Source organism: Micromys minutus (genome assembly GCF_963924665.1).
Source record: "Micromys minutus genome assembly, chromosome: 22".
NCBI lineage: Eukaryota > Metazoa > Chordata > Mammalia > Rodentia > Muridae > Micromys > Micromys minutus.
Genome location: NC_137957.1, coordinates 3,371,420 through 3,515,598, shown reverse-complemented (window position 1 = coordinate 3,515,598; position 144,179 = coordinate 3,371,420). Strand labels below are relative to the sequence as shown.

General features: G+C 45.5%; 3 protein-coding genes and 1 pseudogene across 6 annotated transcripts; all 4 read right to left on the bottom strand.

The window, feature by feature from the left end:
- Positions 1 to 30,326: 30,326 nt before the first annotated feature.
- LOC308435182 (cytochrome P450 4F4) lies at positions 30,327 to 46,223 on the bottom strand. The gene is made up of 13 exons (XM_080935826.1): positions 46,102 to 46,223; positions 45,596 to 45,794; positions 42,589 to 42,733; positions 40,280 to 40,333; positions 40,063 to 40,190; positions 37,705 to 37,826; positions 35,210 to 35,480; positions 33,535 to 33,601; positions 33,200 to 33,329; positions 31,309 to 31,442; positions 31,156 to 31,220; positions 30,960 to 31,042; positions 30,327 to 30,584 (listed from the first exon to the last, which is right to left on the bottom strand). Exons 2-13 carry the CDS (start codon positions 45,782 to 45,784, stop codon positions 30,407 to 30,409), a joined length of 1,566 nt encoding a protein of 521 aa, XP_080791952.1. The 5' UTR covers positions 45,785 to 45,794; positions 46,102 to 46,223; the 3' UTR covers positions 30,327 to 30,406.
- Positions 46,224 to 53,658: 7,435 nt separating this feature from the next.
- Positions 53,659 to 106,858, bottom strand: LOC308435262 (uncharacterized protein). The gene is made up of 27 exons (XM_080935938.1): positions 106,766 to 106,858; positions 106,255 to 106,453; positions 103,320 to 103,464; positions 100,498 to 100,551; positions 100,284 to 100,411; positions 99,010 to 99,125; positions 98,104 to 98,374; positions 97,397 to 97,463; positions 97,079 to 97,202; positions 94,569 to 94,702; positions 94,393 to 94,457; positions 94,183 to 94,265; positions 93,765 to 93,935; positions 72,682 to 72,843; positions 66,986 to 67,184; positions 65,338 to 65,482; positions 62,432 to 62,485; positions 62,214 to 62,341; positions 60,386 to 60,507; positions 59,309 to 59,579; positions 57,214 to 57,280; positions 56,910 to 57,033; positions 55,713 to 55,849; positions 55,571 to 55,635; positions 54,653 to 54,735; positions 54,137 to 54,341; positions 53,659 to 53,731 (listed from the first exon to the last, which is right to left on the bottom strand). Exons 2-26 carry the CDS (start codon positions 106,450 to 106,452, stop codon positions 54,164 to 54,166), a joined length of 3,291 nt encoding a protein of 1,096 aa, XP_080792064.1. The 5' UTR covers position 106,453; positions 106,766 to 106,858; the 3' UTR covers positions 53,659 to 53,731; positions 54,137 to 54,163.
- Positions 106,859 to 108,187: 1,329 nt separating this feature from the next.
- Positions 108,188 to 108,679, bottom strand: LOC308435191 (peptidyl-prolyl cis-trans isomerase A-like; annotated as a pseudogene). The gene has a single exon. The product of its transcript is annotated as a peptidyl-prolyl cis-trans isomerase A-like (transcript).
- Positions 108,680 to 112,540: 3,861 nt separating this feature from the next.
- On the bottom strand, positions 112,541 to 134,182 carry LOC308435181 (cytochrome P450 4F6-like). Of its 3 annotated transcripts, XM_080935823.1 has the most exons (13): positions 134,105 to 134,182; positions 133,688 to 133,886; positions 125,689 to 125,833; positions 122,922 to 122,975; positions 122,713 to 122,840; positions 120,904 to 121,025; positions 117,504 to 117,774; positions 117,127 to 117,193; positions 116,814 to 116,937; positions 114,460 to 114,593; positions 114,301 to 114,365; positions 114,054 to 114,136; positions 112,541 to 113,707 (listed from the first exon to the last, which is right to left on the bottom strand). In XM_080935823.1, exons 2-13 carry the CDS (start codon positions 133,883 to 133,885, stop codon positions 113,530 to 113,532), a joined length of 1,569 nt encoding a protein of 522 aa, XP_080791949.1. In that variant the 5' UTR covers position 133,886; positions 134,105 to 134,182; the 3' UTR covers positions 112,541 to 113,529. The 3 variants fall into 3 exon arrangements, with proteins under 3 accessions (XP_080791949.1, XP_080791951.1, XP_080791950.1); XM_080935824.1 differs by lacking the exon at positions 112,541 to 113,707 and having other exon boundaries at positions 114,112 to 114,136; positions 114,258 to 114,365; XM_080935825.1 differs by lacking the exons at positions 125,689 to 125,833; positions 134,105 to 134,182 and having other exon boundaries at positions 133,688 to 133,834.
- Positions 134,183 to 144,179: the final 9,997 nt, after the last annotated feature.

Genomic DNA, 144,179 nt, shown 5'->3' with positions numbered 1-144,179 from the left:
GCCTCTCTCTTGCTCTCAGTGTCCTTGCTGGGGGGTGGAGGTAGTCCAGGTTTTTTTACTCCTTAAGGCCATGTAAGCCATGAGGTCTACCACCCTATTGCTGTAGCCATATTCATTGTCATACCAGGAAATGAGGTTTACTAAGTTGTCATTGAGAGCAACACCAGTTTTAACATCAAAAGTGGAAGAGTGGGAGTTGCTGTTGAAGTCACAGGAGACAACCTGGTTTTCAGTGTAGCCCAGGATGCCCTTTAGTGAGCCCTTAGCTGCCTGCCTCACCACCTTCTTGATGTCATCATACTTGGCAGGTTTTTCCAGGAGGCATGTCAGATCTATAGCAGATACATTGGGGGTAGGAACACAGAAGGCCATTCCAGTGAGTTTCCCATTCACCCCTGGAATGACTTTTCCCACAGCCTCGGCAGCACCACTGGATGCAGGGATGATGTTCTGGGCTGCCCCATGGCCATCACACTCAGCTTTCTAGAGGGGCCATCCACAGTCTTCTGAGTGGCAGTAATGGCATGGACTATGGTCATGAGCCAAAGCTGTCATGGATGACCTTAGCTAGGGGGGCTAAGCAGTTGGTGGTGCAGGATACATTGCTGACAATCTTTAGTGAGTTGTCATATTTTATATGTTCACACTCATCACAAAAATGGGGTCATCAGCCAAAGAAGCAGAGATGATGATCCTTTAGCCCCACCCTTCAAGTGGGCCCCAGCCTTCTCCATGGCAGTGAAGACACCAGTAGACACTACGACATACTCAGCACCAGCATCAACCTCACTTGATGTTAGCAGGATCTCAGTCCTAGAAGATGGTGATGGACTTCCCATTGATGACAGGCTTTCCATTCTCAGCCTTGGCTGTGCCATTGAATTTGCCATGGGTAGAGTCAGACTAAAATGTGTAGACCAGGCAGTTGATGTCAATGAAGGAATCATTAATGGCAACAATCTCCATTTTGTCAGATCCAGAGCAGAAGGCAGCCCTGGTAACCAGGTGCCCAATAAGGCCAAATCTGTTAACACCAACCTTCACCATCTTGTCTAAGAAACAAGGCTGGCATTGCACGAGAAGTTACGACTGTCTCTGGAACAGGGAGAAGAGAACTGAGTGAATTATATATATATATATATATATATATATATATATATATATATATATATATATATAGCCACTTTGCTGAAGTTATTTATCGGGTTGTTTAGAAGTTCTCTGGTGGAATTTTTGGAGTCACTTAAGTATACTATCAAATCGTCTGCAAATGGTGGTATTTTGACTTTTTACTTTCCAATTTATGTCCCTTTGACCTCCTTTTGTTGTCTAATTGTTCTGGCTAAAACTTGGAGTACTATATTGAATAGGTAAGGAAAGAGTGGGCAGCCTTGCCTAGTTCCTGATTTTAGTGGGATTGCTTCAACTTTCTCTCCATTTAGTTTGATGTTGTCTACTTGTTGACTGTATATTGCTTTTACTATGTTTAGGTATGGGACTTGAATTCCTAACCTTTCCAAGACTTTTATCATGAAGGGGTGTTGAATTTTCTCAAAGGTTTTTTTCTCAAAGTTTTTTTTCAGCATCTAATGAGATGATCATGTGGTTTTTTTTTTTCTTTGTGTTATATATATATATATATATATATATATATATATATATATATATATATATATGTATATATATATATATATATATATGTATATATATATGTATATATATATATATAGGATTACATTGATGGACTTCTGTATATTGAACCAGTCCTGCATCCTTGGGATGAATCCTGCTTGATCATGGTGGATAATCATTTTGATATGTTCTTAGACTCCACTTGTAAGAATTTTATTAAGTATTTTTCATCGATATTCATAAGAGACATTGGATTGAGTTTCTCTTGCTTTGTTGGGTCTTTGTGTGGTTTTGGTATCAGTGTAACTATGGCTTCATAGAAATAATTGGGTAGTGTTCCTTCTGTTTCTGTTTTGTGGAATCGTTTGAAGAGTATTAGTATTAAGACTTTTTTGAAAGTCTGATAGAAATCTGCACTAAAGCCATCTGGTCCTTTGGTTGGGAAATCTTTAACAACTGCTTCTATTTCTTTAGGAGTTATAGGACTATTTAGATGGTTTATCTGATCCTGACTTAACTTTGGAACCTGGTATCTATCTAGAAAATTGTCCATTTCCTCCACATTTTTTTAGTTTTGTTGAGTATGCGCTTTTTTAGTAGTATCTGATGATTCTTTAAATTTTCCTCAGTTTCTATTGTTATATCTCCCTTTTTATTTCTGAATTTGGTAATTTAGATACTGTCTCTGTGCCCTCTTTAGTCTGGCTAAGGGTTTAACTTGTTGATTTTCTCAAAAAACAAGCTCCTGGTTTTGTTGATTCGTTTTATAATTCATTTATTTTCTACTTGGTTGATTTCAGCCCTGAGTTTGGTTATTTCCTTTAGTTTACTCCTCTTAGGTTATCTGCTTCTTTTTGTTCTAGAGCTTTCAAGTATACTGTCAAGCTGCTAGTGTATGCTTTCTCTAGTGTCTTTTTGGATGCACTCAGAGCTATGAGTTTTCCTCTTAGCACTGCTTTCATTCTGCCACATAAGTGTTGGTATGCTGCACCTTTCATTCTCATTGAATTCTAAAAAGTCTTAACTTCTTTATTTCTTCCAATGACCAAGTTGTCATTGTGTAAAGTATTGTTCAGCTTTCATGTGTATGTGGGCTTTTTGTTCTTTTTGTTGTTACGGAAGACCAGCATTAGTGTGTGGTGATCTGATAAGATCCATGGGATTCTTTCAATCTTCTTGTATCTGTTGAGGCCTGTTTTGTGAGCAATTAGATGGTCAGTTTTGGAGAAGGTACCATGAGGTGCTGAGAAAAAGGTATATTCTTTTGTTTTAGGATAAAATGTTCTATAGATGTTCTTAAAATTCACTTGGTTCATGACTTTTGTTAGTTTCACTGTGTCTCTCTCTCTGTTTAGTTATGTTTCCGAGATCTTTCCATTGATGAGAGTTCCGTGTTGAAGTCTCCCACTATTATTGTGCGAGGTGCAATGTGTGCTTTGAACTTTAATGAAGTTTCTTTTATGAATGTGGTTCCATTTGCATTTGGAGCATAGTTATTCAGAATTGAGAATTCCTCTTGGTAGATTTTTTTCTTTAACAAGTATAAAGTGTTCTTTACCTTTTTATGATAACTTTTATTTGAACGTTGATTTTACTCAATATTAGAATGGCTACTCCAGATTGTTTCTTGGGACCATTTGCTTGGATTTTTTCCAGTCTTTTACTCTGAGGTAGTGTCTCTTTTTTCAAAATTGAGGTGCTTTTCCTGTATACACCAAAATGCTGGGTCCTGGTTACATATCCAGTCTTTTAGTCTATGTCTTTTCAATTGGGGAATTGAGTCCATTGACATTAAGAGATATTAATGTTGACATTAAGAGATATTAAGGCAACAAGAGATGTTGCCTCCTGTTGTTGTTAGAGGTGGAATTATGTTTTTGTGGTTATCTTCTTTTGGGTTTGTTGAAAGAAGATTAGTTTCTTGCTTTTTCTATGGTGTAGTTTCCCTCCTTGTGTTGGAATTTTCCATCTATTATCCTTTGTAGGGATTTGTGTAAATTTGGTTTCATCATGGAATATCTTGGTTTCTTCATCTACATTAATTGGGAGCTTTTTCTGTGTTTAGTATCCTGGGCTGGCATTTGTGTTCTCTTAGGGTCTGTATGTATGACATCTACCCAGGATCTTCTGGCTTTTGGAATCTGGTGAAAAATTGGGTGTTATTCTGACAGGTCTGCCTTTATATGTCGCTACCATCTCCGACCAGCAGAAAAGGAGCAACAACAGCGTTCTTCTCAAAGCGGTTTATTCAGGAACCTTACAGCATGCAAGTTAAAATCTTTTTTCTCTCCTTCTCTCTCTCTTTCTTTTTTTTTTCTCTCTCTCTACCCCCAAGCACAGTCCCTTTTATCCTCTCTCAACTCCACCTCCTCAGTCCATGTTGCGTGCTGCAGTTCATAGGTCCTTGTCATCTGGCCTGATCTTGTGTCATGGGTATGCCTGTGCAGCTTGCATGGTGGGAGTGGCTAATCCCAGGGGCAGGAGGAAGTCAGGTGCTAGTCATAAGACTTGGCCGGAATCCCAAGCGCCATCATGGGACTACCGCCACACCTGCTCTCCACATCTCCCCCCTTCTTTATAATTTTGGCCAAGAGAATGTCTGTCTTAGGTTGCCCCCTGTGGCAGTGCCCCTTACCCATCATTGGGAGATGAACAGCACTGGTTTGATCCCTGTCTTAGGTTGGTGACACACCCAGGAAGTCTTACCCATCACTGACTACTTCTCTAGCATGCCAAGCCACACTTGAGAAGACTGCCCAGTCTCCACTGCTGCAAAAGCCTGAATCATTAAGGCTTGAGTTCTGCACTGTTGAAATTGTATACAGTACATGCACCAGAATGCCAGGACACTTATGAGGACCAAACAAAGGGCTAATCCAGCTAGTCCAGCCCATTCTTTCAGCCTTGAGGTGGCAGCAGTGATCCAAAATCCCTTTTAGGCCTGGATACGGTCATAGCTGAGGGGGCCTGTACAGGCCAGGGAACAAAGCACAGCATTCTAGTCTCCACAGCCAAATGATGCGTGGATGCATTCCAACACATGCTATAAAAACAATTTATCATTACTACAATTTAAAATCCTATCCTCATAACTACCATTATAAATGATAAACACAAAAGGAGGCCACCTGCAAACGGGCGTAGTCTTAAAGGTAACATTCTGTCCTTCAGCACACTGAGAAACAGAGGTCTCAAATCCCACAGACCTGTTCCAATGAAAGCTTGCATTACCCCAACCCCCACCCATCAACATACTCAAAGCAGAAAGATCTGTACAGCTACCATTCACTCCGCACAGCAACCATACATTAAAAGAATTGCTGGCAGTGGCCTGAGCAGGATTTTGATATGTCTAATTATATCCTGAAAATGATCTATTATGACTGGTACTAATATAGGAAGAAAATGTAAAATACTTCTTCACAGCCCAGGCTGCCTTCCTGGCCTGGCATCCTGTCCAAGGCGGAGGGGAATCACGGGAGCCCTAGCAAAAGGGAGCCCATCAAGGCTGAGAAGGTATACTATCATTGTCTTTAGGAAACATGGCAGGCCACACCCCTTGAATCCAAGTGGCATTGGCATTGGTACAACCATTAATGGGTAAATCAAACCAGGCTGCAGACTGATTATACAATTGAATGCAATCACTATTCTGAGAAATATTGGTAATCATCTAAAAACATAACAATCCTTTAAGGGAGAATATTGCATCCCCAAGAGGTGCAATATCCTCATCCCAGGGTAAAAGGGGCAATTGTAAGGACACATTCAATGCAAAGAATCGGAGAAAGACTTGCGCTGAATGTGTAAGTGGCAACAGCTTGGGGAACACCGATAGAAGTCCCTATCATAGATCTTCAGTCCGTCCCACCGGGAGCATCCACAGCATCAGGCTCATCCACAGGTTTGTTGCTCCGCTCATCCTGGACCACTTTGGTCAACCTCTCTCAACCCACAGTGGCTGTCGATGTTCCTGAGGAAACACACAAACAGATCCTCTCGCCCAAAACAACACCAGATCGGGACCCTGCCATTTGCCAGTCAGGACACCTTTCCACATAACCAGGCCTTTGGGAGAAACATCAGGATTGGCGTGACGCTCAGCAGCAACCCACCCATGCTTGTCTTCATTTAAAAAATTTAAGGTAAAAAGAGCAATATCCAGTCTCTCCCTAGGGGAAGAACCTGCGGAGGCAATTCCCCCCTTTTGTTTAACTAGACACTCCTTGAGGGTTCGGTGATCACGCTCAATGATTCCTTGTCCTTGAGGATTATAGGGCAATCTGTGAGTTACTCGAACGCCCATCATTTTGCAGAAGGACACAAAAGAAGCAGAAGTATAGGCAGGCCCATTATCTGTTTTTAATTCTTTGGGCTTCCTCCAGGTGCGCCATGCTTCAAAGCAATGTGAAATTACATGACGTGCATTTTCCCCTGTATGTAGAGATGCAAAAATAATTCCAAAGGCTGTATCAATGGAAACATGGAGATACTTTAGTTTTTCAAATTTAGGGAAATGAGTGACATCTATTTGCCAGAGGTGTAGAGGGCGCAACCCACGTGGGTTAACCCCAAACCCAATCTGGGGTAGCATAGGGGCACACTTCTGACACCCTTTTACAATATCCCATGCCTCATCGCTCGTGATCTTAAAGCGTGAGGACAGTGTCTTGGAATTAACATGGAACTGTGAATGAAATTCTTGAGCCAATGAAATAAGTGATGTATCAAAAAAAAATCAAGCAAGCCCTGGTGGCTTAATCTTCAATATCATTGTCCTCCGCTAGGGGACCAGGTAAGTTAGTATGGGCACAGATATGCTGTACAAAAAAGGGCAACGTTCTTTTCAAAATCAAGTCACGCAAGGTGACAAAGAGATGTCCAATAGTAGATTTTGAATTGATTTTACCCACTACTTCTAAGCAGAGCAACATGTTAACAACATACTGGCTATCAGAAATCAAATTAAAAGGACCTGGAAACAACTCAAATACCTTAATCACAATTTGCAATTCAATAACTTTGGGTGATGCAGGGGGAAATTGTATGGTAATCAGAGAGGACCCTGCCACCACATATGCTCCTTGTCCTGTCTTGGAACCATCTGTAAAGATAAATGGGGCATCTGGCAAAACATCCTTTGAAGTGATGCGAGAGAAAACTACAGGATGATTGGTAATCAACTGTAGGATAGGATCCTTAGGGAAATGATTATCAAAGTTACCCTGAAAACTACACTTCAAAATTGCCCAATCATCTCTTGGGGCTGATAAAACTTCTAACTGTTTTACATTATAGGGAACTATTAAATCCTTAGGTGGGATGCCAAAGTACTCTATGCATTGTTGGATGCCAAGCAAAGCCAATTGAGCCACTGAGGTGGGATAATGAACAAGTGTCTTGGCCGGGAAAATCTTTGGATGTATCCATAGCAAGGGGGCTCCCTGTCATAAGACTCCCGTGGGTTGGGCTCCTGTTGGTAAGATGCACAGCACGATAGGTTGTGACTCATCTCGGCACCTTAAGGCCACTACTTCAATTCCTTTTTTCACCAGCTGTAAGGCTGCTCGGGCAGCATCAGTGAGTTGCCTGGGAGAATTTTAATCAGAATCATGCGTCAGAATATCATATTGTTTATTTGTTAAAGATAAATAGGGTCAAACCCACTGAATATCTCTCAGGAGTTTTTGAAAATCATTTAATGTAATCAACTTATCAGTACAGATATGAATTTTTTGTGGGGCTACAAAATCTTCAAAAGGCTCCCACTCACTTTCCCTCTATTGGGTAGAGATTTTCATGCCCTGATTCCTATGATGTTAATCTGCTCATACACCTGGACTAGATAATTTATCTGTGTGCCTGCCTCTATCCATCTGGTTATCTCTGGTGTTAGTTGGTCTTGCTGTCTCTGGATGGAGACTGTTGCTCCTGTGAGCCTGTGATCTTAGGTGTGTCAGCACTCTTGGGAGACCAGCTCTCTGGATAGGATTTAGATATGGAGAACTGTGCCACTGGGTTAACTCTGGGGCACAGATGGAGACCAGAGGAATGCTTTTTCTGTATTCTTTTTTTTTTTCTTCTTTAAGTGTGTGTGTGTGTGTGTGTGTGTGTGTGTGTGTGTGTGTGTGTGCGTGCAAGCATATGTCACAGCAAATGTGTGGGACTCAGAGGACAACTTTCAGGAGTCACTTTCATTATTAAACCCTTGTTTCTGCCACACTGCATCCTCCAGGCTAGCCAGCCATGAGCTTTTCAGAGCTTCCTGTCTTTACCTCATGCCTCTTCGGGGTTACAGATGTGTCCCCCTCATGCAGCTTTACTATCTAGTGACCATCAGTATCTCATCCAGTGTATGCCTATGTAGTATATAGTTTTACACTACCTGCTTTTGCTCCAGGAAGTGATCATGCTCCAGCCGCCTCCTGGATTCTCTTAAATCCTCGAATAAAAGACACACACATAAACACACACACACACGTTCATTTTACACTTGCCTTCTTGGCACTAATGCCGTGTTCTACCATCTCCTGCCTGGGAAAGCATGCCCTTAACAATATTCTTATCACCACTCTCACACCAACCCTAAACTTCAGTTGGTCGCCTGCTAAACATCTCTGACCACACAGTAATAGGAATGGCCACAGCCTATCGCTCCTCCTGAGCCCTCACATGGTGGCCTGGTTCTCCTTTCTCCAAAGCATGGAGAAGTCTTCCCTGTCCCTCCTGCCCAACAATTGGCTCATGAATTTCTATACTGACAGATTAAGAACCAATTGGGGAACAAGACCTTAACATCAGAAGCACCCCCTACATGCCTATGATATTTTTTCTTTTACTGAAAATTTAGTAACCAATTTTGAGATGTAACTCAGAAACAACCTTACATATTGGTTATTATAAAGAGACTTAAGCATCTTTCTCTCTCTTTGGAAGCCCATACTTAGAAATTTCAGTGTGACTATTCTTTTACACAATACTGCTATTTCTACTAACTCCCTGTATAAATCTATTCTATAACATCTCTTCTTAATAAACTCCAAATATGCTTTATGCTGATTCATCCTGATGTTAATTTTTGTGGTGAAGTCACAACCCCATTTTTACCTGTGTAGAAGTCTCTGGGAAGAACTCATCAGGAAACTAAAGGTGGCAACATGCAGCTTTGTCAGCTTTGTCTCATCTTGCCTGATTGCCACTGTGACTAGAAGGTAAATTTGAATGGACATTCTCCCAAATGTTGGTACCACTGCTTACAAATCTGTGAGGCTGACTCTTTAGAACTTCCATGATAGTGGAGAGTCACAGGTTAGAATCCAAACTATCTTAAGCTATCTATAGCCTGAATAGTAACTACCCTTGGAGCCAAGTATATGTTTCAGTGAGCAAAATGCCTGTAACCAAGGTTGAGAACCTGAATTCAAGCCCTAGGACCCACATTGTGGAAAGAGAAAACTGACTGCCACATGTGTGTCCCCCGCCCCCACTTTCTCTCTCTTTCCCTCTCCCCCACCAAGTTTCTCTCTCCACCTACCTTTGCCTCAAGATCCACCCCCTCCTCCCCTCAGAAAAGAGCAGGCCTCTGAATGACATCAATCAAACAAGGCATAGAAAGATACAACAAGAGCAGGTACATATCATCATACCAAGGCTGGATTAAACAATCCAGTAAAAGAAAAAAGGTCCTACAGGTAGACAAAAGAGTCAGGGACAGACCTCACTCCCATTATTAGGATTCCTACAAGAACACCAAACTACTTAGACATAACACCTCCTATTCTTTTTTTAAATATTGGAGAGCATCAGATAGAATCAAGAATCACTGTTCTCTAGAGGAAACTCGTCTGTTTTGCATCAATAGCCAAGCAGAGCTGGTGGGAAGAGCAGCTTAGTGAATCCATCTCTACCACTGCACTATCTTGTCCCTGTCCCTGTAGACTTTAGTGATGAATGTATTTTCATGATATCAATCAATGCGATTGAGGATATAGTTACCATTATTCATCACTATTCATTTATGCCAAGTTCTGAGCAATGGCATGTTGTAGCCTCTCCAATCTGAAAAGCCTTTCATTTGGTCTTCTTGTGGGAATCTTACTTCTCTAGAATCCAATTAAGCACTTTGATTGGAATTTCTGCTCACTATTTCTGTCACTGCAACATTCAACTGTACTGTCTACCCTACCGGGAGTATAAGGGGTTGGTTCTGATGCTAAGGTCCTATTCCACAATTGGTTCTTGATCTGCCAGTAAAGAAAGCTGGGGAGCCAATTGCTGGGTGGAAAGTCTAGGCAGAACCTCTGGGTCCCATGAGGTAAAAGAGATGCAAGGAAAAAGAGAAGGACTTTTCCGTCATGCTTTGGAGAAAGAAGAACGTAGGAACGTAGCAATCATATAAGGTCTGGGGTGGAGAGCAGAGGGGAGTTAGCACCTGCAGCCTCTGCTACAGGTGGGTGGCAGATTTTTGGCAGGGGTAGATGGGACTAGCCACTTAATTTACGGTAGGTGGAGAGACAGAGATTATCAATTGGTAAGGGCACATTTTTCCAGGAGGGAGATAGTAATTCCCAGCAACTGTGCCAAGAAGAACAAATTGTAAAGGAATCTGTGTGTGTGTGTGTGTGTGTGTGTGTGTGTGTGTGTGTGTGTTTTATTCGAGGATCAAGGGTCTCTGTGAGATCTGGTGGATCAATAACCTTCTGGAACTAAAAGCAGGTAAAAGGGAAGCTTGGAGGGGCTGGTCATGCAGCCAACCCCAGGCAAAGGCGGCAGCATTTAAAACTCTACACAACACAGTAGTCCATGCATACCCATGGAATCAAAGTGATTCAAAGAAACATATCCACCAGACACTGGCCAAGCCTGCACCTTTATTAATATTCCTAATTGCCATTTATCCAGTGTTCTTCATACTGCACTGTACTTGTGTGTGTCTACGTGTGTGTGTGTGTGTGTGTGTGTGTGTGTGTGTGTGTGTGTGTGTTTCTGGAATAGATTCAAAGACCATATAGCTCAACTACTGAGCTACATGTCCAGAAAAATGAATTTTTTATTAAAAGAAGGCACACTGGAGTGATGGCCCAGCTGTTAAGAGCACTTGTTACACTGGCAGAGGATCTGGGTTCAGTTTCCCACTTGCTGCTAATAGGCATCTGTAATTCAGTTCTAAATGATGTGATGCCTTCTTCTGGCCACGTGCATAGTACAGAGGCACACATGAAGGCAAAACATAAAATAAAATAAAAGTGAATTAATTAATTTTTAAAAATCTGGGCAGTGGTGGCACATAACTTAATCCCAGCATGTGGGAGGCGAAGGCAGCCAGATCTCTGTGAGTTTGAGTCCAGCCTGCTGTACAGACTGAGGTCCAGGACTGCTAAGGCTACACAGAGAAACCCTGCTTCTAAAAGCCTAAATAAATAAATGCATGAATCTGAAAAGAGGGAGTGCATACAGTGATTTGACTAGGTTCGGCTCCCATAGACTTGTGTATCTGAATGCTTGGCCCACAGGGAATGATAGTACTAGGAAGTATGTCCCTGTTAGATAGGTGTAGCATTACTGGATGAAATTTATCATTGTGGGGGTGGGCTTTGAGGACTCCCAGTGTGCAAGCTTCACCCAGTATGGAAGAGAGCCTCCTCCGCCTGAGGCGCCTATGAAGAATTGGCTCTCCTGACTGCCTTCAGATGAAGATGTAGAACTCTCAGCTCTTACAGCACCATGTCTGCCTGCACACTGCCATGCTTCCCATCATGATGATAAAGGACTGAATTTCAAAACTGTAAGCCAGCCCCAGTTAAATGGTGTCTTTGAAAGGGTTGCCAAGGTCATGGTGTCTGTTCACAGCAATGAAAGCCTAACTAAGACAGTGTACAATACGTCTCATGTATTAACGAGCAATGTGAAAGTTCAGGGACAGAACTGACATCTCTTGGCTAAACTTAGTGAGGACATCTGTACCCATCTGCCAGTCTAGCCTCCCTGGCAGAAATACTGCTTCAGGATGCTAGCCTAACACCTCAGAGGGGAACGCTGTGACACTCACATCGTGGCTTCTGTTACCTTTGTCTTTCAACCATTTTCACTGGAATAGCATCCACCCTCTTGGACCATCCTGGATTATATACAGGGGAGATGGGTCTTTTCTTGGGGGCTCTTATATTGACTAATAGAAGAATTTAAGAACAAACTTAAAAGGAAGATCCAGGACAATTTTACTGGGATTTTAAAAAGAACTCACTTCAGGACAGAGAAGCTGTAAATCACAGCAGATGCACAGAATAAAATGGAGGAGAAAATCCATGACTAGAATGAAGGGGCGGCCGAAGTTAGCAAAGCATGCTTGTAAAGCAAATAGAAAGAACAAATACAGTATTCTTTTGCCCGTTTTTACTATTTACCTCAGCTGGGGAGACAGAGAACACAAGTGTTTTTGATGTGTACATTTCAGTACAGTATGTGGCATGGATGTTCTTTCCTTGAACATCATCCTTTTACCAAAGAGTGGAGGACAGATCCTCACCTGAGGCCCTTGCTATCAAAAGGACACCTTTGAAGGGCTTTCTTCTTATTCTGCAAGCTCATAGCTGAAGTGACCGACACTTGCACAGGTTTCTATGGTAACTGGTAGCATTAATGCACATAGCCTCGTGACTGTGTGTACCAGATGACATCCACCTTATGCTTCAGTGACCATTGGGCTGACCTGTCTAGGTCAGAGGTTGTCTATATGTAGAGACATAGATATGCTGGCCTTCCTGTGCTCTCTGTCTCAGGCTAGGCAAGGACTGTTGATTTATTTTCAAGTCTCCACTGGACTCATTTTCATGAAACACTTAGAGGCCATAATCTTGTGAGTATCCTTTCTGCACTCTGCTCTAGGGACTGGAGAAAATAGGACTAGGGACAGCATGGACAGTGAGTGTCTGTTATATAACAAATTTAATGTAGGAAAGAAATAACCCAGTTTAAAGAAATGGCAAGGGTAGAAAAGTTTGGGTCAGTAGGAACGTGCTTGCTAAGCACACTCAGGGTTCTAGGTCTTATCACAGAGGAGAGGAGCATGAAGAGGAAAAGTTCTCAACCAAGTGTCTGCTTAAAGGAGAAATTCCCAGGAGAATCCCTGTCATGCCATGGCGATCATGTGCATGACAGTGACATCTCCAGCCCTGCTCATCAGTCAAAGTCCCTGGGCTTCTCTCCTGGAAGACACATGAGAGATGAACAAAGTTCAATTGTTTTCACTGGCTTTAAAAAGCCAACAGGGACATCTTCCTGCAAACTGCTGAATTTCCTTGCCGTAACAGTCCCCAGGAAACCAATTCTAAGTTTTGCCAGGGCTCACAGCAGGGGGATTTTCAGTGACATCTGGGTCCTCATTAAAAGTTGACAGGCAATTCCAGTCTCCACTTCATCTGCAGAAATTACAGAGCCTCTGAAGACCAGCCACAGAGATGCTGACATCTGAGGCTGATGCATACACACCTATGAGCTAAGATGAAGAAATCACAGCCACTTACCCTGAAGCAATGGTCCCCAGGGGGTTTCTGCTTAGTTTCAAGCCTAAACTTTAGTGTCCGCTTAGAAATCAAGACTTACAGTGAAAAGTACTGTAAATGTTCCTCTGTTTCCACAGGACCCAAAGATTCTAGAGACCCAAGCATCCAAATGTTACACCAAGCACTGACATTCTGCCATACATGGCTTCCACAGGACTTCCATGGTACACAAGGATGTCTGTCCTGCAGGGCTGACACCTCTTCCTCCACTGTAGTGCTCAACACCTGGCCATGCAAATGACTCAGTCAGCACTGCCCTTCTTAGACCCTGCTAGGCCTAGGAGGACAGGGTCACAGTCTCTACAGATATGTTGTCCTTGCTTCGGTAGATACTGTGCTCAGTGACTATGTGGGGTGGGAGAAGCTAGAGGCTGGGACACAGCCCAGGAGGAGAGTGCTTGTTTAGCTGGTCCAAGGTTTAATCCCCAGCAATGCAAAACAGCACAGAACAAAACATAGCAAAGCAAAACAAGAAACTTCACAAGTGGTTGTCCACAAGGCTCAGGTGGTGAAGGCATTTGCTGCCTAATGGTATGGGTTCTGTGACCTGCATTTACTCCCAGGTAACCAGATGGTAGAAGGAGGGATCCAAACCTTGTTAAGTCGTCCTCTGGTTTCCACATACATGCTGGGCCATGGAGACCCACATAGCATGTATATGTGCATGAACATACTTAAGTAAGTAGATGTACTATAATAAACATTAAAAGTAAATGAAAATAAAACAATGAATGAAAGAAAGAAAAAATAGCTTGTAGGGCCTAGAAGAAGACTCAGTGGCCAAGAGTACATATGGGTTGAACTACACAGTTCCCAGAACAGGGTTCTCAGAACTGCTTGTAATGCTTGCAATTTCAGCTCCAGGTGAACCCAAAGTTTCAGACTTACACACACACACACACACACACACACACACACACACACACACACACTCACACAAAACATAGATTCATACTACAATTAAAAATAAAAATAAGTTCATATTAATAAACAGCAAGTGAGTTATTCTTACTCAATTAGACTGGACACTAGGAATCACAACTTGTCTATAAAATGCAGATTACGCTTCCTTAATTTTCCTGAGATGCATTTTTTAGGTATGGGTGGCATCCTTTGGGCCCTTCTTCCCTGGGCACCATTATAGCATCGTCGAAGTGTCCCACAGCTGAGTATGGGCTGGGTTGCTGGGAGGATGAGTGGAAATTCTTCCAACATGGAACCTTGTCTTTCTTCTTAGCCTCTTGAGCCACTGTACATTCTGTGTATCCTGTCCTAATGACCTTTTCTCCATCCTGGATGAGAAATTATCTTCTGACCTCAGGTCTTTTGTACCTCAGGCCTTGTGTAAGTCCCTCTGGTTGGTGAGTCCTTTGCTCCACTCCTGCCTGTATTAATTATCTTCCTCATTACTGGGACAAAATACTTACACAAAGCAGTTGGAGGAAGGAAGGAAGGACTGTAGATTACATTTGAAAGGGAATTCTCTCGATGCAGGGAAGGCATAATGTCTGGTGCTTGAGGTGGCTGGTCACATAGCATTCCAAGTCCGGAATCCGAGAAGGGATGGAGAGATAGCCTATGCTCAGCTCTTTCTCATTTGTATGCTGTCTAGGACCCCAGCCCATGGAGGGGCAGCACTCAGTCTTTGAATGGACCTTCCTATTTCAATTAACCAAGTCACAATAATCCCTACCTGACAAGCCCAGAGATTTAAAATATTGGTGATTCTAAATCCTATCAATATAAGATTAACCATCGCACTGCCTCAGGAACAGAATACCTCAAATGAAATGCCATTTTCTGCTCAGTCCATCCTGAGGATGATGTTATTCTGCTCTGATAACCACCAAAGCCCCTGCCTCACACTCCTTCACTGTTGTGTAAAATTTGAGCACTGACCACCAATGCAATTCTCTGTGCATTGGTCTACAAGAGCAGGTGACCTGTGTCCCCTGCCTACTGCTCTCTCCCTAGCTCCTGATCAGCAATGAATTTAGACTGAAGCTGAGCCTCCTCTTGGAAGATGTCTAGTACATAGTCTGGAGGTACCAGCCTGGTTGTCTTTATCATGTATGACAGCTACTTCTGCTGTCCCCATTTCTTGCTCCACTTCATCAAGGAGAATATCACACACGAGGTTTCCTGACTCTGTTTGTAGTCAGGCAGCTGCTTAATCTCAGGAAGAAGAAACCTACAAGTGGAAGGACTCAACAACCTGATGCAACTACCTTCTTGTTTTAGCGGAAGGCTGCTTTCTTAAGTTTCTTTTTTTAACATTTATTTAATTGTTCGTGTATGGGTGTGTATGCATATGAGCACACATCTCCATGATTGGTTTATATGGTGTTGGGGAACTGAAGTTTCTGAGCAGCACCTGTATGTAGTTTTGAAGACAGTATCTCAGTATGTTGCCAAGACTAACTTGGAACCCAAGATCCTACAGTCTCAGCCTCCCAAGTGCTAGGATAACAGACATGAACTACCAGGCCTATTTATCCTTTATTTATGGAATACCTACTATGTGTTAGTGATAAAAGACATTTGGGACTCAATACTACCTTTGAAAATTACCAAACAAGGGAGAGAAATATCATTCAGAGTCAGATACTTCAAGATAAATGCAAGAAAGACTTGATGTTCTGGGTGGATTATCACCATTTTTTCTACTCTAAAATTTCTCTAAATAAAAAAGACCCAAGTATTCAGAATCAGATTGAAAAGACAAGGGAAACTTCCACACAGTCCCTAACTGATACCCAGGAAAGTAGGCCATGACCCACCCCCATCTACAGTGCTGAGCACAGGCTTTGTGTACAGCAGGGGCTGAAGGATGCTTGAGATAGAAGATGGCTACAGCTTTGATTAATTGGACATCCTCTGGGTCAGGAAAAGAGTAGAATGAAGCCACAAGACTGTTGTGCAGAGATTTGATTGTTTCCTGCTGTTTTCCTAGTGGTCCCACATTGATTGGCATACTATGAGTACACAGTAAATATCTGGGCCTGAAAGAGAAAACAGAGTTCTCAGCTCAAGGAAAGCCTGGTAGAGACAGGGACTTGTTCCAAGAAATCACACATACTGTGCCAGACTCCTCATACCAATGTGCTTCATGGAAAACTTCTGGGTAGTGGAGGTGAATGTATTGAAAGAGGTACAAGCCCAACAACTTGAATTGGATTCCAGAGACCCACATGGAAAAGTGACTCCTACAAGTTGTCATCCAGTAAACACACACACACATAGACACATGCACATACCCACACACAAATACACACACACACAAACACACAAACATACACACACAGGTACATAAACACACACAGGCACACAGAAGGATGAGGAAAGGAGAGAGAGAAGAAAAAAGGATAAAATATGTAACTAAACATAATCTTAAAAATTAAGAAAAGTAATTTAGGCCTATTTATCAAAGATAAAATAAGCCCAGAGACACCAATTCACAGCACACCCTCCAGGTAGGATGTAAAATGCACCTGTACTATGGTCTTCTCCATTGTGCAGTGACTTCAGCACATCGCTGAGCTAACTCTGGGTTCCCAGAGCCCTTTCCTATAAGTTACGGCTTCATTTCTTGACCAACTGTTTCTCCCCCTGGTTTTGGCTGGGGCTTGTCACACAAGTGTTTCATGAGAGAGTATATGAGAGCCCAGCCTAATACCTTTAAAGTCTTAGTCTCTGGTTCAACCAGGAGACTGGAACTTAGGTCAGAACCCTCCACTAATCTCTTTCACAAAGTCAAGGAGCCCAGTGTAGCTTCGGGATTGAATCAAAGTACCTGCTGTGTTCTTTCTCCCTCTCTCCCCATCCTTTCATTATTTAATCACTGATCAACATTTATTAGGACTTAATACTCTGAACTAGGTTTCGGTGTAGGAAGAGCCTTTTCCTATAAAAAAAATATATGTATAATTTTTAGCAAGCTCTCTCTCACACACAATGTATTTGTTTGATTGATCCTTTTCTTTTCTTCTATTGATCCACATTCTTTTCTTCTGTCCCCTTCCAATTCACTCAGATCTATTTTTTCCAAACCCATCTCCCACCTACTTTCAAGTCTTTTATTTATTTTTTTTAAATGAGCCGTTGAATGTAGTCAAGCCTCTTGCATGTGAGTTGGCGTAGTGTTACTCGCTGCACCCTGAGCAGGCTTCTGTTCGTCTGCTGACATAGAGAAGGATGCAGGGTCTGCTGACATGGAAAAGGGATGCAGCATCTGCTCAGTTTCATCCCCAAAGGGCTATTTGCTTCCATCTCCGAGACTCATTGCAGATGAGCAATAATCTATGAGAGCAGGTGTTGTGGGCTGTGTAACCAAGGTGATGAGCCCTAAGTGCTGTGCTGTGCTGTGAGCTGCTCTCATTGATGGAAGCCCTGAGGAGACGCCTCTGGCTTCGTGACAGTGCTGTTTCCTCTTCCTTACTTTTCTTTGCTATGCTTTGGGAACAGTCTCACCCTGTAGGCTTGAAATTTGACATCCAGCCCAAGCAGAACTGGAACTCTCCATTACTCTCACAGATGCCCTCACCACCCTGACATCTGAGATACTCTCTGCCTCTCTGCCCTCTCCCTGATCTCTACCAGGTTCCTGCCATCAACAACCAGAAAAGGAGGAGGCTGGCAGCTGTAGTTCTCTCTTCTCTGTCCCTGAGTGGCAGCAGGTCTCACCAGCCCCAGTTTTAGAGGGTTGGGGATAGTGGGCTCTCCTTCACTGTTCTAACAGAATCCTTCCTCTCTGCTACTTTGCTGCTCCTACTTGCTTTCCATGCATGGCACAGCACATCAGTCCAAAAACTACGATACTCAGTGAGAACACATGAAGAGGTCGTTCATGTGAGTTCTGGCTCTGGTCCTAGAACATGTCCCTCACAGGCCAGCCACAGAGATGGAAAGCAGGTCCCATGGCTGCCAGGACTGGAGAGGAGGAAGAGGAAGTGACTGCTGCTGGGACCTTGGGGACAATACCAAGGGTTTGAAAGCAGGTAGAGATGCTGACTGCCACACAGTGAGACTAAATGCCTCTGGGCTGTGGCCATTAAAAGACTGAATTGCGCACTGTTTGCAGTTTAGCTCACTTTTTAAAAAGGAAGCTGGAATTCAGCTGAAATCTCAGCAGTGGGTGTTGGGGTGGAGAATCAGAAGATGGAGCATTTCCTGCACTGAGTGTGAGTCTGAGGAGGGGCTGAAAGGGAGAGAACACAGGGAAGAGAAGTGTGGGGAACACAAGGGTTGAGGAGGGGATGGGGAAAGGGGGGAGGAGGAGAGAGAACAATTGAGAAATGGAGGGGGATGAAGCTGAAGAAGGAGTGGGGGAAGGGGAGGAAAATGAGAGAACACCTCATGCCTAGTCCCAGCCCATATGCATGGAAGCAGATCAAAGGGCCCTCAGGAATGCACTTGTTAAATGTGTACAGGCAGGCAGGGGGGAATGGGATCAGCTACCCACGGATGGCCACTGTGTTGTACATCTGTGAGTGAGACACACCTTCCACACACCTGCATCTGCCTCTCACCATTTGGGGCGCATGCTCCGTTAGTAAACAGAGCATGCCCACAAAGCTTTCGAGTGCACATCCTTGCACAGGAACCACAGTCAGACCTGAGCTTTTACACAGATGCTGAGACTTATCTGGCCCCAGAAAGCTGACTGAGCTGCACATGGAGCTGCCACAAGCAGCACAATGGATACATATAGAAGACGGGTTAATGCCAGCCCCCATCCCTCTAGATATTACTTGTGACAATAAGTTCAGTTTTTCCAAGGACAGACTGCAAAAACAATCCACCTAGTGGGTGGACCTCACCTGCTTTCTGAGTTGAGCCACCTCTAATAATCCCTTTACCCTGAGGACTTCCAGAGATGAGAAGCTAGTGACACCTTCTATAGGATGGCAACCTGAGGTGTACACTGGCCTTTGGTGGAGGCCACCAGGACTATCCTGCCCAGTAGCAGAGGAGACTTTGTTCCTCTTTGCCTGCACCATAACTCCATAAACCCAAAGGCTTAGGCGGGAGTGAAAGAAGGCTGAGCCCTTGCTCTATGCCAGTCCTTGGACGGCAAGAGGCTGCAGTAGGGACCCAAGAGGCAAAGTAAGGCCTCAAAAGACTTCTCTAATCTTCCTTGGAATCAGTCCACAACCTCAAGAGCAGCCCTTGTATCTTCTCCGAAAGCCTTTTGTGCCCTCCTTGGTCAAAGAAGAACTCCTCGGGTCCCAGAAAGATGACAAATGACCCTAAGGAATAAGAGTGACCAGTGGGTGGTCTGGACCTGGGAAGGACTAGAAAAGGGGGTATCCACAATTCAGTGAACAACCCTGTACCCAAGCAACCCTAATTAAACAGAGTGGGTTATTTACAAATGTAAAAGAGCTGAAGGTATTCTTAGGGCTCCTGGCATATCAGCAGACTTCCGTACCCCACATTACCCAAGTTGGCTATCCTTTGTATTACTTGACAAAGAGGAATACCATGTGGGATTGAGACAGAAGGTCTCTAGAGACTGTTGAAGAGGCTAAGATCCCTGCGAGACAGGCTAAACAGTTGCATGCCATATTATCCCAGGGTCCCTTTGAGTTAGAAGTTATCATGCACTCAGAAAGCTACAGCTGGAGGCCACTGCATCTTGAGCAAACAATTCCAGTAGAACCTTGATCTTGTTCATGGAAGGAAGTAGAAGTTCAGGATACAGAGCTAGGGCACAATTTCTAACAGCCTACAAACCTTCACAACAGGCAGAACCCTCCACTCAGTGTCCATGAGAGTAGCTCATCCAATTAACTCAGTCCTTCTGACCAAGCTGCTTTCTGTCGCATCCCAGAACCAAATTCTGCAAAAGTGGCATGCATGTTAACGGCAGAATGGTGTGCAAATCCTGCCACCAACACCATATAGTCTATCCCAGAGCCACTGTCATTTCAGTCACCAAATACCTCCAGTAACTGAGCCAATAGCTAACCTAGATAAAATATTAGAAGGGACATCACCCATCCCCATACATGCCTAGCCCATAGATGGGAAGGAAATCAAAAAGCAAATGCCCTTACTGAAGCATGGATCATCTGTCCTCTGGTGCCGTGAAGGCCTGGTCACAGGGAAGTCAACATGGGTTAGAAAACAGCAAGAGCCACTTGCATCCCTGTAACACATCTGGACAGTCTATAGTCTGTCCAGTTATCACATCAAATTTCGACCTCAGCAAATGGATGTTATGACCAGGCATTATTTAAATTGGCCTACCCTGTAAGTGATTCACAAATAGAGTTCAGAAGGCCTGTAGCTGTCGTTGACGGGTGCAAATATTCCCTCTTCCTCGAGGGATGTAAATACCCCCTCGCCCATGTGGACACTGCCATAAACCTCTTACACACGCATTTTAGAGCAAGTGGGCAACAGGTGAAGCCACAATCAAGGGTCTCATCCAAATCAGTATTACACATGGATGCCCATGAAGAATTGATAGGCACAGGGCAATCATATCACTTACATGGATGTGCAGAACTGGACTGCAGACAATCGTGTCCAGTGGTACCTCCACTGTCTGTGCAACTGTAGTGGACATGGGCCAATTGTAAGAGTGAGTTAGGGTTTCTCTAAGACAAAACAGGCTATTGACATTCCTCTGTGTTTGCACCAGGGCTTGATGGTCAAGCTCCACTGCTGAAGACACAACTCATATTGGTCTCAAGACATGGAGAAATCAACTTAGTATGGAGCAGGAAGCTTTTGTCTTTGTAGATTAGACATCACATACTGGAAGGTAGTCCACGGGCAATAGTGGCACAAATGTTATGGAATACACAACCACTTTCGGATTGGATTTAAGTTCTGCTCCACAAAAGGAAACACATGCCTGGTACTGAAAATCTGGACAAGAATCCACAGTTGGGAACTCACAAACCTTAAATGCTATCTTATTTACTGTTCTAACTCTGTGAAGAGACACCATGACCAAGGCAACTCTTATAAAAGAAATCATTTAATTGGGGGTTTGCTTACAGTTTCAAAAGATTAGCCCATGGTTGCTATGTTGGGAAGCTGAGTGTCACAGCACTGGTGCAGTAGCTGAGATTTTTACACCATGATTCACAGAGAGCGGGCAAAGAACGAGACGGTGGGCCTGGCATGAGCTTTGGAAACCTCAAAGCCTATTGTCAGAGACCCACCTCTTCCAACACAGCCACACCTCCTATTCCTTCCCAAACAGTCTATCAACAGATGACTAAAGATTCCAATATATGAGTGTCTTAGTTATGGTTACTATTGCTGTGACGAAACACCATGACTATGTGGGGCCCTAAGGGACAAAGAGCATCCAGTGAGTAAAGCTTGAAATTACCGAGAAAAAGGAAGAAGCAGAGCCAGATGCAGATGTGTCTGAGGACTCCACAATCCTAGGAATTTCCTGCCATAAAGAATAGTCAGCAGCCCTGGAATGGGTGTTAACCAGATAATGACTGTGGCCGGTTGGCGGTATCACTCCTCCAGGGGTCTCCAATTGTGTGAAAGGTCAATACTGACTGCCAATGAGAAGTAACCAACTCATGCTGTTACCTAAGTCTACCTCACAAAAATGTATATAAAGTGTGCATTTTGGGAACTTGTGGTTGTCACTGTCCCACTTACAGGACAGCCCCAGTAAACTGGAATCAAATAAACCTCTTGCCTATTGCATTGCTCTCCGTCTCTGTACCTCTCAGACGGTGAGCCCGTTGGGCACAACAACCAAAGCAACTAAAACATAAAAGGGGCTTATTCAGCTTCTGCTTCCACATAATACAGTTCATAATCAAAGGAATTCAGGGCAGAAACTCAAGCAGGGCAAGAACCTGGCGTCAGGAGCTGATGCAGAGGCCATGCTGGAGTGCTGATTATTGGCTTGCTCAGCCTGCTTTCTTAAAAAAACAAAAAAAAAAAAAAACCAAACAAACAAAAAATACCCCCAGGAGCACTAGCTGGTCCTGGCACCAACCTATAATGAGCTGGGCCCTCCCCTATTTCTCACTAATTAAGAAAATACCCTGTAGGCTTGTCTACAACCTGACCTTATAGAAGAATTTTCTTAATCGAGGTTCCCTTTTCTCCAGTTACTCTGGATTGTGTCAAATTCACATATAACTAGCCAGTGAAATGCGCCTATAGAAGTCATTCTCATTCAAACCACCACAGATGTCATCAGAGAATTTTCTTTGCATATCGAATGGTGTTAATTCAAAAACTCACTACTGGTCAAGTACAGAGAATAAATATCTGTGAAGTGCAGCCAGCCACAAATGGGACATGAATAGCATACCCCCTAGGCTCAGAGACATCATGGAAGAGGGAGTTAAAAGAACATAAAAGCCAGAGACTGTGGGTCGGCATTTCCACTGCAGCTGGGGCGTGGGAACAACTTCGCCAATGTGCTGATATGCCCAGGGGCAAAACGCAGGCCTTGCTGTTCGGAACTGGAGCACAGCCAGGGTAATGTCAGGGAAGGCAGAATACAGTCTAGGTAGGGATCCCAGCCCGAATCCAAGACAAGCGCGGTGGTTCTTAAACTCCTGTGTACCCAGAAGCCATTAGGAATCACAAGGAGTTGGAAAAAGGGCTCTGAGGGTGCTTCCTGAGCCTGGGATGAGGTGGAATCCTGTTTAGCTCCACGTGAGTGCTAAAACACAGAGGGGTTGGAAGAGAGGCCTTCTGTGTGGGATCTAGGTGCTACTCTCTATAACAAAGGCCTCCCCCGACCCCGAAATGATCCTTCACAAAGGAGACGACAGTCTTTGCTTGTCTGAACTGTTTTACTCATTGCAGATGAGAATTCATGTCTTACTGAGGGTGTCTATATACTTCTGGGTATTGGGCTACCTACAAATGGAGTCAGAGGGGCTATTAAGTTAAATTTAGAAAGAGGATGTGAGGTTGGGGGGATAGGGAGGTGGAGTGGATCTGAGAAGAATTAAGAGAACGAGTTGGGAATTAACATGTTAAAAATATATTATATACAATTTTCAAATAATTGGCAAAACTCTTACTAAAAAAAAATGTTACACTATATTTACATCCTGAGTCACAAAGAGCAGGCAGAGATCAAAATATATAAACCTCATTAATAGAAATAATTTTAATGGGTTTATGTATTAAAACTAAATTTGATTAAAACCTGAGGTCAGAATGCAGGTTCTCCAAGGATAGAGAAAAGGCCATTAGGACAAGCTACACAGATGAAGAAAGCTTGTGGTGATGTAGGCCATTGCCACCTGTAAGCTAACACTTCGACGATGCTCTGATGATGCCCAGGGCAGGAGGGCTCAGAGGATGCCACCCACACCTGAAAAGTGCATCTCAGAAAAATTAAAGATAAGGAAGGTTAAAATCCAGTGTTTAGCCACACAGATTCAGTAAGAGAGTAATTTAATTGTTTCTTTTATAAACAAGTATCTATGTTTAATTTACTTATGTGTTTAGGTGTGTCCTTGTCTGGGAGGGCATGTTTGTATGTGCATGTGTGTGGAAATCAGAGTCCTTGGGTTCATCTGGAAATGGAGTTTCAGGTAGTGGTGAGCTGTTCTATGTGTCCTCTTCAAGAGCAGTGTGTGTTCCTATCCAGAGCCACCTCTCCAGGCCCTGTCTGATGTTTTCCTTTTCTTTCTTTCCCAAATTGCATCCATTCATTTATTTAATGTGTATATATGTGCATAGGTGAGGGTGTTCATGCCACAGCATGTGTGTGGAAGCCAGAGGATGACTTACAAGGTTTGGGTCCCTCCTTCTACCATCTGGTTACCTGGGAGTAAATGCAGGTCACAGAACCCGTACCATTAGGCAGCAAATGCCTTCACCGCCTGAGCCTTGTGGACAACCACTTGTGGAGTTTCTTGTTTTGCTTTGCTATGTTTTGTTCTGTGCTGTTTTGCATTGCTGGGGACTAAACCTTGGACCAGCTAAACAAGCACTCTCCTCCTGGGCTGTGTCCCAGCCTCTAGCTTCTCCCACCCCACATAGTCACTGAGCACAGTATCTACCGAAGCAAGGACAACATATCTGTAGAGACTGTGACCCTGTCCTCCTAGGCCTAGGAGGGTCTAAGAAGGGCAGTGCTGACTGAGTCATTTGCATGGCAAGGTGTTGAGCACTACAGTGAAGGAAGAGGTGTCAGCCCTGCAGGACAGACATCCCTGTGTACCAGGGGCATGGAAGGCCCGTGCTCTGTATGGCAGAATGTCACAGTGTTTTCTGTAGCATTTGGTTGCTTGGGTCTCTGGGAGATTTGCTTCCTAGGCAGACACTAAAGTTTCGGCTTGAAACTAAGAGAAAAAAAACCCACCCAGGGAGCATTGCTTCAGAGTGAGGAGCTGTGATTTCTTCATCTTAGCCTGCAGCGGTATAAGCATCAGCCTCAGATGCCAGCATCTCTATGGCTGGTCCTCAGAGGCTCTGTAATTTGTGCAAATGAAGTAGAGACTGGAATTGCCAGTCAACTTTTAATGAGGCCCCAAGAGTCACTAAAATTCTCCTGCTGTGAGCCCTGGCAAAACTTAGAATTGGTTTCCTGGGGACTGTTTAGGCAGGGAAGTTTGTCAGTTTGCAGGAAGATGTCCCTGTTGGCTTTTTAAAGCCAGTAAAAACAATTGAACTTTGTTCATCTCTCATGTGTCTTCCAGGAGAGAAGCCCAGGGACTTTGACTGATAAGCAGGGGAACTGAGCAGGGCTGGAGATATTGGGTTCTTACAAAACATTGTAACATCCTCACACATGAACAGGGAGGGATTCTCTTGGGACTTTTGTGTTTAAAGTGAGACCTGGCTGAGAAGTGTTTCTCTTTGTTTTTCTTTTACTTTGTGGCATTAGGTTTGAAACTCAGAACACAAAATTTTGGCCACACCTTGAACTATCTTCAGGTTCTGAAACACAGACCTTAAACACAGATTACAATAATCCCATTACAGCTTTAGAGCAACCGTGACCCCTATACCAAAGGCTGCAATACACAGCATGAAAAACCAGAAAAGAAGGATTGGGGGGTAATTTATTTTTAGTAGTGTAGCCAATAATAAGTTACCTATGCTCCAGTAAATGAATCCATACCCCAGGTCACCGGAGCAATCCTAATAAAATTCAATGAGTCATTAATCAAAACAAACATGGTATTTTCACTGTGAAGGCCCCAAGTGAGGATCTACCTACTACCCTTTGAGATATTGAAGGTGTTGTAGAAAAATAAGTCATGTACTTACTGAAATGTGTATAGACTAGAAATGTCTTGTGCTCCCGGTCATCTCCAGCTGATGGAACAATAAGAAATGAGCAAAAGGCCAAAAGAAGCACTCGGTAGAGAACTGAAGTGAACTTATTGATAGATGATAGAACAAGGCAGTCCAGTTTGAAGACGAACCTTCCAAAAATGTAACAGCTACACTTCAGTCCTTTAATTAAGAATGCATGTTTTAGAAAGACTGATGAGCCAGCCTACTTCCATACTGGGTTTGAAAGCCATCTTATAGTGTTGTGCCCGAAGGGCCCAACATCCGGGACATCCACACCCACAGAGACACAGAGAGCAAAATCGATGCCATAAGAAAGAAGGAATAATTCCAGTGCACTGGGTGACCTATATCCAGAGGAGAGGCGACCCCGAAAGGCTGTTACAAGAAGTTTTTATACTTTTTAAGGGTGCAGGTTACATCAGCAAGGTTATAATTTAAATTCATTGGCTAAGCATATTGACCTTTAAACCTGCTGGCTTGTGAGCATGTACATCAGGACCCTAACTGGGACTTTCCAGAGAGTTGGATTGCTATCAGTCAGCACATTTTTACAATTCCCCTGAGAATTATCTACTCAAGGAAGTCCCTTAGGCCAAGGCAAGGTGGGCCACTGGGCCATTGGCTCAGCACGGGTGAGGGATAGAGAATTTCTCACTGCGACTTTCTTCAGTAGTAAAAACAAATGAGGTTCACTCCTGCTTATGATTGTTTGATCTGCAACCTTGACTACAAAAGGTTCCAAACCCTTTGCTGCTCTAGGAATGGCAATCTTGTCTTTGTTTCACAGTTATTATGACCAATTGTTATGGCTACCTCATGACCGTCTTACAGTCAGGATTTTGTTTCAGAAGGCCATTATGACTAACTTGTCATGCTTATATTCTGGTTTTGTAATGCCATCTATTTGTCTGCCAAATCTCCAATTTAGAAACCCCCTACCCCTGAGATTTAAAACCGTCATCTTGTCCACATCCAATGCTGACATCTTGAACCCCACCATAGGGGGAGACCGCTTGTGTACGTGAATTAAAAGAAGCTTGCTTTAATTAATTTAGCCATGATGATTTGATTCTATGGCCGTTCTCCTTTCAACTTTGGGATTAACAAGGCAACATAGCAACATAACAACAACTAACAGAGAAGCCTGTGAGGGAAAACAATGACCCCAAAAATGAGTTTTCTTAAAGCAGATGAGATGAAGAAGTTAGAGGACTTAGGAAGTAGGAGATAAGGAATTATGTGGTCCTAAAAATAGAAACCTTGCTTGGAGTCATTATGAAGAGTCTGAGATTTCACTGGATGGGAAGACCATAGATTCAGTTAGGAAATATGAGGTGCCACAGTAGGACTGGGACGTAAGGTGGTCCCCTCAAGAAACTAAGACAACTGAATCTCAAAGGCCAAAAGACGTTGTATATTAGAAGAGTTGAGTACACTGAAAGCTCATGGCTAACATTCACGAGAACCATTGCTAAGGTCTGTGTGATTAGTCAACTCACAAGTACCTGAGAATTGCTGTCCTAGGCTGTAAGGTGAAGACAACAATAGCCCCACTAGATTCACTGGAGGGATAAGAGCATGAGATGTGATATGGTCCTTAGCTGTGTGTGTGTGTGTGTGTGTGTGTGTGTGTGTGTGTGTGTGTGTAAATGGAAATTGGAATTATTATTACAAGTATAGGATTTGGTCAGTGCCCAGGACATACCTCTCCATTATACATGAAATCTTATTTGGAGTCTAGACTGGGTTATAGCATGCATGTGTGTCACATGCATTCAGTGCCTTCAGAATCAAGAAGGGAGATATGGATCCCCTATAATGGGAATTATAGAGAGTCATGAGCTGCCAAGTGAGTGCTGAAACCAACCTTGTGTGCTCTGAAATAGCAGTTTGTTGATAGCACAAAGGTCCTTGCATCCACAGACTACTAGGGAACACTGAATGTTAAACATATAGGGGCCTCTCCTCAATGGAGGAGATAAAATACCTGTTTTTCCTGCCCAGAAAGCTGGGAGTATAGAAACAGACTTCACTTAAGTTACCCAGAATGTTTATCCCAGACACTCTCTCTCCTTAAACTGTTATCTTTAGCTCCCAGTTAAACCCATCCTTAATAGAAATGTCACATATATTTTATAGCCTGCTGTCCTCAGTGTTATCTGTCAGAGACCACACTACCTTCTAGGCCTTTTAGCTATAGAACCCACCCTCATGGTCACATGTACTTTGTAAAAGAGTTTTAAAGTAGTCATGCATTGAGCTTTTTTATACAGCTGGAATGAGAATGATTATTGCTTGGAAACTTTCCCCAAAATTGTACTGTGTTTAAATATGCTGGCAATGATCCACCTGCTGTCAGAGTTCGTGATGCAGGTTCATGAAGTCTGTATGAACCACGCTTCATTCTCATCTCTTCATGTTCACTCCACTGCCTAGACGCCCGTGGGGATCCCCTCAACAGTCAGCATGCTTAATCACTTTCTTATTATAGATGACAATAATCCCAGTTACCCACCAATATGGAATCAGCTGAAAGACTTGAATTCTGTGACCTGAAGATCTTGAGATTCTTATAGCACAGAGGGGAAGTTCAGGTATATTCACAGTTCTGAAGAGTGTTTCCCATGACATGTACTACTACTGTATAGCGCTGAGTTTATCTTGGCCATGGCAGGAATGGCATGGCATGGTTCCTGCCCTTTGAACAGAGCCATCAGGATGTGGGCTTTCATGGGTGTCAATGCTCGCTATGAACATAAGGCTTGTTTACATAAAAAAATAGTTTTACTTATTGTTTCTCCTTTGGGAAATGTTCTCCCTGCCAAAATTAATGGTTCTATGACCACTAGAAGCAACACAAGTCCAAGAGGCGAGGGTGTGTTTATGTCTCAGAAAAAAATGGCAAACACTGAGACCTTCAGGACAGACCTTAAGGCTGTGGGAAAGAACACTGAAAACATGAGTTCAAAAATATATGATTTCTCAATTATGCAAAATATAAGGATGCAATATGAATTGTATAACCTTAAGAAATTCCATAAAGCTTCATGTAGAACCCATCAAATCAAAAGTCAATATGAACTGTTATGTCTAAAATAGCTTGAGTCAGAGCTGACCACTGGGCAGCCCTTCCTGCACATATGAACTCACTGAGGTTTTTGTGGCTGACACTGAAGAATGTTAGTAATCAAAGAGTTATAACTCAGGGCCAAAGGTAAGCTGATCACACTTTGCCTAGTAAGCCAACTGCTCCCCTCCTTGTACTTTAAACTTTTGAACCAATTTTGTCCTTTAAAAAGCCTACCCTAAGAGCTGACTATTACTGCTATTAGGGTCCCAAGTCTTTACTGTGGTCCTGGACATCCAGCTTAAGGAGTGCATTCAATAAACTACTCTTGCTTAACTGAAATCAGTTGTTTGGTTTGAGTGGTGATTCTAGACTCCAACAAACACCTCACAAATGTCAGGAAATCCCTGAACGTTACAAGATTCACAGTGTTGTACAAGTAGTAAGGAATACTACAGGAGGAAAAAAAACTTCCACTAAGGATGCAGCTCTTAAGAGCTGTCAGAAGCAGGGTGAGGTTTTCTGTGAAATAATTGTGTTTGCATCCTCTGTGCTTCTGTAAGTAGCCCTTTCTCTACCCCTTGTAAGTAGGGTCAACAATCTCACTAGTTTCCTATGTGAGGCTTGAACAGGTTACTTTGGTCTGTCTTGTTTCTATACCAGGGGAATAGATGATTGTTCAATTCTCAAGTACTCACTACCCATCACTCCCCCTACCTTGTCCTCAGAGATGCATAACAGCTAAGGCTAACCCAATACAGTGCCCCATAGGCTTTAGTTCCAGCTGTTTGGAAGGCTGGGACAGACGTCCCTTTAAGACTAAAAGTTTAGACTCATTGGGGGAACAAACTGCTCATGGGCAGGCCTCAGGCCCAGCAGTAGATAGCCAACGCAGAAGGAACTCAGTGGAATCTTTGGATATTCTTTGCCTCATAATTTTTCCAACATAAAAGGAACTCTACAGCATCTTTGAAGGTTCTTTATCTCATAATGTTAAGTCAGGTCATTTGTACATATATTATGGCTTCCAGATTCGTGTTTTTTATGGCATTACATTGTGTGTGTGTGTGTGTGTGTGTGTGTGTGTGTGTGTGTGTGTGTGTGTTTCTTGTGCTATTTTCTTTGGCTCTTTCTTTTATTTGGTTGTTTTGTCCTATTCTTGTTTGCTTTTGTTTTAGTGTGTTGTGTTCTGCTGGGTCTGGACGGGAAGAGGAAAGTGAGAAGGAATAGGGGTAAGGAAAACCACAATCAGAATACACTGTATGGGGGAAAACTCTATAAAAAATAAAGAAAAAACCCAAAGGGATTGTAGAAAAATATATAATAAAATGAGGCATTAACAATTTTTTATGTGGGGGGAGGAAGAATGGTAATTTAAGATCATCCAGGGCAGTGTAGTGAGACTCCTGTTTAAAAACAAAACAAACCAACCAACCAAACCAAAAAGAAAAAAAAAAAAAAATCCAGCAATAAATGGCAGACTTGTTAGGTTTAATAAACCTAAAAATTTAGTTTTCACAGAAACGCTTGAAGAATCGCAGAATGAGAGTTTTAAGATTAGAATGAAGAAGGTCAAGGCAATGGAAATGCACCTCAACGTAAAAGGTTTTCTGAGGTCTAGTCCGGCCTCCATCCTGCCTAGACACTTCCCGGTAGCTCTCTATTGCCCAAGAGAGTAAGTCCAACTAGGCTACAGGACAGTGTAGAGGCCTGTGGATGGCCAGTTGAAGTCAGGGGTCTGAGCCGAAGGACACCAACCCCTTTCCCCGCCCCACCACAACTGCTGGTTCCCCGTTGTCCTCCAGCGCCCCCTACTGGTATTCGACGAGCCTCAGGCACAGGTGACGTCTGCAGAGGTAGGTGGGACTCGTCCTGGTGTAGGGGGTCACTGTGCGTGTCCGCTCAGCGGCTCCACCCGCAGCCACAGCCCGCCCTCCGCGCGCAGGATCAGCTCAGGCTTCCGGCGCGGCTCCTTGTCATCTGGCAGGACGCGGAAGCGCAGCAGCGTCAGCGCCAGCGCCACCTTCATCTCGTTCATGGCGAAAGTCTGTCCTATGCAGTTCCTGCGGGAGGACGGAGTGGGGACTCTGATTGTGACCTGATTCCCATACAGGACCCACTATCACTTCAGTCATTTCAGTCTGGCTTAGGTACCTTCCCCCACTGGTCAGCCAGCAGGAGGGCACCCAGGGGGAACTAAACTCATTTGGGACCCCTCGCCTGCGTCGCATTTGGTGAAACTCAATCTGACCTCGGAGCCCAACTTACAGGAGCACATAAACTCAGGTTTGTGGTTCTTGGGCTTCCCCAAGCCTTGCTCCGTACCTCTTAACCTGCCAAGATGCAGGAAAGAGATCTGGATCCTTACTGTCCCAACTTAACATCCTTTCCATCTTGCCTAAACCTTTACTCCACTATCGCAAGCCTCCTGGCATTACCTGGGCCCAGCGGAGAAGGGAATGAAAGCCAGAGGTGACCTGTCCTTGATATTCTCTGGGTCAAAGCGGAAGGGGTCATAGACCTGAAAGAGACAGTGAGTACATCTCCTAACACAGCCAGAGAAACCCAGTCCCAAACTGCTCCCTCCTCTAGGACCACTGTGATGGAAAAGAATGAGAGAGGGGGCTACAGCACCTCAGGGTCGGGCCACACAGTTGGGTTGTGATGGGTCGCAAAAATATTGATGATGCAGATGACACCTGTATGAAGCGGGGCCAGGAGGATAAGTCTGCAGCTGAATAAACCTTGCTATGCACCCAGCACCTTCCTTCCCTGTCCCGTGGACACCTTTAGGGATGACTCTGCCATCTGGGAGCACAACGTCTTGGGTACAACGACGGGAGATGACCGTGACTGGGGGATGCAGCCGCAGACTCTCCTTGATGCACATGGTCAGGAAGGGCAGCTGGGCCAGGTCGTCCCTGAGGAACCACCACACAGTTATCCAGAAGCAAAACAGATCATCAGGCCCTGTGTTGGCCACATAACCTTTCCTCAAGTTCTAAAACATTCCTAAGAAAAGAAACAGGGAAAGTGCTGGAGATAATTTAGCCTGGTATCTTTAGAAGCTTTTTCTGAAGCAAACACATCCAAATGTCCATCCTAAGAAGCAACTCAAAAATTGCGTAAAGAAATCTTCTTTTGGCAAGAACAAAATCAAAATGAATTAAGAAGCAACGCAGATAGTGTCCTTCTTTGTCACCCTTATCTAGCTGTTTCTACTGCCTATGTGTTTGAGAATCTCCCCCATCCTTCCCTCCGTTCCTCCCATTCTCCTACCTTCCCTCTCTTCCCTCCTCACTGTCTTATTTTTCTCTTTTCCCCACCCTACGCTTTCACATGCAAGCTTAGTGTCCTCTTTTCTCCTGATCTTTCTCCTTCATCATTCCCTTCATTCTCCTACTTTTTTCTCTTGTTCTTCTTCCTCACTATCCTCCAGCACTCCTTCTTTCTCTTACACTCTCCTCTTTTTCTTCTGCACCTTTTCTGCACATTTCTCCTCTTTTTTTATCCCCCTCCTCCTCTCAACATCCTGCTGCCTCACTATGTGCTCAAACTAAAACATTCCATCCCAGATGAAGCTCCAAAAAGATTCAGGATGTACAGATAACTTATAAGCATCAAGGTGTGAACAACTCACAAGTCTTAGGAAATTCCTGAACCCTATGAGACCCACAAGGCCCATCCTCAAGGTTGAATGAAAGGTAATAACTACTGGACAGAGATTCTCCAGGAGCTTCAAGTATGTGGCTTTTTTAAGTCCTTGTCTATATTAGGGCAAAATTTTCAGTGATACAGCTATAAACAGCCCCTCATCATTACTCATGTGGGTAACCCTAATAAACTCATTAATTCGCCAATGAGTTTAATCATTTCTTTGGTCTGTTATCCATTTGTTCACATCTCCCCAAGAAAAGTCACAAAAAACGCCCTTCTTACTTCTATCCTTTCCTGCAACCTTCTGTTCCCTGTACTTCAGTCCCAACCACATGACTCCCAATTCTCATTCAGGGTCCTAATTGAAACATATCCTTGCTTCTCTTACTTTAAGCCTCACACCTGCCAGTGTGTCCTATGGAGTGTCCTGATGCAGGGCTGTTCTCCATCAAGGTTGGAGCTCCTGATCTCAGCTCCATCCTTAGCACAGGATGGACTGCTCATAAAATGTCTATGGGGATCCATTGTTGGAGGATTTGCTGAATGGATGTGTGGGCAATGCAATGGATTGGATAGCACACTGACTGACTACTTGTACTCCAGGTGTCACTTATGAATTCCTATTCTGGAGGAAATAGAAAAGAGCAACAAACAGTCTGGGAGAGAAGACATTGAGAACAAATGTTATCTGAGACAAAAGAGAGGAAGAAAATATATATGAATATATACATTTATTCACATATGAATATATATTCATATATATATATATATATATATATATATATATATATATATATATTCTGCAAAGTGACATCATCTGCCCTCACATACTATTATATTTTCAGCAAACTCTTAGAAGTTTAAATCTTTTTGTCCCAAAGCACAAAATCTCCTCTTGTTAATGAGACAGATGGTATTCCCATCAAGTAATAATGGAAGGATCATAAAAAAGAGCCCCCTCCTCTACCTGAGGAGCAGAGCCAGGAGAGAGGCCCAGTAACACGCCGGGACCTGAGCTCACCACTCAATCTCCTCCAGCTCTCGGTCCCTCAGCAGCTCCCGCACCTCCCGCCGGCAGCGCTCCTGGTACTCCGGGTGCCTCGCCAGGTTGTACAGGATCCAGGAGAGGCCACTGGCTGTGGTGTCATGGCCTGCAGGGCAGATGGGTGGGCTTAGGTCTCAAAGCTACTTCAGCACCACAGTGGGTAGCAACAAGGCAGGAAGAAGTCCAGAGAAGATGGGAAAAGGGGACAACGGGCACTAGTGGGATGAAGATTAAATGGACGGGGTCCGTTCAGCATGTCCCTGAAAAGGAGGGTTCCTGCTCACTCTGCAGTCCCACACTGGGAGCCTCACCCTCAAACATGAAGGTGTCAGCCTCTGCTCTAATGTCCTCATCTGACAGTTCCTTTCCATCTTCATCCTGGAGACATGACAAGACACCAGATCACAGCAGTTCTGGGTCTACGTCTAACCGGAGCCCCACTGCGCCTCTGCATCTCTCCTGGTCATCATCAGAGGTTTCCATCCCCAGATATAGTTCTCGACTGTCCTGAGTCCTGTTTGTATGTTTGTTTGTTTGTTTGTTTTTTCCTTGTTGAAGGAACTCACGATCTCTGAATATCTTCCCATCTCGTATGATTTCTAGGTAACAAGGGAGCAAGTACCTTTGCATATAGGATGATTTCATGGCCACATTCCTTTGAAACTGGAACTTAAACATCACTCTCATTACAAGGACCTCCTCCTTAGGAAGGAGGCAGGAAACACTTTCTGTTAATTGTTCCATAGCTGTGTGGTAGAAATGGTGTCTGGCTACTCCCTTGTCAGCAAGAGAAACGCTGCACACTTTAGGACAGAAAGGGTTGGACTGGCAGAAGAAATACTGACAATGTGTGAACACAGATGATGTAATCTTACATAGGACCGGGAACTAAACTTCCCCTTTTCTTTCTTTTTCACTTTTAAACATATTTGTTTGTTTTCCTCCCATGACTGTTTTATCCTGCACCCCAATTCCTCTGTGTTCTCATGTTCAATTCATGGGTGCACCATGCAGAAAATGTAGCTTATGTCCTCAGGAATCTATTAGGCCTGCATACCTGTAGAATTCACCTGTGATTGGAGAAAAATTGCTCACATCTCAGAATAAAGTTCTCTCAACATGCAGTGACCTATGTGCATGAATACGCCATAATGAAACACATTAGTTTGCACACTTAAACGTTAATTTAAAATCTTCTCTTCAGATCTCTTGTCTCTTATTCTCTTCTGCTCCCAACATTGCTTCCTCTCCATGCGCCCTTCTCTTATTTCATACCCTTCTCCTCTTTCATCTCCTGCTTTCTAGCTCTTTCTCCATTTCCATCTATTCATACTCCCTGAAACAAAGAAAACACAGGTGTGCTAACTCCTCTGTGAAACTTGTGAGATTCACAATGCATTGGTCTTTTTCCTGTGGTGTAAGATCTGCTGGACACACAGATAGAAATCATTGCACCGCCTGAGAAAGGAGGAGGAGCTGCGGTGGGAAGCCACTCCTACATCCCAGTCTGGCTGCTGTTATTACTGGAGATAATGGATGGGCTGCCCTGATCTTGAAGGTTCTACTCTTTAAAGCCAAGCTTACGGCACAACCATGAAGTCCTTGACTTGGGAAGTTGGGTCCGCAGGATCTATTCACTGGTAACACAGTGAGACTGGTCTCAAAATTCCAGAACGTTCAAGGTGAAGCGGGAAGAGCATGAGATTGAAGTCAGTCAGGGTTCTTTTGTGAGATTCTATCTTTAAAAAAAAAAAAAATTCCCTTGCAAACACAAAAAGAGCTATTTAATGAACTGGTTAATTTTTTTGAGATACAGTTTCACTGTGTAGCCTTGACTAGCCTGGAGTTTCATGAGTAGACCAAAACAGCCTCAGACTCACCATAATCTTCCTACCGCTGCCTGTGGAATAATGGGATTGAAGGTGTTCATTATCATACTCAACACACTAAGTTTAGGCAGCACCGTTCCACCTCCTGAGAACCCACCTTGGTCAACAGGAGCACATCAATGAAATCCAGAGTTTTGGACTTGGCCTTGGCCTTGAGGACATCACCTTCATGTGTACTGGGGAGAGTATGTCGCCGATCCTGGATGACAGCATCTGTGAAGTTGTGTACCAGGCGGCAGGCCTTATGGAAGCGCCGGCCGCTACGGGTGAGCTGATAGAGTGAGTCTATGTGCAGAAGCAGCTGCTGGTACCGTTTGGACACTAAGGCACTGAGCTCCAAGATGGCAGAAATATACTCACTGGGCTTCCTGCATGAGTACAGCATGAGGGAAGCAAGAACTCAGCACAGCTAAAGCTCACTATATCCCAAAGGATACTCAGTGGTCAGAGACAGATGGCCACAAAAATGCATGAGTACCATTGGTGACATTTGACTGTGAAGTCTCACTTGTCTCTCTGTATCCCATCCTCATGAGCCGTGGGACCTCAAGGCATCTGAGAGCAGTGCAGAAAGAACTCCTTCCTGTTCTTTCCTTCCCCAGACCTAGCTCTCAGCCACCCGCTTTCTAACCCTTCCCACTCAGCTAGGGGCTCCTTTTCTTCCAGTGATCCAGGCTTTCTATAGGGTCCCTGCATTTAGTAACAATCCCACCTCGTATCTACAAGACAGTGTCTGCAGAGCTGATGTGATCCTGTCCATTTACTGTAGTTTGGAGAGGTCTCCCAAACGTCCATCTCTGGGGCTATTAGAAAGTCAAAACCATTACGAGAGAGCTTACTTGAGGGTGGATAGGCCATGATAAGTGTGCCTTGGAGAAAATATTAAGACCCTGACCCTTTCCTGACTCTCTTTACTTCCTAACTGACACGAGAAAAACATTTTTCTTAACTGTTCCCACCAAGACAATGGACTCAAAGAACCATCAACAAAAGACTCTAAAACTGTGAGGAAAAAACAAACAAACAAACAAACCAAAAAAAAAAAAAAAGCCTTTTTTTCTCCATTAATTAGATACACTCAAAAACTTTGTGACAGCAACAGAAGTGAGTATAAACAAAAACACCCTTGGTAAAAATTATAGGAGAACATTTCCACCTTTGGCTGGGTTTCAGTGTCCTGATAATTTAGACACTGTGTTGCTGTATACTGATTGTCAACTTGACAAGATCTAGAATCATCTTGTAAACACATTTCTGAGCACATCTAGATCCTCCAGACTGGGCTAATTAAGGTGAGACTAATCAATTTAATAAGAGCAACACTATTCCATGACTAGTTGTTTCAGACTACGCAAAAAGCAGAAGGCTAGTTGAGTGTAACCATTCATTGCTCTCTATTTCTTGGCTGTGTATGCAATGTGACCATCAATCTCACATCCCTAGCACAGCAACTCCCTTAACTCGATGGACTTCCTCTCAACTTTAACCCAAAGCAAACCCTTCACTCTTTTAAGGTGATTCTTGTTGCATCAACAAGAAATGCAGGTGATACATAAAACTGGTACCAGAAGTGGGGTAATAATTGTAATAATCTGACCTTTATTGGTTCTTAGGCCTTTGCAACTTGTTTGTAGAATAAATGTAGAATTTAAAATGCCAATCCACAAATAATGTTAAATTCTGTAAAGGGAGCTTAAAGGGAAATTATGATTGGAAGTTGGAAGACAGGAATGTCAAAGAGAAGTGTAGACAATGGAAACCTGGGTTGTATGGTTTTTGGTTTTGTTTTTTGTGGGAGAAGGGAGGGGGCATCTATCAGGAACTAGACTAGAATTTATTCTTGCTATTTTTTCTGCCAATTAGTTTGGCAGCATTCTACTTTGGTCCCGAGAACATGTGTGAGGCTGAATGAAAAGGTGATAAACCACCAGGGGATGGTGCATGCCTTTAATCCTAGCAGTCAGGAGGCAGAGACAGGCGGGTCTCTGAGTTCGAGGCCTGCCTGGTTTGCAGAGTGAGTCCAGGACAGCTAGGGCTACACAGAGAAATCTTGTCTCAAAAACAAAAGCAAAAAGGAAAAAAAGGCGATAGACCTTTTGAGCGAAGGAAATTTCAAGACAGCATAAATATTCGGGCAGTGGAATGGCTACTACTCTCTGCCCTCTTGTTTGTATTTTCATACCTGTGAGTTTCATAGTATGTAAAAAGGAAGAAGCCAGATGAGCCCAGACACATTCACCACTCTTTGACTCCTGGCTGCAGGAACAATGTGGCCACCCTGCTGCCTTTCCTTCCATGCCATGATAGGGTTTTCCTCAAACTGTGAGCTAAATTAACTCTCCACTAATTAATTTTATTAATTATTTTGTTGCAGCTGTAAGAAAAGTATCTAATTCAGTGTCAACCAGCCAATCCCCTATCAAAGGTGTCTCCTCTGTAACAGATGAATATGATCTCCTTACCTGCATCTCTGGTCCTTGTTCCAAATCACCTCCTTCAAGAAGCTTCCTCTTTTCCTACTAGCTACCCATCCCTACTATACCGCCTCCCAAATCCATAATCCAGGTTCTCAGGGCAAAGGGAGGGACTCACTCCTGGCAGTTGCTATCGAAACTGAAGACACATTTCTGCAGACTGTCCAAGGTCATCAGGCTGATGTTCTCAAACATGTCCAGACGGATGCTGCCACCTGAGGCCAGGTGCTGCCACTTGGCCTTTATAGAAAAAGAATCAGTATCATAACCAGGTCTGAGCTCCTTGACATTTTTCCCAATCACAACTACAAGAACGGATACCCACAATCAGCTTCCCACATCTCTGGTCAAACACTTGATCCCAGGGTTAACCAGGCTCCACTGGGAAAGAAACTGTTATGTAAGACATGAAGACCCAAGAGTGGAGACCGGAAGCCCCACGGTTAAGTCTCAGCTCTGTGAACCGTAGGTCAGTTCATTGTCCTCTCTCACTTGATATGTCTTTAGCAACAAGGTGATCTGACTGTGCCCAATAAGCCACGAAGGAATCCGTGTGCCACTATTTCTAGATCACTACCTCAGGCTTGTTCTTAATGAGGAAAAAGTAGCCCTTATCTCACTGGTTTGTTAAAAATTAAATTTGCAGCATAAATTATGGAATTGGGTCATGACCATTAGTTCCACAGCATGTTAAGAACTCAATAAATGGCATTATATCTTATCTTGGGTGTCGTAAGTTGGACTTAAAGCTACCTCTATGTCAGGTATGGCAGATATCTATTGTTTCTAATCATCCTCGTTAAGTGTTCCAAGAAAAAAAAATCACCCCAGTGTTCTTCACCTGGACTATTTCACAGGTACTTCCGAAAGCCTTGTGAGATCCAATGGTGGCCTTCCGTGTGATGGTCTCCCATGGGCAAATATCAGGCTTGTTTTAGCTTATTATAAAAGCAGAGTCCCTAAAACTAAGTTATACCGTGTAGGGCATACATACATACATTGCATCCTCTAAAGATCATTTGTAATGCCCCATGGAATTTATACATGTTCAAGAAAGGACAGAAGCCAGGAGTGCACGAGGAGTGCACCTGACTACCTTCCATATCTGAGCAAGGAATCCTGTATGGACTGGCGGAATCCAGGAGTGTGGGGTTAGCCTGGTGCTGCTATAGAGCCAAATGTTAAATTCATACCCTAAGATCTGGTTGCCCGAAGACAATCGAATTCTCAAGTACACCAACTTTTATTGTGCAACCTTGCTCCCTGAATTAACTGATCAATAAAGGGCTAAAACCAATTACTGAACAATAGAGAAAGAGAGGCAGGACTTGAGGGTGAGTGAGGGGTCTCAGGAGAGACCAGGGGAGGAGAAAGGAGGAGACAAAGAGAAGAAGAAGCCTCCATGATAGGATAGGAGAGGGGCTATGAGCATATGGCCAGGAGAAATAACAAGTAACAAGGGACCTGCTCAATCCAGGCCTACAGCTTGTAAATAAAGCAGCAGCATTGTGTCTTTTATACAGGCTAGCTAAAATTCTAAAATATCATTTATACACAAGTAAACAAGCTGAGCAATCAGCTAACAGGTAGAAAAGTAAATGTGTAATGTGAGTTTTCAGCTATGTCCATTATAATGTTGAGCCTAATCTGTCACCCTTGGCTATTATGTTAGACTGATGACTTTGACTAACATGCTCTGGAAAAAGGAAGAGGCGGTAACTTCAAGGAAACCTAAGCTTCTGGTGACTTCCAGCTTCTCTCCTATGGAATTCTGCGCCACAGGAACAAGCCCGGGATGTTGAAACTATGCTAAATTAGCTTGAGGTTGGTAAAATCCCAAGCATCAAGTAATTATGCTGATATCAGGCAAGATGACTGACAGCTTATCATATGTTGCCCATGAGTGATCCAAATTCTGTCCAGAAGAGCCAATCCCCTGACCCGAACTCCTGTTAGCAACATCAGACCTCATTGTTTCAAACTCAGTGTGTGTGGAGTTCCTTGCTCCTATTGAGTTTCTAGGTGGTCTGCATTTAATTTTCAGGGCAACCATGGGAGACAAATAGAAACTAACTCTTTATAAGCACTCATCATATGTGAAAACATAGCTCTATGATATTATCTTGAATACAAAATGGAGAGGAAAAATAAAATAAAACAATAGCCCCATTGTGGTGGTTTGAATATGCTTAGCCCATGCCCATAGAGTGGCACTATTAGAAAGTGGGGTCTTATTGGGGTAGGCATGGCCTTGTTAAAGGAAGTGTGTCACTGTGGGGTGGGCTTTGAGACCCTCCTCGTAGCTGCCCATAAGACAGTCACTCCTGACTGCAGTTGGATCAAGATGCATGCAGAACTCTCAGCTAGCAATGGAAACTAACTAAGACGCCCGTCTTAACCCTTTAGAAAACAGATCAGATCTGTCTGAAGTTGCTTGGCTTCAGGCTCCAGCTGAGAGCCTGGGTTTGAGACTCACATGCATGATGTTGGTGCTGTCATTGAAAATCTTCACATAGGGCTTCAGGATGTTGAAGTGGAAAGCGGGTGTCAGCATGCGACGGTGGCTGCTCCACTTGTCACCATCACTCAGCAAGAGCCCATCCCCTGGCCAGGGCATCACGGCAGTGAGCATGGGGTCATGTCCCCTCCACCCCTGGGGGATTGTCCCTAGGCCCCTCATCTGAAGTACTCACCCAGCCAGGGTTTCAGGAACGTGTAGAAGATTACTTCCTTTAGGGCCACCGAAGCTGACATGAACAAGGATGATCAGGGGCCATGAAGTGGCTAGGAAATGAACTTGCAGAGGGGGGTGGGGGTGGGGCTCAGCGAGGTATGTGCATGCCTGCCCCAAACCCAGCATGACAGGGTTAGAGAATGGGATATAGGATGCAGAGGGAGAGGAGGAAGAGGAGAAAGAAGAGGAGAAGGAAGAAGAGGAAGAGAAGGGGGAGCAGGAAACAGGATACTAGGTGAGATAGAAGCAACTCCACTCACTATCCCTTCACTTGGCTTTAACATAGTCTACCATGTCTGCCCTTGAAGCATAGCATAACATTCTATGGCCCTAGCATACCCGACCATCCCAGCATGCTCCGACATCCTGATACAGATATGTGTCATGGATATATAGGCAGTAAATGGGCTGACATGGCTGAAACACATGGGACCTACCTTAAACAACCCCATCATGTGCTTTAAAATGGAAATAGATAATCTGATATATTTCAGTGTGCTCATATGTAGGTCCCAGATGCCATTAAAAAAGTCACAATAATCACACATATATAGCATTGGTATGGTCCAATTAGATATCAGACCTGCCTCAGACAAGAAATCTCAGCCATGTTTCTGTAGATTGTCCTGAAGCTGTTTGTATTTTAATGTTAATTCCACTTCCCCAAGAAGGGCTGCCTAGTAATATACTCAAGAGGTGACTTCATCTGAACCTTCCCATTTTAATTAGTAAAATAAAGGAAAGCCAGTGACTGGGCTGGTCAAGGGAGAGAAGAGAGGTCTGAGGAGTCAGAGGATGGGGGGTGAAGGTCGTGGCAACATGGAGGTTCCCAAGGACCAGCTGGACCCAGGTAGGATTGATTGGTGTTAAATAGCTATGAACATCAAGGATTTTATAGCTCTAATATCTCATATAAAAGGGGCAGTTTGTATCTTTTTCTATTTGATGTAATCTTGTGTAGAGGGTTTGTGGGTTGAGAGTTGGATATATAAACCTGTAAGAAAAGCTTTTGGGCTGTAGAGTTGTGTTTACGTGCAGTTTTGAAGTAGAGAAACACCCCGGGACAGAGGCAGAGAACAGGCAGAAGAAAACCACCAGGAAAGGGAGTTGTATGGACAAGTTGGGCCGTGGTGGCAGCTCAGACTAGGAGCCAGAGGTGCGTTTGGCTCCGTATCAGGGTTGGGCCTGAAAAGTGAGACCTCAGGGCCGATAAAGAGGTAAACCTTTTTTTTAATTTATTTTTTAATATTTACTGCAACGTGTTTCTATTTTAGTGGGACTCTGACAAATGTCAGACAACTCTCAAATGGCAAAAGTGTTTTTGTCAGGAGAAAAATAGAATTTCAAACAACTGCTCAGGCAAGAAAGAGATGTGCTCTAAGTGTCCACAGCTCTGTGTGAGCCCCAGATGGGGCCATATTCATTCGATTAAACTTGGTTCATACCTGGGACAATAAGCAGCAGTTGTGGTGTGACTATGAAACACCCTCAACCAGCTTGTGTTTTTGAAAGATTCAGTCCTCAGATGCTGCTTTGTTTTGGAGGATTCTAGAACTCTTAGGAAGTGGAGCTTAGCTAGAGAAGGTAAGTCCCTAGAGCAATCCATTTGAAACATCTTGAACTGAGTTTCTCTCTTCTCCCTTTCCTCCCTCTTCTGCCAGCTGTGTGTTCATCTCTCTCTTACCACTATGAATTCTGGGTCACAAGTAAAAATCAGTCTTTTCTCCAAAGAGCTAATACAGCAGGCGTGCTCAGGGGATGGCCATAGTTTCGTACTGACGGTGAGGCCGAGGCAAGGGAGTCACGACAGCAGTCTCATCTGCCTGCACGCTGGTCACCTGCACAGTTGGAAACAGCACGGAGACCCCAGCAGTAGGCAAACAGGCTGTTCCAGTGCCTTTGGTGTGGGGGAGGTGTAGACTCACGTGCCAGGTCTCCAGGTAGCAAACACCTCTAGTGGTGCACACCGCACCAGGAGTGCACGGGACACCTTTCTCTCAACTCTCAAGTAAGCATAAAGGAATCTCAAGATTGTTAGGCTTTCCAAGAAAGGGACTGTTATGGCAGGGGGCCAGAGTGAGCCCTGAAGAGTCTACCATCCTCTTGGCTGAGCCCTGCCTCGGCTTCCTTCTGACATCTTCAGCAAAAGGTGGAGAAAGCCAAGATTAAAAAAAGGACTGGACCACTTCAGCAATAACACAGAGACATGAGCGTGGAGACTAGAAGCCCTTTCCCACAGCCACGCCACCTCCGGCTTCCCCTAAGTACCTGAGGCACTGAGAACAGATCGAATGATGTCAGGGTGGCACAGAGTGATGATGGGGGTGACAGGACCCAACCACGTCATGAAGCCCTGAGGGTAGGTGGCCACCAGCTTAGTCACCTCCTTCAGGCCATGCTCAGTGGGGGTGATCTACAAGCAAGAGAGGAACAGTCACCTCCTGAGTTGGTTTGTCAGGAGTCAAGCACATTGTGCTGTGAGACAGTCAGACGGAAGCTGATACAGCAAGACTTCTGGATCTCTCTAGGATGATGTTTCCAGACGGCATTAGTGTTTGCATCGGAAGTCTCAGTCAGGATGACCCACCCTCTACAGGGTGGGGCCGCACCATCCAACCCACTGGAAATATATCAGGAAGGTTCTCCACTTTCCTAATGCTGTAACCCATCATGTTATGATGACCTTCCTGACTATAAAATTATTTTTGTGCTATTTCATAACTATAATTTTGCTGCTGTTATGAATCATAATGTAAATATATGATATTTGATATGCAACCCACATATCAATCAACCTGTGTGTGGAGACCCCTAGGTTGAGAACTGGTAATATAGAGTAATTAGATAAAAGAATCTCAACCTCATTTCCAGAGTGCCATAGCCTTCTTCTGCCCACAGACATCACGATTCAGGTTCTTGACATTTGGATTCTTGTTGCAGGATATTTGACTATACTGTGAACCCCCAGCTAGTGTCCTTTGCTGAAAAAAAAAAAAATGCTTCTAATTGAGGTGTGGTTCGGCCCTTCACACTCACCTTCAATCCCTCTGATTGGAGCACAGACACCCACTTAGTGCACACCTTTAATTCCAACCAATGAAAGTAAAGTTAGTTTGTAGAAAGAAGCACCATGTTTGAAATTGATGTCTAAATAAATGGCAGACAATGTGATGAGTCAGAGAAAGAGCGGACAGAACAGGATGTGCTCAACTCTCACGAGAAGAAAGAGGAAGGGGAAGCTTCTAAAGAGAACAGTGCAGAGAAAAAGATGGAGGAGGAGGAGGAGGAGAGAGAGAGAGAGAGAGAGAGAGAGAGAGAGAGAGAGAGAGAGAGAGAGAGAAACAAGAGTAAGCTTGTTCAGCAGTGAGTCTCAGAGGCTGAGAACATCTAGACCTAGGTAAGATTGTACAGAGGCCATGACTAGGCCTAGGTTAGCTGACTGAGGCAGTGAGTATCAGAGACAACAGTTCCTCACTCCAGTAAAAGTTACATTTACAGACTCTACCCCAGAGTAGAATCTAGGCCCCTCCCTCCCTCAAAAATCCCCATAGGCAGGATGCCAACCCTTTGGCCTCAGACTGAATTACTTACTTCCACCTCCCAGTTTATTATGGCTTCCCAGTACTCCACCTTACAGCATGCTTAGAATCCATAATTTTATAAGCCAATGATTATAACGCAATGTACCTCCTCTCTGCCCTCACTCATATGTGTGTGCTTTGTATAGAATTTATATATGTATCATATATGTATATATATTATATATGCTTAAATAACTATATGAATATAATCATATGCTGCATAATGATGTTTTTATCACTGTATTTGTGTGTGATCCTGGTCCTATAAGCTCATAATGGACCCAAAAAATTCCTATGCATAATATATTTTATTATTGTCATCCTATGTGTACATAAACACCATTGTCTTACAAATGCCTACAATATTCAGGACAGCACCATGCTGTAAAGATTTACACAAGTAGCCTACACCATATGGATTTATACTTAGTCCTGCTCCATCTGTCTCATGGTTATGGTTGAGCCTCCAGGGTCTATCCCAGGGCCAATGAAGAAATTATACAGCCTACCTCAGAGACAGCCACCTTAGCTTAAGAAGAATGTTCTCCGGTGAAAATTAATTTCAGCCCCAGGGAAAGCCATTAAGGGTATAAGGTGGTGTCTAGGCAACATTGCAGCCTGTTAGCTGTAATTAACAGGGCCTCTACAACCCGAGAAGGGGGTGTCAGTTATGTGATATTGACCAGATAAGAGTGGACTGTGAGCATGCCTTTGGGAGACTGTCTTAATTGTTAGTTGACTTAGAAGGGCCCAGCCATTTTCTGCATAGACAGTCCTAGGCTGTATTTTTTAAAAGCCAGCTAAACATGTGCTTGAGAGCGAGCCAGCAGACAGTCTTTCTCCATGCATTCTACCTCAGGTTTCTGCTGGAGTTTCTGCCTTGACTACCCTCAGACAAACTCTTTCCTCCTGAAGTCGCTTTGGTTGGTGATTCATGACAGCAACAGGATGGAAATAAAATGCGGTTCTCCTGCATGTTTGTATCCGTGTACTCTACAGCTCTGCATGTCCAACTGTGGAAGGGGTCTATAGAACAGGGGCTAGTCAACCTCAGAGGACAAGAGATGACCAACTCTCTCGGAGGGCAGCAGCTCCTACCTATGAGCCCCAATGATGTCACCAAACATCACCCTGTGGATGATCTCAATGACATGTAGAGATGTTGTGAACTTTGCTATTTGAAAATGAAACAACTGAGATCAAGTCACCCAAAGGCAAGAACAGACTTGGTCAAAGTCCAAAGCATGGGGTCAAGGAAAGGTCGGGAGGGTAAAGTGGACAGCTCTTATCCAAGTTGTGCAGCAATGCCCAGTGGTCCATCTTAGGGGAGAACTAATAGTTTGGGTTTTTTTTAAGGTGCTTCAGGAACAAGAGGCAGGAGGACTTCCCATAACTCTCCTGTTCCTTGTGGACTAACAGAAAAATGTCACTGACCTTGGAAAGAACTCCTCAAGAGGCCTCAAATCCAACAGACAGTGAGGAACCACCAGGGCTCCTCACTCTGTATGGCTCACCCTCACTGTCCACAAGTGTAAGAAAGACTAGAAATGAATCCAGAGCAAAGTAGGGGTGGAGAGCAGAGATATGAAAAAAAGCTAGTGAAGGATGCAGGACTTTAGTCCCCTATCTCCCCAAGCTCCATTCCTGGTCCACTCACTCCTATATACAAGACCCACATTTGTTCCTGCACTCACCATGCCCAGGTGACCCAAGAACCAATTCCTTTTGGGGGGTTGAGGAAAATCACAAAGATGATGATATGTTCTGTAGAAAACATAGGTCTGAGTCAGGGCACGAGCCAAGAGCCAGGAAGTTCCGATCAGCAGCAAAAGCAGCCATGGTGAGGATGCCTCCAGCCTCAGTCTTAACCAAGACAGGTCCATCTGTGGTGACCTGTGGGGCAAATGGACAGACAGTGAGATTCGGAGGCTCAGAAGAGGGGTGGGGCCATTAGAGATAATGGACTAGGGGTATGAATGAAGGCTGTTTTTAGGAGGAGCAATTCGTGGGGTGGAGAGGGGCAGTAAGTTAGAAGGAGGAGGGGAAGGAGGATGAGGAGGAGGGGAAAAGGAGGGAGGAAAGAGAGAGAGGAGAGAAAGAGAAAGAGGGAAGAACGGAGGGATGGAGGGAGGGAGGGAGGGAGAGAGAGACCCAAAATGCCTGAGTAATAAATAGTAATGAAGCTACCAGGAGATGTTACCTGAAAGTTGTCTAAAGCCAATGCGATCACTCTGGCTTTTTGACTTCGGGTAGCTGGTTATCTAGAAATAAGCAACCAGGCGCAGAGCACCGTCTAACCTAGTATAGGTGCTCTTAGACAGCCACCTTCTCTCAGGAACAGGAAGTTTCCCACAGTTCTCCCTCTAGAGTTGCTTTGTTCCTGGCTTCTGCTCTGAAGGAGGCTGAGCTCAATTGTGGCAGCCAATCCTTCACAGGCCCGTCTGCCTCCTCCCCTCCTGGGAAGATGGCCAAAAGGAGGGGGTTGGGCCGGCAGGGTACAGAGTGGAATCAGTTCAGGGTCATAGCATGAACACCAGATCCTTAGAACTTGGTCCCTCTTACATCATGGAGGTCGAGATTGGGATGGAAGTTGGGGGTAGGATATATTTGGGAGTGGGCAGAACTCTGAGGCTAGCAGAAGTAAGTCTGAGCCCCACATCCAGAGCAAAGTAGGGGTATCCCTACTCTTCCAAAATAACGGTGTATCTAGTAAAATCATTAACAGGAGTTCAGGTGCCAGGGAAATGCAGCCTGCTCACAGACCATCTCCCAAAGACCTTTGCACTGGACTGCACTGACAGCATGTACTATTTATGTGTGTGTGTGTGTGTGTGTGTGTGTGTGCGTATGTATACATACACACAATATTTTTATTTGTTGGGAATTTTATACATGCATAAAATGTGTTTTGATCAGATTCACCTCCTACTCTTTCACTTAATTCCTTCCAGATCAGCTCCTTACCCACAGCCCTCCTTTCTTTCTTTCTCTTTCTTTCTTTCTTTCTTTCTTTCTTTCTTTCTTTCTTTCTTTCTTTCTAATAGCTTACTGATTCCAGTAGGTAGTGCCTATCAGGGACAAAAGGCTCACCCGTGGTCAGACCCTCAATGAAAACTAACTCTCCCACCACTCTCAGATGTCAGGAGCTCCTCCGCTAGGGGCTAGCGCTCACCACCCCCTCTCCCGGGCTGGAATGTTGGCTATCTTGAGCTTGCCAGGTCTTGTGCATTGAGCTGCAGCATCTGTGAGTTCACTAGAGCAGAGGTCCTGACAGATCCAGAAGGCATTGTTTGGTCCTCTCCTCCCAGACTTCTGGATTTTGCAGTCGGTTTGCCCCAACTTCCACAAAGACCCTTTTGGGGGGAGAAAAGGGTCTGGTGGAGCCCATGTGGGTGTGGTAGTTTCACTTCCCCAAACTCACTGCGAGTCTCTACATTAAATGCTGTCCCCTGCACAGAGAAACCTCTCTGATGAGGTCTGAGACCTGTATGCAGCTTTTCATGCCACAAACCAGGATGCCTCTGCCTACCAACTACACAGTCCGGCGAAATTCAAATCCTGCTCTGAAGCAGCCCAGGGTCTCTCTGGAGCAGGAACAGAGAGTGCAGCCCAATGACTGAGTCCCCAGGTCAGAAGCCAGGAGTCAGCAGCCCAGCTTGGAGATCTGAATATGAATTGAGTTGAGACACGGCAGGAGGAGACTTGTAATGGTGAGGTGGAGAGGATCCGAGCAGGGGAAAACACAGCACCGCTCAGGAGGCAGGCTTGGGTGGCCACCATTTTTGAGACTCGCTTATTGATTTTACAGCTGTGTGATCCAAGCTCAGTGACTCACTGTCTTCCAGGGGTTCCCCATTTCCAACTTCGTCACTACAAAAGTACTAAGATTATAGATGTGTGCTATTATGCCTGACTTTCTATGGGTTCTGGGGATTTGAACCCAGGCCCTTATGTTTGCACAAGTGTAACCCCTCTAGGGTTGCAGGACAGTTTTTGGTGTTTGTTTTAAAGGTTTAAAAGGCAGGGAAGAAATGTTACTGGATATCTTGGAGAGTCCCTGAAGACTGATCATATATATGATAACAAAAGAATTGCTTGCCCTTGAGTATTTGTTTTGTTCTGGTTTTGTCTCGATGATTAAAGTGTTATATTTTTTTTTTTTTTTTTTTTTTTGAATGAGAAGCATCTCCCATAGTCTAAGACATCTGAATAGTTTCTTGTTGCAGGATATTTGATAACACTGTGAACTCTGAGATAGTGTAATTTACTGGAAAAACCTGCCCGTTGTTGTAGTTTGGCTCCCCCTTTGCACACACTTTTAATTCAAGAGCCTTGTGCTTGGACACTGTAAACAGGATTAAAGAAAGTGACCATGGGTCACGAGGCGGAGCAAGCAACCAGCTGACAGGAAGTAACACAGGATGATTATTAAGAAAAAGTCATAGAGTAACAGAAAGTCAGGAGGATAGATAGAGAGACACATAGGGAGTAGAAGAGAGAAAGATTCTGAGATGGCGAGGGAGATTTTGCTTCAGGGACACTGGTTGAGGAGAAAGGTCAGCTGGGTGCTTTCTCTGCCTCTCTGAGTGAGCAGACTTTCACCCCAGCATCCGAGTGTTCGTTGGCAAAATCAAACGATTGAGATTTTGTTAAAAACAATACTTTGCCCTCTCTTGGTGGCTTGTTTTGGGGAAGGTTAAGAGGTGTGACCTTGCTGGAAGAAGCCTGTTATGGGGGATGGGCTTTGAGAATGTAAGGCCTCACCGTACTTGCAGTTTGCTTTCTCTGGTGCTTGTGGTTGAAGATGTGAGCTCTCGGTTTTCTGATTCACCCCTGTGTCCACCTGCCATTATGGATTATGTCCCTCTGAAGCCATCACCCAAAATAAAGTTTTTTATGGCCTGCCTTGGCCACACTGCTTTATCACGGCAACAGAAAAGTGACTAATAAAAAACTCAAGGACTCAAGCAGATTGAGGGCAGTTTATTAGAGATTCAAAGGAATTTCCCAGGTCCCACTAGCTGTCCTTCTCAAAGCTGTGTCAAGGAGGAGAATTGAGAGCCAAGCCAGCGTGAAGGCCAACCGAGTGAGAACCGCCGTGAGAACCGCAGTCACTCGATGAAGAAGAGAACTTTAGATAAGGGGTAAGGAAGTCCAGAGCATTAGAGAGTTTAAAGGGCATAATTAGGCTCTTGCAGGTATACAAAAGAAGAAGGGAAATTTACTGACTCAGAAAGGTGAGCAGACTAGATCAACTCCATGTTGACTTCTGGGCATTGACTAGGGTCTGGGAAGAACGTACATTATCTTAAGGTGAGCCTCCCTTCCTGTGGCTGGGTGTCTAACTAGACCCCTGATCCACCCTGTTGGATTAACAAGGGAATGTCTCCTTGACAACTAGGTCACAGTCACCTACCCAGGTGTTTGCTCAACCCTCTTATGTGGAGTGTAGCTAGTTTGCATAATACTTACTATTCTGTGCAACTGTCTTTTATAGTTTTAAAAGGAAACTAATGACACTTTTGGAATTTTGTTTTTGCTTTTCTTAAAACACAGAAATAGTATATGTTCATTTTAACCCCTGGTGTGTGTGAGGTCTGGGGCTACTTTAGATTGTCCACAGCAGCTGACAATGATTTTTCACCTGCTCTAACAGAGATGTGATTTTGCCAGCGGCAGATAGTTTTTGCGATTGTGTGATACTGGGAATTCTGGGGACTCTTTGGAGGGTGTATAAATGCTAGAGCCCTGAGAAGCGTGCTGGTTGGTTGATTGCTGTTGGTCGAAGCTTGTTAAATATTCATGTGCGAGGAAGAAACAACAGAGAGAAGTTAGACATCCTGACTTTGATGATCAAACTTGCCCTAGTGAACCCCATACCCCTAATCAGTAGGAAGTGGTCTAACAATGGCGTCACCTGCCTTTTCACCCCTGACTTATTCGGGGATCTCTTCTCTCTCTATTCTTTTTTCTCTTTTATCTAGTGCTAGGGACTTGATAGGGTGGGTAAAGGGAGGTGGAGAGTGAGGGAAGAAAGAAAAACTCACAAGGTAGCCAGAGAATGGCTACAGGAAACTGTTGCATGTCACGCTTAACACGCCACAAGACTCCATATGTTTGACTTTTGAGAATCAGCTTCTTGTGTGTGGGAACAGACTGTATGGCACCCGTCAGCTCCAGCTGTGACCTGGGGCGCTTTTCTTCAACTCAGGACACTGCGGTTTTCTCATACTCTCCAGAGTAATAGCAGGACTGGTGTGGAGATTAGATACATAATACTGAGCAAGGAATTAAAACAATATTCCCCAGCTACAGCCAGCACCAAGACTGGGCTTTCAATTATGACCTTTGGGATAAAATGAGGACATTGCCTCTAGCTAGAATTCCTGGGTCCCTTTCACACATCCATCATGGAATCCAGTAACCCTATAAAAAGTTGGTTTTGGTCATTCACCACCTGTGTGGCCTTGAGCAAGTAAGTTACCTTCTCTGAGCCTCAAATTTCTAATGGTGTGATCATATATATGCCTGTGAGTGTGCCTAAGCCAGCCACCATGTTTGTCTTACTTTAGATTCCCTAGAATCGGACTGTAAAAAAAAAAATGAACCTCCCATTCTATTCTTTGGAAGTAACCCTTAGATATGGTTTTAACTGCCAGATGTTAAAAGATGACCCCTGGAAACTAGCAATGCACTGGGGTTGTGATGGGAAGGAGAGTCAAGAAGGGGATAGTTAAAAGTGAGTTTGCACAGTGTCCATCTGGGCTCAGACATACTGAGGTTCTCTGGGAGACACACAGTGCCAAGTGCATGACTAGAGTCAGCTCTGGAGCTGGTATGGTTACCCACCATGGCCATCCTTCAGGACTGAAGATTGCTCCCAAGGGCTATGTTTATCTTTGATGTGTGGCCTGCACTTCAAAGGTCAGGTTTAAGAATATGGCCAGGGGGGTCCAACAGAAGCCACAGAGACTGCAACGTAACACACACACACACACACACACACACAGACACACACACACACACAAACACACACACACACAAACACACACACACACAAACACACACACACACAAACACACACACACACACACAAACACACACACACACACACACACACACTCATTGCTGCTATTGGGAACCGCTTTACAGTTGATTGCAGATCACCTCCAAACCCAGTGATGACAGTGATGTCACCCACAGGTGACAGAGACCCATGCATCTGTTGCCATGGCAATCACTATACATTCCCAATGTCCATTTGTTTTCCTCCCCACCTTTGCCTTTGAGTGGTTACATCACAGCCTAAATAAAAGGCAGACCCTCTTGACTTCGCTCTCTCTCTCTTTTCTCTCTTCCTCCCCTTCATCTCCATCGCCCCCTTTTGTCCTCTTCCCCTGCAATAAACCTCTTCTACATGGACCTGCTTGGTGTGGTCTGTCCAGACGATTCTATCACAACACTCATACCACACACACATAAAAACCAGCATAGTATGTAATCTCACATACTCAAACACATGTTTGACTCCATGAATACACACATGGCACACATTATAAATACATTTGCACAAGTGCACACAGTCACACTTAGATCTAACCATCAAACACATCCACATGACCCAAGAGCCTGATACTCTCAAACTGGCCAGCAGAGGGCGCCTCATTCATTCTCAGACCCACATGCTCATTCATTACCCATACTTTCTGATCTCAAAGCTTGTTTGTTCCGAGCAAGAAATGAGACATTCAGGCCCCAAATGTCAGTTATGGCATGAAGCAGACTTGCAAATAGTAGGTTACCTGGTGAGAGAGGAAAAAAAGGGAAGGTCTTTTCTTTTCTAAATTGGGGTACTCTACTTGTTGCCTGAGGATGTATAAACAACTACGAACTCCTTATAAAGCCCCAACACAAAATTCCGCTAAAGCTCAAAGAACCAGTGAGTTTTTGGGCTTCCTTACAGAGCATCAGTGGAGAGGCTGCAGCGCAAGACTGAGGATGACTCCAAGTTAGTTTCTCCGTATGCGACAGTAAATGCTGGCTGTCGCGTTGACTACGGATGGAATCAACTAAACCGAAGCAGCTGGGCAGCCTATGCGGGATTTTCTTGACTGAGGTCAGAGCCCATCCTAAACCTGAGCCACATCGTGTGGTGTCAGCCCACATGGAGGGTCATGGAAGGAGGAAGCTTTGCTTTTTGCCTGCTCACTCATGCTGGCAAGCTCATCTACCTTGTTGCCGAGCACTCCTTCTCTGGGCTGAGAGCCTTCTTTAGAATGGCAATGCAGACTGAAGACAGCCTGAAGCAGCTCTCTGGGAATCAATCCTGCAGGACTGCTGCACCAGCTTAGGACAGCTGAGACCTCCAGCTTTATGAACTCAGTAACAACTGTTGACAGCCATTGTTGAACTACTCAGACCACCAGTAGACCACTTAAATAACACCCTTAAATATATATACAAGTGTGTGTGTGTGTGTGTGTGTGTGTGTGTGTGTTTTCTATCAGTTCTGTTCCTTTAGAGAACTCTGACGAACACACCATAGCTGAGTAGGTGAACTTCAGTTCACTTTTCTGAGTCTGTGAGGTAGCCACCTACCTGGTTGTCAACTGGACTGTATCTAGAATGAACCACAATCCAGAATTGGAAGGTTCACCTGTGGCCCTGATCTTGAGGCTGGAAGACACGAGTTTGTATTCCTGCACAAACATCAGGACCAAGAAGCAAGTTGGGGAGGAAAGAGTTTTATTCAGCTTACACTTCCACATTGCTGTTCATCATCAAAGGAAGTTAGGACTGGAATCCAAGCAGGTCAGGAAGCAGGAGCTGATGCAGAGGCCATGGAGGGACGTCACTTACTGACCTGCTTCCCCTGGATTGCTCAGCCTGCTTTCTTAAAAAACCTAAGACTACCACCCACAATGGGTCCTCCCACTCTTGATCACTAATTGAGAAAATGCCTTACAGCCTGATCTCATGGAGGCATTTCCTCAAGGGAAACTCCTTTCTCTGTGATGATTCCAGCTTGTGTCAAGTTGACACATAGAACCAAAAATCAATTAAGTTAAAAATAATAATATAATAAGATGGCTTCAGTGTTTCCAAGAAGATTTTAGAGATGACTAATGAAGAATCATAAAACAATTTAGTGTCATGACAAGACAGTCACAACATTTTGTGCGAATAGCTCATCAACAAAAACCATGTACAATAAAAATATTTTTTGAGGTGGAAGTCACATAACATGACATGAGGTGTTTGATGACACGGAACCTTTTCTAATCTGTTTCCAAGACATTTCATCAGCTCATGAGGGAATCTTATTCCCACTAAGCAGTCCCTCCTCCTCCCCCTTCTCCACAGCCTGTCCACCCACAGGCTTTTGGCTGCTGTGGGTTTACCTACTCTAAACATCTCATAAAAGTAATCATAACATGTGATTGTGATGTATGGCCTTTGTGACTTGTGCGACATGAAGGCTCAGCCACATTATTTGTCAGGATTGTTCCTGTTACGCCTGAGGAATGTCTCATTGTGTGACTTCATTCATTTGAAAGTGGGCGCTTGGACTGTTTCCATGACTTTGCAACTCTGAGTAGAACATAACACAGTTTGAATGTGCACCACCCACACAGGGGTGTATGTCAAACGCTTGCTACCTGCAGTGGTTGGTTCAGGAACCGAGCTGAAGCAAACAAAATTACCCTTCAAAAATTAACTTTATTAGGGAAAGGGACATCATAACTTTGGTTACCTTGAGGTAAGAAAAGCATAAAAAGCGGTATGTCAGAGGCAACATGATGTGTTCCTTCAAGAAAACACAGGCTTTGCTGTAAAACAAGGAGAGGAATTGCACTATGAGGTATAGGCCACCATAAACACGTCCAGAAGGGGAGCCCCAGGGGTGAGCCTTCAGGAAACTCTGAACAAAGGGAAATATCTGACTTTTGCATATTTTCAGGGGGTGGCGGGAAGTGTAGCACCACATGATTTAGTCTAGGATGGTTTTGGTTGCAAAGAGCATGAAGGAACCAGGTGCCATAAATTAGGGGTTGTTGGGCCTGCCCGTGATAATCCAGAGGAAGTCAGGGATCTTTGGGTCAAATCAACCAGCCGGACTCCATTAACTCTGACCACTGGATGGATTCCTCGCAGCCCCTGCTTGCAGGGTGACAGCCCTGTGTTTGCAACCTGTGTTTGCAATCTGCACGGCAGAGTCACGCCTATTTACTTACTAAGAAGTCCAGGGCAAAGTAGATGGGTCACTGCGCACCCGCGCTCAGCGGCTCCACCCGCAGCCACAGCCCGCCCTCCGCGCGCAGGATCATCTCCCGCTTCCGGCGCGGCTCCTTGTCATCTGGCAGGACGCGGAAGCGCAGCAGCGTCAGCGCCAGCGCCACCTTCATCTCGTTCATGGCGAAAGTCTGTCCTATGCAGTTCCTGCGGGAGGATGGAACACACACTGACTGTGCCCTTTGCCAGGACCCAGACAGAGACCCTTAGACCCAACCTGACCCGGTCCCCATCAGGTTGAGAGATGCTAATGTACCGAGCACACCACTAATGTTTAATTCAAACCTTGCGCAGAGTTTAGGCCACTAGCGGGTGGGAGTCACACCACCACCACAATCCCTGACTGCTCTTGGAACAGAGGCTCTCCAAACCCTGGTGAAACCTCTACCACCTCAATCCACCTTCCCTCACCACCAGGACCAGATCCTGCTCCACGACCCTGAGCTTGCTGAACTCACCTGGGCCCTGCTGAGAAGGGAATAAAAGCTAGAGGTGATCTAGCCTGGATGTTCTCTGGATCAAACCGAAAGGGGTCGTAGACCTGCAAGAGACTAGCCATGATGAATGAGCGAAACCTTGTGGCAAGGACCTTCCCCTGATGAATAAAGATTTCAGGGGACCAATCACTGGGCAAGGAGTAAGCAGGACTTCCAGGTCAGAGGAAAGGGAGGAGGACAAAAGGGACTTGGGCATTTGGAACAAAGAGAAATGGGGTACAGGATGTAACGAACTAGAAGCCCCCGGTTAGATGGCAGTGTCCAGGAGAAGGAAGGAAGATGAAAGAAGAGAAAGCCCACCCAGATCCCTGTGGCTTCAAATAGCCACTGGTGGCAATGAGTGTCTTATAAGGGATGGATTATTACGGGACAATTTGTCTTATCTAGGTGGGCAGTTTATATCAATATCAATTGGCTCTGAGTTTATTGTATGGACGTTTTGTGGGGTGAGAATTTACTGATATAAATCGGATTGATAAATTAGAAAAACAACGGTTGGGAGTCACACCACCACTCCCGCCTCAAGAGTGATTTTTTTTTTTTTTTTTTTTTTAACCAGGTTACAGGGATTTGTGACAGTTAACCACAAGATAGGCAGTCTCTACATGGGGCTAGCCATGGAGGCAGTGAGAAGCTGGGACCAGAGAGTAGCCGGCGGCAGCGTGGCATGGTGCCTTTTTTTGTTTTTTGTTTTTTGTTTTTTTTTTGTTTGTTTGTTTGTTTGTTTGTTTGTTCGGTTGGTTGGTTTTTGGTTTTTGGTTTTGGTTTTTATTTAAAGAAACAATATCTACCAGCATAGCCAGAGACAGTCTTGAATGTGCTAGAGGTCTGATATCCTGGGGCCATTTGGGGATGAACAAGAATGGGGACACAGCGCACCTCAGGGTCCTGCCATACAGTTGGGTTGTGATGTGTTCCAAAAATATTGATGATGCAGATGACACCTGTGGGAGAAAGGGACGTGCAGAGTAAGCTGCCAGATGAACTTTGCTATGTACTTTTCCCTAAATTCTGTAACTACCTCTAGGGATGATCCGGCCATCTGGGAGGGAAATGTCCTGGGTGCAGCAGCATCGAGAGATCATTGTGACTGGGGGATGCAGCCGCAGACTCTCCTTGATGCACATGGTCAGGAAGGGCAGCTGGGCCAGGTCGTCCCTGAGGAACCACCACGCAGTTATCCCGAAGCAAAGCCAGCGGCTGCCAGCCCTGTAGTGCTCATTGAACCCTTCCTCAGGGGGTAAAATGATCTTGACAAGAGCAGAAAGTACTAGAGGAAATTTAGCTAAGAAGCCTTAGAGAAGTTAATTTGTTGTTTGTTTGTCTGGGACAACGAATTGCTCAAAGGCCCCGCCATTTTAAAAGCTCAACAAATTTACATTAAAACGAATATTTCTTATAGCGAAGAAAAAGGCAAAATGCAAAGAAGAAGAAATGGACCTAACTTGATTGTTCTCTCTCCCTCGCACATCCCATCTACGCCTTCCCTCCTTTCTTCTCTCAGAGTTATTTTTCCTGTTTCTGGTCTTTCCATCACCTCGCCCCTTCTTTATCTTCCACCTCCCCACACAGGGACCCAGTGCCTTCCCCAATGAAGCATCTCCTTTCCTCCTACCCTCGCTTCTCTTACTCTCTCAGTCCAATGCCTTCCATGGGTCCTGGGTGTGTCTTAACCTAAGACTGTCCTCCCACCAAGCTGAGAGCCAAGGCAGGCTGGTCTCTGAGCTAAATCTTCAGCACAGACTAAGCTAGGCACCAAGTTGGGATGGAATGGCAGTGTGGGAAGTTTGATGTGTGAAGACTAGATGCATACATCATCCAAAGCTTCAAGAAAACATACGTATGACTTTTATTCCCAGATGTCTCCTGTGGACCCCTGGGCAGAATAGTAAGGAACTAATTATAGAGCAGAAGAACAATCTATCAGGAAGGGAATACATGGAGAAACGTTAAATAGGACAAAAGTCCAGGAGAGGAAGGGAACTTCATTTATTCAACATGTACAAAGTAGCATCATCTGCCTTCACATCGTGTTGTCTTGCCAATAATCTCTTTAAAGTCCATATCTTGATTTCCAATCCATAGATTTTTTTTTCGTGTTCATGAAATAGATGCCTCACCCATCAACCAACAATAGAAGAATTATTTAAAGAGTTGCCTTTCCCACCTGGGAAACAAATGCAGGAGAGAGGCTCAGGGACAGACTACCAAGACTCACCACTCAATCTCCTCTCGGTCCCTCAGCAGCTCCCTCACCTCCTGCCGGCAGCGCTCCTGGTACTCCGGGTGCCTCGCCAGGTTGTACAGGATCCAGGAGAGGCCACTGGCCGTGGTGTCATGGCCTGAAGAAGAGCGGACAGATAAACTTGGGTTTCTGGGCTGTTTCAGCACCTCTGAGTGGACAGCACTTGAGCAGTGATGTTTTAGGGAGAAGGGAAAAGATAGAACACAGGGAAGAGATACCCAGATTTCTGGGGTGGAGAGACTCTACCCCTTCCCTTGTCTCACACTGATGCCCTCACCTCTAAACATGAAAGTGTCAGCCTCAGCTCGGATGTCCTCATCTGACAGCTCCTTTCCATCTTCATCCTGGAGACGAGGCAAGTTCTTATATCACACAATTTCTGATGGTTCCCATGTCTAACATAAAATACATCTGGAGATCCTTTTCCAACTAGGCACACAAGACCTTCATATTCCAGCATCTCTCTTGGTCACCAGCACACAGACATTTTCTTAGCTTCCTGTTTTTTCCTAGTACAAGGATCAAAGATTTGTCTGTGTTTTCTACTTCTGTGTGATGAGTAATTTCTGTGAGAAGAGTGACTAAACCACTACTGTCCCACTACTGTTTCTAAATATACAGAATTTATCATATTTCCTTTAGAAGATAACAGGTTCTAAAACCTATAAAACTTACCTCAGTGGTTGGTTAAAGTTGTTTCTATTCAAAAATAAAGTCCCTTCCTTCCTTGAGAAAATTTAAGAGAAATGCAGGGTAATTTATGTGCACGAAAATGTCATCGTGAAATGCATTGTTTTATAGCTAAAATTTAATCATATATTACTTGCTCACTCTTCTGACCCCTCTGGCCTCCTTTTCTATTATCTGTTTACCCTTCGTTTACTTTACCTCACCTGTTCTCTTCCCTCTCCATCTCTCACTGTTTATCATATTGCTTTCTCTGAACCTAAGAGGACATAGATGCGCTGTCCTATAGGCCTCCATGACTCATAATACATGGGGTTTTCTGATTTTGTGTAAATCCTGTTGTGAATCCTGTTTGAATGAGAATGGTCCCATAGGCTCACATATTTGCATGATTAGTCCTCAGATGATGAACTGTTTGGAAAGGATTCGGAGGTGTGGCCTTATTTTGAAGTTTCAAAAGCCCACTCCAGGTCCAGTGTTTCTCTCTCTCTCTTTCACTGCCTATGAATCGGGATGTAAAGTCCTCAGCTGTAACTCCAGCTCCAGCCTGTCTGCTTCCCACGATGATGATCTGGGACTAAATCCTCTGAAGCTGTAAACAAGCCCCAGTCAAGTGCTTTCTTTTATAAGAGTTGCTTTAGTCATGGTGCCTCTTCAAATCAACAGACCAGTAATTAAGATACCTACCATCAGTTACTCCTGCCTACAGTCCTTCCCCCAGCCCCTTCCCTTTATCCTCTGAACAGGTGAGAATACCCCTGGGCATCAAGTCTAAGACTGGTTTTTAACTATAAAATAATGCTTTTCACTGTGACATTTTTGTGAACATAAATGTCAGGTAAAATAATCAAATCGCCTGGGAAGGGAAGATCTGGAAATAGGGAACACGTGCTACCTTCCTAGCATGTGTGATCTACACTGATTATGAAATTTTGTGCAGCTCTCCTAAAATATATAGACCCAAATACAGATACCATGATTCACTAACTTAACAATAAGGCCCTTCAGTTTCAGGCCTAGAAAGGCTGTATCGGCTATACCCCAGTGTGCTCTCTACAACACGTTTCTCTCTGGCTTGCTTCTCTTTTCCTCAAATGCTTTCTATGGATTCTGTGTGCTCTCTACATCAATCCCAAGTCATTCCTGAAACATAAAAAGTCATATCATCTGACTTTCAATACAAGCATCTATTCTATTCTTTGTAAAATCATAAAGACTCGGGGCTTGAGAGATGGCTCCCATCTCCTATATGGTGCCTCACACTTATCTATAACCTTAGTTCTAGGGAATTCAGTGCTCTCTTTGGCCTCTGCAGTCACCAAGCATGCATGTGATGCAATACATACATTCAATCAAACACTAATACACACAAAACAAAAATAAAAGAATAATCTTTCAAAGTCATGAGTGTGCAAGCATATAGTGTCAGAAACTAGGGCAGAAAAATCCATTTCCCAGCCCTGAAGATGAGCCTGGAAACATAGTAAGACACATGTCAAAAAAGCCACCTAAAGCCAAAAGGGTTGATATGCATATGTAATCCTAGCACTTAGGAAGCCGAGGCAGGAAGAGCATGAGTTTGAGGTCAGCCAGGCCTACAGTGAGACGCTATTTGAAAGAATAAAACAAAACTCTCAACTAGTTAATTCATTTTAAAGCTCCAGTGCACCTCTTACGAAGCCAACCTTGCTTAGCAGTAGCACATCGATGAAGTCCAAAGTCTTGGACTCGGCTTTGGCCTTGATGACATCATCAACACCATGCTTGGTCAGAGTGCGACGTCGCTCCTGGATGACGGCATCAGTGAAGTCATGGACCAGGCGGCTGGCCTTATAGAAGTGCCTCCCGTCGGGCGTAAGGCGATAGAGAAGGTTCATGTGCAGAAGCAGCTGCTCATTTCTCTTCACAGCCAGGGCACTGAGCTCCAGGATGGCAGCAATATACTGGCTGGGCTTCCTGCACAGTGAGAGCATGAAGAGAAGCAGGAATATGACCGACCTAAAACCTAAGCGGTATCTCTCAGCAGAGGCACACACCAGACTCCTCTCTTTCCTGTCTAGCACGGGGTCCAGTTCTGCTTCTCCAGCTCCCAATATTGTCCACCCAGATAAGAACTCATTAATTCTTGCAGTTCTCTGTGGCCAGTCTCACCCACCTACCCCCTTGTACAACATCAACCCTATTTTCTTTTAAAAGGCAGTCACTGTCTACAGAGTTCTTCTGTATTATGAGCATGCCTTTAAAGGGGGATTAAAACTCGGCATTTTCTGTCCCTCATTACTTCTTTTCCTCCAGCATGTGGTCCCCTCCATGATACAATTTTTGGGTACAGATCCAAATTTCACCGAATCTATAAGTTAAAATAAATATCTCCTCTATTTGATAGTCTTTCTATTATAGTGATAAAGAGATAATGAAGACCTCTCATAGTTTCTAAGAAACTATGGCCTTAATTCACAGAATGAAGTCTCACTTTTGACCGTCAATGTCTGTATGCTTTAGTTTCTGTTTATTCTCCCAACCTTCTTCCAAAATGCCTCATGCCAGATGCCCATGATTTGTCTCTCCTGAATCTCTGTGACTTTTTCAAAGTTATCCCACCTTACAGGAGGAGCTACTCTATCCCCATGGGGTTGGTTCAGTGTCAGTTCTGACCCACTGCCTCCACAAAGTCTCTTGTGCTTGCTCTGGCCAGCCTTCCCTCCTCTGTCTCTTGCTTTGAGTCTATGGACCAGATTCCAAGGCCTGAGGTTGACACTCACTCCTGACAGTTGCTGTTGAAGCTGAAGACACATTTCTGAAGACTGTCCAAGGTCATGAGGCTGATGTGCTCAAACATGTCCAGACAGGCACTGCCTCCTGAGGTCAGGCGCAGCCACTTGGCCTTTGTTGGGGAGGGGGAACAGAAGGGAGGCAACGAGTGGAGAGAGGGAGAGAGGGTGGGAGGGAGGGAGGGATGGAGAGAGAGAGTTGGATCTTGGATCCCTGGGGCTCTGCCCAATCCCAACCACTCAAATGGACAACCTCAAGCCAGGCTGCTGGATCTCAGCCCTAGATAACTGACCTCAGGGACATCCTAAACTGATAACAGTGGGAGCAGTTACTATAGCAGATGAGACCCAAGACTGGGTCAGAAGTCCTGAGTTCAGGTCCCGGCTCTGATTCCCATGTTCTGTACTCCCTCAGTCAGTTTCTCTCCCCTAGTTCTTGCCTGCCACATCTTTAGGAAGTTGATTTGATCTTAGTTCCGTCTGCAAAACTAAGAGGAAACCCACGTGCACCATTTTTAGCTCACTTCCTGCAGGGTAATATGAACAAGAAACTGTGAAATATTTGAGACTCAGATTTGTCACTAATGAGGAAAAGGTAATGACTGTCCCTCATGGGCTTTTATGAAAATTAAGTTTGCCAGCATAGATTAATGAACTGGGACCTCACAGCAGGTCTAGCCTGTAACACACAGTGCCCTCTTCATCATCACTTCTGCAAAGTGATTTCAAAACCCTCCCTCTGCTGAGAATGTTACACTTGCATTGTTTCTTGAGAAACTTTGCCAGACATGCCAAGAATGATCTCTCACGATATTCTTAACTTGGACTATACCTCAGACGTATGTCAGAAAACCTGTGGCTACAGTGACAACTCTCCATGGATAAAAATAAGACTAAATTCTGCTTGTTATAGAAGCAGATTCCCTAAGACTCGGTCATATCATTATATTGTGATTAGGTCATGAGGAGCTCCTGCTGCAGCCCACTCATTGCTCAATGGGTACCTTGAGGACAGGATAAACGCTGCAGTGATGGGCACACTTGCAGTGACTGTCTTTCCATCTGACTCAAGGATGTCCTATGTTCCAGCAGAATCCATAACCGGTGAACAAGCTAACATATGGGTGACAAGTCTGGAATCATTCTGTGACTATCACCCAGCTCTTATTCAGTACAGTGTGATTTCCCAGCAGCATCCGTTAGATCTTGAGCCACTTTTGGTTTTGTGTTTGGTTTATGATTTGACCAATAGAAACTGGTGAGATGGTGAGGGTACCATCTCAATTAAATCTGAGCTTCCCCTCGTATCCTGCCTTTCTCATTCCGGTGCACCAAGGCTGGGCCACAAACCTTGGGTGCTTCATAGGGGGAAAGAACCATGGGAACACTTCCTGAGTTCTCCCTACCAAGTCTGCTCTAAATTATCTTGAAGTCTGCAAACTTCAGATGTGAGAGAATTAAGTCAGAATCAGCCGAGCTGCCCACCTGATCCACAACTGATCGTAAAACATCAGTGACCTATACCTTGTCCAGAAGAAACAACCAGTGTGTTTGGAACTGCCAGACCATGTCTTTGTTCAGGTCTTAGACCACCAAAAATTACTACCTAAGCACCCACCACATAAGGGGCCATGACTTATGGTATCATCGTGGACACAAAGCAAAAAAATGTAAATATTAAATTGTACATGGGGAACTAAGTCTGGGGGGAACTGCAATGGGCCACCATGGCTCTTCAGATCCAGTACTGTGGACTAGGTCTGTCCCTTACCCACCCTTCCCCGAACCCCAGCTGGGCACATGGGTTCTGCAAACTCACATGCATGATGTTGGTGCTGTCATTGAAAATCTTCACATAGGGTTTTAGGATGTTGAAGTGGAAGGCGGGTGTCAGCATGTGACGGTGACGGCTCCACTTGTCACCAGAACTCACCAAGAGCCCATCTCCTGGGAGGGGAATCATTGGCAGTGAGCAAAGGTGGCACCTTCCCCTGGACCCTGAGGTTTTTCCCAATCATCTCACCTGCAAGGACTCACCCAGCCAGGGTTTCAGGAAGCGGTAGAAGGTGCCATCCTTTGGGGCAACGGCAGCTGACATGAAGAAGAATCACCATGAACTGACGGAGAATGCAGAGGGTGGACTTGGGAGGAGTTTGTTCCCTCATCAGAAGTGTGCATGTCTACCTCAAGCCAGAATGGCAAGAATTTGGAGAAGGACAGAGGAGGCAGGGAATGGAAGGAGGTAAGCAGGAAACAGACTAAGCTATAGGAGGAGGTAGGACAAAAGTGTGGCCTGACACTACATAACACACCCAAGTGTGCATTCACATGGCTCCTACATGGCCTAACATATCAACCCAGTACAGCACTCTGAGACCTTTACATAGACCTAGCACACCATTCACCCAGCACTTCCTGTCATTTCCCAACATATTCATATGGTGCAGATGCACATAGATGCACATAGATGCACATAGATGTGCACTGTCTCAATCGGTGTTTCTGTTGCTGTGACCAAATACCATGACCAAAACAGCAAGCTGGGGAGAAAAGGGTTTATTTGGCTTTCACTTCCATATCGCTGCTAATTATCGAAGGAAGTCAGGATAGGATCTCAAACAGAGCTGAAACTGATACAGAAGCCATGGAGGGGTGCTGCTTAATGGCTTGCTTGCTCATGGCTTTCTCAACCTGCTTTCATATGAAACCCAGTACCACCAGCCTAGAGATGGTGCCACCCACATGGGCTGGGCCCTCTCCCTTTGATCACTAATTGAGAAAATGCCTTACAGCTGGATCTTACAGAAGCATTTTCTCAACTGAGTCTCTTTTCTCTGTGATGACTCCAGCTTGTGTCAAGATGCACAAAGCCAGCCAATACACCGTCCTAATATCTAACATATGCTAACGTAGCTAAACACACATAGTCTTCTGTGACATGGCTCTACTTAATGTAGTGTATTGCTGTGAACAGACGCCATGACCACAGCAACTCTTCTAAAAGATAGTATTTAACTGGAGCTGGCTTACAGTTCAGAGACTCAGCCCATTATTGTTATGGCAGGAAGCATGGTGGTATGTAGGCAGACATGGTGTTGGAGATGAACCAAAGAGTTCTACATTTTGATCCACAAGCAACAGGAAAAGACCGCCACACTGGGCATGACTTGAGCATGTGAGACCTCAAAGTCCACCCCCTGGTGACACACTTCCTCAAACAATGCTACACCTACTCCAACATCTCTTAATCATATCCTTCTCTATGGGCTTGTGGGGGGCATTTTTATTCAAATGCATTTATAGAGGATGTCTGATGATTCTCAGTTTGCACCAGAAGTTATCTTAAAATGATCACTGTAGAATGTAGGGAGGCTGTTCATTTAGCAAATGCTTGCCGTGCAAGCAGGAAGACTTGAGTTCCGTCCACAGCACCCACAGAGTTGACTGTGGTGCACTTTTCATCCCAGTTCTGAGGAGACAGAATCCAAGTAGATTCTGGGTATCCATCACAGCCTAATTGGTAATCGCTAAGTCACAGTGAGACTCTGTCCCCTCAAACGAGATGTACAGCTAATGGAGAGTGACGTGAAGTGTCGGCCTCTTGCCTCCACACTTGCAGGCACACAAATGCAAGTGCAATCCCATAAAAATACATATATTTGTAGAGAGATAAAAAGAATCATCATGTTAGCATCTCAGATGTGTAACAGATGTGATCTAACATCAGACATGGTTACACACTAAGAGCCACCTTACAAAAATCTCAAGGTCTCAGTCATATCTCAGTGCAACCCTGGATGACAGATATCAGACAACCCTAAACATAGTCAAAATGTTATCAGGACCAGGACCAATTATAATGACAGATCTGACAAGATCCGCCGACACTGGGGAGGCAACGTTCTGGGTCCTAAGTCTGTTACATTGCCAAGCTGGAAAAGGCAAAGGCTAAAGAACCACTAAACTGGGTTAAATGTACACTAAGTTGTCTGTACATAAATATAATTACAAAACTAAAAAAAAAAAGAAAGAAAAGGCTTTCCTGAAATGAGGCCCGGGAAGGTAAATCAGACCCGAAGACAATCGCCCTAGACCTCTACAGTGTATCAGTACCTTTATTCTTGGATATCACTCACACCTGACAGAGGCCTAGCCGTGCACAGAGATCAGGCAGCCTTCCTGGCAGATGTTAGAGCCATGGTCACCAAGGAACACCCTACCATAGTCTGGGCCAGTATAGTAATATCAAAGGGCAAGGGCAAGTGGGCCATGCTGGCGTGGAACTTCCTAAGAAAGATTCTGGGCCTATACCGTGAGCAATAAGCAAACTGAAGGAAAAATCTAGAAACAACAGCTGTATCCCACATTTGTATACAACGGTTCATGCTTTTCCTGGGGATAAGATGGACTGCAGCCCCACATATGCCCTACACCGCCGGCCCCACTTTAAACATTCCTGTTACTGGAGTAGATTTGTCTTCATTCCAGATACCCAGCTTTGTCTCTTTTAGACTGTCACTGGTCTAGCACCTGGTCATGTCTGGTCTAGTCATGATTCCTCCTCCAGGAAGTCTCCCTACATGTGTTAGCAGAGGTCTCTTCCCCATTCAGCCAACACACATCTTCCTTAGGGCCATCCCTAATCACAGGTAGCTGGAGTGTCTTCCTCGGGACACATGTCTTCAGACTGGGTTCCACTAGGATAGAGCCTCACTCGTCACCCCTTGGCATCCCAGGAGTACCAGGAATGATAGAATGGGAGGAAGGAAATGGCTGCAGTAGAGGAAGAAGAGACTGGCATGGGATGGTAAGAAAGGGCAGAAAGCCTGAAAGAGATCGGGGAAGGAAAGTTTGGGTTGCCGCGGGGGCACACATAAGATGGAAGTCAGGATTAGAAGCTCTCAGATTCCCACAGACTCATCACTAACAGCTCCCATGGGTACCTGAGGCTCCGAGGACAGGTCGGATGATGTCAGGGTGGCACAAACTGATGAGGGGGATTATTGGGCCCAGCCAGGTCATGAAGCCCTGGGGGTAGGCGTTCACCAGCTCAGTCATCTTCTTTATACCTTCTTCCGTGGGAGGCAACTGGGGGGAGAAGACAAGGGCAATCCCTCCTGAGATGGCTCATTTCAGGGACCACGTTGTCTGGATGCTCACATAAGCTGACTTCTAGTTGTCAGAAGCGACATGACTTCTGGTTGTATTTGTGTCATTCTCAGAACACATTAGTATTCACAGCGGTAGACTGAGTCAGGATGTCCCTCCCTCCACAGTGTAGGTGGTACCATCCATCCCAGTAAGAATCCAAATGAAACAAGACACAGAGGTAGGAGAAATTCATTCTTCCCATCAAAACTGGGACACCCAGCTTCTCATGCCCTCAGATATCAAAACTCTGGCCCTTGACCTTTGACACCAGCATTTATGTCTGACACTCCACTTCACACTGGGCCTTTGTTCTAAGACTACATTGTTACGACCAGCTTCCGGGTCCTCCAGTTTGCATGTGGCATTGTGGGATTTCTCAATCTCCTTTATTATGTAAGTCCAAATTTTATCTACATATCTATTGAGCCCTATCATCTTCCCTTTCTCATTTACATACCTGTACATGTTATGTGTGTATGGTGCTCATTTGTATATCTGCATAAAATGTACAGAATTGTGATACATAATGATTTTTTAAATTTAATTTTCTTACTTATTCATTTTACATCCTGCTCACTAACCCCTTCCCGGTCACGCCCTCCCACAATTCTTTTCTGATACCCTCTCCCCTTCTCCTCTGACAATCTGTATATACTATCTTGGTCACACAAAACTATAACACACCTAAAGATTATCTATGTCTTTCAATTTTTGCCATTATCCTTACGTATACATATTACTGTTTGTGTGCACATGTGTGTTCATGCTTTGGTTCTGGTCTCTGGTGAGTACTAATATACTTCCTCAGCACCTGTAATAAGTTTCTCCTGAAGCCCCTGGAGGTGATACAGCCTCTGTAAGTGAAGTTGTGTCTGGACCTCAGTGATGAATCTTATTAGAAAAGAGCAATGTAAGGAAGATATGATCCAGGAACAGCAAGTAAAGAGTCAGAAAAGAACTCTCCAATGGCCCAGGTGTTCTGGAGGTATATGAAGAGGGTATAAAAATTCCTTCTGGAATAAAGCAGACTAACTGAAAGAAATGGACCAGACAGGAGGCTGATTCTAAGTCAGAACCCTTCAGGAGGCCTAAGTAGCAGACAACGTATGATTGTAAGGGGTCTTGGAGCTTTGAAGCCCATTCTGGGAGCTTTTTAGTGTGTACCAGAAACAGGAAAGAGGCTAGAAATAAACCCAGAGTAGACTGGAGATGAAAACCCAGGAATGTTAGAAGAGCGTGAAGTGTAGCACCCATCCTACCCCCAGTTCCCCTATCTGTGGGGAATGTTTACACCCCCACAGCCCAGCCCCTAGCCCAGCTAATGTCTGACTCTGTCTGTGTACCCCCATATCTATATCCCTGGCCATCCTTCTAACTAACTCCTTACCACTGCAAGATTCCCACACCCTCACAACTCAGACCCATTCTTAACATACTCACCATGCCTAGGTGACCCCAAAACCAGTTCTTCTTGGGCGGCTGAGGGAAAGCACGAAGATGTTGACATTTTGCATACAAAGTGTGTATCTGGGTGAGGCAGTGGGCCAAGAACCAGAAAATACTAGCCAAGAAAAAAAGCAGCCATGGTGAGGCTAACATGGGCCCCAGTCCCAGCCAGGATAGGTCCAGATGTCGCATCCTATAAGATAGATGGTAGAATGTGAGTTCCTGAACCTCAGGGAACTGACGGGGGCGGGGGGTACCCTGTAACAGTGGACAGGGTGAGGACTATAAGCCCTGAGGTCGCATCAGGTGGCAGAGGAGACCCAACGTAGGAGAGAGATGGTGAGGTATGAAGAACAAGGCAAGAGGCAGGTGACAGAAGAAAAAAAAAAAAAGAGTCTGAATAGTGTCCCAAATTGTATACATGAGACCAAGCTTTCCTGGAGCTGTTACCCGGAACCCCCCATGTCTCCAGGACCAGCTTGACTACTGTGATTATCCTTCTTTAACCGTCTGGCTACCCAGCACCACCCCAGACATGAGCAGGGCTCTAACCCAGGATAGTACCCGTGAGCTCCACTCCTCTGGCCTGCCAGCTTCGCTCAGGAGCAGTGTCTCTCCCACAGCTCCACAATCTCTCTCTTCTGGGGCCTCTGGACAATTGCCTGAAGGAAGCAACGGAAGACTGGACTTATGTGTGCCAGACAATCCTTCCCAGACCTGACGGTTTCCTCCTGGCCTGGGCATGAGGCCAAAAACGTAGGTTGAGTCAGCAAGCTGCACGGTGCAGTCAGGGTCACACCAAGGAACAGATTCTCAGAGCCTGACCTCTCCCACATGAGGTAGGAGACAAGACTGGTATAAGCAAAGATGACATTGAGCCCCACCTTTATTGCCCCTCCTGTCCTTTCAAAAGACAAAGGTACTGTGTTTTGAAAAATCATTAACTTGGGACTTTAGGTGCCAGGAGACCGAGGCCAGGCCCATCCCCGAACTTCTCCAGAGCTTCTGTGCATATTGGAATGAGAGGAAAGCCTGTAGGTTTTCTTGGTGCAGAATTGGGAGACTCTGAAATTTCAGGCAGAGTCAAACCCGACCTCCATGCAATGCAGGTCTTGCTAGCCATGTTTTTTTTAGAAGCTGTCTAGCAAGTGATTTCCCAGATCATATTCCAAGGATCAACGCCCTAGCTAGAACACATCTGAGGCCGGACTGGAGCTAGGATATGGAGGGAGGAGGGGTATGAGAGCAAGACTAAGATCTCTTGAAGACACAGTACTGAACATGCTTCTTAATCATCCCACCCAACCAAAGGAATACGGACATTTATCTGCCCACACCTATCCCTGTATCCCTGATAACTTGGAACCTGTAGGCATAATATAACTGTGCATCGTGTAATTCAAATTTTGATTTCCGTGCCCCATATGTCGTTGCAATTCTTATTCTGAGTCTCAATTCTTATTCTCCTGCCTCGATGCTATGTAAACATTGCTCCTGAATTATTTCCTGATTTGTCAATAAAAGCTGATCAGGTGATAACTGAGCAGGGGAGAGAACAGGGCAAGACTTCCTTCCAGAGCATGAGGCAGGAGAGAGAACAAGTGAGAAAGAGCCACAGGGAGAGTCCAGGAGAAAAAAGGGGCTAGAGCAGAGAAAGCCATAAACTTTGAGGACCTCAGAGTGTGGGCTAAGAAGTAGCCAGAGTAGCTGGAAGATTAAAACAAAGTAACGCTGCTCATTGCTCTGCCCTTAAAGTTTGATAAACAAGTGTAATAGTCCAGTCTCAATTCTTTGGGAGCTGGCTGAGTAAGAGGAAAACTGTAGCACACTTTGTAAAAAGCCACTAACAGGAAATACTCCAAAGACAGTGTTGGTGTGGAATGTGGGGTTTGCACTGTAAAGGTCTGGCCTGGGAATGGGGTCAGAGGCTCCAACAGCAGCTTCAATGATACACACATGTGCTCACTAGAATCACTGGGTGACTAAATTGTCACACACACACACACACACACACCACATGAAATCTCCCCAGAGCTATACACAATTACCTCCCGTCACACACACACACACATATATATATATAAATGTACACACTCAACATATACTCACACATACAGGCACATACATATAGTCTCTCACACTGAACTACTAATAATAAGAGTTCTTAAGGAAATATTATTTTCTTATATTAATTTAACTAAGGAATTGTAATTTTTTCCTTATATTCACATTATTTTTATTCCCAATCCTCTCAAGAAAAATGAAACCTCGTCTCCACCTGCAGACCAGCATGTTGCACTGTGAAAATTACTCCGGCAGCTGTAGTACAGCTTCAGGGACCCACAGATCCACATTTCTCCATGCTCTGTAAGTTTACCACCCCAATGCTAAGCAGACGTTCAAAGTGTGTTCAGAGCAGGAAAAGGGACATTCAGTACTTCCAAATATCCATTACTCTACAAAGCAGCTTGCTCTCGGGTGCATCCCCCCAAAATCAAACTTGCTTTAAATATGGCTCAGAATCGTGGTAATGGTCTTATTCTCCCCTTGTGGGATTAAAAGGTCACTAACCTTGTTTATAGAACTGCTGTTGCATATACGACTTCACAGCAACTGTGACCTCGGGCACAAGATCACGTCAAACAAAAATCTCAGCACGGATGGGGGAAGGGCCAACAAATTCCACCCTTAGCTGAGAAGCTATTGGCAGTTGAAGACCACGGGGAAAGAAAAAGTCAATTCTCTTCAGGAATGTGGTCCTAAATATCTGCCCATGCTCCACAGTAGATGGCACCACATCTCCGAATGTACAATAAGAATTAGGCAGACTCAGTGGGTTTAAAGAAAACAACACAAGAGGGAAACTGAGGCAGGCATAGGTGAGGAATTGGAGGGAAGAAAATGTGGGTGGCTTTTCGGAGACCTGGGAAGGTTCTTTTGTATGTGTGATTGGCAGATAGTCTATTCCAAAGGCAGTTGTTTACTAACAAGTGTACGAAACTCATCTGTAGACATTGTGGATTGGAAGCTGTGCCAAGGACCTCAGCCAGTAACACCCAAAGGACTGAAGGATCAGGTGTGCAGATTAGAGCCTAAAAACCACCTGGTCAGAGTTCTGGGTTCCTATTTCCCAGAACAAAGAACTGGACCTGGGACTATAGACAGTACAGGAGAAAAGGCAGATCATTTATTAAGAAATGAAACTCTACTGGATGTGGACGTGGGCCAGAGAGCTGAAAGGTTGGAAGTGCTAATGGCCTTGTGCCAGGAGGTGGTGAACCATTACAGGTCATTCATTTACAAGGTCTACTCCTCAAGATATATGTTTTCTTTTCAAATACCCAGAAAAAAAAAATGTGTTCCAACTCCTCATCTTAAAAAAAAATTAAACAAACAACAAACCTTTTACATGTAATTTATTTTTATTTAAGTTTTCCTTTATTCTGGAGACATTCACACATGAGTATAATGAACCATGACCATATCTACCTCCTCTAACCCCTCCACCCATTCCTTCCAACCCTCCATCTATACCAGCAACACATCCCAAAAGGCCTCTACATTCCAAGTACAGGGCTTTCAAAGTGTGCCACCACTCCCACCTTTAGAAAAAATTAAATAAATAAATCTGTCACCCTGGCTTTATCTCAGGTTTTTTTTTCCACCTCTCTTAGTCATGGCAGATATTTTTGCTTGGTATGTTAGTCTAGTTTAATAACTGTGGTCCTTTGGGGCTTGTGTACAAGGGCATAAATCTCTATCCCCAGTTCACCTTTAAACAGGAGCTACTCACTGAAATAGGCTCCCTGATAGCTAGGTTCCCCCTTGGTATCTTTCACACAATTTCTCCAGCTTCTTTTAAGGCTCAGAGTAGCTCTCCAATGGCCTGTAGTCACACCAGGGCTCAGAGCTCTGGTGTTATAATTTGAACCTGAAATGCCCAATAGGCTCATAATTTGAACACTTGGTCTTCAGCTTGTGGTACTATATTGAAGAAAATAGATCTGTTAGGACATGCGCCCTGGCTGGTAACAGTAGTTGGATCACCAACCTTCAGAGACTATGCCTGATTTCTCTCCCAGATCAGGTCTCAGTTTCCATGCAGACTATTTTAACTATATACCTCAAGTTCCCATCTCATGCCTTCCCCACAGTGACAGACTGAGATCATGTCAAGTAAGTCCTTCGTCCCTTGTGTTGTTTCTGTCAGGTGTTGGGTAGCAACCATGTGAGACCTAACCGACACAAAGCTCCAGGGAACATTCTTGTGCACATATATGCTCGGGCACCTATTTTCATGGTGATGACCCTGTAAGATCATGTAAAAATGTGAGGCTGCTTCCCGTAAAAATTCGTAAGCTGTCTTCTACACAACTGCACCACTTTTTATTCCCACCAGGGATGTATGAAGGGCCTAATAACTCCACATTCATCCTTATCAAGACGAGAGAAGAATTTTCTGAAGTTAAAATGGAAGGTCAAGGGTGGAAATATAGTGCAGCTAAGGATTTGCCTCTGAGGATCAGAGCCTCAACCTTGTCCTTCATCCCGGCCCCTCTCCTGCTATGACACCTGGTTTTGGTCTCTCATTGCGCAAAGACCAAGTACAGCTTAGATGAAGTCATCACCCTCTAAAATCTTGTAGCCAGTCAAAAGTACAAGGGATCCTTAGCACCAGCTGGTCTCTTCCCAAGTCCTTTCCTGTCCTGTGAGCACCTTTGGGGATGACCCAGCCATCTGGCAGCAAAGCGTCCTAGATGCATCAGCGGGAGATTAATAAGACTGGATAATGCAGCTGTAGAGTCTCCTTTGATGCCCATGATCAGGAAGGGCATCTGGACCACACACGACACAACCATCCAGGAGCAAAACCGAGGCTGCCAGCCCATGTAGACCAGCAAACTCTTATTCTCAACTATCTTAACACAGGGTCAGAAGTATCAACTATATAAGAATTAGAAATGCAGAGAAGTGCGGGAGGGGCTGCAGGATGGCTCAACAGCTACGAGCACTTGTTGCTCTTGCAGAGGACCCAGATTTGGTTACCAGAATTCACGCGGTGGTTCATAACCATCAACAACTCCAGTTCCAGGTTATCTGACATCGTCTTCTGAACTCTCTAGATACCAGACAGGCACACGGTATACATATATGCAGGCAAAATGCTGTTACGTATAAAATAGATGAATCTATAAAAGTGTCCTGAATGAGGACTCTCCCACCCATTTGAGGGCTTCTTAGCCTGATCCCTTCTCAGTTCTCTGGAGCCCAGATGGGGCTCTGACACAAAACTGAGGTAGAAAGACAGTTTGAAGGAATGATGATGAATGGATGACCCAAGGGGAAGTGGATCACTACCCAGGTGTCTCTGTGTATCCCTAGACCTGGTGGTGCAGTAAGAACGAAGGTGCATGGGAAGAGCAAGCGCCCCGGGAAGGGAAGGGTACTGCTGGGAAAAGGTAGGAGAGCGCATTCTCTGAGCATGTGCAGACGTTGCTGTTCTCTCAGCAACACAAATCTTTCTACCCAATACCCCTTCGCTTGCTGGCCAGGCTGAGTATCTCCCTCTGAACTCAACTCCTGTGCTTACTGAAGAATAATCGAAGAACTAGCAAGAACTTCTCATCCCCATCCGGGGCTCAAAGTCAAAGAGAAGGGCCACAGAACAGACCACAAGGACCCGAGCTCACCACTCAATCTCCTCTCGGTCCCTCAGCAGCTCCCGCACCTCCTGCCGGCAGCGCTCCTGGTACTCCGGGTGCCTCGCCAGGTTGTACAGGATCCAGGAGAGCGCACTGGCTGAGGTGTCATGGTAGGAAGGGAAGTCAGATAGGCAGGCTTGAGTCTTTGAGCTGTTTCAGCACCATCAAATGAATAACACATAGAGATGGTTATAAACCACAAAAAGGAGGGAGGAATACCGCCCTCTCCCTCTGAACATGTTTCAACGGTGGAGTGCCTGCTTTGGTCTCACACTTGGAACCTCCCCCTCAAACATAAATATGTCAGCCTCCATTTCATCTTCATCTGTCAGCTCCTTCCATCTTCCCCTGTAAATAAGGCTGGAGGCCAAACTACCTCAGTTCCAAAGGTTCTAGACACCAAAGTTCACTGAACTCTTATGTTGGACCCTGCTCATTAAGATCAAAGTGTGACATTACCAGAAAGCCCTGAGCTCAGAACAAATGATAGATTTCTTTTACCAGCAGGGCTTCTCCTTCCCTGACTTTGTCTGGGGAGCCCTAAACCCCCAAACCCTCTACCTGAAGAATGTCACATAGTGTTAGTTAGGGTTTCTATTGCTGTGAAAATACCATGACCAAGACAACTCTTATAAAGGCTAACATTTAGTTGAGGCTATTTAGATTCTGAGGTTCAGTCCATTAACAACATGGCAGGAAACATGGCAGGATCCAGGCAGGCACAGTGCTGGAGAAGGAGCTGAGAGTTTTGCTTCTTGCTCTGAAGGCCAGTAAGAGAAGACTGACTTCCAGGCAGCTAAAAGGAGCATCTGAAAGCCTACACACAGTTACTCACTTTCTCCAACAAGGCCACCTCCTAACAGGGCCAAGCATATTCAAACCACCATACATAGCCTCAGTGAGATTACAGGTTCAGTTTCCTGTCTCCCAAAAAGAAACCCATTCAACAAGTACCTGAGATTCCTGGAATGCTTTCCCATGCTAATAAGGCTTCTCAACCTCATAGCCTTAAGCCAACTACCTTTGTCTCAGTACCTTAGCCACCAGCCAATGACCTTTGCCTACCCCGGATATTCCCACCCCCTTCCCCAAAACCTTATAACCCTTGATTCACCCCAAGTTAGAGTTGATCGTCTCCCCATACTCACAGGTCATCTGTAACTGTTCATCAGCTCTGCTTTCTTCATCCTTGTAGGCTTGTGGCTAATGACCCTGCTTACACATCTCCTGGTCACCATCAGCAAGGTCCCCATTCCATATACTTCATGGTGGCTACTGGTCTTTTGACTTGTTCCTGAATAAATATTTCCATGTTTCTGTGTGAGGAGGATTTTTTTTTTTTTTTTGAAAAAATGGTTAGCAATCTGACATGCAAAGTGAACTCATGATAATTTGCCTCAGAAGTTAGAGGTGAAGAATTACTACAAAGACCTCTGTTCCCATTCTAGTATGCTGGATCCAGGGAGTCATTCAGATTGCAAGTATAGAAACTTCTCCTTTGTCATGGAGAGAACTTGTTTAACAGTCTTTCTCCCCCCCCTCTCTCCCCCCCCCTCTCTCTCACTCTATCACTCTCTTTCTCTCTCATCTCTGTATCTTTTGCTCCCCCCCCCCCTTGGCCTTTCTTTACTTCCTTGAGGGTAGCTAAGCTAGGGAGAACCTGTTACCTTGTATGAGCCACAAGCTAACATGCTGGCCTTTTCCCTGCATTATAAACCCTGCTGCATGTACAGGTAATACTTTGTCACCTGGAAATTGTGTGTAGACAATAGGGAAATCGTTGTTGTGCCTGCTGACATGACTAAGGGAACTGTTCTGTGCATGGTTTTGGTGCAATAGTCAGCACAGGCATGAACAAATATCACTGCCACACAATAATATATTCTTGAAAAAGTTTCAGGCTCCTCAAAGCCTCATACTTGGCTGTCTTCTGTGCCTAAATCTTTCTATGCTTAATGTGTCCAGTATGCCTAACCAAAACCATAACAGCACCAAGTTATTGTACATGACATGGTATCAGTATTCATTCCACCCTTGAGAAAGCCACCTTGGTCAGTAGAAAATCAATGAAGTTCAAAGGCTTGGCCTTGTCTTTAAAGAAGCCACCCAAACCCTGACTGGAAAGGATGTGACACCTATCCTGGGATTACAGCACCAGTGGGGTCATGAACCATGCTGCAGGTCTTCAGAAGCACAGTCCATCTGGGGTGAGATGGTCCATTAGGTTCATGTGCAGCAGGGGCCCTTTGTTCCTTCAAGATACTAGTGCACTCAGCTCCAGGATGGCAGCAATATACCCACCAGGCTTCCTGCAGAATTTCGTTATAGAGGAGGAAAGGATTTAACATATGTGAATCCCAAGGACCACCTCTAGCTCATCAGAAACAGATGAACTAGATGGCCACATACATGTAGTTGGAGAGGGGGCTAAGACTTCTCTCCAGAGTCTCCTCTTTATTCCATCTGTGGCTGATTCCACCTCTGCAGATGCTCGATCAGTGTAGACAGCAGACTCCTGTCCTTCCTCTACCACCCATGATCTATCTAGACTCTCCCACTTCTCTCCTGAAACTCCCAACCAGCTGGAGTTCTGCAAGTTAACACTCAGCTCCCTCCATAATGTCCCCGAATTGAGTGTCAACTGATCTAGAGTCTGTAGAGTAATCAGTGGTGACAGCACAGTTATGCTAATTCCTATCATCAACTCTGCTATAATTTGGAACTGTCTCCCAAAGGCAGTGGATTAAATAAAACCTGATACACTGACTCTGAGAGCATTTGGAGCCACAGTTTCTTAAGACATGGTGTCTCATCAGGGAAATGACTTATTAGGGATGGTCATGAATGAGATGGTAGCATCATGGTCCTCTCTCTCTCTCTCTCTCTCTCTCTCTCTCTCTCTCTCTCTCTCTCTCTTTCTTCTTCTTCTTCTTCTTCTTCTTCTTCTTCTTCTTCTTCTTCTTCTTCTTCTTCTTCTTCTTCTTCTTCTTCTCTATTACTTTACTTTCAGGTACCATGAGGTTTTCAGTCTCCTCCCTCATCTGCTCCTAGCTAAGACATACTGCCTTTCCATGGGCCCAATAGTAAAGACACAGCTACCTTAATTGACTTAACTGTCAACTTGACATAGTCTACAGTCATCGGACAGGCCAGTCTTGATTGAAGAATTGCCTAAATCACATCTGAGGAGATTGTCTTGATGTGTACTTGAGTCAGGGGAACCTAACCCACTGGGCATTCATCCCTAGACAGATGGCTCTGGACTGTATATGAAAGCCAGCTAGGCACAGCCCTGTGATTTTGCCTGAATTCCTTCTCTTACTTTTTTCAATAATAAACTCTGACCTGGAAGTGTAAGATATGATAACCTTTTTCTCCCCAAGATGGTTTTGGTCATAGTTTTCATTACAGTGACAGAAAGAAACCAGAACACCAGCCCACCACTGGCTGAAGTCTCTGAAACCAGTAACCACAATAAAGCATTTTTCATCTCAAGTACTTTGTCACACTGTGCAAACATTATTAACAGGAGCTCAGACACATTCACAGTTGTCCTAGGAACCTCAGGAGTCATCGCTTTGCCCAGCCTTTTACTGTCCCTCTTCCTTCACTTCCTAGGGTCTGTCCCACATGATCTGCTGGTATACATCTTTCATCTTGGGAAGTGGCAGTGTCCCCAAAAGACTGTGGCTCTGACATTAGCTTGCATGGGTATCTACAGATCTGGCAATGCCAGGGTGGCACAGTTTGACAATGGAAACCAATGGGGCCATTCATAGCATGAAGTCCTAGGGATAGTGACCAGATTAGTCACATCTTTTATACCCTTCTCTGATTGAGGAGCCTCAAAAAAAAGAAAGAAAGAAAGAAAGAAAAGAAAAGTTACCTCCAGGTTCACATAATGAATCAACTTGGCTGAGCTAAGGGATGTCCAGGAAGCTGATACAACATGATTTCTGCGAGTGTGTGATCCAGAAGCATTTGTAGACAGAGTCAGGATGTCCCAGCCTTCAGTGTGGGTGGCACCATCCAACCCACAGAGGATCCCCATAGAATAGTAGGTAGAAGGAGGAACTTTTTACTGACTTCCTGAGTTGAGACATGCGTAAATGTATGAGAACATACCAAGGTGTAGTGGGGGAAACGGTTAGGTAATATGTATCTTAAATGTGCATTAAGCTTTGCCATATAGGTGTGTGGTCAGTAGACTCTGATGTCAGCACAATAGGATCACCTCTAGGTAAGTTTCTCACAATGTGTTCTTATCACTATTTGACATATGATTGTGTGTGTGTGTGTGTGTGTAAGTGTACATGTGTGCTCAGGTTTGTGCATGTGGAAAAGCATATGTGTATGTGTATGCATATGCACTTGAGGCAGTGATGAGTGTGTGTGTGTGTTTGTATAAATGTGAGTGTGTGTGTAAATAATTGGCTCCTTTCCTCTGGAAAACCCTAAGACCATGTCCCAGGGGTACCAGCAGGTTCCTCATATGGGCTCTAGAAATGATACAGCCTCTGAAGTGAACCTGTGTCTGAATTTTGTAAGGGTGAAAGGAATCACAGTCTCCCACTAGTTTTGTCTGAATTCCACACGTTCATCCGGGCCCAGGAGACAAGTTATTCTGACTTCCTATGACCTTCTGGTAGGTCCATACAACTGCCAGTTCCTCCCCTGGGCAAAGGACCACATACCAGGAACTTTCCAACCTTGACAAGTTCCAGGAAAACAGAAGTGACCTCTGTGTCTCCATCTTCAAAAAGAACATCCTGAACCTCTTCATACAGCCCACACTGAACCAACCTTGACAAGTTCCAGGAAAACAGAAGTGACCTCTGTGTCTCCATCTTCAAAAAGAACATCCTGAACCTCTTCATACGGCCCACACTGAACCTATTGCTCTCCTAAGTGGGAGGGCAGCTGTAAATCAAAGTAAAGGGTGGGATCAAGGAAGGTTCATGGGGGGTGAGTGAACAGCTCGTATTCAGGTAGCAGGACAGGGCTCACCATCTATTTATCTTAGGGAAGAAGCACGGTAAGGAGGAAGTGGCCCAGGGAGGGGCAGTGGGAGTCAGCCTGCAGCTCTGCTCTAGCCCAGCTGTGCCCTGCCTATGTGCAGTTAAGGAGAGACATCGAAGATCAATAGGAGAAAACTATGAGCCAGAGACGGGCTCACATTAGAATAATATAAGGTAAAATAAAAACAGTCCTGGGCCTCCTGTCAGGAAGCCTGAAGTCCAGCAGCAGACACTGGGGAACTGCCAGGGCTCTTCACTCTGCGTATCCCACTCAGAGAGCTTCTCGGTGTCTCCCAGTGAGAGGAAGACAGTTGTAAATGCCAGCGCAGACTAGGGAGGTGAGAAGGAAAGGCACACCCAAGATCGTTAACTAACCCACCCCATTACTCTGCGCCTCATTTCTGGCCCCTTAAAAGACCATCTGCTCTGACACTCACACCCATTTTGATGCCACACTTACTGTGCCCACATGGCCCATAAGCCAGCTCCATGTGGGGAGGTAATAATAGTTCCTACAGGTGCATAGACCTGGATCAGAATTCGAGCCAGGATCCAGAGGGCCATAACCAGCAACAGGAACTGTCTTAGGATGCCACCTCAGGCCCCAGTCTCAGCTCTGCTGTGGTACCCACAACAGTTCAGCCTGGGAGAATTCACGTTGGGTCAGTGTGAGACATCTTCAGCCATGGTGTCACACTATTCAGTTCATTCTAGCGTACCGCCAACAACCATAGCAATGGCTGTTGTACATGAGGGACATCTAGAGCCTCTTTGGGAACAGCTCCTAGGAAGGTACTTGACCCCTAGCATTGGGAGTTTCAATCAATAATCACACAGCTTTTATGGAGGACCTGTTTCTCCCTTGGCAGGATACCCTTATTTACTCCTTGCGAATGGATTTCTTATCCTTGCTTGCAGGTTTCTCAGAGGGATCTCTAAATTGGTAAGACACTTAAAAGTTAGCATTGTGGACCCCACTCTCAGTCCAATGGTCGGCTGTGAGCATCCACCTCTATTTTTGTCAGGGTCCAGCAGAGCCTCTGAGCAGGCATCCATATCAGACTCCTGCCAGTAAGCACTTCTTGGCATCTACAATAGTGCCTGGGTTTGGTGGCTGTATATGGGATGGATCCCCAGCTGAGGCAGTCTCTGCTTTTCATCAATTTCTGCTCCACACTTTGTGTTTCCTACTGTGAGTATTTTGTTCCCCCTTCTAAGAAGGACTGAAGTATCCATAGTTTGGTCTTCCATTTTCTTGAACTTCATGTGGTCTGTGAATTGTATCTTGTGTAATCCAAGCTTTTGGGCTAATATCCACTTATCAGTGAGTGCATAACATGTGTGTTCTTTTGTGACTGGGTTACCTCACTCAGGATGATATTTTCTAGTTCCATCCATTTGCCTAAGAATTTCATGAAGTCATTGTTTTTAATAGCTGAGTAGTACTCCATTGTGTAAATGTACCATAATTTCTGTATCCATTCCTCTGTTGAAGGACATCTGGAATCTTTCCAGCTTCTGGCTATTATAAATGAGCCTGCTATGAACATAGTGGGGCATGTGTCCTTATTATATGTTGGAGCATCTTTTGGTTATATGTCCAGGAATGGTATAGCTAGGTCCTCAGGTAGTACTATGTCTAATTTTCTGAGGAACTGATTGATTTCCAGAGTGGTTGTACCAGCTTGCAATCCCACACACAATGGAGTAGTGTTCCTCTTTCTCCATGTTAGAGAAAGGACTGAAAGAGCTAAAAGGGTTTGCATCTTCACAGGAAGAACAACAATATCAACCAACCAGACCCCCCAGAGCTCCCAGGGACTAATTCACCAACCAAAGAGCACACATGGTATGACCCATGGCTCCAGCCACATATGTAGCTCAGGATGACCTTATTGGGCATCAGGGAGAGGAGAGGCCCTAGGTCCTGTGAAGGTGCAATGCCCCAGGAATACCAGGATGGGGAGGAAGGAATAGTCAGTGGGTGGGGGAGTGCCTTCATAGAAGAGAGGAGGAGGGATGAGAGAGGGAGGTTCCAGTGGGAAAAACAGGAAAGGGGATAACACTTGAAATGTAAATAAAGAAAATATCTAATAAAAATAAAGATAATAATATTCCATTATTTTAAAAGTTAGCATTATGTGACCTATATAAAATGAGACTTTTTTTCTACAGATGGTCAAAGCAACAACTCAAAATCCCAAACCACCATCCCATAGAGAATAGTGGTTATGAAGGTAAACAACCTAGCCAAGCATTCTGAGAGGCTAGTGTTCTAAGCAAGTGTCAGGTGACAAGCTCACAACTGAAATGACACAAATACAACATAAAATGATTTTTCTCACTTTGATTATCTGGCTGTCTCATTCTGTGGCATTTCATAGAGTCTCCATGCATTTCCTTGGAGGTTATTTTTTTTTCTTTCTTTGCTGTGTATTGTAATGTTGGGTGTGACCTTCATGTAGGTCCAAGTGGCTTGCCCTCAGATTATTTATGATTGGTTAATAAAAATGCTGATCACTAGTAGTTGGGCAGGAGGAAACATAGGTGGATTTTAGGGTTCCCAGGCCTGTGGTGTCAATAGAGAACCTCAAAGGGGGAGAAAAGGTGAAGGAGGAGAGGGAGCACCGTGGGTTAGGAGTCAAGAAAACATGCCCTGAGGGGACTCACCAGTTGGAGTTAAGAGAGGCCCATATGAAACATAGTAACAACTCAGAATTAACTGATAAAAACGAGAGATTCTAATAGCACAGAGTGTAGATACCTGCCCAGCTCCTGTGCCATTTAAGGCTTATTGTAAATATAAAGGTTGTGTATGTATTTTATCTGGGAACTAAATGATAAAAGGCGTAGTATAAACTATGGATGGGGAATTGAAAATTCCTACAACATTAAAAAAAAAAAAAAAAGAAAAGCAAAGCAAAAAACAAAACTGCTGGATAGACCCTCCAGAATCATCCAAATTCCTGTTTTTCTCTTTAAGCCTACATGTGACCTGTTTACCTCACCAGAGTCATAAGTCCCACATTTGGAAGGGGTGTTGTTGTAGTTCTGAGAAAAATTCCACACAATTGTCCCAAGGATCAAACTCCCATAGTAGGCTCCTCAGCAAGTGCTACTCACAGAGCAATCTTCCCAACCAAACATGCTCATTCTTGTTAGCCATGACCATGGCATTTTATAAACTTCTTGCATTTTAATTAAACAATGATGATTTTATAAATTAGTGTAAGCTGGATTTGGGATTGTTTTGTTTTATTTATAGATGCCTTTCTCACCTCATCAGTTTCCAGTGGTGGCTGGCCATGACATATTTATTTATTGCCTGGAATTCTTTTTTAGGGGTACAAATTTGCTGTCATCTTTAATAAATTGTGAGATTGTGGTTAGGGAGATGGTTAAGTCAGTGAAGGGTTTGCAGCACAACTGTGAGAAACGAAGTTCAATTCCTGCACCAATGTTAAAAAATATCTGGGTGGATTGACATATTCCTGTAACCCTGACCAGGCAGAGGCAGGAGGCAGAATATTCTTGAGCCTTGCTGACCAGCCACTCTAGTGGAATCCCTGAATTTCAAGTTTGTTGAGAGACCAATTCTGAGTCCAAAAGCCTGGGATGCAAGTGTGGCAACAGGGCTGTTTCCCCCTAAGGCTTCCAAGGTGACTATTGCTAGTTTGAAACACCATGAGCAAAGCAACTTCAGGAAAAAAGGGTTTATTTAGCTTACAATTCCCCATCACCGTTCACCACGGAAGGAGGTCAGGACAGGAACTCAAACTGGCAGGGACCTGGAGGCAGGAGCTGATGCAGAAGCCATGATGGTGCCACTTACTGTCTGCCCTCATGGCTTGCTCAGCTTGCTTTCACCAGCCCAAGGATGCCACCAACCACAAAGGGCTGGGCCCTCCCCAATCAATCACTAGTTAAGAAATTGCTATAGGGCTGGATCTTATGAAGTCATTTTCTCAACTAGAGCTCCCTCCTTTCAGATAACTCTAGCTTGTGTCAAGTTGACATAACGTAGCCATCCCAGCTTTTCTCCTGGTCTTGCTGACAGCCGTCTTCTTGCCGTGTCTTCACACGGCCTTCCCTCTGTACCTCTGTCCATTTTAACTGACCATCTCATTTCCCTAGCTATCCCTAGAAATATCTAACTGTGAGCTAAAAAAAAAATCAAAGGAATTTAGCAATCTTCTGTCTTCTTTTCATTTCTTCCCTATAACTACCCAGCCTACAAGCAAACAGTGGTGTTCTCTGGTTCATGAACTAGAGATGTTCCACTCTCGTGGGTCTTTCCTCAATAGTCATTGAGTTGCTCTACCCTTTGTCTGTCTTTCCTTCTTACTAACTACAATTCTCACCATAAGACCCAAGGTTTCCTACTATACTTTCTTCAGCTGTCTGGGCCAGAATCCTGAGTGTCACCTGGACAGACATCCAAAGAAGCAAAAAATTCTCCCAGCAGCAAACTGCTGCTTAAAGAAGGTAAGTGTTGTGAAAATTTTAAATCCCAAACCAGAGTTTCTATCTCACCTTGATCATTCAGTTCCCAGATAAATGACACACACAACCTTTATATTTACAATAAGCCTTAAACAACACAGGATCTGGGCAGATATCTACTCTCTACATTACTAGAATGTAGGAAAGCCTCTAGCACCTCTAAATCATGTGATTGATCCCCTCTGGACTGCCTTGGGTTCTGTCCAGAATTGCCCTATAGGTGTTCTCAGAAAGAGACTGCTGTGTGCAAGACTTCCTGGAGAGATGCAACACATACACACACACACACACACACACACACACACACACACACACACACATGCATTGTCACGCGCCCCACGTCCCACCGGCAGGAAAAGGTGTGCAACAACAGGATTCTTCTGTGAACAACCATTATTGTACAACACTCTGAGCAGGGGATCCCACGTGGAAGAAAAATGCACTGCTTATATATGCCTAGGAGACTTGTGTTGCTACCTGATTGGTGCATCCTCCTGTAGCTCATTAGCATGCCCCGAGAGTGGGCTATGACGTATGTGATACATGTGTACTAAGTCTCTTGGCTGGACAACAGCTCTGTTTGCTGAGTCCTCAGCGTGAAGCCGGCACCATGTTTGGGTACGGCACAAACGGCTCTCTACATTTCCCCATTCTTTCTTAAATAAAAACATGGCCGGTCAACCATCAGGCTCTTGTTGGACGTTTAGGGTTCAAGACCATGATCAGTAATAATTTTTGGGTAAGGCACCTTCCTGCGTGCAATGGGAATGAGCCCTGCAGGGTGCAAAGGCTGCCTTAGTGTAGGACACCCGATCCTGGTGCAATGCCTCGAAGGCTCAGGGTGCAGGGGCTATCCATACACAGACCCAACATTTTTCCTTAAGCATACTAAGCCAAACAGAGGGAGAGGTGCCCATTTCGAGTGCAGCCAGAGCTTGTGCTATGACCACTTTGTCACGATATTGTTGAGTACGGAGTTTGCACACCATCTAGAGCAGAAACACAGTCTCTCTGCACAAAAGCATGCCAAAATTACTTGATAAGGCAAGAGTTCTATAATCCCCATAACCTCTGTGTCTAAGGGCAAGTACAGTACATCAAAGGTTTTAATGCTGTCAAACAAACAAGAAAATAGTTTTGCATTAAGGCAAATGGGCATTGGTTTTGGAAACACCGACAGAATCTCCCAACTCGGTTCTGCTTGAATCGTCATGCAGGACAGGTTCATCAGATGCAGGTGGAACAGCTTCTTGTTCTGGTAGCACTCGGCGTGTTAGACGTTATGGGATCCAAATCGGGCTTTCTTCTCCCTGTGGAAAAACACAAATAGCTCCCTGGATCATATTAAGATAGGATCCGGGCCTTTCCAATTACCAGTGAGGACATCTTTCCATTTAACTAACTCTCTAGGTGGCACAGGCCATTGTCCATGGCGCTCAGCAGCTGAATGGCCATGAGCATCCAAATTTTAAAAATTTAAGGTAAGAAGCATAGTAGAAATGGCCATTTTGGGTGTGGGGGACACCTCTTCAATTCCCCCTTTTTGTTTGTTTAAATAAACCTTTAGGGTGCGATGAGCACGTTCAATGATGCCTTGACAATGAGGATTATAAGGCAATCCTGTCAGGAGTGAAACTCCCATGTGATGGCAAAATTGCTTGAATTTTGCTGAGGTATAGGCAGGACCATTATCTGTTTTTAACACTTTAGGTATGCCCCATGCACTCCTTGCTTCAAGACAATGAGGAATAACATGAGAAGCCTTTTCTCCCGATAAAGGAGAAGCAAAATAAACTCCTGAGCAGGTATCAATGGACACATGTAAATATTTTAATTTTCCGAAGGAGGGAACATGGGTGACATCCATTTGCCAAACTTGGAGAGGCTGAATGCCTCGTGGGTTTACCCCTATATGTGGGGTGGTGACAAAGACGCTGCAGCTTCCACAACGGAGAACTATGTCTCTGACGTCTTTTCTGGTGATGGAGAAACGCCTACGTAAGGTTTCAGCTGTCACATGAAACAGAGAATGGAACTGGGTGGCGGCCTCCACAGGGATCAGGACTGCAAATGCAGTAGCTCGGGTAGCAGGATCTGCTAAATTATTACATTGTGACATTGGGCCAGGTATGCCTGAGTGGGCACGAATGTGAGTGATGTAGCAAGGAGAATGTCTGGATAAAAGCTCCTGCTGAATTTGCATAAATATAGAAGCAACTGGGCTCCCAGTTTTAATTAGACCAGCTACCTCTAGAGAATTAACTGTATTAACTACATAAGAGGAGTCTGAGACTATATTAACAGGACCAGAGAAAGCACGTAAAACTTCTAGAACAATTTGACATTCAACCAGCTGAGGGGAATTTTGGGCAAACTGTTTGGTTACTACTTTGCCTTCATGCACATATGCACCTAGTCCTGTTCTAGAGCCATCAATATATACTATATCACCTTTAGTAAGAGGGACTGCGCTTGTCACATGGGGAAACATGAGAGGCTGAGAGCACACAAAGGTCAAATTGGGTTTTTAGGGTAATGATTGTCAAATGTCCCAGAGAAAGCACATACAAGTATGGCCCAATCATCATCAACAGCAGCCAAAGTCTGTAACTGTTTTGTAGTATAAGGAATAACTATTTTTTCTGGATAGGTACCAACATGAGTAACAGCAGCCTTTAATCCTCACAAGGCAAGTTTGGCTACGGCCGAGAGATACCATTCAATAGTTTGGCTGGGGAAGCCTGTGGATGAATCCACAGCAAAGGACCTTTTTGCCATAACACTGCAGTGGGCAACTTCTCAGTCTATAAGAGACATAGCTCAAAAGGTTCACCAGGGTGTATTCTGACTAGCTGAGCTTCAGCCAAGGCTTTTTCTACCTTTTGTAAGGCTGCCACAGCCCCTGGGGTCAGAGACCGTGGGGATGTTAACTGTGGATCTCCTTCAAGAATATCAAACAAAGGTTTTAGTTCAGCAGTAGAAATCTTTAGGAAAGGCCTTAGCCAATTAATGTCTCCTAGGAGCTTTTGGAAATCATTTAATGTCTGTAAATGATCTCTCCTGATTTCTATTTTTTGAGGTACAACAAATTCTGGGTGAATGACAGCTCCTAAGAACGTTCCCACCTGTGATCGCTGAACTTTCTCTGAAGCTATTGTTAACCCAAAGTGCTGTAAGGACTTAACCAAATCATCAAAGGCTATTTCTAAGTCTTGAACATTAGGGCCACATAAAACGACGTCATCTATAAAGTGAAAAATGGATAATGACGAGTATTGCCTTCTAATAGGGGTTAAAGCTTGTTGTACATACAGCTGGCACATAGTAGGACTGTTTGCCATTCCTTGTGGGAGAACTTTCCATTGGTACCTATTATCAAGTTCCACATGGTTTATGGCAGGCAGAGTAAAGGCAAACCTCTCTTTATCTCTGGGATGTAACGGGACAGAGAAAAAACAGTCTTTAATATCTATAATAATTATCTCCCACAGCTTGGGTAAAGCTGACAGAAGCGGGAGACCACATTGAACAGACCCAAACAGTTGCATTTGTGCATTAATAGCTCTGAGGTCATGTAAGAGTCTCCATTTGCCTGATTTCTTTTTTATGACACAAATTGGAGTATTCCAAGGAGAGCTAGAAGGCTCTAAATGTCCTAACTGTAATTGCTCTCTTACCAATTGGTGGGCAGCCTCTAATTTTTTAGAGGAAAGAGGCCATTGAGGAACCCACATTGCCTCCTCTGTAAGCCATGGTATGGGCATAGTCCCCTCAACGGCCCCTAACAAAAACCCCAACCACTTCAATCAGATTTTATGGTGGGCTGTATGGGGTCTGTAGGACCTTGATGATGTTTGCCAATGCCTCCTCCGGGGATATACCCCATATCAGTCATCATCCCCTGTGCAGGTAGAGAATAATTGTTCATAAGTTTAAGACCTAGTTCTGTTAAAGTGTCTCTTCCTTATAGATTAACCAGTAGTGGAAGGACATACGGTGTAAAAGGACCTTTCTGTCCCTCAGGGGCTTTCCATTTTAATAATTTAGAACTAATAGCAGGACTGGCTTCATAGCCAAGGCCTCGTAAATAATGGGAAGATTAATTAACTGGCCACTTAGCAGGTCACCACCTAGTAGATACGATGCTTTTGTCTGCCCCTGTGTCCAAAAGTCCTTCAAAAAGTTTTTCTTCAATCTCCAAATTCAAGGTTGGTCGAGTATTCAAATCTACTAATAGATATGCTAAGTCAGTTCCTGAAGAACTGATGCCTTTGTTCCCCCTTCTCACCCAGTTTGATGCAAATTGGGCAGAACAATTGGGGAGGATGAGCAATTGAACAATCTGATCTCCTGGGGAGATGGGAAACAAACCCCTTGGGGAGGAGCACATGATCTTTAGTTGGCCTTTATAATCCTGATCAATCACCCCAGGGTGTACTACCAAACCTTTAAGGGTGACAGATGATAGTCCCAAAAGCAGCCCTATTGTATTAGCCGGTAATGGCCCATGAAAGTCAGAAGGGATAGGCTGAACTCCCATTTGTGGGGTCAGGACAATTCTGGTGGTGGCACGGAGGTCCAATCCTGAAGAACCTGGAGTGGCTCTCCGTGGGGGTTCTCCTGCTCCCAGACTACTGGGGAGCTGGTTGCCCCATATATTTGAGAGCCCTGAGGACGGGGGCCCCCGCTGTATGTTTTTTGACGCTTCTAGGGGCCTCCCAGTGATATCTTTTACTGATCTACATTCATTAGCCCAATGCTTCTCTTTCGTACACTTAGGGCACAGGTCAGCTCTTAGGGTTGAATCCAGAGCTCTGACTTTTACACACTCTCTTTATATGACCAGGCTTCCCACATTGAAAACATTCCTTAGTACATTGTTCAAAAATTAGTTGCTCTATCAAGGGCATAGCCTGTTCTTGGTTTCCAAATATTTTTCCTGCTGTCTCTATCATTCGGGCCACAAAATCTGAGAAGGGTTCACTTGGACTCTGAATAATTTTTGTTAGATTTCCTGACACTTCTTCCTTATTAGTGAGCGCTTTCCATGCCTTCACGGCACAAAGCACTATCTGGCCATAGACTTCCAAGGGGTAGGCTGTTTGATTAACCGCCCACTGTCCCTGTCCCAACAACATCTCGAAATCCCAAGCTGGCTGTCCTGCAGCTGCATTGGCACGAGCCTGGGCCTGACAAGCATCATGCCACAAGGCTTTCCACTCAATGTATTGTCCCATACTTGGGAGACAAGCTTTGGTAACAAACTGCCAATCATTCGGCAGTTTGACTGTCATACAATAGTCATAGCTATTGTAGTTAATCTCTCTATCAGAGACATGGTAAAATTAGCGGTGACTCCATAAACTCGGACTGACTCCGCCAACTCTTTGACTTGTTTATGTTCGAGGGGGTGGTAACTGCGGACATTGTTATTCTCCTCAAACACTGGAAACATTTGCCTGAGGGCATGGCATGTCTCTGGAGTACAAAAGGAGAACTCACACTTCCTCTCTGAATGAGGTGGAGGAACAGAGGCGGTGGCTGCTTTCAGAGCATCCGGTTGTGCTACAGGAGTCCTCCACTCGGGCTGAAACCGCTCTGCTTCACATTCTGCTGCCTCCTCCTCTAAATCTTCCTCCACAGATTCAAATAATTCATCCTCTAACTCTTCTTCTGCCAGCTTTAAAGGTTTTTGCTCTTTTAGCGGATACAAAGTATCCTCTCCGGGAAACTTGTACTTCCTTTTCCCGGGCACAATCCTCTCTTCTCCAGGCGGTCTTTCCACCTTTAAATTCGCTCTGTTTCTGACTTGTTTTGAACATGCCTCTCGGAGCCTACCTCTTTTACTTTTTCCTTGCGTGCTCCCTATTTTAGTCCACTCTGTTTCTGACCCATCCTCTTGGTGCTTCGTGATAACTTTCTGTCTAGCTAACTTCCACAACAGTAATGTTACAATAGTTACCACAAATGCAAGCAATAACCCTTCTACTTCCGGAGAAAATCCAAGAAGAGACATACCTAAGTTTTTGGCACGCTCTTTTGGCACCCCGTAAAATCCAAAGAGAGACATGTCTCTCGGAGCTTACCTATTTACCTTTTCACAATTCTGAATCCACTGAAGCGCTTCCCGGGTTTCGGCACCACTTGTTGCGTGCCCCACGTCCCGCCGGCAAGAAAAGGCGTGCAACAACAGGATTCTTCTGTGAACAACCTTTATTGTACAACACTCTGAGCAGGGGATCCCACGTGGAAGAAAAATGCACTGCTTATATATGCCTAAGAGACTTGTGTTGTTACTTGATTGATGCATCCTCCTGTAGCTCATTAGCATGCCCCGAGAGTGGGCTATGACGTATGTGATACATGTGCACTAAGTCTCTTGGCTGGGCAACAGCTCTGTTTGCTGAGTCCTCGGCGTGAAGCCGGCACCATGTTTGGGTGCGGCACAAACGGCTCTCTACAATGCATGCATGCACACACAGACAGGCACACACACAAGTATGTACATACATACATACATACATACACACATACATACATACATACATACGGCAGTGCCTGCACCACCAACAGCTACTCCGAATCGTGTAAAGGCCTGAGGATTTGAAAGACATGACTTGATTATTCGTGTTACCAGAATTGAGCTTTACTCTGTCTCCAGCTCTCAAGATATACAGCTACAAAGGCAGTATGCAAATTCCCTACCTGCTTGGTGGAAGCACAGACCCTAGGGGAAGTCTGTAATCTGAGGCAGTAAAAACAATAGGAACACAGGTGTGGATTAGCTTGTGACTGGAACCATCTAAACTTGAATGGAGGGTGTGTCCTATTCCCAAAGTCTAGGCATATAAGCAGGCACTTCAGCTGACCCTTGAGGGGGAATGGGCATGGCTTCCAACATCTCCCCCAAATTTATTTTATAAATTAGTGTCTGTCTTAGGTGCCCATGGACATCAGCACTTGTCTTACCCATCTTTGAGGAGCTCACAAGGGCCCAGTGGGCGACAAGCACCCCAGTGGGCTTCCCCATCTCTGGCTGCCTAATTTATTCATGCTCAATCGAGCTTGAGCTGTGGGGTTGCTTACTGCTAATCTGCCTACTGACAGCTTGGCTCCAGGCTTGTCTTTTGCCTAAGCAACATAAGGGAAGATACACACCAAGGCTGCTTTAAGGGCTAATATGCCCAAAGCTGGTACTAACTCAGTCTTATGAGCCTCTCAAAACACAATGAGTTGTTCCTGTAGCAGTGCCATCTGTTAATTCTAACTTAATATTCCAATTGAATGCATATCCAATTAAATGAGTGATTTCAAATTAATTTAAGTGGAGAGGGCCTCAGCTGTTTCTCCAGAAAATTCCACCGAGCAGCTGTGGCAATGAAGTGGGGAAGGGCAATTCCAAAAATCACAGCTGCAAAAGCAGCTGCTGAAACAGCACTAATAACAGCTGCAGTCAAAGTCCTCCTGGTGCAAGAATCAGTTGATTCTCCCTAGTACGTTCCACAGGCACAGGTGCAGGTCCTGGGATCCTTGTCACTGTTGCAAGGTCTTCCCTCTCCCAGTGACTTCTCAGAAAACGTTTCTGTTGAGAACAATTAAGACTGTCCCTTTCATTAACATCAGTAGTACTACTCCATGGGTTTGACAAGACCAAGACAGGTGATTCCTGAGGAAAGACAAACAGAGCCTTGAGCCCCAGTTAAAATAGGGTCTGGTCTCTGCCACAAGCGAGAGGCAAGATCTTAACCATCACACCATTCCCTGCTGCTCTGGGCACGCTCTCCAATGTTGATCAGCCACAGATCGGCCTTCAGAATTTGCTGTTAAAATTTTTTAAATATATATAAAATTAAGGATAAATGTGCATAAGGGGAGATATGCTCCACAATTTTTTTTATAGACAAATACATTTGTGGTGTGATGACTACGTTTGATGATGGATTGTCCTTGGGGATTATAGGAAATTCCAGTCTTATGAATTATATTCTATATAAAATTGTCCAAACCCTTTACTGGAATAGACAGGATCATTAGCTGTTTTAATTTTCTTGGGAACACTCATATATGTAAAGGCTTGCAAGCAGTGATTTTTTTTGACATCTTTTCATTTCTCACCACTATGTGCAGATGCATACATATATCATTCCTGAATAAGTATCAATTGAAACATGCACAAATTATAATTTCCCAAAGGATGGTTCATGTGTAACATCCATTTGCCAAATAACATTGGGAGTCAGTCCCCTAGGATTAACTCCCAAATTAGGAGCAGAAATGAATTCTGCACACATGGGACACCGAGTGAATATCTATAGAGCTTGATCCTTTGTCATTTTGCAATGAAATCTTAAAGATCCTGCATATAAATGAGATTTAATATGCATCTGAATAGCCTTATCCACATTAGATTCTACTATAACCAATGCAAGAGGGCGAGTGCATGCCAAGCCAATTTCCCTTCGAAAGAGGTCCTGGAAGGACAGTATGAGCTCTAATGTGCCGTACAAATATAAGAATTTATTCTTTGCAAAATCAAAATTTGTAATTTCAATAACTGATCAAGAACTTCTGACACAGGGGTGATATAAGCAGCAGTTTCTAAAGATGACAAGATTTGAGCAACATAGATACCATCAGTATAAATACTTAGGGCTTCTTCAGGAAACCTCTGCAAAGCAAGTTACACAGCCATGATTTCAGCCATTTGCACAGATTTAACTGCTACTTGGTAGGTTTCGTGAATCTTCTCAGATACTACAGAAGCAAAGCCATTAGAGGATCCATCTGTAAAAACTAACCTGGCGTGGGGAAGAGGGATGGAGAAAAACCACCTTAGGACACACAATGGGATGCTCTTTAAAAATTGAACCAATTTATTAGCAGGATAGTGTTTATCAAGTTCACTAATAGTACTGCATAAAAATATAGCCCAAGCTGTATGGTTTTGTGATAAAAAGCACACTTACTCTTTACTATAAGGTTTAAAGATAACTTCTGGCTCTTTTCCAAAGGTCTGCACTGCTATTTTTTGTGCTTTAAGAATTAAATTAATAACAGCTTGGGAGTTAGAAACAACAATTTTCAAAGGTGAGTCTTGTAAATGTACCCATAAGATAGGCCCTTGCTGCCAGAATACTCTTGTTGGGTTATGATCAGATGGAATATCAATAATTGTAAAGGCACTGAACAATAAATACATTTCAAATAAGCTTTGTCCGATGCTTCTTGTAAAACTCAAAAGGGGCCTTCAAGAGTCTGGCCAGCAAAGCAGCGGTGTTGGACAGCTTTACCCCTAGCGTTCAGGAAGCAGAGGCAAGCGTGTCTCTGTGAGTTGGAGGTCTACAAAGCAAGTTCCAGGATAAGCCAAGAAACCCTGTCTAGAAAACAAACCAACAAACAAGCAAAACCGAATTGGGCTATTTGGTTGTTTGCCTATTGCAGAGCCTTCTAAGTCTTCCTTCGTCCTCCTGGACCGAACGTTCCAAATCGGAGGAAATGGCCGTTGAACGTCAGGCTCTGCAGAACCTCTAAGAGAATGGGAGGTGAGGAGATGGTGATCCTGGCAGCGGCAGTGTTAGAGACCAATCCAACTTAAAGAGCTAAAATTTTAAGTTGGCCCCACTGACCCTGCTTTGAGGACAAGTATATCTCAAGGCTAAAAAACACAAAATAACATGTTTAAAGAAGTGGCCCAACCCCAGACCATCTGGACTCAATAAGGTCTGGCTCCGCAGTCCTGAGAAAATAAGTATGAAGGTCAGTGTGCCCCAAAATAGAGTGGCCTAGAGTTGAATCGTGTCCAAAATAGAGTGTGCCAATTTGAATGAACCAATGAAATTGCTATGCGCCTCTTGCTAGCTGCTTATGTAATTTTCCCTATAAATACTTCTCCCCATTTGAATTTGTGGTCGACTCCTCTATCTCCTGAGTGAGATATGTGTCGTCCTCAGAGCTCTGATCTCCTAAAATAAACCTCTTGCCTGATTGCAGCAAGATAGGCTCCCCGTGAGTTCTTGGGTTCGCGTTTCCTGGGACTTGAGTGAGGGGCTTCCCCAATTCGAGGGTCTTTCACAACCTCCATCTACCTAACCTCACTGCTACCTCTGTTCTGTCACCAAGGACATCAGGCATCAGGTCTTAGAACCTTCAGAAAGGAGGTATGTACCCTTCCTGGGATCCCACTGCAGTCCTTACACTGAACCCAGGAAGACCAGTCTTTTCAGAGCCTGCTGTTCCCAAACTGTCCTGCAGAGGGAGCATTCTCTGTGGTCAGGAGAAGCCTAGCTGTGTTGCAAAAGCCCACACTTCCCACGCGCTGCATCACGATCTTAGGCAGAAGCAAAGGAAAAGTATCTGCACAGAGCCCCCAGGACTTATTTGCTCACGAGAGACAAAGGGCAGGAATGAAGAAACAAAGACAAAAGTAGAGGACAAGGGAGAAGGCACCGGGAACACCGGCCCGAAATGGGATAAAGGAATGCTTCTGGAGAGAGAGGAAACAGAGGTGGCCCACAGGCAAAGGCAGTTTATAAAGGTAAAACGGGAAAGCCTGTGTTAGAATGAAGTGTTTAATTAGGAATCTTAATTAGGGAACTAAGGAGGGCCTTTGATTGCTCTACTTCAAATAGTGTGACAGCTGCACCTTGCTAGTCAGCTTCAAAAGGAGGAAGTGGCCGTAAAAGGGAACAGACCTTGGTGGGTAGCTTTGGGAATGTAATCTAGTAGTTTAGCAAGGCAGAGGGAATGGGGAAAGGACAAGGCCTACCAGGCCTAGGATGGCCTCAAACTTTCTATATATTCCAAGGTAGTCTCCAACTCATGGTCCCCCTGCCTCAGGTGCTGGATTTCAGGTACGCTCACCACGTCCATCTGACACGGTTTTAATGGTTTCGTGATAGAGGACTCAGAGCCCAAACGTGCTACTAGAAAAGAAAAGTATAAGATTCCTGTCAAATACGTGGGGTTCGCAATGAACACAATGGCAAAGTTAAGTAAAGGATTCTGGAAGTATGACTTCGTTCATTTTAAGAGGCTTAGTGTTTGCAAGCGTAGAGTGTCATTTAGAATGTTTCTCAGTGGCGCCAAGATACACCTTTTCTGAGAAACCATTTTAATCAGACTTTACAAATATCCCCCTCGGGTGTAGTGTGGCAGCCAGCTACGCACTAAGAAGCTAAAAAACTGGAGGAGTGCTTCAAATATGATGAGGAAGAGGAAGCCAAAGAAAGTGGAAACTGTAATTAAGTCTTTATTTCACTGACTAAAGAGTCTCTAGTGGGTCCGGAACTCGGTTTCCTCTCCTAATCCGTTCCAAAACCTACAGCGGCTTTAAGAGTAGGTTTTGAAGGTCAGGCTTGGGCTGGAAAAGAACTCTCAGCAGGAAAGCCTAGCTGGGTTAATCTTTGGCTCAAAGACACCAGCCATTTTTGAACCAGGCAGCTACTGGTTCTATGGCCCCCAGCGCCGCCTGCTGGTCTTCAGTGGAACTACGCTAATTCTGGGATCCGGAGAGTCGGGTATGGAAGTCCCTTCTCGGCTTGAAGTCTCTACTGGTCACAGCTCAGCGGCTCCACCCGCAGCCACAGCCCGCCCTCCGCGCGCAGGATCAGCTCAGGCTTCCGGCGCGGCTCCTTGTCATCTGGCAGGACGCGGAAGCGCAGCAGCGTCAGCGCCAGCGCCACCTTCATCTCGTTCATGGCGAAAGTCTGTCCTATGCAGTTCCTGCGGGAGGACGGAGGGGGGACTCTGGAGTCTGCCAGGACCTAGACAGGAGCGCCTGGACCCAACCTGACCCGGTCCGGGCCGCTCCTGGTCAGATCTTCACCTTCCAGTCCCGGGTTCTACAGACGCTTGCACATCCCCTGAGCAGGGGGTGGAAAGGAGACCTAAAACTCAACCATCCAACCCCCCCCCCATTCCCACTGACAACCCCAGAATCCACCCATCACCACAAGCCATTTGGCCTCACCTGGGCCCGGCAGAGAAGGGAATAAAAGACAAAGGTGACCTCTTCTGACGGTTTTCTGGGTCAAAGCGGAAGGGATCATAGACCTGAGGGGAGAGGCAAGGTTCTAGGTTGCTTCTCTGCGCACACCCAGACAGCCCCAGAAGCAGACATGGAAACAGGAGCGACAACTTCTTGTCCCCAGGTCCCAGAAATGCCTGGAGGAGGCCCCACCTCAGGGTCTGGCCAGACTGAAGGATTGTGATGAATACCGAAGATGCTGATAACACAGATGCTCCCTGTTGGATAGGAGGATCGAAAGGATCCAGTCAGTGTAAGTCCGAGCTGCCTCTAGGGAGTATCACCCTCCTCAGACGCGTCCCTCCCTTCACCCTTGACTTTGTGGGCACCTTTAGGGATGACCCGGCCATCAGGTAGCAGGATGTCCTGGGTGCAGCTGCGGAGGAGGTCAATGACTGGGGGATGCAGCCGCAGACTCTCCTTGATGCACATGGTCAGGAAAGGCAGCTGGGCCAGGTCGTCCCTGAGGAGCCACCACACAGTTATCCAGGAGCAAAAACAAGACTCAGCCTCACTGGCATCTGGTTGTATGGAAAACCAGTTGCCTCTCGTGCTTAGTCATTTATATTCCAGATAAATTAAATTATATTCCAGATAAATCAGAGGCTTGCAGGTTCTTTTTGTTTGTTTGTTTGTTTGTTTGTTTGTTTGTGTCTAGCTACTAAGAACTCCTAATATTTACCATTCCACTTCCCAGGATTTGATGTCACAGGGGTTAACTCAGGGTAGCCCTGGCTGTCTTAGAACTTACTGTATAGACAAGGCTGGCCCCAAACTCAGAAATCTGCCTGCCCGTGTGTCCAGAGAACTGGAATCAAGGTATGCGCCAACACCACCTAGCTACTCCTTTCTAGAGTAACATTTCCAGTGCTAGTCAATAAACCTGGATTTTAAGGTCTTTTTAAAATGCGTTTTTTACATATTTCTACGCATGTGTGTAGTGGATATTGATTATACTCAGTCACCATTTCTCTCTCTCATCCCTCTCCCACACCTGCAAAGCCCCTTTGCCGTCTTCTCCGATCTCCCATCTCTTTGATGTCTTTTCCGATTGTGTCCTGATGAAGGGAACTAATGTTGCTCACATAAGCATGATGGGGATGCATTAGTCAGGGTTCCCTAGAGTCACAGAACTTATGGTAGTCTCTATATAGTATGGTGACTTACAGTCTGTAGTCCAACTCCCTAGCAATGGTCGGCAGCAGCTGTGAATGGAAGTTTAAGAATCTAGCAGTTGCTCAGTCCCACAAGGCAGGCAGGTGAAGAGAGACAGCCTTCCTTGTTCCAGTGTCCTTATGTAGGTCTCCAACAGAAGGTGTGGCCCAGATGAAAGGTGTGCGCCATCACACCTGGATCTGGGACTGGCTTTGTCCCAGATGACCTTGAGCTCAGAGATCTCCTTGCCTTAGTGTCCTAAGATTCATAGCCTCTGTGCCTCAGGATCAGGATCAAAGGTGAGTTTCCCAATTCTGGACTGTGGTTTATTCCAGATATAGTAAAGTTGACAACCAGGAATAGCCACTACAGTGTATTTCTGTGTGTGTGTGTGTATTCATGTGTCTCTGTGTATGCATATGTCTGTGTATGTGCATGTGTCCATGTGTGTGGGGCTATATGTGTAAGCGTGTGTCTGTGTGTATATCTGTGTGTGCATCTTTGTCTGTGTGCATGTCTGCCCATGTGTGTCCATGTGTGCATTTGTCTGTGGGCATGTCTCCATATGTGTGTGTGTGTGTGTGTGAATGTATGTGGGCATGCGTGTGTCTCTCTGTGTGTGCATGTGTCTGTGTGTGAATTTGTGCCTTCCAATCCTCTCGCAGGACTGGTATTTACAGGGCCTTGCGTAATAATCGAAAGTCCCACACTAACTGGATCCTGACTCAACAACTTTATCCTACTTAGAATGAATGAAGTTGAAGCTACAGTCCATGCTCAGAACAGTGACTGAGAATAAAAGGGTCCAACTACCACTCACTAAAACTTGTTACAAAACGATAGTCATACAAATGAAAACATTTTCTTAAAAGCTAAGTGGCTGCTGAGGACTGTGGAACACGGCACTGAGGCGGGCACAAGAGGACAGTTCCCACACTGCTGGGCAAAACAGGCTTGCTTCGGAGGAAGACGTAAAGAAAACAGCAATTAGCAACGAAATGAGTTAAATGCAGTCAGGCAAAGAATCCCAGCACCGGAGAAGTGGAGGCAGAAGGTTTGAGGTCAAAGTCAGTCTCAGCTAACGAGTAAGCTGGAGGCCATAGTGACCAAACAAGCAGCTGTCTCAATAAATCTATAAACAAAACAAACCTTGCGAATCAATGGCACACACCTTTAAACCCAGTGCTTGTAGAGCAGGAGCACGCAAATCTGAGTTTGAAACCAGCCTGATATACACAGTGAGCTTCCAGTCTACACAGTATGACCCTATCTAAAAATAAAACAAAAAATTCTCTCCAAATATAAGGTAGATTCTCTCAATACATCAGAAACATTAAAGCTATAAGCTAATGAAATTATCTATCATTCCCAAGACTTTTTTTTTTTTTCATTTCTTTATGGTGAGATATCAAAATCCCTTTTTCCCTTGGTATTTGGTTTTGAGATTTCTTTGTTTGTTTAATGTATAGGTGTATGCCACTGCTGACAGACCAGAAGAGGTCATCGGATCCCGTCACCATGTGGTTACTCACAGTTGAACTCAGGACCTCTGGAAGAGCAGCCCTGGAAAAAGCAGAGGTGTTGAGCCTCTGTAAGGCAGCCTCAGCTACAGTCACACCGTGTAAGACACGCAGCATTGAGCACGGTGAACAGACGCTACAAGAGCAGAGACCACAATGCTCACCACTCAATCTCCTCTCGGTCCCTCAGCAGCTCCCGCACCTCCTGCCGGCAGCGCTCCTGGTGCTCCGGGTGCCTCGCCAGGTTGTACAGGATCCAGGAGAGCCCACTGGCTGTGGTGTCATGGCCTGAAGGACAGACAGGAAATGAGGTGTGACCAAGTCTCTGGCCTGCTTCAGCACAATGGGGTAGTTGTATCTAGACAGTAAGGCTCCAAAAAGGAATGGATGGGAAGAAGGGAGGGATTCTAGGTCTCCCCACAAGACCTACTTGGGATTTGAAGACTTCTACCTCCTCTGTAACCCTACATAGGGACTCTCACCTCCGAACATGAAGGTGTCAGCCTCTGCCCGAATGTCCTCATCGGACAGTCCCTTCCCATGTTCATCCTGAAGACAAAACCAGATCCTCAGTTCATACCATGTGTGAGGTGGTGCTCTGAACACCCACATGTTTGAATGCTTGGTCATAGGGACTGACACTGTTAGGAGGTGTGGCTTTGTTAGAGGAACTGTGTCACTGTGTAGGTGGCCTTTGAGGCCTCCGTATGCACAGGCTTTACCCAGTGAAGGAAACAGTCTCCTCCTGGCTGCCTTCAGATGAAGATATAGGGCTCTCAGCTTCTCCTCCAGCATCACATCGGTCTCCACACGACCATGCTTCCCCCATAATGATAATGGACTGAATCTCGGAAACCGTACATCAGTCCCCATTAAATGTCCTTTATAAAAGTCACCAAGGTCATGGTGTCCATTCTTGGCAATGAAGCTCTAAGCCAGGTGGTCGGACACAGATTCTGATACCCATTGTGCACACAAGGAGCCTCGGCTGTCCTCTCTCCACAGCCTGCTTACATTTCCTCCATGGTTTCCTGCCTGCCGTTTGCATTCCAGTCACATCTACTATCTCTGTGTAGTGCCTACTTTTCATAAGCACAGTCTGTAACTCCCCAGTACCTCCTGGTCAAGTCCAGCTTCTCTCTAATGCTGACCGTGAAGTTCCTGTAACCCAGACCCCACATGCACCCACCTTGGCCAGCAAGAGCACATCAATGAAGTCCAAAGTCTTAGAGTTAGTCTTAGACTTCAGGAACTCATCGGAGCTTTGTCTGGAGAGGGTGCGTCGTCTCTCCCTGATGACAGCATCCGTGAAGCTGTGCACCAGGTCGCAGGCCTTGCGGAAGCGCCGCCCATCCGCAGTGAGGTAGTACAGGAAGTCCACGTGCAGGAGGAGCTGCTGTGACCTTTTTACTATGAGGGAGCTGAGTTCCAAGATGGCAGAAATGTATTCACTAGGAGACCTGCAGGGAAGGCAGAAAGGAGAAGCAACTTAGCATAGAAAAACTCCAGCCAAAGTTCCAGCATAAAGATCCATCCAAAGAAGGAACCCAAGACACACAGACTCTGTTTCCTGCTACCCACAAGTAGCCTCCTGACCAGGGACCCCTGGGTGTCTACGGACATTATTCTTTCCCCTCATTCACTCAGCGGCGGCTCCTGCTCTTCTCCCTTGCTTTCCTGTGGCTGCCCAGTCTCAGACCCCTCCTCTCCGGGTTTCTGGCATCCAAAGCTCCTCTACTGATGAGATTGCCCATGGTCACTGTGACTAGAAACTACCCTCCTATACAGACACCTTCTCCTATGCTGTGAAATTCTCAGGATGGAATTCACACCCTTCTGGTTGGGTCTTCAACATCTTTCAGACCTGGCCACTTGCTGGAAATGGGGTCTCCTGACCGTGACCCCAACAATCGGAGGTGGATGCAGGGCGGTCAAAGCTCAAGGTGAATCTAATCTACAAAGTGAGTTTCAGGCTAGAATAACTCCAGACTGAAACCCCGTCAGGAAAAGAAAAGATGGGGATGGAAGGGGAGGAGAAAAGAAATGATATATGGGCTGCTTAAGGTCCTGTTCCAAGGCTGAGACAGGGACTCACTCCTGACAGTTGCTGTCAAAGAGGCATTTCTGCAGACTGTCCAAGGTCATGAGGCTGATGTTCTCAAACATTTCCAGACGTGCACTGCCTTCCGAGGATAGGTGCTTCCACTTGGCCTGGCCAGAGAAGGAACGGAGACAGGGATGATCCTTTGATCCTGGAGATCCTTCTCAACACTAAACACCAGAAACGGCCCCTGACAGCAGGGAAAACCTAACTCTGCTGGGATCAGAAGCTGGTACTATAGCAGATAAAGACACTGGGTTAGGAAACAGGAGCCTTGAGTTTAATCCTATCTCTGTGTGCCCTTGGTCAGATTTCTGCCTTCTAGGTTGGTCAGGTCTTCCAGCACAATAAAGTGACATGACTTATTACTCCTGAAAGTACACTTCTGTGCTCTCTACCTTCCGTGCAGGTTTTCTTTCTTGTAAACTGGGAGCGTACAGACACACCTCTCTGAGCTTTCGTTTAACCGACTGTGACGGTCATATCATCTCTACAACACAGCACTGTGCAAATTTCATCAATCAGTGTAGACCATGGAGCTGGCACAATACTTCGTACACAGAAGGTGCTCAATAACTGTCCGTGATGATGGTCATTGTGCTTGGCTCTGGAAATGTCTTCATCTTTCTGCAAGTCCTCAGTTCTCAGTCTTTACAGTGAGTCCCTGTAAAGTCTCTGCTTTCTCCCCCTTTGAAACCAGAATTTTCAATACTTGACAGGCACCGTGAACTTATCTCTACATAAGGCCATAGCTTTGCTTTGGCTTTTATATGAGTTTCACCATATTCACTCATTCCCCGACAGACTTCTCCTGAACTATCTTAGTTTTTTGATACAAGGTCTTGCTGATGAAGCTTGGACTGGCCTATGATTCACAATCTTTCTTCCTGAGGCTCCTCCCAGGCAGATATTAAGAAGTCACCATGGCCAGCTTTAGAGCAGCAAAGTCTAAACTAGGATCCTACACAGAAAGTGCTGTTTCTGTCGGCAACATCAACCGTTGGTTGACTTTCCAGGGCTTCTGTGAAGAAGGATAGATACTGGTCTGCTATGATCTCATCTCAGTGCCAGGAGTATGACTCCAGGGTGTCATCCTGATCACCCCTTAAGTACACATTGTTATTTTCACTTTAAAAAATGGGGAAACTGAGACACGAGAAAAAAAACTGATGTCCCTGAGGCCATGGAACACAACCGCACCTTCAGAATTACATGTGTCTGAAGCCACTGCCTTTTCTGCAGCACCCTATGTGGTTTGAGGAACTCACGTGCATGCTGTTCACACTCTGGTTGAAAATCTTCACATAGGGCTTCAGGATGTCAAAGTGGAAGGCGGGTGTCAGCAGGCGGCGATGGTAGCTCCACTTGTCCCCAGCACTCAGAAAGAGCCCATCCCCTGGGGAGGCAGCAGTGTCAGTGGGCAAAAGTGCGACCTTCCTCTGACCCCAAGGTGTCCTCTGGCCCTCACCCTGAGGTACTCACCCAGCCAGGGTTTCAGGAAGCGCAAGAAAGTCATGTCCTTTGGGACCACAAATGCTACCATGGAGGAAAACAAACAGGGACCAGGAAGAGAAAGTCAGATGGACTGTGGGAAGGTTGAGACTCCCATCCTCAGGGCTTTCCACTTCAGGTCCAAATACAGAAAGGCAGGAAGGGAACAGGGACAAAGGGGCTGAGGCAGGACCAGACCAGGCAGCAGCAGGAAAAGCAAAGGTCACCTGACCGGCCATGACATTCTTCAGTACGCTGTCACATGGCTGCTACATGGCCCACCATGCCTTCCACACCCAAGACTCGTACAAACAGTGTATAGGCCTTTGTAAAGACCTAGAACACATTGTCAGTGGTGGCTCTCTGATGTGTCCTGACACATCCTGATATATATAAAAGGGGCACATGTTATATCATGACCTGTCATACACACACACACACACACACACACACACATACACACACACACACACACACACACACACACACACACACACACGGCATTCCCTGGCATCAACAACAAGTCTGATGTGACTTGATTGTGACCTTCAGATAATCCCAGATTGGCATTTAAGTATGGTCCCATTCAAGAACAAAACAGGGGAGAAAATACAAGGTCAAATAGAGAATCAGGGATTGAAGAAAAAATCTACAGAGACTGCCTCATCTGGAGAACCACCAAACCCAAGCACTACTGATGATGCCAGGAAGTGTTTACTGGCAGGAACCAGACATGGATGTCTCCTCAGAGACTCTCCCAGAGTCATATAGATACAGATGAGGATGCTTGCACCTAACCATCGGACTGAACACAGTGACCCCAGTGAAAGAGCTAGAGAAAGAACTGAAGGAGCTGAAAGGTTTGCACCCTCATGGGAAGAACATCATCATCAACAGCCAAGGCACTGAGGTGAAGGTGATTGGGAGAGGGAGCACCTTCATGGAAGCAAATTGAGGGGGAGGAGGGAGAAGAAGAGGGAAAGGGTACAACATTTGAAATGTAAATACAGAGACTAGCCAATAAAATGTTTTTTTAAAGGTATGGTCCCATTCAAGTCCCAATTGGGACCTAGATATACCACAGACCCCTCTAGCTCTCTCCTCTGTGCTATACAAAGAGTTAAATGTTCAGAATCAAGGGCTCCTCTATTCTCAGAGACGTGTCCACCACAAACAGTTGCTTCTGTCCTCTCCAGCCATCAGGCATCCCCAGGGCCCACCAGACACAGTTGAGCCTTCTGCACTCTGGTGCATCTTTCCCCAGAGTTCTCTGAATCCCAGCTCCGTCCCACCATCTCCAGCTTGGGTCACTTCATCCAAGGTGGCTGGGGCAGCTGAGATTACTGAACTGGGGAGGCAGGGGAGAGTTCAACACTAGGTTACATGCCTCCCACAACCTCAACCCTTCACCCAGGAGGTACCCATCTTGCAGGAATACTATATAACGTCACTAGGGACAAACTGGAAGTAAGAAAGCAATATTTTGTTCTATTCTACATAGGACTATACGGAGCCACTTGCACTCCATATTTTGAAAGGAATCTCTATGTACACATCATAAGTATCACAAGATACACACATTGCTGGTAGTTTGCAATTCCGAGTTAACTACTCCCAGTCTAGGAAGTACCAAAAAGAATGTAGGACCCACAGCACAGAACCTTCTCAAACTCGGCCTCTATAGTCTGAAGCCAGTAGCACAGAGCATTGAAATTGAGGGAGAAATGCAGAACATGATAAGGAAAGAAACCTTGACTCCCAAAGGCAAGATGACTATGTGACCAAAGGGGCTGTAACTGAGCTCTGGAAAATCTGTCCACTTTTGCTGGCTGCAGAGGTGTTATGAGGTAATTTTTCAGGGGGTGGAGTCACTCTCCTCTCAGATCACAACATTCTGAATAAAACACAACTTAAAACATTCCATCCCTGTGCATGGAGAGATGGCCAGTAGAAAATGGCTCTTGCAGACAATCTGGGTTTAGTTCAAAGTACACTCATAGCAACTCACAACCTGTAACTCCGCTTCCGACAGATCTGACGCCCTCTTGTGGCCATTGAGTGATCTGCATACATGTGGTACCCACACATCCATATAGGCAAGCACTCATAAAATAAAACTACAAAGTTCTGACATGGTAGTACACACCTTTAATATTAACACTCAGGAGGCTGACTGAGGTGGGTCTCTGTGAGTTCAAGGACAGCCTTGTCTACAAAGGCTTGAACTTGTCTACACAGTATCTCAAAATAAATAAATAAATGCCTCAAAAATAAATATTTTCAGTGTCTCTGTGGTATTGCTGCTGCTGGGAAGGAAGGTGGAGATAGGAAAATCCCTAGGGCTTACTGGCCAGAGTGTCCAGATTGATGGGTGAGCTCCAGGTAAGACAGAGGTCTGGTCTCCATAAAGGTAGATAGAGTTCCAAGGATAGCAACTCGGGTTGTCTACTGCCCTCCACATGCATGCACATGCACATGGACCCACACACATGCACATATCGGCACAAAAAGTTTCTTCAAAGAGACAGGTTATTTTTCCAGTTCTAAGGTGGAAACTACCACTTTGTTCATGGTAGGCAGGTGTTCTACCACCAACTAGATTCCCAACCGATACACTTTCCCTAACTTGGATCACACTGACTTGAGCTTTTATCACTCATAGCTCAGACTTCAGCATCGAGAGAGACTTGGGACTCTAAAGTCACTCAGAGACATGGCCACCAACAGATCCAGCCCCGTCTGCTGCTCAGCCTGGTCCATACAGGGATAGTAAGAGACAGACAAGCCAAGGATATGAATCCTAAAAGAGATACCTGAGGCCTGGAGCAGGGGGGAAACAAATGCAGGGTCAACAAGCCTCAGCACAGGGATGACGGGTCCCAGCCAACAGAGATGAACGTCTCCAAAAGTATAACCCATTTCAGTCACCAGCCGCACGCCTTCCTCATTGTTCTGGATCTAGAGATGGAAAAGGTTGAGGCCATTCCATGCATGGCTTCTTAGATGCTCCTGTCCTCTGCCAAATATGCTCATCCCTCCAACCCTCCTGCTTGGACCACTCATTCAAGTCTCTAGAGGAGTCAATAGTTCACCTACCTGTGTCTCTTCCTGTACCCCCCAGTCTATCTACCTCTCTCTCTCTCTCTCTCTCTCTCTCTCTCTCTCTCTCTCTCTCTCTCTCTCTCTGATTCCTCTCCTTATCCCTGTTTTGTGACGTAGATAGGTAGTTGAAGAATCAATGGATAGGTAGCTAGATAGACAGACAGAGAGACAGACAGATACATTAGTACACACCATTTAAATTGATGATGAAAGGTGACTACATACTTCATAGTGGGATTGATGATGAAGAGGATGGTTGGGTGGATGGATGGATGGGTGGATGGATGGGTGGATGGATGGATGGATGGATGGGTGGGTGGGTGGATGGATGGGTGGGTGGGTGGGTGGGTGGGTGGGTGGGTGGATGGATGGATGGATGGATGAACAGACAGGTGGACATATGGATGGATGGATGAATGATAGGCTTCTGATACACATATAGAAGGTACATAGACAGATACATGATAGACAACATAGCTAGATGACACTGAAAGATGTGATAGGTAACTAATAGCAAAAGAAGATGATTAGAGTGATGAGTATGTGTGTGTGAGTGAGTGTGTGTGTGTGTGTGTGTGTGTGTGTGTGTGTGAGTGAGTGTGTGTGAGTGTATGTGTGTGAGTGTGTGTGTGTGAATGTGTGTATGTGAGTGTGTGTGTTTCTTTCTTTATCATAATTCTGATTTTCTCCATTTCCTTCATCTGATCACTCCCCCTCCCCCCTCTTCTGTATGTGTTTGTCTTTTTCTCTATGGAATTTTTCCTACAGCTAAGTCTTCTACCTCTCCTCTTCCTCCCTTCCCTTCTCACTCTCCATCATCCACTCCATTTGGGTGTGAGTTTGGTCATTTCATCCCACCCAATTTCTTAGTTATCCCTAATTCTCCATAGTCTATTAAGACGAACTCTGTGCAAATACCTCCCCAGATTTGCAGCAAATACTTGTGGAAATTCCAAATCTTGGTTCCCAGCTCCAGAGAGATGTGAATTTGGAAGTCATCTAAGGGGGGACTGATGGCTGACTTAGGACCTGGGTTTCTGGGGTAAGGAGAAAGCTTCAAGAATGACAGGAGAGGAAAAATGGGAGAGGGTGGCAGGAGAGTCGTGTGGAGAGCTCAGGGGGAAAGGGACCCCGCAGTGGACAGAGGAGAACCTCGGGGAACTCAGAGGAGACCAAGAAGAATATAATTCTGTAACCAAATAGGAGCTGCTAGAAAAGATGGACAAGACAATGCACCAGAGAGTTGTGAGGAAACGAAAGAGGTAGAGTCATGATTCAGGGACATGGGCATCACAAGTGTGACAGCCCGAGCATCCAATCCCTGGGGCGGCAGAGCCACTGGGTCTCTGTGGGTTTAAACTCAGCATGGTCTACAGGACAAGTTTCAAGACAGCCAAAGCTACACAGAGAAACCATGTCTCAAAAACACAAAGCAAGAAAAACAGGTTGAAGGAGGAGGAGGAGGAGAAAATGACTAACATTTTCGTACAGAAAGAGCCATGTTGGATGTATATAAATGGGAGCTGACAGGTCACCTGAATCTACAGTATCACTGTGGATAACACACAGAAAACATGGGAGTTCGGGGTCATCAAAAGCAACAGCTTTCCAAATGCCTAAAGGAAAAAAATGAATTGTCAAGAACCTCAGACTTGGACCCTTGATGGGAATCTGAACTGATGGGAGATGAAAGGGGGGCTGTGAGGAAGCTGGCGGTTTAGGATGTACAAAGGATGGAGGTGCTGAGAAGACACTGGGTGGGAAAGGTGAGGTGAGAGTGTTGGTAGGAAAGAGGATTCTGATGAGAGAAGCAGTACCTGAATGAATGGCATTGGTGACGATGTCTATACCATGAGTGCTGCAGGATCATAAGATGTGGCTCTGCAGTAGAGAGCCAGCACAGTGTGAAGCAAGGGAACCTGGTGACCAGGGAACTACTCCCTCCTCAGGAAGTATAGTCATTATGATGAGACCAGAGAGAAAACAGTCATGCTGCGATGTGGCTTTGGGATAAAGTCATTGCTTAGCAATGTGCACAAACTCTGGGCACTTCAGATAATCACTACCAATGTTACAAAGTGCTCATCTTCCACCTAAATTGCATAATGGAGCCCACGGATGCATCTTTAGGACGGAGGGCAAGATGAGAAGGGAGAGTGGCCAAGAAGTTGAAGAAAAAAATATGCAATCTTTCTTCGTCCCCCAAAGGGTAGGGAACAGAAGTTAGAAATCACAGCTGAATCCTACAGGGCAAGTCATTGATCTGAACACAGAGAGATGAGCCACACAGGAGACAAGACCTTGGGCATACTGAAGGACTCACATCCATCAGTGAAACCGAATATACCAGGGTTACCACTGCTCTGTGCCGTTCGCCACGGCAGCCGCTGACTATGACAAGCATCCAAGGATTCAAGACCTCAGTCCTCGTGAGAGTGTAGGACACAGCAGGGCTGGTGCCAGGTGAGAGAAAGCAAAAGGCTGCTGAGGACAGGTTGGACAGAAAGGCAAATGGGTGTAGGGGTGTGATGAGGAGAGAGAGTCCACTAGCTTTCCCTCACTTCTCCCTGTTTCAAGCTCCAGACTTTTCCTGACTTCTAGGGAACACATACACCCTGATACCCCAGCCTGTGCTCCCATACTCACCACGCCCAAGTGACCCAAAAACCAGTTTCTTTTAGGGGGTTGAGGGAAACATCTGAGGCGGGAGCAGTTCTCACAGAATGAGTAAGTCCAGGCAAGAATTCTGGCCAAAATCCAGGAAGCCGCTCCAAGCAGCAGGAGATTCCATGGGGAGGTCAGCACAGAGCCCAGGTCCAGGCCGGATACACTTAGCCGCAGCATCCTGAGCAGACAAACGCAGCGTGAGAGTCTGAGGTTCAGAAGAGGAACCCCCAAAACTTCAGAATTACTGAGACTGTGGATTTCAGAGTAGAGCAGGGACAGAGAGGGAGATGTAGGAAGAGACAGGATGAGAGAGAGAAGAAAGGGGGTAACACACCCGGACAAGAGTTGTTGACAATCTGGAATCGCTCTGCCTAAAGTACAGTTATCCAGAAACCCAGGGTCACGTGAGCACCATGCAGCCACCCCAGTGCTGATCAACTCATCCTGATCAGAGTCAGGACCCTTGTTTGCCTCACACCCCGAGTGGTACCTTATCTCAGGAGCAGCCTGTCCTCTAAGACCTTCTCCCCACTCCTTCGGAAAGCATTTATCTGCTGCTTCCTAGCGGCAGAGTGCTCTGTGGGCGGCTGGGAGGGCTGGGCTGAACCAACCAATCCCTCCCAGGCTCAGTCACTTTCTTCCTGTCTGGGCGCCGGCCAAATCAAATTGGGCAGGGCCAGACTGGAGTGGAGGGGAGGGACTCGGGGTTACAGACACACACAGGCAGATGATCTATCTTTAGGATACAGTACCTCTGAGTCAAGAGCAAAGGTGTCTCTGGGCCACCAAATTTACAGCCACCCCTGCCCTTCCAAGGGCAACAGCCTGCTGATAAAGTCAGGAAGTAGAAGTGCCAGGTGCCTCGTTCAGGGCAGGACACACCTTGAGCATCTCCCAAGGCTCTCTGTACATCTTGACTGTGGGGATACAGCCTGCAGAATTTCTCACTGCAGAACTGCAGACTTGTTTCTGGAATACCTCTGCTCACCAGCTCCAGTCTTGCAGAGTTCAGTCCTATCTCTTAGCAACCCAACCCCTGGATAGAAACAATTCCAAATTGGACCAGAGAACCCAGCCATGGTCAGACTAAAGAGATAAATGTCCTGGTTGGGAAAACACATCTCTGGAGGGTCAGAGATGGCAATGTTTGTGTGGAGGAAAGGAGTCAGACTGAAAGACTATGAGCAGAGGGGGTACGGGCAAGAAAAATCAAACCTGGAATGAATTGTCTTCCCAGCATGAAATGGGGCATTGGCCTTAATAGGAGGGTACATCGTTCATAAACCCTAGTTCATCATTTATTGGATGTAGCAGTCACTGAACTCTTCCATGGTCATGCCCCCCATTTTACTTGTCTAAGTAAAAGGAGGTAACAGTCCCCCCCAAAGCCAGAACATAAAGAACAATGGGTGGGTCAGCTCAAAGGTAGGCAGATAAAACCAAGCTCAAAGTCCTGAAACAGATTGCAAGGGTAATTGATTGATTGATGGTTGATACAGAAAGATAAGGGCAGAGGTCAGTGAAGAAGTCCAGACTGGTCAACTCAGGACCCCCCAAATAAGAAATGAAGGACTATGGAGGCTAGGGGTCCATGATAAAGAGATCAAAATAAAGCAAACTCATGACTTCCTCCCCAGGGGATTTTTCACAAAGCGCTATTTCCCTCCCCCCCCCCCAGGAAACATTTGAATATCACGAGTTCTTTTTTTTTTCTTATTTAGTTTTTATTCATAATCATAAACTTAACTTTGCAATCCAGCTAGACTTTAAGGGGAATGAGGAAAATACGGAACCCAAAGAACTTCAGTGAGAGCAGAGATTATAGGATATTGCGAGCAGATGGGGTGGGAGTGCTCTCCCGAGCTACAGAAGGAATGGTTTGATGGGTAAAATGCCCGAAAGTCAAAAGAAATTAGAGTTGTCCACAGTCGGAAATGGTGTTCTTCTTGCTGGTCTTGCCATTCCTGGACCCAAAACGCTTTATGGCTTCCACAATGTTCATGCCTTCTTTCACCTTCCCAAGACCACATGCAGCCATCCAGCCACTCAGCCTTGGCAGGGCAGATAAAAACTGGGAACCATTTGTGTTTGGTCCAGCATTTGCCATGGACAAGATGCCCGGACCTGTGTGGTTCAGGATGAAGTTCTCATCCTCAAATTTCTCTCCGTAGATGGACCTGCCGCCAGTGCCGTTATGGCGTGTAAAGTCACCACCCTGGCGCATCACTCCTGGAATAATTCTGTGAAAGGAGGAACCCTTATAGCCAAATCCTTTCTCTCTATTGCTCAGAGCATGAAAGTTTTCTGCTGTCTTTGGAACTTTGTCTGCAAACAGCTCGAAGGAGACGCGGCCCAAGGGCTCGCCATTTACCATGATGTCGAAGAACACGGTGGGGTTGACCATGGCTGCAGCAAGAGGTGAGAAGCGACAGCAGCGTCTGCAAAGCCACATCACGAGTTCTTAAAAGCACATGCAAAGTCTTACAATTCCACAGCCACTCTGACACCGAATTCTGGCTGAAATGTCTGAGGGAAACACTCACCATTTCGAAGAGTCCACAGTAGAGGCGGCACAGGGAAGACACTGTAGGGAACAGAGCAGGATAAAGCCCGCACTTGTCAGGGTTGAAGCCATAGCTGTTCAGACTGACTTACAATTCTTATTTTATGTTTTATTGATTTATTTATGCGTAGGGGTGTTTTGTCTGCATATATGTGACTGCACCAAGTACATGTCTGATGCCAGAGGCTTTGCAGGGAAAACTGTGTCAGATCTCCTGGAACTGGAATTACAAAGAGCTCTGAGCCACCATGTGGGTAGTAGGAATTGAACCTGGATCCTATGGTTAAGAGCACTGGGTCTTAACCACTAAGCCATCTCTTCAGTCCTCTAGGGCTCTTTTTCAGAGTATATTCTTGCTTCTTTCCTCACTCTGACGAAACTCTCGACTGCTTCTACTGTGTCCCAACCAAACCCTTCTCTGTCGGGAGGACTGGAAATCAGACTGATGCTGAGGTAGAGAACAGAGGAAAGCGATTACTTCCTCAGGACACTGAGTCCTGGACCTGAGAGCAAACGCTGACTGTAACCGTCAGGAAGGAAGTCTGGTCTGAACACAGATACAGCATCTGTCTCAAGTCCTACCAGGTGTCCAGAGACATGGACTTTGGTCTTGCCAACCTCATAATCTCAGATGCCAGTTTCTAAAAATAAACCTCCTTTGCTATAAATAAACCAAGGATCACACCAATAATCATTTAAGAGGTTGATGCAAGAGGAATAAGAATCAAGGCCAACCTGAGTTACATATAATAAGATAAATTCAGGACAAATGTGATACCTACCCTCAGATAAACATGCACCGTCAGGGATATAATGGTCATACTTTCATCTCTTTCTGCATCTACAATCTCCATGGACGCTGACTTCTGGGCGTGTCTATAAGAGTCTTTCAGAAAGACTGACTGAGAACAAAGACCCAGTCTGAATGTGGGCAACTTCATCCCAGCACTGTGTGCCCTGGCTTAGCAGACATAAGAGAATGACCTGGATGACCATCCACCGCACTTACGATGTCATGTGAGCAGCTGCCTCACGCTCCCGCCACTGTGACTTTCCCACCATGGTAGACTAGAATCCCTTCCTTTCTGGACGTACTTCTCCAGCTCTTTTCTCGGTGAGGAGAGGTAGGTAAAGTTTGTATGAGGCGTGAGGTCATCTGTGTGGATTAGGGACAACCTGAGGCTGCCTTGCTGAAGGGATGTAGAGGAGTTTAGAGTTCTAGGTTGAAAAACCCCTAAATTACTGTAAGCTGATGTGAATAGAACATTCTTACCATGGTGGCTAATGTTATGTTTTACGTTTAAATTACTTTAGAAACCTGTAAAACAAAAACATCTGTAACCTTTCAACCCTATTTGCCCAAAGATCAATAACTTCCCGAGCTCCTGGGGCTGCTTGGAACACGGGCTTTACCACCCATGGCCCAGTTCCCAGAATAATTGCTCTGAGACTTAATTATGAGTAAATGCTTAGGCCATAAGCTTTTGCTCTTTCCCTGACCATCTGGTAACTTACGTGACTCGTTTTTTTTCTGTTCTGTGTGGGCCATATGTTTGTTACCACTCATTATTTCCAAATGTTCATCTCCTTCCAGCCCGGGGTGAGCTCTTTCTCTGCACCTGAATCTACTCAAGAATTCCTCTCCCCCTACTGGAATTCCACCTCCTAATCCCTGTGTGAGCTAATAGGCCCACAGCCTTTTTACTGACAGGTCGTCTTTCCACACAGTACAAGAAAGATTCTGTCTTCAGCTGTTGTTTGTATAAGATAACAAGCCACATGTTTTCACTTCTGTAAACAAGGTTAGCTGCCCCAGTTACACATGTAGTCAGGAAGTATGTAACAGAAGCTATGCCCGGATGTGTGCTTGCCTCTGGTTGCAAAGGGGGTTACTGCTTCCATGGTGGATGTGGTCCAGTTGGTGAGCCTCTTGGTTTCTTCTGGATTGAGCTGCCCTTGCTGATTCATGTGTGGTGCCTACCAAGTGGACTGAACTTGACTGGAACTGCTGATTCCTGGGTGGTGTCTTCCAAGTGGACTGGTCTGCAGCTGCTGTTTCATGTTTGGTGTGTGCAAGTGGACAAAGATTGGAATCACCCCAAAGGACTATTTCTAAACAGGTCCACTTCCCCATTTACTTTAATAACCTTTCTTTCCCACTACATCTAGGGGGTGGTGGGCGAGAGGGGAGGTTGGACCCTTATTAAAATAGGTTGAGAAAATTTGTGTACCTACACCTCTTATTCGTTAAAATTTGTTCATAGTCAGGTTAGTGGATCTCTGACCTATAACTCCAGGCTTATAACACTGACTAGCGTTTAGAGAACCACAATGCTATGGGAATACGGACAATGAAGGTAGGGTTAGTAAAATTTCTGAGGAGAACAGGACTCCTTTGACAACTGACATCCATTGGCTTCATTCCACTCATGTCCTGAGAACTTGGATGAAGTTGGATTCAAGTCATGGGTTGATCTGATTGGTAGAAGAAACCTAAAGATGGGTTTTATTCAGGTGGTGCTGTAGTTTCTGCTCATTGCTTTTGACCAGATCTCCTGTGAAAGAGCAGTGGGCAGCACAGGAAGACATGCAGTGTGCACAGGAAGCAGTGTGAGAGAGTCTGAACGAACAGACGAGGTCAGGGGGCTGAGGAGGAAACAGCTGTCACGCTCAAATTAACCCATTAAAGAGAAACCCCCTATCCTGACCAGGACAATCCAGCAGGTGCCTTGAAGGCGAGACCCCAGTCGCTCATGGCTCCATCTTGAAACAGCATAAATTTGAAAGGAGGAAGTCTGGACTGAGAATGCTGCTGAAGGCATTTCTTTCTGCAAAATGGACACCTAGGGAACCATTTTCCCAGCATCAACTTTAAGGGCACACAGAGGCCATTGGAGGTGGCAGAAACTGTCAACAACGTCACACACTACTGCTTTGGCATGAAGATATGAGCTCAATGGGAGACTTGAAGGCTTGCACCAGCCTACCAGAAGCCACTGAAGCCAGGCAATGTGTTTCAGGACAGCCTTGACAGGTGGGTTCTGAGAACCCAAATGCTTTTCTGACAAGGAGATGTCAGAATAAGAATCTACCACAGGAACGTCCCCAGAAGACCTCTTTGCTGCAGGACACAGAATCACTACACAGGCACCGTGTGTGATGCGTGTGTCTTCTCTCAGGCAAGGAACTCACTCCTGTGGACCCGCTCATGAGTTCTCTCCCTCCCTCACCCCTCCCTCTTACACACACACACACACACACACACACACACACACATACACACACACACACAGAGAGAGACATGTACACCCACACATACACAGAAACACACACACACACACAGAGAAAACACACACACAAACACACACACAGAGAGAGAAAATACACACAGACACACAGTGAGAGACATGTACACCCACACATACACAGAAACACACACACACACACACGCACACACACACTCGCCATGGAAAACCTAAGAACCAGGAAGGTGTGTAGATCAGCGGTGGAGGACTGCCCTAACATGTGCAAGGCCTGGGCATCAACCATATTTATGCCGAAACCCAAAGACACTCTACAGACAGGAACACTAGAGAATTTTTTTAAAGGTGTGTATTTTTGCTCTAAAGTCATTTCTCAAGTCAAAGATGTATAAAACTCTGTCTTACGTTTTGAGACAAGGTCTCACAGTGCTAGCCTCAACTTTTCTATATAGCCCAGACCAGTCAGCCATCAGCACATGAAACTGTTTTTATGACTTCCTGGTAGGACAAGAAAAATCAAATCCCAGAAGAGACAGAAAAGTGTGTGTGTGTGTGTGTGTATGTGTGTGTATATGTGTGTATATGTGTGTGTATGTGTGTATGTATGTGTGTGTATGTTTGTGTATGTATGTGTGTATGTGTGTATAAGTGTGTGTGTGTGTGTGTACACACACGCATGCGCCCACTCGAGGCACATACAGGCATGATCATGAGAAGGCCAGAGGTCTGTGTTAGCTGTCTTCAGCTGTCCATCTTATTTCCTGAGATAGTGTCCCTTACTGAACCTGAGCTCGGAGTCAGCAAGGCTGGCAGGCCAGTGAGGCCCTGGGATCCTCCTGTCCCCCCCGCTGAGCCACCTCCCCAGCCCCAAGAGGAGTAAGTGGGAACCTGAAAGGACACCAGCACACGGGAAGCCTGCACTGTGATGACATTTTACGTTTAAGCTGCCTCGGTGGTCTTAAACATCACAAGCCTTGGACATCATTTGACATCATTTTGAAGGGCTCCCAGACTTCTCTCCTGGGAAACTTCCCAACATTTCTAATAAACAGACCTTCAGGTGTGCCGGGCACAGTGGCCCACTTTCTAACTGCACCACTCGGGTGCTTAGGCCAGAGAGTTCCCGACCAGCCTGCTCTATCCACTAAACGCTGAGACCCTGACTCAAAAACACAAGAAAAAAGAAAACTGCCACAAATCTGCCAGGAAACCGTGTCTCCTGCTTAAACATCAACGGTGCCTCCCTATCACCAAAGTCCGCAGGCCCGGTAGGTCACCCAGAAAGGCTCTTGGACTCAGACCCCAGCCCTCCCCCACTTCACAGCCAGGCTTGCAGAGTCTCTGTTGTCCTTCACCGCCCTCTGCTGGCTCTCGGTGAGACTCTGCTTACTCTGGGATCCGCAGAGGAAAGTCACTGAGCCGGCAGGGTCACTGTGCGCCCGCGCTCAGCGGCTCCACCCGCAGCCACAGCCCGCCCTCCGCGCGCAGGATCAGCTCAGGCTTCCGGCGCGGCTCCTTGTCACCTGGCAGGACGCGGAAACGCAGCAGCGTCAGCGCCAGCGCCACCTTCATCTCGTTCATGGCGAAAGTCTGTCCTATGCAGTTCCTGCGGGAGGACGGAGGGGGGATTCTGTGTGCAATGAGACCTAACCAGCTCCCAAGGTTTGAACTTGACCTGGTCCCTTTCACGTCTCGCCAGCCTGAGGGACAGAATGTGCACTGCCGCTCCTGGGACACCAAGTGTTGCGTCGCCATTCCCAAAGCTCTCTCAAACTCAGATCCCAAGACAGATCAGGACCAGCAGGGCTCTGAGCACCTCTCACCTTCCAGCCCAGGCTCTCTAAACCGTTGCGCATATCCTGAGTAGAGGCCGGAAAGGAGACCCAGAACCATCCCAACTTCCCCTGTCCCCTCTGTCAGCCCCTCAGTCATCCCAAGCCCTTTCACCTCACCTGGGCCCGGCAGAAAAGGGGATAAAAGCCAGAGGAGACCTCTTCTGAGGGTTTTCTGGGTCAAAGCGGAAGGGGTCATAAACCTGCAGGTCAACCGAGACTAGGCTGATGAGTCAAGTCTCTATGCATACCCAGCCAGTCCCAGAAAAGATGGCTACGGAGACAGAAGAGTGACAGCTCTGGTTTTCCAGGTAAGGACCACACCTCTTCCCCGGGTTCCAGAATTGGACAGTGGGTGGGGTCGCACCTCAGGTTCTGGCCAGACTGAAGCGTTGTGATGAACCCCGAAGATGCTGATGATGCAGTCGTTTCCTTTTGAACAAGAAAAGGAAGTCAGTGCCGCCCCTGGGCACCACCAGGAGCTTCCCCCCCCCCCCCCCCCCCCCCCCCCGCATACAGTCCACACCTTTAGGGATGACCCGGCCATCTGGGAGCACAACGTCTTGGGTGCAGCATCGGGAAATGACCGTGACTGGGGGATGCAGCCGCAGACTCTCCTTGATGCACATGGTCAGGAAGGGCAGCTGGGCCAGGTCGTCCCTGAGGAACCACCACACAGTTATCCAGGAGCAAAAACAAAGCCCTAGCCTGCTACAATGCTTGTCATTAGAGGGCTAGCACCCATGTTTGACGACCTGAATTCAGTAGCCAGACCACACAGTGTGTTAAAGAGAGAACCAACTCCTATCCAAGAATTGTCTTCTAACCTCTACACACACACACACACACACACACACAGTACTGGCCAGCCTCACTGCCACTTGCTGAAACTCTTACTGTTTCTCTGTGATCTTGAGTCCAAAACCAAAGTTAGTTTAAGATGAATCAAAGGTATTTTGTTCATATTTTTATTTGTGTGTGTATGTGTTGTGTATGCCAGAGGTCACCTGAGGTCATCTTTATCCCTCTACATTTTCTGTTTTGGGACAGTTTCTCTCACTGAACATGAGAACTGTGTATTTTGGTTAGACTGGCTGAACTGCACAATCCCTTCTCCTGCCCCCCTGTGTTCTAGCGTTGGGGTAGCTTTTGACATGGATTCTGGGAAGTCAAACTGAAGTCCCCCTGCTGTCCACTGAACCTTCATCCCAGCCACGTGTGTCACTATGTAGCTTTGGCTATCCCAGAACTCCATGTAAACCAGGCTGGCCTTGAACTCAGTGCTGGACTTAAGCTTGTACCACCACGCCGGGATGTATGCTGTCTTGTTTTTGTCAACAAAGTCTCGTGTAGCCCAGGCTGGCCTTGAACTCCCTGTATAGGCGAGGATGGCTTTGAACTGACCCTTATGCCTCCTCCTCATGAGTGCTGAGAGAACAGAAGTGAGTCACCATCCTCAACCCCGAATCAAAGAGTAAACCATGAGAAGCAAAACAGAAGCTAGTGGAGAAACTCACTCGATATTAATATTTTAGAAATATTTTTTTTAAAAAAACATACTTATCCAAAGATACCGTTGCCAAAAACAAAGAGGATGTTTTTAACTGTTCCTATGTATTTACATGGGAGACCGTTAAACCTAAATGGACGCACTCACTACTCAGGAGGTGGAGCAGGAGGATCTGCATTTGCAGGCCAGCTTAGGCTGCACATCGAGTCGGAAGCCCAGCTCAGGGAGACCATCTTGGCAGGTTAGTAAGGTGCTCACCACTGTTCCAGACGACGTCACTTCCCAGGACCCACAGAGAGCAGCTCATAACGAGCTATTACTCCAGCTCCGGGGAATCTGACACCTTTCAAGGACGCTCACAATCATGTGTACACCCACTTAGAGACAGAAATAAAAGCCAATCGTTTTTAAAGTAAGTTAGAAATAAATGTCATCTGCTCTAACTAGCAGACCAGTCACATTACCCTGACTAGAATTTTTTCGCTATATCTAAACACTGGACCTATAAAGGTCATTATTACATCTACCACATGCAGCTGTGCCATGTCTTTGTGGTGAGAATAAACGTGTAACCACAACTGAGCTAGTTGGGGGACACCACTGACTGCAGCGCTGTACCCAGTTGCCAACTTTCCATCTGCCCCACTCCTTACCAGACTGATTAAGGAGAATAAAAAAATCCACCAAGTCCAAATAGAATACCATAACAACATCTTTGTGACAGACAACCAGAAACTTTTAAAATTCCAAAAGCTTGAACTTAAAGACCAGAAGAAAGGGGCAATATGTTACTCATGAGGATGAAGAATCTATATGTCTGAAGATACCATGGACCACAAAAGTGTTCAAAAAAGTCATTCACGAATCTCTAGGATCCTGTCTGTCTGTTACCATGAGTGTGTGTGTGTGTGTGTGTGTGTGTGTGTGTGTGTGTGAATTGTGCAAGCAACAAGCAAAGGATACATGACCCAAGAGAAAAGTAGACAGAGGATATGATCTAGGAATTCGCAGGGGCAGCCAGTACAGATGTAAGAAACAATGTTCTGGTTGTCAGGGACTCCCAGGAGGTAGACACAGCAGAGGGGATGCTGAGTTCAGGGGCAGCTTGGACTACAGAACTAGAAGGGTGGTCAGGTGGGTGGCTCCTCAGGCAAAGAGACTTGTTGCTCATTCTGACAAGCCAAGTTCAGTCTCTAGAACCCACATGGTAGAAAGAGAGAACCAATCCCTGAAAGTTCCTGACCTCTACATGTGTGGTTAGCGCACACGCGCGCACACACACACACACACACACACAATAAATAAGCAAATCAATCAAAAGTACCAGCTACCATTCCAGCTCACAGCTATATTTGTGGCTCTGAGCTCACCACTCAATCTCCTCTCGGTCCCTCAGCAGCTCCCGCACCTCCCGCCGGCAGCGCTCCTGGTACTCCGGGTGCCTCGCCAGGTTGTACAGGATCCAGGAGAGCCCACTGGCCGTGGTGTCATGGCCTGGGGGAGAGACAGGAAGGTCTGGGTGTCTGGGCTGCTTTAGCACCCCAGAGTAAACAGTACTTGAGCATCCATGTCCCCAAGCAAAGCAGTGGGCAGGCCGAATGGAAGATCTGGTGTCTCCCCACAATACCTCATTGGAACTGGGAGACTCTTGCCCTCACTGTAACCCTACGCAGAGACCCTTACCTCCAAACATGAAGGTGTCAGCCTCTGCCCGAATGTCCTCATCTGACAGCCCCTTCCCATGTTCATCCTGAAGACAAAACCAGGAACCTCAACTCATTTCGTGTCTGAGAACTCCTGAAGCTGATCTGAGACAGGCTCTGATACCCACGGGGCACACAGGACATCCTTCGCTATCCCCTCCAGAGCCTGTCCTGCAGTTTCTCAATTTCCTGTTGTTTGCTCCTTCATACAATGTTCAACAGTCACCTCTAAAATGTCTCTGTATCCTGTTCTCAGTTATTGTAAACACCATATTGCTTTCTCTTGATCCAGTCTAACTTCTATCTAACATTTAATGTCAAGGTTAAGTTCTCAGTTCAAACCCCACATGCACCCACCTTGGCCAGCAAGAGCACATCAATGAAGTCCAAAGTCTTAGAGTTAGTCTTAGACTTCAGGAACTCATCGGAGCTTTGTCTGGAGAGGGTGCGTCGTCTCTCCCTGATGACAGCATCCGTGAAGCTGTGCACCAGGTTGCAGGCCTTGCGGAAGCGCCGCCCATCCGCAGTGAGGTAGTACAGGAAGTCCACGTGCAGGAGGAGCTGGTATTGACGTTTCACTATGAGGGAGCTGAGCTCCTGGATGGCGGCTATGTATTCACTGGGAGACCTGCAGGGCAAGCCAGAGAGAAAAAATGTAACACTTGTGAATGCTCAGAGAAGTTCCACCCAGAACCAGGGTTTATCCAAAAATGGGATCTAGCCAAGCAAACCTCTCCTTCCAGCTTCCCATGACTGACCTTGTGCTCCAGTATTGGAAGGTAGATACGGTACTGTCCTATCTCCCTTTCACTCAACATCTGTTCCATCTTTCTTTCCTGATTTCCTACAACTCTGTCCTGTTTTCTGTATCAAACTCCTACCCTCCTCTTCAGGTCCCTTGCATCCTGTGACTATATGACACTCCTCTACAGGGTCACTTGGCCCATCTCAGCTGGGACTATGACTCCCAGTTGGAAAACGAAATGGAATTCGTGTCCTTCTTGATAGGTACACAGCATTCTTAAGATCTGTCCACTAACTGCATGTGCTGACTTGTGACTGCAGTCCTATCACTTGGATAATGGAAGCAAAAATTTCGTGAGTTCAAATCCAGCCTGCAGTACTTACTCAATTCTAAACTAGCCTAGACAAAATACCATTAAGAGATGAAGGAGAGAAGGGAGGAAGATAGTTTAAGGAGAAGCGTATCCTAGAGGCTCATGTGTTGAAACATTGTTTTTCCCCAGTTGAAGACACTTTGGGGGAGCTTATAGAACCCTCAGGATGCAGGTGTGTACTTTGGGACATTACAGCCCCACTTGAAGTCTGTGCTCTTTGCTTCCTGGGTGCAGCTGAAATGTGATCAGGTAGCTTCCTGCTTCAGCCACCAGCTACCATGCCTTCTTTGCCATTGTGGACTTCCCCTTTTAGAGCTGTAATCCAAAATATACTGTTCCTGCTATCAGATCAAAGCTCGTAGTATTTTATCACACTCAGTAACAGAAAAGTAACTGATACAGAAAGGCAGTGGGGGTGGGGCACTGTTTAACTCCATGTGAGAGAGAGAAAGCAGGGGGGCACTTTAACGCCCTGTGATTACTAGCCTTGGTTATCAGCTTAGATTAAATAAATTATACCTTTCTTTCAGTATGTGTGTGTTTCTTGTATGTACATGTTCATGTAGTTGCCTGATGTACGTGTAATGGTATACACATGTAAATGTGCATGCAGAGTCCAGAAGTTCACATCAGGTATCTTCTTTCATTGCTCTCAATAGCATGAGTTATTTTGTGTGCCTGGCCCTTTAAAGGCCCCTATGCCCTTCACTGTTGGTTGTGTCTCTTGGAACCCCGGAAATAGAAGAGGAGCTTCTCAGGAGAGGCTGAGAAAAAAGGAGTAGCCGAGAGGAGAGATTCCGGGAGACAGAAGAGTGGGTGCTGTGGTTTGAATATGCTTGGCCCATGGAGCATGGTACTGTTAGGAGGTGCAGCCTTGTTAGAGGAAGTGTGTCACTGTTGGGGTGGGTTTTAGAGGTCTCCTCTACCCATTTTGGAAGAGAGCTTCCACCTAGCTGCCTAAAGATGCCAGTTTCTTCCTGTTGCCTTTGGATCAAGATCCAGAACTCTCAGCTCCTTCTCTAGTACCATGTCTGCACGGATGCTGCCTTGCTTCCCACCATGATGATAATAGACTGAACCTCTGAAACTGTAAGCCAGCCCCAAATAAATGTTTCCTTTGTAAGAGTTGCCTTGGTCATGGTATCTCTTCCCAGCAATAAAACCCTAACTAAGACAGTAGGGCTAGAGAAGACAGTTGTGAGATAACCAGACGAAACAATGGGAGACAGTTAGAAGAGCCCTCACAAAGTAGCAGAAGCAAAACAATAAAACAAAAGGTTACATTTGGTGGCCTCAAGGTTACATGTGGGGCTCAAACCCACAACCTTGAGATTCTGAGATTAAGAGTTTCATATTCTCTCTCTCTCTCTCTCTCTCTCTCTCTCTCTCTCTCTCTCTCTCTCTCTCTCTCTCTCTTTCCCTCCTTGCCTCTCTCTCTTTCTCTCCCTCTCTCTCTCTCTCTCATTGAACCAGAAGCTCATTGATTCTGCTAATCTATGACCTCCAGGGATTCCCCCCATCTAAATCTCTTCCTGGCACTGAGCTGCAGATATCAGTCACCCTGGTTTTGCTTTGATGGTGTGCTAGGGACCTGAACTCAAGTCTTTGGTCGTTCACGGAAAGCTTTACTGATACCCCAGTCCTCATATTTCTGTGTTCCTCTGGAAGGCTTTCCCGGAGTTTTGATTCGAGGGTAAAAGGCCACCCTGATGTCGACAGTCTCATCCCACAGGGGCCCAGAAGGAGGAATGGGATATGGAAGAAGAAGCTTGTTAGGACAAGCCTCTGCCTCTCCACCACTTGGCCTTCTTCACGGAAGGGGCTTTGTGTAGCCTTTTCCCACTTATCACGAAGGACTGAAACCTTGAAACCTGGAGCAAAGTCAGCCTTTCCTTCCTGAGTTCTTTCACTCAGACATTGACAAGATCCCCTTCCTTGCCTGCTTACCATATCTCCTTCCCTTTATCCAAACAATCCTACCTCCTGGAAAGGACATCTCCCCTCTCCTCTCCCTCTCCCCCTCCTTCCCTTTCCCTCTCTCCCCCCTTCCTCCTCCCCCCCCACCTCTTCCCTGTCCTTCAATACCAGTTATGACCCACATCCTCCAGGGAGTCCCTTCTGTTCTCTCTGGCCAGTCCTCCCTCCCCATGATTCCCAGATGAGGGTCGTAGAGTGTTACCCAGGCCCAGACAGCTCTGGGGAGCACAGCAGGAGTGGGGCTGCTCCCTACCCAAACCAGGCTCCACCTGAAACTCCAGAGAGACAAAGGCTAAGCTTCTGTATCCCAGGCAGAGAGTTGGCTTCTCAAAAACTCCCATGATCAGCAGTCTGCTGATGTGACTGGAAGGTCCCTGCCCCTGCTGCAGCACCTCCTCCCTTGTTTCTTTTTCTCCCTGTCCCCTGACTTGAGCTAGCTAGCCCCACTGTTTCACCAAATGAGCTGTCCTCTGAAACGGTCCCCCAGATCATTCATGCCAGCGTCACTCACCACTGCTGAAGACCCTGCTCTCCAACTCCTTAGCATCCTGAGACGGCTGGTGCTGGTGAGCTATGGCTGGTGGGGGCAGGGGACCCACACCTTCCCAACCTCCTTCTCCTTCCACCCATGCTCAGGGTCCCAGGCAAAGAGTGTGACTCACTCCTGACAGTTGCTGTCAAAACTGAAGACACATTTCTGCAGACTGTCCAAGGTCATCAGGCTGATGTGTTCAAACATGTCCAGACGGGCACTGCCCTTGGAGGTCAGACGCTGCCACTTGGCCTGACCAGAGAAGGGAGCAGAACTGGGCCTTGGCTCTGAGCTCCTGGCCAACACACACACACATACATACCACACACACACCACACATACCACACATACACACACACACCACATACACACCACAGGCACACACACACCACATACACACCACACACACAAGCACACACCACAGGCACACACACAGACACACACACCACACACCACAGGCACACACACACCACACACACCACATACACACACCACACACACACACACACACATACACACAGATCACACACACACACATACACACAGATCACACACACACACATACACACAGATCACACACACATACCACATACACGCAGCACTGGGGCCTCTACCCCAAGCACCTACTTCCAGAATAAGCCAGGCTTAGGTAGAAGGAAACATAAGTCTGGGGAAACTCTGAGTTCAACTCTAACTTCTATATGCTCTTTGCATTTCCCTCTCCTGGTTCCCACTTGGTAAACCTTCAGCCACAATTCATTTTGTTTTTTTAAAAACAAAAATCCCAGCCATTCAATTTTACCGACGAAGATTCGGGAGCCAGACACTATTAGCCAGCTCAGAGAGGTGGAGAAAGCAGCCAGCTGGACATCCTACGTCCCTGAAGGAAAAACATCCTCTTAGATACCCTTAAACTTTCTACTCTCTATGTTCACTCCACCGGTTGCTTGCTCTGCCTGTTGACCTATCGTTGACTTTATTTATCTCTTGCTGACAGAAATCTCTTGGGCTAAAGCTGGGCCACCCTACAACTACTTGTTTACAATAAACTGAAATCCCTTAGATAAGAAGTTTGTGCTAGGGCTGAACCACACCACAACAAGGTTTTTCCGGTTCCTGAAAGTCATGTGACCTCGCCTGCTGCCCCAGAAGCCATACTCGGTGGCTATCTCTGGTGAGCTTGGACGAGCTCCTCAACCTCTATATTTCTCCAGTTTCATCGTCCGTCACGAAACTGTCAGAGCCATTTCTACCTCATGGCCGTGTGAAAATTACAACAGAGAACACAGATCATAGAGCTGGCGCAGTGTTTCCGTTTTATGATAAATGTTAACTGGTACAGAGCTACAGAAACTGCCCCAGTGGGGCTGTAGAGGTGGCGTACGTAAGAGCACACGCTTCCTTTCACAGGGGACCCCGGGCTTTATTCTCATCACCTACACAGTGACTCAGTAACAGGAGATTCAGTGCCCTCTTCTGGGTCCCACAAGCACATAGTCATCTATGCAGCAAAACCGCAGTACACATACAATAACATATACATATAGGTATACATATGGGGGGGACCAGGTGGTAGGACTAAATACATGCAGGCAAAACTCCCACAAACATACAACAAATATATATCCAGGCAGTGGTGGCAAATGCCTTTAATCCTAGCACTCAGAAGGCAAAGACAGACAACCCTCTATGAGTTTGAGGCTAGCCTAGTCTACAGAGTGAGTTCAAGGTCAGCCAGGGCTACACAGAGAAACCTTGTCTCAAAAAACTTATCTCAAATATATATGCAATTTTATATTTTTATTTATAACTTTATATTTACATAAATAATTTTAATGTTGAAAAGAACTAACTCAAACAGACACATATACATACATTATCTCATATGAACACATATACATACATTCTCTCATACAGACACATATACATACAGACTTACGTGCATGATGTTCACACTCTTATTAAAATTTTTCACATAGGGCTTCAGGATGTCAAAGTGGAATGCGGGTGTCAGCAGGCGGCGTTGATGGCTCCATTTCTCGCCAGAACTCACCAACAGCCCATCCCCTGGGCGGGCAGTGATGGCAGTGAGCAAGGGTGGCACCTTCTCCCGCCCGAAAGGGCATCTCCTGACCCTGAGGTACTCACCCAGCCAGGGCTTCAGGAGGCCATAGAAAACCATTTCCTTGGGGGCCACCGCAGCTGTCATGAGGGAGGACAGTCAGGGCCATGGAGTTTAAACTGGAACTTCAGGAGTGGGCGGAGATTTCAAGCTCCAAACCACACCTGTGCACTCCCCCTACCCCCAAGCACAGCAAGCCAGGAAGGAGACAGGGACAAAGGAAAAGGGGAGGAGGAAGGAGGTGAGGCAGGCCCAGACCAGGCTGGCAGCACAACATGCCTCAGCACACCCTCACACGGCTGCTACAGGGTCCATCGAGCCCCCACATCTAACTGTCACACCCTAAATAAATGCCTTTAACAGAGACCTGGAACACACTGTCTATTCCAGCTCTCAGACATGCCCTGACATACCCTGACACGTCCTGACATGCCCTGACACGCCCTGACATGCCCTGACATACCCTGCACATAAGAAGAACACAGGTATGAACACAACACATATGATCTTCTCTGAGATGATACCATATGATCTGACATGGTCATACAACAGTCTGATACGATTTAATTGTGCCCTTCAGATAGCCCCGGATAGGAATCTAATATATCCCATTCATGCCTCAAATGTGACCTAGACATACGAAAGAACGCCTAGATAACTTCCTTTACACCATGCTAAGAATTAAGTATTTAGGGTTAAGGGCTCTTCCATCCTCAGAGACCACAGGTTGCTCCCCCCCCCATGTGGTCCCCTTGAAGAGCTACCACTGCCCCCTCCACACAGCTGACCCATCAGATCCTCTGAGGCACTCAGCCTCTCTCCTTCCTGAGCCACTTCCAGCCCCTGAGGAGGGGCTGAAGGCGTAAGACACTGAACCAGGATGGGTGCAGACCTCAGTGTGTCCTGTGCCTCCTTCAGCACCAGTTTCCTGAACTCCAAACACTCTGTTCTGATCAGTTCTGGTCTATCTGCTCTACTTCAAGAGGTAGCAACCCAGCTGGAGAGATGGCTCAGCAGTTAAGAGCACTGACTGCTCTCCCAGAGGTCCTGAGTTCAAATTCCAGCAACAACATAGTGGCTCACAACCATCTGTAATGGGATCTGATGCCCTCTTCTGGTGTGTCTGAAGACAGCTACAGTGTACTCATATATAATAAATAAATAAATCCTAAAAAAAAAAAAAAAAAAAAGAGGTAACAACCTCTTGAGAAATGTCCAAATAAATTGGTCTGATTATCCCAATGACCCTATAAAATGATGAATGATTATAATAACGTTTAGCCATGGTATATTCTGATTCCTATGACACAACAGTCATTACATTGGTTTGTTTGTTTATTTGTTTACTTGTGAAAAGATAAATTTTTAGACCAGTTGGCCTTGAATGCACAGAAGTCTCCCTGCCTCTGCCTCTGCCGCTGTACTGCTGGCCTTAAGGGAGCGCACGCTACAGCCAGCAGATCTCCACATTTATTCCACTTCATTACTAGAGATGTTTTGCCAAGGATCACAAAATACAGATTGTATTTTGAGTACACAAATGACGTTCCTCTTCCAGCCTTTTGCTTTCATTTAAGACAGAGCTATGAAGACACACACGTCCATTTTTACTCTGCTTCTGTTTAAGACTGCACTCTGATTTGAGGTACGGGTTATTTGTCATTTTATGGCAAAAACAGCGTGAGACAATCAAGTCACAGTGGATGAAGAATCTGCCCTATTGCCCAAATGAGGCAAAGGTAGGAGAGTCTCAGAACTCTTCCCTGAAGCGCAGGAAATCTTTCCCTCCGTGAGAGCAAAGCCACCACAGAGGAGGACGGAAATAAGAGAAAAGAACTCCCGCAGCGTTTTTCAGACCTGAATCCAGCTGTGTTCAAGAACATTCTCCCTGGATTTTTCTGCCTGCAGATTTTTAAAATTTTTTCGGTGCCTAGAAATGCAGCTTAAGGCCTTGTATATGGCAGACAATTGCCTCACCACAAAGCTATGCCCCATGCCAGTAGATGTTCTTTCTTTGCTAAGACCACACCAGGATGCATTTCCCCCATTCACGTTGAACAGACCTCTGTTCTAGAGAAACCCGAAACGTTGTCCAGGGTCAGTCAGGTTTGTGTCAGCCTGACCTGTGCAGGGATAGGGAGAGCTGGGGGGAAAGTGTGGCTGAAATTAAAAGAGGGCAGGCACAAGGCCTGTCATTGGATAAGAAGAAAGGGTAGGTGGGAACAAGGTTTTAGAAAGAGGAAGAGAGAAGTGAGAGGAGAAGATGGTAGAGAAGGAAGAAGATGACTTGTACCCATGTGGCCTTAATTACCCAAGGGTAGCTATGAATACAGGATGATTTGTCTTGTCTAGACGGGCAGATTATATCATATCATTTGGCTCAGAGTTTATGATGTGGATGTTTTGGGGAGTGTAAATTTTACTGAGTAAATCTGAGATAAAGCCATTGATAAATTACAAGTTTCTGGAGTTTTGAATTTGCCGGGCTGGTTGGAGTGTGGGCAGAGTTTGCGGCTAGCAGAGAGGCAGCCAGGAGAGATACAAACAGAGGGTGGCTGCAGCTGAGGTAAATAGTTCTTTATGGCCCGCAGGTCGCCAGTGCCAGAACTAATGTGGGAGAAGCCACTCGGGTCAGAGAATACCTGGGGTCATCGTGGAGCAGTGACATGCTGGAACGGGTCACTGGGTTTTGTTTGTTTGATTGATTGATTGATTGATTGATTGATTGATTGATTTTTAATATTTACCGCAATAGAAAAGGAAGGGAACAGACAGTGATCCTTGAATAAATACCTGGGGCCTGGAGTATGGGGCCAATAAACCTGGGGTGGATAAGCCTCAGGATGGGGTAGAAGGCCCCAATCCAACAGAGGTGCACATCATGAAACTGGTGGCTCATTTCAGTCAACAACTGCAAGCCTTCTTCATTGTTCTTGACCTGGAGATGGAGAAGGTTGAAGTTCATCCTGAGAGGGTGCCTCAGAGGCTCCCACTCTAACCCACCAAATCCCACACCACTCCGACTCATCTAAGTGGCTCATTCATTTATGGCTCTTGCTGAATCAATGTGGATTAAAATGTGCACATCACTTTTTATACTAATGTATCTATTTATCATCTCTAAAGCCTACTCTGTCTCTCTTTTTAAGATTTACTGATTTATTATTTGCATACGTGTGTGCCTACACATTTTATGCAGATGCTCATGGAAGCCAGAAAAAGGTCCCCTGGAAGTGCAGTTCCAGGTAGTTGTTGTCAGTTGCCTGATGTGGGTTCTGGGAACTGAAGTCAGGTTGTTTGCAAGAGCAGCAAGTTCTCTGGACCACTGAGCCATCTCTCTAACCTCTATTTCCTGGATGGATGGATAAATGGATGAATGGATGGATGGATGGATGGGTGGATGGATGGATGGATGAATGGATGGGTGGGTGGATGGATGGATGGACGAATGGATGGGTGGGTGGATGGATGGGTGGGTGGATGGATGGATGGACAGATGGATGGATGGATGGATGGATGGACGGATGGATGGGTGGGTGGATGGATGGGTGGGTGGATGGATGGATGGATGGATTATTGATTGATTAATAAATATGAATATATGAATATACAAATGATTTATAAATGTAATACTTAATAGATAAGTAAATGGCACAGGGATATATAATAGATAAATGATGGAGGTAAAATATATTAGATATTAAATAAATGTATGAGTGTATCTGTCAACCTATTCCACTGAGAATTATCTGTCCCATTTGTTTCTCTCTGTCATTCTCTGTCCTTATCTCTCTTGCTCTCCCCCTCTTCCTCTGACCCCTCCCTCTGTCTGCCTCTCTGTGTGTTTATCAGATTCTTTGCATCAGGTTCTTCTGATGTCCACCCTCCTCTCTCCTACCCCTCATGTAAACTCAGTGTGAACTCAACAGATTTCACCCCATCACTGGTTAAGTTTCTCTGCAGCTCTGAAGCAAAGGATGCTTCAAGACACCTAGAGTGTTGTCCCCAGGTGCAAAGGGGAGTGTGATTAGGAGGGAACTGGTGGTCAATGTAGGAGCTGGATCCTCATGCACAGAAAAGGCCCTGGGAAAGAGAGGAGAGAAGCAGGAAAGGCGGCAGGCGCTTCAGCATGGAAAGGTCAGGGAAGGAGAACCTAGAAGTGAACACAGAGTGGCCATGGGGAAATGGTGGGCAATCGGTGAAGTGAATCCTAGAACAATAAGAAGAGATTCTGGAGAGGATGATAGAGGCAGAACAGCAGAAAGCTGTGGAGAGAAAGATCTGAGGGTGAGAGAAATGAGGAGCAGGCAGTGACGGGGACAATGGAAAAAGATGTCCATGAAGCTAAGGAAGAAAGAATGGCTGGAGGCTTCGTACAGGAGAGAGATGTCGGGGATGGATGGACAGGAGCTTCCATGACACCAAACGGTGCAACATCACTGTGACCAAGTCACCAGAATACATGGATGGCTGAGTTCATCCAAAGCAGAAGTTTTCCCAATGACTGTCAAGGAAAATCCAGTTGGCAGGAACTTTAGGCTGAATCCTGAAGGGAATCTAAGCTAGATGTGATCAGGAGACCGGGATGGTTACTTGATCTCCATTGTGGCAGAACTTGGAACTAACTAAGAGTTTATCCCTGAGTGAGTCTGTGAAAGGGTTTGTTTCCAGAAAGAAGAATTAAAGGAGAAAAGATTCTCCCTCAGAGAAGCGCTTTCTGGAAAGCGCCGAAGATGTAAAAAGGTCCTCAGAGGGGATGTTTTGGCTGAGTGAGTCTCTCCTTCATTAACATAAGACTGCAACTTCTCCGACCTTCAGAGTTTACTGATGAGCAGCAAATTTCCCTGCATCTTCAACATCTTTATCAGTAGCTTTAGACAGCGAAGCATCCATTTTTGTGAACTGTGAAGCTATTTGGCTCTCAACCTAGTCTGCAGACAGTCTTTGTTGACCTATCCATCTCCCCTGCCCATCTCCCCTGCCCATCTCCCCTGCCTATCTCCCCTGCCTATCTCCCCTGCCCATCTCCCCTGCCCAGCTCCCCTGCCCATCTCCCCTGCCTATCTCCCCTGCCCATCTCCCCTGCCCATCTCCCCTGCCCATCTCCCCTGCCCATCTCCCCTGCCCATCTCCCACTACTTGAGAGTCATCCCAGTAAGTTCCTTTTAGAATATAAATACTTTGTATTGAGTCTGTTCCTATAGAGAACCTTGACTAATGCAAAGTGTGCTGCCAGGAGTGGTTCTAAAGAAAGAGAATTATAAGGATATTTCTGTTTAGTGGGTTACTGGAATCTGACACTAACTGCAGTTCATGAAACAAAGCTGTTGTAGTGGTTTTAATGACCAATGGCCCATATTTTTATCGGAAGAGTAGATCACCAGTAGGTGGCGCTGTTTGAAGAAGTTATGGGACCTTCCTATTCTCTGTGTGTGTGTGTGTGTGTGTGTGTCTGTCTGTCTGTCTGTCTCTGTGTGTGTATGTGTATGTGTCTGTCTGTCTCTCTATCTCTGTGTGTGTCTGTGTGTGTGTGTGTCTGTATATCTCTGTCTCTGTGTGTATCTCTGTCTCTCTGTCTCTGTGTGTATCTCTGTCTCTCTGTCTCTGTGTGTCTCTCTGTCTCTCTCTCTGTCTCTGTGTGTCTCTGTCTGTCTTTGTCTGTCTTTCTGTCTCTCTCTCTGTCTCTCTGTGTGTACCTCTGTCTCTGTCTGTCTGTGTGTCGCTGTCTCTCTGTCTCTCTCTTTCTCTCTGTATGTGTTTCTGTCTGTCTGTCTCTCCTCGTCTCTTTTCTAATGGGAAGTGAGCTTTTTGCCCCCTGCTCCTCCTATCATCCTTCCCCACTATGATGAATGCTTTTCCCCTGGAACTTTCCTAAAGTTGCTTTTGGTCACAGTGTTTTATCACAAAGACGGAAAATAACTTCTACCACCGATGAAGTCTTGGTGACCTAGAAAACACTAGTAGCCAATGGGTGAACTGCTTAAAGAACTATGCAGAATAAATGCACTCAGTATTCTTGATTCACCCACTGTGAGGAGCAAGGAAGGTAATGACTCGATACCGAACGTTTTAACACTTCCTGGGAAGAGCAATGGACTGGTGCTGGCTGGTGTGTTCCATGCTTCTGTGTAAAACAGCAAACAGAAAGAAAGTGAGTTTACCTTTCAGCTCCAGTTCTGAAGATGACCAAAGCCTGTAAGTGTGTCCTAGGAGAGATTCTGTTGTTCTTGGGGTTCTCTTCATGCTTTACTTTTGTTGTTGTTGTTTGTTTGTTTGTTTTTCAAGATGGGTTTCTCCATGTAGCCTTTTTTGTGTAGCACTTGTACCAACTCTGTAGACCAGGCTAGACCAGGCTAGCCTCAAACTCATAGAAATCCACCTGCCTCTGCCTCCTGAGTGCTGGGATTAAAGATATGAGTCCCTAAGATTCTATTTTGAGCAACCATAGGCCTGAAGATGCTGAAAGCCAAACACAAGCCCTTGTCATACGACTGAAAGATTTACAATGCAACGTTAGGTCAAAGAGCGTCAATGGTTAATGCGAGGGCACAGTTCAGTAAAGAATGAGATCCTATAACTTGAAATGAGATGAACAGAAGACCCGAGTGCATAAAACTCTCAGAATCTTTTACCCGAGGAAGATGTCTCTCCACATATAATATCAAATGTATACTCAACCCCACTCCCTGAACCATTTTTCCCACCTTTGTCTGAAAAACTTAATACAGTGTTGTCTATGAAACCAAGAAGGGCTTTCCTGAAAGAGAAGCCAAGCAAGAACTCTCTGATGCCAAGTGGAGTCTACCCTCACCACTAGGCTCAAAACTCAGCAGGTCCCAGAAATGGAGTCCGTAGTGAAAATGTGCACAACAGTCTTAAAGAACTTGTGGTGTCTGTCCCATGTAGCAAGAGGTCTGACGTGTGTGTGCATGTGTGAGTGTGCGCTCATGTGCATGTGGGTATATGACACACACGTATATATGCATATATGTGTAGAACCAAGCCTACACAGATAAAGAAAGCACAGCAAATTACCAAAGATTCCAAAATACCTATGGTTCCTAGTCCTGTTTCAACACCTCCCGTTCCTAAGCATGCACCTACAGTCTCATGAAGCATGCCCACGATCTGTCAAGCAGAAGCCTAGGCATTTACAAATGTTTTCACTTGCTATACAGGAACCACCCCAAAAAAGGACGGGTGTAACTCTACAGCTTTTCTCCAACAAGCCTAAAGTGTTCAGGTAGATAGGGTACTTGTACTGTGGATTGTAGTTAATATCTCCCCCCGCTATCCCTGTCATTAGCCTGCGGGTCTATGACTAAAGTGGCCAAGGTGGCATGGATGGAAGTTATACGTGGGCTCAACAACACAGGCTCATCTACTTACAGCTACCATCGAGTGGCAGATATTCCACCAACAGAGACAAACACTGAGCCCCCAAGAACACCATTCCCTGGGGAGACCAGCCAGTGACCTGAGGCAGGCTGACTACCTTAGACCACGCCCATCGTGGAATAAACATGCATTTTCCTTACTGAAATAGATACTTGTTCTAATTACGAATTTGCCTTTCCTGCATGTAACGCTTCTGACAAAACGATCATCTATTCATTTAAAGAATTCTCTCTATCCACCGTCATGGCACCTCGAATAATTTTGCTGCTTATGAAGGAAGTCGTTTCACAGCCATTGAGGTGAGGCAGTGGGACCATGTCTGTGGAACTCAGTGGCCTTACCATCTCCCACCACCCAGAAGCAGATGGCTTGAAAGTGTGCAACGGCCTTTTAAGAGGACATCTACGGTGTCAACGAGTGGAAATGACTAACAGCTGAACAACTTTCCCAGTAGGCTATGTATGCTCTGAATCTGTGTCCAGTGCATGCCACTGTTTCTCCTGTAACCAGGGTTCATATTTCAAAAGTTAAGAAATGAGAACGGTTCGATGCCTAATCACCTCTAGGAACCCACGAGTAAAAGTTTTCTACCTTGTTCACACAAACGTATGTTCTACTGACTTACAAGACTTGGCTCCAAATGGGAAGCTGCTTCTGCCAAAAGATATAGTAAATACTCCATCGAGTCAGAGGCTAAGCCTTCCCTTCAGCCATGTTGGGTTCCTTATTCTCTCAAATCCACAGGCTAAGAGATGTGTTATTGTGTTATTAGGGGTAATGGATCCAAATGCCCAGAGGAAAAGTGGACTTCTTCTCTACAATAGAAGGAAATGTGTGTGTGTGTGTGTGTGTGTGTGTGTGTGTATGTGTGTGTGTGTGTGTGTGTGTGCGCGCGCACTCTGTTTTCCTCTGTGGTGTTGAGATGAAACGCTGCATCTACACGGAATGCAGAAGATCTTTTGCATCTCTTGTTCCCATGTTCTGTGGTTAAGGTCTATAGGGAAATCCAACAATGCAATCCAGGCTGAGTGATAATAGCTCTCCAGGGATGAAGTCCATCCCTCCAGACAAACAGCCAAGACCTTAAGAGATGTTTACTAGGGGTAGAAGAGTTACAGATCGTGTAGTAGTTAAGAATACAAGCTAAGGGTTAGAGAGATGGCTCAGTGGTTAGAGCACTGACTGCTCTTCCAGAGGTCCTGAGTTCAATTCCCAGCAACCACATGGTGGCTCACAACCATCTGTAATGGGATCTGGTGCCCTCTTCTGGTGTGTCTGAAGACAGCGACAGTGTACTCACACACATAAAATAAATAAATATTTTTTAATTACCAGCTAATATCATACATTTAGTTACAAAAACAATTATCAAAATTATCTTGAGTGTTTATGTTCTGTTTTGTTACGGATGTGTTTGTGCACACGCACACAGATTTTTTTTTTCCCTTCTATTGCTTTACCATGTAACTAATGTGACATTGGTTGAAGTAACATCAGTAGTTAGGCATTCCCACTAGTAGTTAGGCTTTGCCATCTACTCTGGGGAAAAATAGTGGGATACTATTTGTGTGATACTTAGACTGTGTTAGGTGAAGCGGAAACCCCATTGTTATCTTCATTTGATGATTGAAGACACAGCTGGGTGTCAGGTTGACAACAAGAGAGTTCAGGTGGTTAGGCTTCCCTGTCAACTTGGCAGGATCTGAAATGGACTAAGAGAAACTCCTGTGGGTGGGCCTGTGAGGCTATCTCCTGGAAAGATGAACTGAAGAGGAGAAGACCCTCCCTGTCGGTGGGCAGTGCCTAGGTAGCCATGATCTAAAGAAGTCTGAGGTCAAACCTACTGCGTGGGCCCTGGACCTTCACTTCCTCATGGTGAGTGTCTCTTCTGCATCAGAACTCAGCTTCTGATGGGAGATCAGAAACTCTCCATGATTCATCCAGGCCATCAGCAACAGGTTAGAAGTGCTCCCTGTGGTCAGCCTTGCCAGCATTCACAGAGCCATGACTGAATTCCCCAGCCCACCGGCTGTACACCACCCTAGTAACAGAATGGTGTGATGTACGTGGTTCTGTCAATCTGGAAACCAATACCTGATGCAGAGTGACTGGAAGGAAGGTCCTGGAGTGGGAGGGAGAAAAAGAGGAGGTCCTGAGGAGGTATGAGAGGAGAGAGGGAAGCTGGATAAAAAGAGGGCTGTGGAGAGAACTCAGCACCTGAATGCAGGCCACTGTAGGAAGCATCTTTACAGGGGACACTGAAGTACCAACCGTGGCTCCGGCAGGAGGAAGGGGCACCGGATATGAGCAAGAAGCCTTTCCAAGATATGTAGCCACTGTAGAAGAGGCCACAGTGGTGTCCCCCTAGGAAAACAGGAAAAGTGGCTGACCTGGTAATTGAGCCCTTCTTTCTCTAGGGAGCACGGGACTTTCAGGTTTTACTCAACACCACAGAGGAAATCAGAGCGCTCAACTTTGACCTAACTCAGACATGGAGTCCTGTGACACATTTTGAGGATAAAAAGCTAGATAAGAAAGAACAGGGAATGGTGGGGCTGGAGAGATGGTTCAGAGGTTAAGAGCATTTGTTTGTCTTGGAGAGGACCCGGTTTTGATTTCTAGGACCTACATACAAGGTGACTCATGGCTACCTGTAACTCTAGTTCCAGGGGATCCAAGGCCTTCTGACCTCTTTGAGCAACAGGCACACACTTGGTACACAAGCATACATGTTGGCAAAACACAAACATTAAAATAAAATAAAATAAGTCTTATTTTTAAAGAAAAAGAACAGTCAGGGCCTACAGAATTGGAGAGGAGAGATCACACCTTCTGCCACTGAGTGTCCCCGTGGTTGGAGGAGTCAGAGCTGATCCTCACAGCTACAGACACTGGCCTGAGGCCACAGAGGTGGGTTAGGAAGGGAGCACACCCCATTTATTCTACTAGAAAGCCTCAAATCCAACAATGAAAAATGAAGACAGCACAGGGGCAGGGGGAGGCTCTGCTCTCTGCAACCTGTCCTGGGGGGTGTGGGGGGCTCTAACAACATGGAACATGACTGAACAAACGACAGGAGGAGACCTCAAAACATGAGTTCTGATAAGAATGTGATTCAAAGTCAGCTGGGACGAAGAAAGGGGAAAAGAAAGAAAGAAAGAAAGAAAGAAAGAAAGAAAGAAAGAAAGAAAGAAAGAAAGAAAGAAAGAAAGAAAGAAAGAAGGAAAAAGGAAGGAAGGAAGGAAGGAAGGACTCAAAGGGTGGTATAGAGAGGTCAGGACTAGATCTGCTGCTGGGATTGTGAGTAGAAAAAGGACTCGCTCAGCCTCCCCCACCTCTGTTGTAGGCCGCTGGCCCTCTCATGACTCCCAGACCCACCTACTGCCACACTCACCATGTCCAAGTGACCCCAAAACCAGTGCCGTGAAGGGGGCTGAGGGAAGCAACGAAGGCGGCAGCAGTTGCCATAGAAGGCACACATCCAGGCCAGAACTCGAGCCAGGAACAAGGAGGCCCCAGCCAGCAGCAGAAGCTGCCATGGGGAGACAGCGACAGGCCCCCATCCCAGCCAGGGCAGGCTCAGCTGTAGCATCCTGTGTGAAAGATAGACCAGAAGTGAGATTCTGAGACCCAGGAGGCAGAGATGGGCCTCCAGGCTCACTGGACAAGGACAGTGACTTAGAGGACTAGAACATGGCAAGGAAAGGGGACACCAGGGCTATGCAGGAGAGAGACATAAAGCAAGCAGGAGAGAGACAGGGGGGAACTGTTTATAGTCTATACTGGCCCAGACTGAAGCACAGGAAATCACCAGGCCGTTAGAGCCACCCCAGCTGTAGAAGAGCTTCTACTGTTCAGTCAGGGCCTTCCGTGTGTCCCGAAGTCTGGCACCGTCCCTGGAAATGTTTTGGTTCCTGGCTGCTGAGTGCGCGGGATGATGAGCTGGGCTGAGCCAATCGCTGCCAGGCCCAGTGGTCTCCTCCCAGCCAGGCAGGATGCCAAATGAGGGGGCGGCGCCAACCCAAAGCCGCTGGAGCTAATTCAGTGTCACAGCCCCTGGCAAGCAGGGGACCCTCAGGGATTCAACACCTTCTATCTGAACCAGGACAAAGGTGTCTTGAGACCCAAAGTTTACAGTCTCTCCCGTTCTCTCCAGGCTCCGCGGTCCTCTGCACAGCAGGCTGGAGGGCAGCAGGCAGTATTCCCCACCCCACCCACCCCACCCACCCTACCCCACCCCACCCCACCCCACCCCACCCCCCGCGCGCGCGCGCGTAGGTCTGAGAGGCTCTGAGCCTCTGTCCACCAGTTGCACAGCCTGGAAGAATTCAAGTTCTCCCTCCAAGTGGAAACAAGACTTCTGAAACAAAGAATCTAGCCGCGCTGGAGCCGACTAGATCAGATCCTGAAGATTAAAATTCCCCGCTGAGGAGCCAGAGTTCAGATGGAAGGAAGTGGGAAGGGTCAAGCTGAGAGAAGCTGTGGGAAAATGCAGGCTGGCTGTGGGTGGGCTCTGTGTCCCTGGCAGGCACCACCACGGTGAGCGCTCCAAGAGAAAACCACCTTTCACGTATAAAGGCAGAGCCATCTGAAGAACTGTTATTTGTTCAACGGGAAGGGTAAAAGCCCGAGGATGTGCAGTGATGGATTTCAAGATGTAAAACAACCGTAACTGCCAACCCAGACTGCTGCATTCAGCAAGGCTCTGTCGTAAAGGAAGGGGATTTTTTTTTTTAACTATCCACGGTAAAAATAGAACAAAGCTTTAAGGAAGATGCCTAATAGAATTCTTCAGGCTGAATGGGAGGGGGGCAATCAGGCCACAAAGTCCAGGGGGGGAATGAAACACCCTAGAATCGTATTTATGCAATAGAGGGAGGAAGGGAAAACAAAAAAAAAAAAAAAAAAAAAATCAACCAAATTGCAGGAATGGACACACACCTTTCAACAATTCCAGTGTTCTCTGTCTCAACTGCCCCCCAGACAAAGGCACAAGCTAGCAGATTGGATCAAACATCTGAAACCATGTATCTGTTGCTTCCAAGAAACACCTCACCACAAAAGACAGGCACTACCTTAGGGTGAAACAGTAGATAAAAGTATCTCAGGGGAGAGGAAGCTGTCTGTGTGTTAAATCGCCTGCTGCCAACACGTAGACCGGAGCATACAGACACATACACACACAGACAAAATGTTACTTCACAGACGGGTATTCCAAGGAAACGCACCTAGGACACAAGCAAGCAGGTGTTGCTGTTCTATTGTCTGATAAAACAATCCAAACCAAAACTAATGAGGAAGGATAGAGAAGCCACTATAGAATAGACCAATAAGGTGTTTCAGTGGGTAAAAGACTCTTGCCACTGTAGTCAACACAAGTCTGACAGCCTCAGTTCAACCTAGATTAAGGAGCAGTGTCCTCAGTGGGGTGTCTGTTGGCATCTATGAAAGAAAGGGGGTGGCTATAAGGTAGTGTGTGTGTGTGTGTGTGTTTTCAGACCATGGTTTGTTTGTTTTTTTGGGGGGGGTTTGTTGTTTGTTTTTGTTTTTGCCTGGCTATCCTAGAACTAGGCTTGTAGATCAGTCCTGGCCTCCAATCCACAAAGATTGGAATCTCTGCCACCATGGCCACCCAGCCCCCCACAGCCTAACATCACATCTTACAATATCTGAACTAAATGGCATCGTTGATCAAATGGACTCAACACACATTTACAGAACGTTCCATCTAAACACACTAGAAGACATGTTCTCCTCAGCAGCCTACGGAACTTCTCTAAGACAGACCACAAGCGTGCCTAAGGCCCATCTTCTAGGCGATTCCAGATTTTGTCAAGTTGACAATTATCGATAACCATCACAAAGGGTATCTTAGTTGTTGTGCTGAACCTAAGTCTTCTTGATTTAGAGTTACCATGGAAACAAACATCGGAATGTGTCCATAAGGCTTCCAGAGCAGTTTAACCGAAAGTAGAAGACTCACCTTGAATGCTGACTCACCATTCTGTGTTCTGGAGCGCCAAGCTGAGCAAAAAAAGAGGAAGTTTAAAGTAGAACTGGACCAGAAGCTTCTTCCCGATTGGCTAACCTTCATTTGGGTGGAGATGCTGTGTGGGATGATGGAGAATTATTATTAACAGCCTTACCAACTTGTGGACTCAGTATGTGTAGGGGTTTGAATGAGAAATGTCCCTCATAGTATTAGCATTTGAACGCTTGATCCTCAGCTGGAAGTGCTTTTGGGGGGAGGCTTAGGTGGCGCAGCATTGTTGAAGGAAGTATATCGCTGGGGCCAGGCTTTGGGATTTTAAAGCTTCCTCTGCTTCTAGTTTGTTCTCTCTCCCATCTGCTTGCAGTTGGGCATGTGAGCTCCCAGCTTCCTGATCGAGCTACCATGTTTACCACGTTCTGAAATGCTTCTCTTGCCATGTGGACTCTAACTTTTTTCCTTGACCTTTCCACTCCCTTTTTCCTTTGACCAAGTTGCCTTGGCCACGTGCTTTACTACAGCAACGAAAAAACAACTAAGACGCTGTGCTAGACTAAGCAGGCAAGGCGTATGCACAGGAGCAGTAGTGCAAAGTTATGGAGGTAGCCAACTCCTTTGTTTGGTTTTGAAATCTATTCCACAAGAACAAATTTATGTTTTATGCTGTGAACTGAACCCATTAAAACCCTATGGAATTGTGGCTGTGAAGGTTATAGACCCTTGGGGGTGTATTAGTTGGGATTTCTATTGTCATAATAAAACACCATGACCAAAAGCAATTTGGGAAGGAAAGGGTTTATGTCATCTTACAGTTCCCAATATTAGTCCATCACTGAATGAAGTCATGGCAGGAATTGAAGCAGAAGCGGTGGAAGAACACTGCCCACTGACTTGATCTTCATGGCTTAGCCTGCTTACTTACATACCACTGGCCACTGGACCAGGGCTGTACCCTCCCACATCAATTACTAATCAAGAAAACTCCCTACAGACTTGCCTACAGGCAATCTGGACAGGGGCATTTTCTCAAATGACTCTAGCTTATATCAAGTTGACATAAAAATTACCAGGACAGAGCATAAGGTACTCTGCCCATCAAATTTTTTTCTATATGTTAATGTTTATGCCTGCAGATTGATGCTACTCTCAGCCTTGGCTGGAGAAGCTTCCTTTTGCAGTGAGGGATGGTGTTTGCAGGTGCTCATAATTGAGTTACGCGACTATTGGATGCTCAGTCATAAACGGGGCATTTACTACTACTGCTCACAAGGCTCAAAGAACAGTATGGAAGAAGGGACAGAAAGCTGGAAGAGGCAGATAGAGTGGAGTGTTGTGATGGGCTTTTCTCCAAGCGGCTACTGTACTCTTGAATTCACAGAAGCTACGATTACCTGCCTGAGACCTGCCTCAAACTGGGCCTGCCAACATCCTGTCATAAGGTGGAAGAGAGTCACAATGTTTCAGCCCTTCCTAGGGATCTATATGTTAGTAGCTGCTGGGAGAGGAGGACGTTTTCTTCCGTGGCAAAGCTATGGATAACGTGCACACACTCCTGTAAACAATGTCTCTTTAATGCAACCCTGAGAGAGCTCATTGAAACACACACACAAAGATATGAAGGCACCAGGTAAAGGTGCCTTCCGCCAAACCTGACGAGCTGAGTTCACTTCCTGGAGGCCCTATGGTGGAAAAAAAGAACCGACGACCACAGTTGTCTTCCAACATCTGCACACATGCTATGTGTGCACATAAAGAAATACATAAACTTGAAAGGCGTGAAATGAGACTGGCTAGGCACGGGAATAAATGTGAGAGCAGATTCCAATAGCTGGTAATGGAGGGTGGTTATGTCAAAATACGCTATATATGTATGAATGTCCAATGAAAGCCACTGTCATGCAGATTGATATATGATAATTAAAAGCACTAACAGGAAGAAGCAAGATGAAAAGTAGCGTTTATTTCTCTCCAGGTACACTGACTTCAAATACAGCGTGTAAAACTGCCTTATACTACTGCCCCCAGAACTCCCCAACCGTGAAGGTCTGTACTCTTGAACTGTAAATATAAACAATTGTCTTAGTCAGGGTTTCTATCCCTGCACAATACATCATGACCAAGAAGCAAGTTGGGGAGGGAAGGGTTTATTCAGCTTACACTTCTGTATCACTGTTCATCACCAAGGAAGTCAGGACTGGAACTCAAGCAGGTCAGGAAGCAGGAGCTGATGCGGAGGCCATGGAGGGATATTGCTTACTGGCTTGCTCCCCCTGGTTTGCTCAGCCTGCTTTCTTATAGAACCCAGGTCTAACCCACAATAGGCTGGGCCCTGTCCCCTTGATCACTAGTTGAGGACAATGCCTTACAGCTGGATCTCATGGAGGCATTTCCTCAACTGAGGCTCCTTTCTCTGTGATAACTCCAGCTTGTGTCAAGTTGACACAAAAGCAGCCAGTGCACCTGTCCTTCCTGAAGTTACCGTCATTGGGTTTTTGTCACAGTAAGAAAAGTAACCAATATGCAAAAGTGGTGTTGAGAACTAAGTGCTGTGACAAATCTGACTGTGTGGTTCCCAGGCATTGGGATGAGGGGGAGTTTTAAACTTCCTTCTAGAAAAGCTCTAGAATGTTGTAAGTAAGGAGTGGTGGGCCATGATGCCAGGAGTTTGGACATTAGGGTGCTGAAAGATATGTGGACAGTGGAGGCTCATGAGGTTTCAGCAAGGATCAAGATTCTCTTGGGAACTGAGCTAGAGGTCATTCCTGTTGTGATATGATAAAAGATCTTGCTACAGGGTTGGAGAGATGGCTCCAAGGTTAAGAGCACCCACATGGCAGTTCACAACTGACTATAACACCAGTTCTTGGGGAGTCGGTACCCCCTTCTGACCTCCAAAGGCAGTAGACACGCATGCGGTGCACAGACACACATGGAGGCACAACACATTCAATGAAATGGAGAATAAAACATTTTTCAAAGAATCTGGACCTGCTCTGCCATGTTCTGAGAAGCTGGGTTCAGATGAATGTTGAAGGAGGGTCTTCTGCACTGCGGATTCAGATGCTGAGTTCGGTGCTCCAAGATCTACTTATAGTCCTTGCTAGTGCTTTTCTAATTAGTGTTTGTTACAGTTTTCCTGTTAACCCAGTTAGCTCCCAAATAACTGAGAGGAAACTGTTACATTTATGTAACAAGCTTTAAGAGCTCAACAACTGAGCAGTGTTACTTTATTTTAATCCTCTAATCTAATCTGGCTACCTCCCAGACAAAGTTCATGAGAAACTTGCATGTTACTACTAATCTGGCTTTATGGGTTCCAGGTGTTTTCTCATGATGTCTCCTGGACCCTCTTTCTGGAACTAATCCCCACTTTCTCTCTCTTCTTCCCCCTTGCCTAGCTGTGAGGAGCTTCAGTCCCGTTCTCTCCTCTGCTCAGGCATGGGCTGATCAGCTTCTTTACTGACCAATCAGAAAATATCTGGGGATTAATAATATGGGGACACGGAAACCAGCATTTGAATAATACAGGAAATAATCTTTACACAGGGTACAATAACATTATACCTACAAGTCAGGGCATGGTGTTGTCCTGACTATCAAAGAATCTCCTGAATAAATTTAGTGTAAATAATGCCCCATGTATCTCTGAGTTGTTAATAAAAGGCTGGAGATAGAAACACTGGACTTCTGTTCTCAGCCAAGAGTACTGGGGAGAAGAGTGAGATGGAAGGAGTTCGCCGTGAAGCAGGTGAAGGTTCAGGAGAAGAAGGATCACGGGGTAGGGGAAGATGGTTGCCATGGGGAAGATGGTTGCCATGAGGAGGAGCCACCACCCCATGAGAACAGAGTCACAGCAAAGCAAGACAGAATGCAAGTAACTCAGGGCGTGTAGCTGCAAAATAGCTAAGAGAGCACAGAGGGGTAGGAGAATCAGTTCGGTGTTGCTGTGCCTAAAGTTTGTTGAAGAAATCAATAGGTTCCTGTCTCAATTATTTGGAAGCTAGCTGGGTATGATGGCTATTCCTGGTTGACAACCTGACTACGTCTGGAATGAACTACAATCCAGAAATGTTGGGCACACCTGTGGTCCAGATCTTGAGACATAGTGGCCATGAAAGTTTAGGCCCAGGCAAAGTAGTACATGCCTTTAATCCTAGGAGATAGAGGAAAGCAGATCTCTGAGTTCAAAGCCAGCCTGGGACAGAGCAAGTTCCAAAGCCAGGTTTGGTGGTACACACCTTTAATGTGGGCCACACCTTCTGCTGGAGGCCTACATAAAGGCAAGGAAGAAGGAAGGGTTTGTTCTTCGTTTTGTTTGAGCTCACTTGCCGGCTTGCCTGTTGGAACCTACTTGTTCAGGATTCCAGCTTATACCGAAGAGCAGGTGAAAACTCAGCCTCATGGAACTGAGCAACTACTAGATATTTGGACTTCCCAGTCATTCCAGTAATTTCCCTTAATATAGAACCTTCTGTGAGTTCTGTGACTATTGAGAACCCTGACTAGGCTAGGGAAAAAAAAAAAGCCTGCCATGTTAAAATTTCATCCTAACTAAATTTAAGAACAATGGACTGCTTTGTTTGACAGAAGAAATTTCAAGATAGGCTGCCATTCCAAGTGGTGCTATGGTTAGGTTACTGTTCGCTGTCTTATCTGGGTCCACAGTGAGAAAGAGCAAGTGGAGCAGAAAGATTAAAAAGAAAAAAGTTTAGAAAAGAAGGAAGAAGAATGCAGATCTGAAGTTACAGGCACAGCTGCAGAGAAGTCAGCAGTGATGTTGACAGATTAACACCATTAAAGAGAAATCTGACACTGCCTTAGGTCCCACAAGCTGTGTCCAACAGGAATGGTTCCAATATATTCATGGGCCAGTGAACTGGCTCGGTGGCCTGACGTCTGATCCCATTTTGGAAGGACAGAACTAGCACCTCAATGTTGTCTTATGATCTTCTCATGTGTATCGTAGTTAATTAATTCATCAATTAATTCACATGCACATGCACGCATGTATGCGCGCGCGCACACACACACACACATGCACACGCACACGCACACACACACACACACACACACACAAACACGAGGAACATTGCTGAAGGGATTCCCTACAGCAAAATGGCAACTTAAAAGGATTTCTCCCCTAAGGTTAACCTCAAAGGCACGCAGAGCTCACAGCAGCTGTGGTCCAAGAAAGCCAGGTTGAATCTCAGGCTGGCAGAACAACTTAGCATCTTCAATGTGGCATCTCTTTCGCAAGCTTGACAGATACGGGGAGGACGGGAACTTGCACAAAGAATAGTGAAGATGTACGTCATAATTCCAGAAACCTGAGGCCAAGCACGGTGGATCCAGGTAAGATTTTCTGCGAGCTGCCCCTAGAGGCGTAGCGGGTGTGACTTCTGTGTCACATGTGTGTGTCAGTGGGTGGCTGAGAGGAGAGAGACTGTGTCTACGCTCAGTGTTCTGACCTACACAGATCTGATTAGCCTAACGTTCTCTGAGAAAAGCAAACCTAAACCCACCACTAGTTGGCGCCAGAGGGCCTGGAATTGTAACAAGGCAAGAACTGATCAGTCTGGTGCCAGGCAAACCTAAACAGGCTCCCAGGATAGGAAGCTAGCTGGAGACTAGAAGGGTCTCTGGACAGATGGACACTTGGGTGAGCCAATAGAGGAGTGAGCTTGAAAAGACCGCTAGACAAGGGCCAAAGGGCCTGGAAAGAGAGCTAGCCTGAGATGAGCACCAGTCTGGCATCCTCCAGCCTGGTGTGAGGTGGGGGGGGGGGGGGGGGATATCACGCTCGAGATGCGTAACTGGACTCACTCTGATCCGATCTTTGGTGTCACTCAAAGACGTGGGACGGAAACCCCGTACTTTTGGAGATGTTCAATTCTGGATATGGATTTGATGAAGGCTCTATCGTTTTTAATCAGTTCAAGTCCGTTATTGCCTACAAGACAGAAGAGAAGCCCGTCTTCTCTCTCCGTGTCATTGGAACTGCTGAGATTATGAACGTTCATGACGACAGTCATGCCGACGAGCTGCAGAATTACCAGGAATACAGTCTGGCCAACACCATCCGCTACTCCCCGAAGGAGTCCACCACAGTGAGCAGAGCGCCAATGGGCAACGCCAGCAAGACACCTCCGATATGATTGACAGATTGACTCTGACTTTCAACTACACCCACCCCGCCGTCATCACCACGGAACTGATTGAAGTCATCGCTCGGACCGCCGCTCTGGATTAATGAAAATCAAGTTGCATCCTTAGACAAGAGGTAAAGAAGAAAAATGCAGCAAGCTGATTTTAACTGATTGCTGTCTTTGCCAGAAGAAACTTGGTCCACTGAGTTACAAAAGACAGCGGGATGTTTGTAAGTTATCTTACAGTAAACAACTTAAAATGAGAAAAAAAGGGGGGGGGGATTTTTCTGCAAGAAGGATGTGAGGGGCAGTTGCTCAAAACTGGGAAGAGCAAGTCTAAGCCCCACCAGAAACCATGCTGGAAATACAGGACCATCGGACACAGGACCACTGAGAATTTCGGCCACACAGTGAGACTGGTTCAAGGAAGAGTGTATGTGAGCTTTATAGCAGGCAGAGCTGGAGAGGCGGGGCTGCTGGAGCCCACATGAGCCAATCATAAGCCCCAGGTGCCAGATACAGATGGAGCTGGAGGTTTTCTGCTTTTCTCGATGGCTTTTCATCTTACTTATGGTCTCATTTCTCCGTTTTGTAGTGCAACATTTGTTCTGAGCTCTTGTATATTGGAAATATGCAACTTGCTTTTTAAAAATACAAAGTGCTATCTGTACTAAAGAGATAGCTCCACATTTAAGGACATTGGCTTCTCTTGTAGAGGAGCTGAATTTGATTCCCCACACCCATGTAGCTGTTCACAGCTGTGTGTGACTCTGGTCCCAGGAGATCTGATGACCTCTTCTCGCCTCCATGAGATGCAGGTGGGCAAAACATCATAATCACTTAATTAGTTACTTTTTAAAGTTAAGTGTTGTGTCAGATGTGTTGAGTGATACTATTTCTGCGGAGACGTAAACAAATGTTCACTCATTCCAGACAGGGAATCAACAACAGACCACAGTAAAGATGCGGCAAAAGTCCAACTTGCAGAAGTGTGGATGAGCTTTCTACACTATCGAAGATGATTAAAGGCAGGCGTATCACCAAATGCTCATATTGACAAGGACAACGGCCCACTAAAGCTGAAACACTGAAGCTCACTCCATGTACAACTTGCAGGCAGCTCAGTAGGTCAGAGAGTCCAGCTTGGAAAGGGTGGGGCCTGATGAATCTGGTCAGTTTCTAGGACTTCCTGAAGCTGTTGAGTTGTTTATTAAAATATACTTACTTCCGTTTCTCCTCTCCTTTCTCCCTCCAACCCCAAACATGCACACCATACACCACTTGCTATCTCCTAAGTTCATGGACTCTAAACTCTTTTTTTAATTGATGTGTGTGTGTGTGTGTTAATGGAGAGGTCCTAAACATGTACCATATAAATACAATGGAGTATTATTTACCCATAGAAAAGTGTGAAGTCACACTGTGTTCAGGAAAATGGACAGAACTGGAGATCATCATGTTGAGTGAAAGACAAACATTACATTTGCTCTCCTTTCTGGGAGCTAGAAAAGAAAAGACATGAAAATAGGTGGAGGGCCATTAGGGAAGAGGAAGAGAAAAGGGTAGGAGACAAAGAAAAAGTAATATCAGTGAACATGACCCTTGTATATTATATACATGTATGAAAATGTCAAAGTGAACCCATTATTTTCACAATTAATAAACATTTAAAAAATGTACCTCATTTTTTCCCCAAATAATCAAGGTATATCCAGCCTGCACTTTAGGGGCCAAATTCTACTCCACAGGAT

Coding starts and splice junctions, on each gene's coding strand:
- LOC308435262 (XM_080935938.1), bottom strand. CDS start 106,452: ATGCTGCGGCTAAGTGTATCCGGCCTGGACCTGGGCTCTGTGCTGACC. Junction 100,552..103,319: donor CCCCCTGCTCCAGGCCTCAG/GTATCTCTTTTA, acceptor CCTCCATGGTAG/CATTTGTGGTCCCAAAGGAC. Junction 62,486..65,337: donor ACCTGTCCTCGGAGCCTCAG/GTACCCATGGGA, acceptor TCTTCATGTCAG/CTGCCGTTGCCCCAAAGGAT.
- LOC308435182 (XM_080935826.1), bottom strand. CDS start 45,784: ATGGACCTGTCTTGGTTAAGACTGAGGCTGGAGGCATCCTCACCATGG. Junction 35,481..37,704: donor TTCGATAGCAACTGCCAGGA/GTGAGTCCCTCC, acceptor GTACTCATGCAG/GAAGCCCAGTGAGTATATTT. Junction 30,585..30,959: donor CCCTTCTCCGCTGGGCCCAG/GTAATGCCAGGA, acceptor GTCCTCCCGCAG/GAACTGCATAGGACAGACTT.
- LOC308435181 (XM_080935823.1), bottom strand. CDS start 133,885: ATGCTACAGCTGAGCCTGCCCTGGCTGGGATGGGGGCCTGTCGCTGTC. Junction 114,594..116,813: donor GACCGAGAGGAGATTGAGTG/GTGAGCTCAGAG, acceptor GTGGTTCCTCAG/GGACGACCTGGCCCAGCTGC. Junction 114,366..114,459: donor TGGCCGGGTCATCCCTAAAG/GTGTGGACTGTA, acceptor CTTGTTCAAAAG/GAAACGACTGCATCATCAGC.